The sequence below is a fragment of the Physella acuta genome, unplaced genomic scaffold, assembly GCF_028476545.2.
Source record: "Physella acuta isolate Inbredline_101_S28 unplaced genomic scaffold, ASM2847654v3 ptg000462l, whole genome shotgun sequence".
Classification (NCBI taxonomy): domain Eukaryota; kingdom Metazoa; phylum Mollusca; class Gastropoda; family Physidae; genus Physella; species Physella acuta.
The window spans coordinates 352,003-467,376 of record NW_026731981.1 but is presented as its reverse complement, the minus strand read 5'-3'; the positions used below and the strand labels follow the sequence as shown (position 1 = coordinate 467,376).

The following is a 115,374-nucleotide window of genomic DNA, read 5'->3' as shown; positions in this document are numbered from 1 at the left end:
TACGTTTTAACTAGAAATAAATCCCCTAAAGGCGTATGTGCTAAACATGTTGAAACCGTTCAACGAATTAACTTATAAAATTAGTTGTACATTTTTACAGCCAGCGACTATTGATTTCTCGGTTCTATGCATCAACATCAGTGAGTTCGTTCTAATTTTACGCTGGCTGATCGGTTTTACAATTATTTTAAAAACAAGATCAATAACTCTTATTTAACGAGTAAAAGTTGCATTATAACATACGACATTATTGTAATAAAAATTCTAACCAACAGCCTTAAGGAAAGTTTACCAAGGAACTAAACGTTTTGGGTAATTCAAGATGACAATCTCCCAATAAACAACACGAATGTAGTAACTGAAGGAAAACAATTTAGCTAATCTAAATTGTATGTAAAAGTATATCCAACACAGCGTTTTTACTGTTTCAAACGTCATAAAATGACAATATTGTTTATAACTAAGTGCGTGATCTGGTAAATATTCAGTATGAATTATCGAAGGAAAAAAATATATTTAAAAAAAATATTTATTGCTTACTTTATCGGTAATACACTTAGTAATCTACAATAAATGAATTTTGATTATAGTAATGTAATAGTTGTGTTGCATTTAAACACTCATAAACAAGCAAACAAAATTAACAATAAACAACGAATAAATCAACGTTACTTTATGAACGAAACGTGTACGTTAAACTCAGATTTAAACGCAAGTTCTACATAGAATGAGCTTAGGTAAAGTAAGTTTGATATATTTTTACAATGACGAAGCACCATTGCCTTTAAAATTAAATTCTGCATGTAAATATTTGCAAAGATCATATACAAATCTAACATTACCGTATGAAACAAATTGTATATAGTCATTTTTTTTTTGTTATGCATTACATTTTTTTTTCGCTGTGAACAAGAAACTGACACATGTAATCAAACATCGTACATTTATCAAATAATTTAACATTTGACATTAAGAAAGTATTAAATACAAAATAAATAAATAACTGCATTGGAATAGCTAAAGGCAAGCGACTGCCCACATAAGCTTATATATATATATATATATATATATATATATATATATATATATATATATATATATATATATATATATATATGCTTCTTTGTTAATGCTTGTATTAAATACATGATAAGGTAGCACGACAGTTTTTAGTAAAACTTTCGGATAAAAGAGCCATCCTGGAATTATTATTCTAGGCCAAAAGTTTTCATACTGTTGTAAATAAATTCTTTCCACCATTAAATTTTAAGTTTGAAAGAGATTTAGTTTAATTTATTTATTTATCTTAAAGATAACATATAAAATATTTATATTAGATTTCATAAGAATAAAGAATTGGGTGTTTTGTTTTTACTGAATTTAATTAACACTCTAATATAGTTCTTTGTCTGTAATCATTGGTACTCAAATTATTTTAACTTACACGTGTCTTTTAAAATCGACTTAATTAGTTGGATACAAAGGCATTAGAAGCTTTACTGTTGTCTTTATGTAATTAATAAAGCTGTATTTTAACATTTTGGAAAACTATTTACCTTGATTCCTTTACCGATGTTCAAAAACAGCTCTACATTTTTATCTTAGATTTTAAAAATATAGGTTTATAATATAAACTTGATCTATTGATGGCTGTAAATAGGCGATTTATTTAATACCTCCCTTTGTTAAGTGTTGGCAACTGCATTTATTTTCATGTTTCGTTGCTGTTTTTTTTTATTTTGTAGAAATTTTATTTTAACAGTTATTGACATTCATAACTTCTACGTTGATTACTGGTCTATAAAAAACCATGTTTTGACGCAATCTGTCATTCTTCTAAATTTAAACAACCTTTTAAAATGTTTCTAATTTTGATATCTCAAAAAAAAATTGTGTTTGGGCAGTTTAATTAGAAATAACATTAAAAAGCTAAATCTTTTGTTTTGCTTAAAATTTCAGATATAGCTCAAGTGAAGACGACACTATGTAATCAAAAAATGAAGTGCATAGATTTCCTGTAACCATTCTTACATTCAACTGTGGTAGGGTAATTTAAATGAAATGCTTCAAATATGAATAAAGGTACCAATGATGCTCCTTTGTAAACCATCCATACGTTTCCCTAGGACATATATAACAAGAAAGATAACTCTATAGTAGCCACTACATGGCACACGCTGAGCAAATGGAGACCAACACAACAGATGAATCAGCCACCACATCCAACATTGTTCATCAGGAAAACACTGAGGTTTTAGCAGAAGCCAAAATTTACCTCAATCTTTTGTCATTTTATATTATCTCCCCTATATTGTGTTTCTACGGTATCGTAGGAAATATCATCATCATGTTTATCATGGTTCGTCATAAGTTCAAAGAGTCGACAAACATTTTAATTTTATCTTTGTCCGTGTCAGATCTGATTTTTGTAGTAACTCAGTTAATGCCTTCAGTGATGCTTTTAATCAATGAGTTTGATTCCATTTTGGCGAATACGATACTCGCATTCTACTACTGTATAATTCGACCAGTGAACATCTACACAATGACGTCAAGTTCATACATCGTCACGATCATGACGGTAGAGAGGATGATAGCTGTGTTGTTCCCATTCAAAGTTGCCTCACTCATGACACCTAGGCGCACCACAATCACAGTTGTCGTTACTATGTTTGTCTTATTCGGATTTTACAATCCAAATTTTTTCTTGTTCGACATTGTTTGGGTATACAGCCCAGCATACAACAGAACATTGGCTTTATCTGTTTATTCTAAATTAGCTATAAACAACTTTGCCGTGTTTGAAATGCTAGATCTGCTATTTACGCTTTTATTTCCAACTGCCATTCCACCTTTGGTTATAGGCGTGTGCACTATTTTAATTATTGCTAAACTAATTTTATCTTCAAGACATGTCGCACAAATGTCTAGCAACTCTCTCAAAAAGAAAGCCAAAGATTTAAAATCCGTTAAATTGACTTTATCTCTCTGTGTTTGTGTGATTACTTTTCGACTGTTTCCCACATTTACCACAGGTTTTATAATAAGTCACAGCGACGTTCATATCCCATCGAATTTTGTCTTTTTAATTGCTATCTGGCAGAACTTATCCTTACTTTTCGGTGCGTCAGTTAACCTAAATCTTTTTATAAGAATGAGTCCAAAATTTGCTAAAACCTATATGATAATGTTCTATCGTAAAGTGCTCGACGACAAATAAAAAGAACAGTAAAATGTTTTTACTTTATGAACAAAAATACTTTAAACCATTAGATGCCAGTTTGTGTGTTACATAAGTAGCAGGACTTCACTTCAAGAAATTGGAAACTTTAGCCTTCAATTTTTGTCTACACACAGATAAAACTAGAGATGCTAGTTTATGAAATTGGTAATTGTAATAATTGTGTTAAGTAATCTAAAGTTTTAAAAATTGTTTGAATGTGAAATAATGTATCCACGCTGTTAATGCTTTTCTATTGATTTATTTTAAATGGAAAACTTTTATTTTTCTCGCTATTTAAAAAAATATTCTTGTCATATCAATATGTTATTAATATTAATATAGAACCTACACAATAAAAACAATGTCAAAATAAAAATAATTTTAACAAGGTTTTTAGACATTGTTAACTTCAAAGTTTCAGTTGCTTACTAATAAAGTTATTGAAGTCTGTTTGACTTAAGATGATATTGAATTAAAAAGAAAGGTAAGGCATAAATGTTCCTACACCAACAAGAGCAGTATTGTGTAACATTCATATAATATGAGTGCATACACAAACGTTATATATAGTTGCCAGTATTCAATGCATAGGTTACAAAGCATTAAAGATTTGACTTGGAAAATATGTCATTTTATTATATATATATATATATATATATAGAGAGAGAGAGAGAGAGAGAGAGAGAGAGAGAGAGAGAGGGGGGGGGGAAGGTAGAGAGACAGCGATAGACAGAGAGACAGAAACAGAGAAAGTAGGAAACCACTAAAGTAGTGGGGAGAATGGCATTGTAATGTAATTCTACAGAACAATAGAAACGAGGCCTCGTTTATACTAACCCCCTTATATTCTCTTTTGTGTTTAAGACTTAGCTATAGGCTACTTCACCGTCTAACAACATACAATGTTCATCTAATTTAAAGGGTGGTGGCTATCTTTGCGTCTTAGAGCAGGAATGTCATAGTTATAAAGGTCTTCAACTTAATTAAACTAAACGAACTATTATAAACACTTTTCCAATCATGATAAATAGCTCCCTTAATTTATGCCCAGCCCCCTTTTAATTTCCATAATGTGAGTTAGGAAACAACAAGACTGAGGGACATTATATTGACTTCCAGATTCGAACTCGAGACTATTTGATCACCAGTCTATCTACCTATTGGCCACGCTGTACCATATTATAACCATGATATTTCTAAATTCCCATTGCGAGACGCATTAAATGCAAAATAAGCAAGCCAGTTGTGAGTCGTACTGAATTTTCTGTTTATTTCTCCACAAATCTTAATTTCCGAATCACGAACAGGGTTCACGTGGTTAGTAGATAACCAACCATAACTTGTTTTGGTTTCCTGTATAATAATATGTTTTGATAATTGAGTCAAAAACGTTGTTACTCATTATCTCTATGCTACAAAAATGATGCCATATAAACATAAATTAGTTAAAACAGAAGCAAATAAGAAACCCTTTTTAACAGTACATACTTTAAACCTCATCATCGGCCCACTCAACACGTTCACACCAACGTAATTAGATCAATAAAGAATACAATGATTTGTATTGGAAGCTGATGTTCTAATTCAAAAGATCAACCATATTACTCTGGCTATTGATATGGTCAATCTCAAATTATTTTGATGACATGTGATTTTGTGGATGTCTGGTCTATATCGATCATCTGATCAACTATTGGCGTCCAGAGATGCAGGAAGAAATTGATGAGCTGTACAAGATGAAGACACACGTCGTTGACAACATTATGTCTGATGTTGCTTTGTTGGCTTGTTGCCTGCGCTTCAGCTGAATCATTACCTGGGCTATAGCTGGCCCATTACCTGGGCTATAGCTGGCCTATTACCTGTGCTATAGCTGGCCCATTACCTGGGTTATGGCTGGCTCATTACCCGGGCTATAGATGGTTTATTACCTGGGCAAAGGCTGGCTCTTCATATGGGCTCTGACTGGCCTATTACTTGAGCTTTGACTGACCCATTATTTTCGGCTGTCCTTTGCTTGTACAAAGGCTGGTTCTTGATCTGGGTAATGGCTGACCAATTAACTGGTCAACAGCTGGCCTATTACCTGGGCTATGGCTGGTCCGTAATCTGGGATATGGCTGGCCAATTACCTGGGTTATGGCTGGGCCATTACCAGGGCTTTAGCTAGCCCATTACCTGGGCTATGGCTTGTGTTCTAGCTGTAAAGCCAAGTATGTGGAAGACTAATTCAGAAGAAAGCCGACACATACAATGAACAAATGGACTGGGCAGAGGATATATTAATGACAAAAATCTTAGCTTGACATGGTGATTTCACCCCCGGAATAACGGACAATACATTCGACACTCTTACAATAAAATTTTTAGATCCTGAGAAGATTGATTTAGGAATGATATTCAACAATCCAAATGGAGATATTAAAACTATTTTCATTTTCAGCAACCTATTTGCCTTAATCACTCGATAAATATAGATTCTAAGACCACAACCCAAAACAAAATGTCTGGAACTGTTACACGCCTGTATAATTATCTGGCAGCAAACCGTAATGTGGTTAATTTTTTAACTACATTTTGCAACAGGTTTAACTAAAATTGACTTACATCCTAGGGTAAGAATCTTCAACAAGCATTGCCTATGGTAGCAAGAACAATTCACAAACTGCAGCAGAAAGTTTAGCTAAGGGATAGTAAAAAGAATTCGGCTTTGGTATCCTTGTCTTAACTATTCATAACATATAAGTATGTTAGAACTATAATTTGACATAGTAGGTTTATAAAACAGTTAATGCATGGCGACAAGTTGCACTGGCTTTTTGTTTTTGTTCCGTACAGTATATAAGAGTGCAGAAATTTATAACTGATAGAAGCAAGGCTGCTAAAATTGTGTTTCAAAAATCTAAGAAAATTGTTCTTTGATTTTACATTCGTCATACAACTCATTATTATGCCCGGTTTATGACATGACACAAACAAAAACATTGAAGCGCCGTAAAACTCTATGCTAACAAAGTATACAACGCTGTTTACTAAAATGATGAGCAATATCATTGCTTCTATCAATACCGACGTTCTACGGGACTAAACAGTGGCCAAAATTTAAACAAATAAAACAGAGTGTGATTTTTTTATTGATTTTACGTTCAATCGTTAAAAAGTCCGACCATTAAATGGAGAAAACAGGATGTATTTCAAACTATGTTTACTCGAACATTAATCGATTCACCAAATTCATGTGTCTGAAAGGCTAGAAGCCTTGCAACAAATTATCTTGTTAACGAATTAGCTGTAGCCGAGATTTCTCTAGCCAGAGACTAATGATTTCTCAGATAAATGCATCAACGTCATTTTAAATTTCTGACTAAAGATCGGAATTCTAGAGAGATGATTCGGTTTGATTGTTAGAATTGTTTACAAACTGTCAATAAAATGTATTTAACGTGGGATACTTTCCTTAAGATAATTATAAGCCGATTGCTCAAAAATTTTGTTTGCACAATGTCTACACTAGTCATCGAGGAAAGTAATCAAACAACTAGATATTTTTTGTTATTAAAGATATTTTTCGGTCTAAAGGCAACGCAATTTTATAATTTTAAATAATGATTGAAAGCACTTATTTCGCTATTGCAGATCGCGTAAAAACAAGTTGTCCAAAATATGTTTTCTAGACAATATTAAATCGACATAAAATTGAAACAGTCTTATAAAATAAGATCAGAAATCTCGTAAAGAAAATTAAGAAAAATATCGTATTTTCACAGCTATCATTCGGGATCTAAACGACGTCATTCATTTAATTCCTAGAATTGTATTTTGAAAGCAGTAGTCTTCCATCCGTTTTATTTGATAGTATTCAGCAACGTTTAACGAAAAAAATACGTAGGTATGTGTCGACTCTTTTTTTTTCACAGCTGTGCTAGAGATTTTAAGATAGTTCTAGTTAAGTATACGAAAACATTTTTAAAAAAACTTTACGTCGATTACATTGAATTATAAATTTAAATATTATGTGCTTGTTATTTCGACCAATAACTTCTGCTTTACGAATAAATGTTGACTCTTCTCGATACATAGAACATTTGCCTTAACAAATTTAGAATCAGGCTAATGAAAGTTTGCTATTTAAAATTTCGATAAATGAAGATAGCAGTTTGAAATCTTCGTCCAAAACACATTGACATCTTTGAAAATATAATAACTGAGTTAAAGTTTTAAAATAATTATCTTGACGATTGGCTAAATGAATATGTTTACAAACTAGAGTTTCTTAAATCCGCCTCCTTTTTCGGCACTGGCAATAAATTTTTTTTAATATTGTGGGGGGGGATGCGAATTTACCCACACTAATGCCCAGATGCCTAGAAAGTGCTGTGCGAATAGATTGAGTGTACATTGATTACCGCACTGGAACAGCCCTAGCTCACAGCCACAGTGTAACAGTGTAACAGTATAAGGAATGTCAGGTTAAGCTATATGGAGCCACCCGTTACAATATTCCAGGGGAGATGAATGTTAAATCTGGTTCGACTGGTTCGTTAATTGTAGTAGTTCACCTGTTTCTGCGACCTCGGTATTTTAATGGATAGTGTGGTCAGAAAACTTTACTTTTTCTAAACTGTGTTAGGTAAGGACGGAGTGGCCTAGATGTAGAGATCTACACTTTAAGCCGTAAGTCTCGAGTTCGAATCCGGATTCAAGTCCCTGAGTCGATCCAGCTCTGATGGGTACCTAACTCACTTTAGGGAAAGTAAAGACGGCTGGGCATAGTGCTGGCCACATTATCTCTTCATATGCTTAGGTTACAGAAACAGGTGAACTCTACTTGACTTGCCCCATAGGAAGGGGAACTTCACTTTTCCTAACCTATGTTAGGTATCCAGCAGAGCTAGGTGGACCTACAGGCTTTCTACTGGCTTTAAAGTAAGGTGTTGATGGTCATAGAGGAGAGAGCGAGAGAAGAGAGTGTTAGAAAGAGAGAGCGAGTATTCCTTGCCGACTTTGAAATAAGACCAATCAACATGTGCAAAAAATGGCAGACTGGGAACTCTGGTGCCTAAACCTACCATGGAGTGTAATGTGCCGCTTTGAAAGTTTAATTGTGATAGGGTGAATGGTGAAGTAATTCATTACATAAATACGCTCTTCTTTTAGATATAGATTTGAAAGATAAAATGTTTCAAAATCTATTTTCAGATGCTAGCCTCAAGATATGAACTACAGAGAAGATGAGGAAATATACTTAAAGAATAATAAAGTGGATGATCTGATATAAATAGTTTTAGATAATCTATGGAAAGTTATTTTCAGGAATGAAATACGCAATACAAATATACTTTATCAAGCATGTGGGCTTTTTTAAACTAATGGAAAGTAGCTCGTAGATATAGATCTTTGGATTAAAGTAGCTGATTTATGAAACATGGAACCCTAACGGTATAGTGCAATAGTAGATAAACTGCACGAATGGAGACCAACACAACGAATAAAACAACTTACACATCAGATGATGTCCCACTGGAGAGCACAGAGTTTTTAACCGTTGCGAAGTTTTACTTCAATCTCGTGTCCTTTTTTATTATCTCCCCTGTATTGTGTTTTTACGGTATCGTGGGCAATATCATCATTATTTTTATCATGGTTCATCATAAGTTCAAAGAGTCGACAAACATCTTAATTTTCACATTGGCCGTGATAGACCTCGTCTTTGTATTCACACAAGTCATGCCTTCTGTGATGCTTTTAATCAACGAATTCGATACTATTTTGGCTTATATAATCCTTGCATATTACAAGTGCATCGGTCGTCCGATAAACTTATATACATTGATGATTGCCGCTTATATCGTCACACTGATGACGGTAGAGAGGATGATAGCTGTGTTGTTTCCATTCAAAGTTGCCTCACTCATGACACCCCGGCGTACGACTATTATAATAGTCGTTAGTTTATGTATCTTATTCGGATTTTACAGTCCTAATTTTTACCTGTTTGATATCGAATGGTCTTATAGCCCTGATTACAACAGAACCATCGGTATCTCTGTATTTTCAAGGATTGCGCTGAACAGTTTGGACGTATTTTTCACGTTGGATCTACTATTTACTCTTTTGTTTCCTACGGCCATTCCACCTGTTGTTATTGGCGTCTGTACCGTCTTAATAATTGGCAAGTTATATCTTTCTTCAAAAACAGTTGCACAAATGTCCACCAACGCCCTCAAAAAGAAAGCCAAAGACTTAAAATCGGTTAAAATGACGCTATCCCTCTGTGTTTTTATTATCACTTTTCGACTCTTTCCCACTTTCTTTACCGGTTATGTCATAAATCACACCGACATTCATATCTCATCAAATGTTTTGTATCTATGTGCCATCTGGCAAAATTTATCCTTACTTTTTGGTGCTTCGGTTAACCTGAATCTGTTTATAAGAATGAGCCCAAAGTTCGCTAAAACCTACTCAATAATGTTCAGTGGTAGAGTGAAAGATGAACAACGAAACACGAAAAGCTTAAGCTTGGATAGGTGAACTACATAAGAAGGAATATTATAGACTATTACATAGCAACTTTATAAGAAAAGCGATATTTTTTACGCGTGCAAATATTCTTGGACGCAGACCATGCTATTAACATGAAAAACACTAAAAACATCAGACATATGAGTATTGAGAGTTATCACGCCATATATGACACATCTGAGACGCTCGTAAAATTTACCGTTTGACATTTTTAAACATGTAAAACTTTAATGCTAGACTTGACATTTGAATAAAATATTTTGACTGCATCAGAACTATTTTAATAAATTAAATTAAAATATGACTTATTATATAATAGATACAATCGTGTAAGAATCGTGTTAGTTATTTGTTTGTAAAATATTAGTAAAACGTTTTAAATAAATAACGTATTTAATCTTATTTAAAGAAGCATATTTTTAAAAATTTCTTGATTTTGTATACAAATTTTCTTTTTTAATTACTTTATCTGTTTCTCTCAACAATAGCTTGTGTGGTCGTTTTTAAATTATTCACAATAAACTTTGAACTTCCATTGCTTAAATCATCAGATTAAAACTAAATTCCAAAAGTATTCATATATTTTCATTTTTTGTTCGTTGAATTTATGTTATATTTCGAATTACTCAGTTACGTAAGCATCAAATGTATAATTGCTTTTAAACGTAGAATGTTTCTAGGAAAACTCTCGGGAATCGCTCATGAAGGACATGATAGCAGACAAGTACAAAATCCACTTGGCTTTACTTGGTTTGTGAAATTGTACCGTTATAAGTTATTTAGTAAGACAAAATAGCTCAAAAGGCTGCAGCCCAAGTATAATACATGATTATGTATTGAATAAATATGCTTCTGTGTTTGTCCACGATAGAATCTATCAATAAACACTTCGATATTAATATCGTTAAAAAAAGGGATCAGTAGAGCTCAGTTCATATAACCTTTTATGAAGTAAATAACTTATCATCATTTTGTCCCCAATAGCTTCGGTAACTGGACAGGTTATCATCCTTTGTTGACTTATCAAAGCTAATGTGATCAAATGACGTGATGCTGAAAACGTAGTCGTTTAATTAACATCTGTATAATCCTTCTTTTCTTTTAATTTGACGTAGAATGTAGTTGATAAGCAAATAAACAACTTCAACTCTGAACTATTGGATGTTGAATCAATTACTTTAACAACTGTACAATTACAGCTCTGGATTTTTTATTTAAATTTTAGCAGTTTAATTAACACCTAGGTCTTGGCCATTGAATGTAGAATGTAGATCTAGTAGTTTACACAGCAGTACATTTCTAGTTCTGAATATAAGATACACGTTGTGGCAGTTAAACACCTAACTGTGGGACATCGAATGTAGAATGAAGTAGTTCACACATTTGTACGTTTCTACCTCTGAGCCACTGTATGTAGGCCTACGTAGTAGCAGTTTAAAACCTAGTACTTGGCCATCGATGGAGAATGTATCAGTTTAACACATGTACAAATGCTAGACCGTTGGATACAGAATATCAAGCAGCCATACAGTTATACAAGTGCCAGCAGCTGAAGAACTGAAGGTAGAATATGAAGCAGTTAATGAAAATTACAAAATTATAAAAATACTAAGAAAACAAAATTACAGAGCTTCATCGCTAAATGCAAATTTACAGCTGTGAAAAAGTTGTAAAAAGAGAACCGTTAGACCAAGATTTGAAACAGTTCTCAATTTTACTCTACTGAACGATATTCATGTTTCCATGAAAAGATGAAGCAGCTATAATCTTCACCAATAACGATTCGTCCTTTATATTTTTCTCTCTTAAATAGTCTTTTACCTATAGTTTAAATTATTTTACCCTGTAATTAAATAACGGCGGTTTTTAAAGATATACCTGAATGTCAACCATTTTTGTCTTCTCTTGTTTTTATCTTTTTAAACCACAATTAACAGTTTTGTAACCTACAATATTAAAAATAAACTATGTGTTTAGTAACTGAATTGCAAAGACTGATTTATCATGATAATATATATTATTGTATTTCTTGTCCACAAGTACACCTCTGTTATTAGGAGTCAAAACACTAAGGAACAATTAAAATAATTAATGCAAATTACTATCTAGGTGTATTTATTGTGGGAAAGAGAACTGAAAGTTGTCATTTTTATCTCGATAATTACACGCTTGGTTTTTCTCTAGAACTAAGTAGCTTACTAAATATTTGATTGTTAGCTTTCGCAAAAATCAAAATATTGATCATATGGTAAACATTGTCTATACTGCAGTCGTGTATACTAGCTTGATCTACCAACACAACGGACCCATTGTTATGTAGCCAAGTGAATGGACAGAGTTGTCTTTGAACATAATAGACTCACGCTGTTTGGTGAATGGTGAAAGTTATTAGCACAACTGTTTACTTATTATTTCTATCTGGTTAACCATTGAATTACACAGTCCTTTTCTGAGTGTGACTAATTGGACTAGCGTAACTGACTGTGTCGACCACATTTACAGATGTAGTAGTTGTTAGTTGTGTTTTATTATATCAATATATTTACATTATATTAAAGGTAGTTATAATAAAGAGTGATCAACTTAAAGCTGTTTCAACGTTAATTGTAGTACAAATTCAAAAGTGTTTTTTTTTATTATCATAACTACAATCTAAAGATTCTCAGTGACTTGTCATTACTTTAGTGTGTATTTAAAAAGAAAATTCAAACAAGTATATTAAACTTTCGTTACCTTAATTATACCCGCCTTTTTGATGATGTATGTATTAGGAGAGAAAGACATCTAAATGTTTTTAAAAACGGGATGAAATTTGAATTTAAACAACTTTTAACTAAAATTAAATCAACTGAATGTTATTAGATAGATCAAAGATCGAATTTTTAGATTGATGTATCAGTTATTACAGAGTTATATAGACAAACATATTTAAATAATTCAACTCAAGAGGTGCAGGACCAATGGCAATCAACATGAGTAAGGAAACGACCAGTTCGTCGAATGATGTTCTATACAAAAGTACAGAAGATTTGTCAGCATTTGCAGAAGCCAAATTTTACATGAACGTTTTGTCCTTTTTCATTATCTCCCCATTGATGTGTTTTTACGGTATCGTAGGAAATATCATCATCATGTTTATCATGGTTCGTCATAAGTTCAAAGAGTCGACAAACATTTTAATTTTATCTTTGTCCGTGTCTGACCTCATTTTTGTAGTAACTCAGTTGATGCCTTCAGTGATGCTTTTAATTAACGAGTTTGATTCTATTTTGGCGAATACGATACTTGCATTTTATTACTGTATAATTAGACCAGTAAACATCTACACAATGACGTCGAGTTCATACATCGTCACGATCATGACGGTAGAGAGGATGATAGCTGTGTTGTTCCCATTCAAAGTTGCCTCACTCATGACACCACGGCGAACAACAACCACAGTTGTCGTTACTTTATGTGTCTTATTCGGTTTTTACAATCCGAATTTTTTGCTGTTTGACATAGAATGGTCATATAACTTAAGCTTCAACAGAACAGTTGTAGTATCTGTTTATTCTAAATTAGCTATAAACAACTTTGCCGTGTTTGAAATGTTAGATTTATTATTTACACTTCTATTTCCAACGGCAATCCCGCCTATTATAATAAGTTTTTGTACCGTATTAATCATTGTTAAGCTACATCTATCTTCGCGATCAGCTACACAAATGTCTATCAATGCTTTAAAAAAGAAAACTAAAGATTTAAAATCGGTTAAAATGACTTTATCCCTCTGTGTTTGTGTGATTACATTTCGACTGTTTCCCACTTTTACAACTGGTTTTATAATAAATCACACAGATGTTCATATCCCATCAAATTTTATCTTTTTAATTGCTATCTGGCAGAACTTATCATTACTGTTTGGTGCGTCAGTTAACCTTAATCTTTTCATCAGAATGAGTCCCAAATTCGCTAGAACATACACAAAAATGTTCAGTCTTGTGGGGAACGATTTAGAACGAACTAAACATCACAGCATTTTTAGTTTAAGAACGAAATCGACTGTGAATAGATAAATCTCTAATGAGACCTAGAAATGGAGATTGATGACAAAACCGCTAACAACAAAGGTAAGAAGTTAAGCGTTTAAGTAGTATGCAGAGAAAAACAGTTAACAATATATGATTAACTGTAGTACTCGATACAATGTGCAATTTTATAAATTGAAAGACAAATCAATTTTTCTTAAAATTAAAATTATATGATTTTATCTTTTCTAGTAAAACACGATTGCAGTAAACTGTAAAGGAATTAATGTTCTTAATAATTCGTGATGAATAAATTAAACATGTTATTTACGTTCCAAATAGAATGACTCAGGCAATAAATGATGTCTTTGCGTCAATTAAAATCCTATATTATCAATTTAGTCAATGTGAAACGTTTTTCTTGAAAAAAATATTTATTTTTCACTAATCGTATTGTAGCAAGCTTTTTTTACAATTTGTCATTCATTAATTCACTGCGTTTACTTCACCCCTTTAAAAAACAAAAGCTTTAAAAACAAACCATCCATTGACAAATCTACGCTGTCAGTTTGATTGGAATGAGAGCTGTTATACTTATATCTAGTGGGGGCAATTATTACCGCATTCAAAGTTAACAAAATAGAATAGCCATTAGACCTAATCCAAGCTAAACAGTGCCCAGTTTATCATACACATTTAAATTGGAGGAGTAAATGACAACATGGAATAAAGTGTTTGAAATCTTGCGAAATGAAAAAATTCAGTATGTTTTCAATCTATCAATTAATTGTATCTTATCCCATATTGAAGTCCTTGTGGCATCAGCGTTGACTTTTCTCATAACTATGCACCTTTTGCTTCGGTCATCTAATGTTCTAGTTCAGCAACATGTCAGTTGGGTTTAGAAAACCTCAACTTTATGCAAAATAGAATGTAACATTGATGTATAAATAACTTAAACATGATATCTTGAAATATTGTTGAAATTTGTGTGATGAATGTATATTTCTCGATAGATAAAACATTGTTTAATTAAATAGACATAATCAAATAAAATAAAAAGTTGCAATGAAAATAAATACATTTTGGCTAATGTTGTATATGTTGAATGTCCCTGAGTCTGTCCTACTCTAATGGATACCAAACTCGAGTTAGGGAAAAGTACTGGCCACACTATACCTTTATATGCCGTGGTCTCAAAACTAGGTATCATTACTTAACTTGCCCAATGAACCGTCATGTTCGAAAAAGGAACTTTATTAGTGTATTTTGCTACAAAGGACCTTAATATGTCTGCCATGTGTATGGTTACATAAGTAGAGCCTCGACATTAGTAAGTTTGTTGAATAAATTATAATCGGTTTACTTGGATCGTAGTACGGGTTTCAAACCGCCAGTACTCTAGTTATCGATCGACATCTCACTGAACTACACTAACAATTTGTTTCTGTGGAAGTAGATCAATATTAGCAGCTTGAACTGGCGTGGCGTTGCAGTGATTATTTGTTTAAAAGTATGGCTGAATAATTATTTTTAAGCCTGTATCTTTTTGTTATGTTAAAGTACTCTTAAAATAGGTGGTGTTTTTTGTTTTAAAATCGTGTTTAGAAAAAGGTCTTTAAATATCTCATGTTTTACTGAGTTTCTGTCCCCACAATGTATGTAATAAAACAATAAATATTCAATACAGCGCTGGAAATATTAAATGTATACAACAAAATACATATCATTTATAAAAAAAACTTAATGCATATTGTTTTTTTTTTTAATTAAAATATATATGAGTGTTTTCGTATTTGTGAAAAGTAATTTGTGATGTATTTTTGGGGGCTTTACTAATCGCTAACAAAGTTAATGTTTTTTATTTTACAATGTTCACATAGCTTATACATGGTTGAAGTCCTTCCTATTTGTTTTGTTAAAAACTACTTGAAAATATAGTGGTGAAATAAAATAGAAAACATAAAGAGCTATTGAAGAAGTGTGGGCAATAGAAACGCAAATCTTGGAAAGAAAACAGCAATGGAATGAACACACTCAACAAATTAATACAAACTATACCGCTAGTGAGATTTTAATGTGGAACCGAAAGGCTAAAGATATAGAAGACTACTAAGGAGAACATGCTAATGCTTGATGATACTTAACAAAATAGGAAAGGGTTGGTTGAAAACAAATGGACAAGCGAAAAATCATTAATTATAGCGAGCCTTGAAGAAGGCTCTATGTTCCAAGAAAAACATAAAGGAAAATTGTTTTCATAATATTATGTTCAAAAGTTTGATAACATACAAACACAAACCTGTTAAAAAGTCCTATACTAAAACAGTCTTTAAGTCAATTGGGAACATCCTACATTATCTAGTTTGATAATTTTACTTACTGCAACATCTAAAAACGCATCTGGCAAATGATATAATGATGGTTGATAATATAAAAACACATAATTTTCATTTTTATGAAAAGCATATTTACTTAATATATAATATTATATTAAAAATACGAAATTTAACATAATACAATTTGGAATTTTAATAATGGTATTAATGTGTAAATTCTTAAATGCGTCGCAATAGTTTGCAAAATAATCTGTGTACTTATTTTTTGCAATTTTGGGATATTTTGACTGGATAGGTTAACTAGTTCAAAACTATTTGTAATGGAACAAACGTATTACTTATATCGACGGGATGGAACAAAATACCCACACAGATATTAAGCTTGTTTAATTAATTCTAAAGTGATTAATATGGCTCACTTTTAATTTCTTCCCCTTCTTCATTTCATATGCACCTTTCCATTCTCTCCCCTCCACCACCTCCCTCTATTGTTTTCCATCCCCCGACCTCTCTTTCTCTCTCCCACCCCCTCCAACTCTCCATGGGTCCGTACTTTTTATCGCTTTGGTTTCTTTCTTATAATCTGCTTTAAATATAAAAGGTGCATTATTTAATCGTAAAAAATGTCAGACCATCAAATGTAGCATCAAGCGGTTAAAATTTAAATCTCAATCAAATGAACTTTGATGTAATACTTGAAACTAAGGGAAATGTAGAATGTAGCAGTAAAGCACCTGTACAAGCGCAAGACCGTTGATTGTATGAGTATCAAGCAGCCATACACGTATACAAGTACTAACAGCTAGAAAACTTAGTGCAGAGCACCAAACAGTCAAACACAAAAGTTTATACAAATGTATACAGAATTTTATGCAGCAAACGCATATCCTTGATTTCTAAAAATACAACATTAAAAATGCAAGCAGCTATACTCTCGTTTGATATACCCAAATTGACACCAGTCACATTCTATATCGTTACGTGCAGAATAAGAAGCTCAAGTAGAATAGTCAAACATGTATATTATACGAGCAATTATTGAATTTTTTTTCTAGAAACGGTATACTTAACATTTCGGAGATGAAACATTTAACCAATTTTGGCAGTCCATCACGTACACGAATTGTAACTTAGTTTTTACATTTGGAATATTAATGAGACATACGTCTGGACTATTGAATGTAGGATCTCAGCAGTTAGAAGTGTATAGGTGTTCTAAAAGAAAGTTTATAGAATATAGTTTGGAGGAGCCTGCAATATTTAACACAAGCGAGAATAACACTAAACATTTTGAAAATATTTTAAACAAACCTAAGTAAAGTGCTTTGTTGAACTTTTTAAAAATGTTATACTTAATACAAGTAATTATATGCACTTTCTTTTTTCCACTTTTTCTTTTGATATTTTGAAGATCGTAAGAGCCAAATGAGAAAACCTCACAATCTATAATTAAAACTTTCGAGATATTTGTCACACATAATTACGATTTTAGTCATTGTCATATACAAAACAATTAAATCGTACCACACGGTTTAATTTTTAAAATTACATTCAATACCTGAATAATGTGTGTTTTATTTTTTAATCTCCGTACACAAATGTAACCATCAATTATGCTTTAAAATCGTAAGTAATAATTAAAATAATTATGCGTCTATTGTTTATCGTCTTGTAAAAATTACCTATCCGGAAATTAAATTGAGAGTATATTTTCACACTGTATAATTAAACTCTTTGTTTTCCTATCGACCAAAAGTCACAAACAAAACTACCCATTACTCGTTTTGTTTTTAATCGATATGTTACCGTTTTATTTTCATGTATATCGGCTCTCTTACGTTTGTTGAGTCAACATTGTATTCTCCATTACCACTAATACACAGAAATTTTACATCTTTTTCAGCTGTTGGACAGTATTTTTTTAACATCTGTTTTTTTTTTATTTCCACGAGAGTAAAAACAGATCTACAAATTTTCCTAACTTTAAAATGTGAATAGCATACTGACTGTATTGTGTTTGATAAGTGAAGGAAAAGTGTTTTTTAACAGATTTGATGACACAGTGCACCATTTGTAGTGGCTTCTATAAATAGAATGATGATAGCAATAACAAGCATTATTATGAATTAAGATTTATATATTTTTTACCGAATTCAATAAATTTTATTGTGAATAATAAAAGTTAATAAATAAAAATGATATTTAAAAGCGAAGATTTGTAATACATATTTCAATTAATAGAAATTTATTTGAACTATTTTTTTCAAGATTTAAAAACAAATTGATATTTACATCTTTTAAAACGGCTTTGTTAGCTACACATAGTATTTTTCAATAATGGATCTTTGTTTTTAATAATATTGTGTAATATTGTAGATATAACAATTAATCAACAACAAAAATATATATGAGTAAAATTTTAAAATCTTAGATTTTAAAAGAAAAAAAGATTTTCTAGTGCTAAAATTTGTCATTTTCTAACAATAGACATTTATTTATTAATGCATTGGTATTATGATAGTAGTGCTAAAAATTAAAAAAAAATGACATTTGAAAATACTCATGATTCAATAGTATCGAAACACTGTATACTTTAAATTGACTTTAAAATATATAATTTTGTACATAGTGGAAACATTTGTAAAATACCAAAAAGAAGATTTAACCATTGAAAAAAGAAAGTACATGAACTGGACAAATGGAGAACACTAAATCAAATCAAATAAACAACACATCATTTGATGTCTTACAAGTAAACACAGAAATTCCGTCAGCACTTGCAGAAGCTAAATTTTACTTGAACCTTATATCATTTTATATTATCTCTCCTATATTGTGTTTCTACGGTATCGTAGGAAATATCATCATTATGTTTATCATGGTTCGTCATAAGTTCAAAGAGTCGACAAACATTTTAATTTTATCTTTGTCCGTGTCGGATCTGATTTTTGTAGTAACTCAGTTAATGCCTTCAGTGATGCTTTTAATCAACGAATTCGATTCCATTTTGGCGAATACGATACTTGCATTCTTCAGGTGTATAATCAGACCAGTGAACATCTACACAATAGCTTCAAGTTCATACATCGTAACCATCATGACAGTAGAGAGGATGCTAGCTGTGTTGTTTCCATTCAAAGTTGCCTCACTCATGACACCACGGCGTACAACAATCACAGTTGCCGTTACTTTGTTTGTCTTATTCGGTTTTTACAATCCGAATTTTTTGCTGTTTGACATCAAGTGGACTTACAGTTCTAAATACAACAGAACCATGGCACTCTCTGTCTTTTCTAAGCTGGCTCAAGAAAACTTTGCCGTGTTTGAACTTTTAGATCTGTTATTTACGCTTGTAGTTGCTATGGCCACTCCGCCTTTGATAATAGGCCTTTGTACTGTCTTGATATTATTAAAACTGATTCTGACATCAAAATCAGTGGCACGGATGTCTATCAACGCTCTCAAGAAGAAAGCCAAAGATCTGAAATCAGTTAAAATGACTTTATCACTCTGTGTTTGTGTGATTACTTTTCGATTATTTCCCACATTTTGCACAAGTTTTATAAATTATGCTGGCGTTCAAATACCACTAAACAGCATATATTTAATCGCTATCTGGCAAAATGTATCACTGTTGTTTGGTGCCTCAGTTAATCTGAACCTGTATATAAGAATGAGCCCAAAATTCGCTCGAACGTTCACGAAAATGTTTGGTCGGTCTTTAGCAGGTGAAATATTCCCGAGAACACAAAGTGTTTTTTCTCAAGAACAATATTAACACTAAACATTTAGATATTCTGAGAAAGGAGGATTTAACTTAAAATAAACTATATCAACATTAAATTTTAAAAGTCAGCCATCCGTGAAAAAGAGAACTTAACTCAAAACAAACAATATCAACATTAAACTTTTATTGCTCCGGTATCTGTGGGAAAGAGGATTTAGTTCAAAATAAAACCTTGACCTTTCCAAAAATGTCTTACTTCGAAACATCAACATAATTTACAATCATGTTCTATGCGTTGAGTCACCTTAAAAACATCAGCCCCATCTAGACGCTAGATGTCGAATCATCTCTCCTTTTTCATCTTCCTGTTAGTTACTTTCTGTTTTTCTTTATTATTGTTGAAACTATTCTTGTTTAAAAATATAAAATATTATTGACATTCAATTTTATACATATTCTGTATTATTGTGTTATTTTTATTCTGATATTTTTCAGAATTGCACTAGAAAAAAACATTCTTTTTTACCATTATAAGCACGATTAACGTCACTGCAAAAAAAAATTAAAGCTTTGGTAAACTTTAAAATATAACAGTAGGGCCTATATTTAAGTTTATTCAGTTACAGGCATAAACTATTATGATATAAATTGTACACTAAAATTATCAAAGTGTTGTGTTATTTGTTATCTTAAATTTTTTTCTAAAGTTGACAGAAATCAATTTAACAGCTTTAGTGTTGCAGCTGAACTTTGTAAAAGTTCCCCTTCCAAACCTGACGGGCCGATGGGGCAAGTGAAGTAGAGTTCACCTGTTTCTAAGTACCCATCAGAGCTGGGTGGACTCAGGGACGGTCTACTGACTTGAACATGGATTCGAACTCTAGACTTACGAGTTATGCTACACCGTCCCTTAGCTAAACCTTGTGCACCCAGCTAAAGAAACGCAACCTACGAATCTCGATGTAGCGCTACAGCGAAGCAAGTACGATAACTTCTCCTATCCATTAGACCTACAGGGATACGTCGATGTTTAATGAGTTTATTCGAGTTTCACAACGTCACACAAACTCTCACAATGGACCAAATTCAACATTCAAAGGTTTAACCAATACATATAATGTAAACAAAACATCTATTTTGTTTAAATAACACATTTAATGGTGTAAAGGACGATAAAATAATTGAAGGTAACAATACAAGAAGATCAAATTAATATAACATGTAGATTATCTGATAATTATAAAATACATAGCAGAGGAGTTAATGTAACTACATTGTCTAGTACACCGCCTGTAGTATGTGCACCAATTTGTTATTGTAATTTACTTTTTGCTCGCCTACCGCCGTTAGTAAACATTAGCACTTTGTAAAATATTATCCAAATATCTCATTAGTTAGTTTTACAAACTTAAAATCGAACATCAAACAGAGTACAGAACGATAAGGTGCACTTTTGAATTACTTCTATTTTTAAAAGTGCTTAACCCCCCCCCCCCCCACTCAGGCACCACAGAAATTTAAGTCTTATAAAGCATTCATTATAAATTTATGGTTCTACGTCCTGTATGCGTGTTGCCATGGGTGACGGTCGAGTTTTAACTAAGGACAACGAAATAGAAAACGAGGTCATTGCGGTAGATGAAAAGTTTGAGGTGTTTTCAATTTTTTTTCAAAACTGATATTGTCTTGAAAATAATATGATATTTTCTCTTCAATTTAAAATACGCCTTATAACACTTTCGATTTTTATTTTATTTTTATCAAACTTTTTAAAAACGAAATTGATAATTACATTATGCAAATTAAATAAATCCGTACTTGGTAAAAGACCTTCAGTAAATAAAGAGTTTGTCTTTCAACGCTGCATCCGTTAAAAAATATAATAATCTGTTGTCCAATGGATTTGAGTGGAAATACTAGTCAATAGAAAATCTAGGTAAAATGCTTATTTTTCCAGTACTTAGAGTGACCTAGGAACGTGTCAAAACTCATTGGGCACTTAGAAACACTGCAAAACAATATGGGTCGGTTATAAGTACACATGCAACTACTCTCAAATCTTTTTAGTACCATATCATTCCTCCGCTAAATATTGAAGTGGCGTTGTGTGAATCGTAAACATAAAACAGTTTTCTTCAATTGTCCTCCAGTTAGCATCAAAGCGGGGTCAGCGATGTACCATTTAAAACTCAATTAAATTTTCTTTCAGACATAAGGATCTATGGGGTAAATAGAATTTTCCGTTTTTTTTGGCCTCGCAGTGTAGAGGGGTGGTGTAGTTAACACTATGATCCGCTGTCTCTACTTTCCCTAACGGGAGTCTGGTATTCATTAGCTATGCATGGATGGTTAAAAAGTATTCATGTATTCTCGTCACAAAAGGTTAAAAACACGAGAGAAAAAATAAAGACATCACACTCAGTGCTTATTCGTGCGTGTTCAGCTCTAAGCGTTCCATTTATTAATTTTAAAAACGCACTTTTTTTCAAGCTTTTACATAGTTCATTATGTCTGTTGTTTGTTGTTTTAATTTAGTGTTTTGTTTTATTTTTGTGTTGTTGTTTGTTTTTTTGTTGTTGTTGTTTTATCTTTTTTGTTAGTTCGTTTGTTGTAGGTGACACATCTTGTAACCTAATATTTTGACCCATTTCTATTGAAGCGATTTCGTTCAAACTTTCCAGTTACGTTCTTCTTTTGTGACAATGAAAGGATATTTATTTTTAGTATAATTAGACAATAGGTTTGTCATTAAAATTTAATTTAAAAAACTACTATATTCACCAATAAAAGGGAAGATTACACGATTAAATACTAGCTACCACTGGATCAGAGAGCCGTCCACAGTGAACTGTTAGTCACGGTTGGTTGATTTCCCGAGTGGCGGCAATAACCGATGAAGGGGCAGACAATTGTCTTTTAGAGACCGCAAGGTACTGGCAGGGTTTTAAAGCAAATAGGTTTAGTCGTAGCCTAGTGTCAAAATCAATTAGAACGAATTGTTTAAAATCAGAAAATACAACAAATACAAAAATGATAATAACAAGTTTTTAAATGCACTGAAAATAAGAAAATAAACTAAAATAGCTTTTTAAAATAAAAGCTTTGGTCGCTAAAATATGTAAGAGAACTCAGAAGCCTCATACTAAGAGTGAGGGAGGCAAGATGACACCTTCAAGAAAAGTACAATTAAATAGGGTCTACGACAAATTACTGAAAGACACTTGCCCGAATTCCGATTTCCCGAATGGACACTTGCCCGAATGCGACAAATGCCCGAATGGATACTTCCCCGAATGCCCGAATGGGCATTTGTTGCATTCGGATGGGCATGTGTCGCATTTGGGCAAGCGTCCATTCGGGCATTTGTCACATTCGGGCAAGTGTCCATTCGGAAAATCGGCCTTCGGGAAAACGGCATTCGTGCAAGTGTCTTTCGGGAAAACGTCCGGCTCCCATTAAATATAGGAGAACGAATTTCGTAGTCTACAGGGATGAAGAAAAGAGAGGTACCTTCAAAAATCTGGTGTAGTTAAATTGACTTTGAAAAATTAGCGAAGGACAGAAAAGTCTTGATGTTGTAATGACCCGGGAATTGAAAGAAAAACAACGACCTTGGGCGAAGTATTTAATGAATGTTATCTTAAAACAGAAACTAAAATTATATCAAACTGTCCCCCACCCCCACAAAGAAATTCATTGTAAAGTACACCTTGTTTTAAGTACAGAAAAAAATGCAAATATTTTAATTGTAAAATTTTACAATTTAGACCAATAACTCTGTGAGAAATGTTTTAAAATGTGCACAATCTTACAAAAACGTATTCAGTTTGTGTTAGATTAAAAATGATAGTGACTTGCCTCAACATATTGTGTTAAAATGTAAACATTAGATCCGTGTCGGCATAGAATCAGCGGCTCCCTCATAAGTAAGTTGATTTAGTATTATATGACTATTTTTACTTCATATGCTTGGCAAACTTAACAATCCATATAAGTCACAAATAAGTCAAATAAGTAAAAGTAAATGTAATTTTTCCTTTAACTACCTAAATGGGTCTTCATGTAATAATTATAATTATGTCATCGGTGAAACAGTACGTGCATAGCGTGAAAAACGTAGTTCGTTGGATAGGCAGAATCATTGCAATTCACTAAACAACTGGTGCTAATCACTGACGCTGTTATTACATTTCAGTGCCGTAATAATTTCAATGTACTGATGTAACTGTTATTAGTAGCGTCAGTAGGCGTGTCGAATGCGGACGCATTGAGTGACAAAATTTTAGGGAGTGACATCAAATCTTTAAAAAGCATTTTTTTAAAAAGAGATTCGAATTCGTATTTGTAAGAAATTATATTCAAATACATGTAAAGCACCGCTGTATAAACTTGTGGTGTAACACAATAGGTTACAGCTTCGGGTGACACCCGACCTAGTGACGCCACAGATCACTACATCTCACACACGTAGTAGTTCAATTCTATACAAGGCGAGACATGCACATAAAGGGGCGCCACGGGGTGCAGCTTGCAACAATTACCACTGGGGAACGAGTAGTTTCTTTCGAACGTTGCCAGCGTGTCCATCAGCTTGTCAGGCACGGGTGAGCCGTCAAAGTTCCATTTAAAGTGATGATCCCCGTCGAAATCATCGCACCCCACCCACACGTGGAGACTGTTGGCTATGGTCGCCACTACCTGTAGTTTCTCCACGCTGGTGACTGTTATCAGCCGAGATCCTTCCAGCGTACACTGCGTCGCTGATTCGTTGTAGCTCTTCACCTTTGTCGACACCAGCTTAGCGTTGACCGTGATATTACCGTTGGAATAGAGCTGAAAACCTACGGGTAGAACACAAGGAGGGATCTGGTTATCCACGTCTGAACGCATGTAGATTTTACCCGCCGTGGAGTTGGCGCAAGATTTAGCCAGGGTCACCTCAATGCAGGATTTGGTCGTGGAGTTGTACACGAAAGCCAGGCAGGATGGGTTTTGCCTCAGGCACGCCGCTGCGCATGCGGAGAGCGTTCTGGAGGACCATCCGGTGCCAACGCTGAGTGCGGTGACATTTGGTGTTGTAACATATTTGAAGGCACCCGTTGATAGGATGTTCGATATTGATCTGACGGTAACTGTTTGTAAACAAATGCAATTAATTATTGTGTTTATGGATATATGTATGTATCCATACATAATATATATATATATATATATATATATATATATATATATATATATATATATATATATATATATATATATATATATATATATATATATATATATATATAATATGTATATATATATATATATATATATATATATGTATATATATATATATATATATATATATATATATATATATATATATATATATATATATATATATATATATATATATATATATATATATATATATATGTGTAGAGAGAGAGCGAGAAAGAGAGAGAGAGAGAGAGATGCTGTTGTACTTCCATGACAGGTGACACAATTGTAATGTTCTCAGACAAAATTTCCTAAGCAAAATATCTCAAGGACAGTAAAGCGAGGGTCTCTTCCAAAATAATAGTAAAGGTATCAATTATAGCCTAGGTTATTAAAATCAGTGTTTCTTCCAGACATTTTTCTCCGGGGGGGGGGCGGACACTGTTAACAGTATATATTTTCTATATAAAATCAATTTCGTTCGGTTGAGGGGGGGGGGGGCGGTAGACTTTATTCGGGGGCGGGTAGGGGGGGGGGGGGCGGCTCCGCCTGGAAGAAACGGATTAAAATAGTACTATATTATTATCATTTATCATCAATATCATTTATTTTCACCTTTTTAGTGCATTGTTACAAAAAAGCTTGTTATTTTTTTTTATTTCCATCTGTATATAAAAAAAACCATTTATACCGTTTAGTACAACCACCATGTTATTTTTTATTTAACGTAAGTTGGTATTTTTAAGTTACATATTGCTGAGATACTGATCTCAAAGCTTCGGATAAAAAAAATGTGACGGACAGAGAAAGAGAGAAGTGCGCACATGGACTTCTATGTATTGGGATTAAAGGTTTATATATTCTAGATTAATTGGAAATAAACCCCTAAATATAATCAGATCAGAAAAATGTTTTAGCAAAATATTTTTTTCACAAAATTTAAAGCCCATGGGGGGGGGGGGGGTTGCCAGGATGAAAATTTTAAAATTCGAAAATAACAATCCTAGCATATATGTATTATATATATATATATATATATATATATATATATATATATATATATATATATATATATATATATATATATATATTTATATATATATATATATATATATATATATATATATATATATATATATATATATATATATATAATTTGCTTTTCTATTTTGTGAATGTGTTTTTTTTGTGTAAGTCTACTCACCAAAAAGAAAACAAATAAGTAGATAGCACACTGTGCAATGCATTTCAGTAGCTTTTATTCCACAAGGTCTGAGAAATGTTTAAAAATCGTTATGAAATATTAGATGTTATATTAGAATTAATTGCGACGGAGTAAAATTAAGTCACCACACGAAGCAAAATTGAGAGGAAATAATTCACAATGTAACTATACAAGTCCTACCTTGAGAATGTACAGTACAATTCCTTCTGAAAATGTGTTCAAGTTACTACTGGTGTCGTTTGACTATAATATAATGTTTCTACACTTATCTAAAAATTTTCCTGAGATCAAAAAGCAACTGTAAAATAGGCATAGTTATAAAGCATTTGTATCATATCTTGATGTAATTAAGAATTGATAAGTATTTGCTAATAACAATCTTTCTTCTACGCCTTTTTTATTTTTTGTGTATTCACCACCGAGCTCCTTGCGGTTATGCGCACAAAAAACAAACAATCGTCTGGTTACGTCAACGAAATTTGCATATAAATTATGACAAGCATCTACATTTGTGTTGAGCAGTATTTTAGTAATGCGAATGGGAGATCAATACGTTTTCCAAAGTGTGCGAAATGCTGTGACTTTCAAAAATAAGTTTCAAAAGTCCGTTAAAAAACCGATCCTTTTATTTTCTTTCCCAACAATTCCTGATGTATTGATTACTGTGTGATCAGCGTGATTACGACCAGTTTGCGCGTGTTTTTAGTCAACCAAGCGTGACGAGCTTAACGAAGTTTCTCAATAAATTAGTACTAGAAATAATAACAATGCTAATTAGGCTTTCGTCGGCTTCATACGGTCGTCCCTGGAAAGAACAGTGTGAGCAGTCCATACGGTATAAATTCCCATTGTTTTTTATTTGGTACTTGCAAAAAGCTTGTTTCTTATCGCAGGTTTGTGATCAATGCTCGCGACAATTGTGGGAATTCTTTGTTTCATTTTACTATTTGTTCGTATGCTTTGTTATTCAGCTGCCACGGCAATGTAAAGCCACTGGCGGGCGAGGTCGTGTGTCACACGGTGCTGAAGGTTCGGGTGTTACCCCTCTCCGGCCTCTTAACTCTCTCTCTCTCTCTTTCTCTCTCTGTCTCTATCTGTATATATATATATATATATATATATATATATATATATATATATATATGTATATATATATATATATATATATATATATATACTAGCCGTCCCGGCCAGGCCCTGCACTGGACTCTGTGAAAAACCTATCTATAAAGGACCATGGCTTGTGTGTTTATCAAACAGCATATACCCGGCATTGCTGGAGTTTATGAAATATATTATTTTTCGAATAAACCCTAACCACAACCGCCCAAAACTAAAACACAAAAACAAACACAAACGCAAACGAAAAAAACAATCCAAAACTGAAACACAAAACAAACAAAAACACAAATCCAAACACAAACGCAAACACAAACCCAAACCGAAACATAAACACAAAAGCAAACGCAAAAAACGCAAACATAAACTCAAACACATAAGCAAAGACACAATTAAATACAGACAAAAAAGAAAACACCAACGAAATTACAAACACAAACGCTAACACTAACGCAAAAAAATACAAGCACAACGCAAATACAAGCCTAAATGCAAATAATAACGCAGAACATAAACACAAACTTAAATACAAACATAAACGCATAGTGCTCACACTATAGCCCTGGCGCCAAATCGCACCCTGAAGGGGCGCCGGCAGAACCGCCAGATTAAACTTAATTAGTAAATGACTTTAATACCCCATCTTATCCATATTCTATTGTACTCACTAAAACTAACGTAGGCACCATAACGCTCACGGGAAAGCCCGGGGCGCCAAATAGTCCCCCTGTGTGGGCGTCGGAGGATGCCCTGGATTCGATTTAGTGAACGACAATTGTAACCCTTTTTATTCACAGCCTATCGCACTCTTTAAAACAAACGAATGCACCATAGCGCTCACATGATAGCCCGAGACGCAAATCGCACCCTACCGAGATAAATGTCTGAAAGAACCACTGGTGACAAATTTTAGTGTAATCAGCTTCTAATTGAAAAGTCAGAGTTTTATCAGAATCCAAGCGCCAAGCCTGTCCGCATAAAGGTAATTGACTAGCCTGGATGTCACCTGTCGTTTAATTTAAAGCCTTATGTCACTAAGTGGAAAGCTCATGAATCTAGGTGACATGTCTTAGTGTAGCCATTCTCTAAGGGACAAGTCTCAGTGTCACCAGTCTCTACGTAATAAATCAAAATTTCGTTACTTCAAAGCGACATCTTAAGTTCATTTTTATAATTGTTTTGTTTAGTTATAACCGAACCTTTTATAATTTATAGGCCTACAGAAAATATATACCAGTGTCCACCCCCCGCGGAAATATTAATCCGCCCCCCCCCCCCCCAGATTGTCAATTTCTGTGTTTTTCTTTTTTTTTTGAAAAGCAATAATTAAAGTGTTGTTGAAAAATGCGAAAAAATCTAATATGATTGTCGCAAATGAACGTAAGCTATTCTGCAGTAAAAATCAACATGGCCGACTATTGATGACAAATTTTTATTGAGGTTTACAAGTATTTTAATTTTTTCTTCTAGTTTTGCATCCAATTTTATTTGAATATACATATTGTATTTGAGAACATTAAGTGATAATTTGAGTCCTAATATGAAAAACATCTTCTCATTCTTTAGTCTTTATCCGATTATCATTACTTTTTAGTTTTTAACTTCTTAAAAAAAAATTGTTGTGTTGTTTGCAGAATTTTGCTGATTGAGTCAGGTAATGAAATGTAGATTCTAGGAGTCTAGCTGGACTAAAAAAAATTGAAATTATTTAATAATATTTAATATTATTTAAGATTATAAAAATAATAGATATAGCCTAGATCTAGGACTAATTGTATCGCTTAACAAACTCAATTATTAATTTATAATTTAGCTTAACTAACAGTAACAGTCAGACGGGTCGGCAACTCGCGTCTCTTTTTCTGTCCGTATGCGGCTCTCCAGTTCCATACCCAAATATTAATAATTATAATTATATTATTTCATTTTCAAAACTCATATAACATATTAATAGATCTACAATCTACTGTAATGAAAAACAACTTTAAACAGAATAATGAATAAAAACACTCAGTAAGAATAGGTGGAGTAGAGAGTATACGCCATACAGACAGCTGAAAGCCGCTTGGGCACCAGGCCCAGCCCCACGGTAATCAAACAGATACCCAAGCCAGTTAGTCGGAGTATGTCGTGTTTAGGCCTGCCTGGCTAATGGGAGACCCCAAGCTGGTGATGTCCGTAAAGAAAGAAAATGATTTGGTTCTAATAATTCTAAAGTGGATTGAGATTGTCCAATAGTTATATTATTTGACTACTAATTTTTTCGTAGCAGAGTTAGCCAAAATACTTTAATACGTTTTGTGAGAAACATGTGTATGTTTTTTTATAAATAAATATTAGCCTATTTCATTTCTAAAGCTATTTATTTAAGATCAAAAATCAAATTTATTATATACCTAATCCTAATCAAATAAAGAAATATTAAAATAAAAATGTTAGTGACTCTTTATGAACTGGGAAATTTTGTAAATTTAAATTTTGGCTCTTCCGTCTCAAACGGTTGCTGACCCCTGGCTTAACAGGTTTATTAGCCTAATTAGGCCTATTAAATAGTATTACTCACTAACTTGGAGGCGGGGCCGGTTGCTAACAATAATGCGTCCTTACCGGACGCATGACTTCTGACTTTATTTTGGCCAAAATCCAGTGACCTTCTATGAATCTATATACTACTAAAAGTCAAGTTTGTTTACATGTTTGAATATTTATTTGTTTGTTTGTCCGATCGAAAATTGTGATATGTTCGACTCTATCTGGAAAGCTGTAAAATAGTATGCAGGTAGAGAATAATTTTTTAATGCAGACAGACTGTTGATCACAAATTTATTTAAAGACGTTAATTAATTAATTGATTTATTCATACGCAGAGTAACCCATTTTTTTAAAAAAGATTTGAAAAGCCACTAGACTCGGCGGAAACAGTGACGTCACCTGATGTGTTTATTTTTTTACATCGATAATGGCGGCCTATCGAAGAAGATTGTGTTCCCATTCCAATGTTTAACGCATTCTAAAGCTAATTTTCTGTCGGCTTTAACTTTAACAATACGTCCGTTTGCTGTATTTATTACGTTCCAACACTTATATCAATTTTCAACTGTCTTTTTCATTTAGTTTTACAATAAATTTCTCTAGATCTAAAGATCAGCTGTCGAAGGAAAGTTATTTGTAGACTCGAGATCTAGAATCTAGGTTAAATCAATGATTTATTAGTTATAAATACAATCCAAAAAAAAAAACGAGACTTTAGCAAACCAGTCGTAGATCTAGAATATAGATAATTCTATCTAGATTTAGATAATAATGAGTTTCTATATACTAAACTATTTTAGACCTTTATTATTTTTTTATAAATCTTTGTTTGTATAGCTATGAAATATGCTAATTAGGAAATGCCTATTTGCATAACTTTAGATTCATACGCGGCTTCTATACCGCTAAGTGTGCAAAATTATAGACGTAAACTCTAGATATAGCTAAGTCGTAGATCTAAAATATAGATAATTTTCTATCTAGATTTAGATAATAATGATTTTCTATATACTAAACTATTTTAGACCTTGATTATTTTATATAAATCTTTGTTTGGAATATGGTAATTTTGAAATGCTCGCTCCGGGCCTATAAGCGTAGCTAATGATTAGATCTAGATTCTAGGTCTAGCAAGAAAAACTAAACATAAGAAGACTTAAGCAAAAGAGTCGTAGAATCTAGACTAGATCTAGATAATTCTATCTAGATCTAGATAATTTCAGACCTTCTTTATTTTATATAAATCTTTGTTTGGCTAATTTAAGATAAAATTTAATTTGAAAGTTACTACTACTAGAGTTAGATCTAGATCTATGCGCGTAAGGAGACTCAAATTATAGTATAAAACTTCACTTGTAATGTCACGAGTAAATAGCTAACTTGGTAGTGAGGTCGGCTCTCATGCGTGTGGTACAGGTTCAAGACCAATTCGTTAATGATTTTTTTTTTCCAATTTTTTTTTTTTTAGATGTGAATAATAAAGTTGCCTATCTGAACTTGGCAGGATACAGGGCTGGTGAAGTAGAGTTTGTCTGTTTCTTTGTCCTAAGCATATGAAAGGATAGTGTGGTCAGAGACATGCTCGGCTGGAATCGTTTTTTAAACGATAAAAACGTGTTGTCTGAGACTTGGCGGGACACTGGGCAGGTGAAGTAGAGTTGAGTAGGTCACCTATGAAGTCAGTATATGAAGGGATAGTCCGAAATCGGTGTTTTCGGTGTTTTTAAAAGATAAAAAAACAAATTTTTGAAAGTGGGGTCTGTTTTTTTGTGACGATAAGTGACACTGCAGTAGCGTAGCGAGGAGGGGGGAGGCGGGGGGGGGGGGGGGGACGACATATGTTGGGGCGCCAAAATGGTTTGGAAAAATAAATTGAAAGGTTGAGGGGGGTTCAAATCAAAAGTTTGAGTGGGGGGGGGGGGGGTGCACATCAAAAGTTTGAGTGGGGGGGGGGTGCACATCAAAAGTTTGAGGGGGGGTTGAAAATCGAAATCTTGGGGGGGGGGTTAAAATCGAAAAATTGTCCCTGGGCGCCGGGAAGGGTCGCTATGCCTCTGAGTGACATACGTGATGTTTTTTGATGGATGACCCCTGAAACCCACAGTTATCCAACGGATGACGGGTATTCTAGTTACTTTTAAAAATGTTAATCACAAGCAAAATGGTGGGGTTGGCACCAAACTATAGGTAACAGGGCTATATATCCCAAAAAGCATTTCAAAATTTGCCTTGGAGAATGAAGGCTAAATTTAATAGTTGGTTTATTTAAAAATACTAGAACTTTTTAAATATAAATTCCCACAGTACAAAATTGATTTCCATATCAAAGCATTATTAGGTTTATCAGTCTATGAAAAAATAAATCAATTATAGACAGCCATTTTTTTTTTATAAGATCTTGACAAACAAATTTAAAAAAAAAATCATGTGACCACTATTTGATGATCACTAGAGAGGAACTCTTGTGCATAGCTAGTTAAAAAGTTAAACCGGATTTGTGGTTTTTAGTAGCTTCAAACACAAGGGTGATATAACTATGGTTGTTATGGACAGGTGTGTCGTACCATATTTTTGAGTGACAATAAATTTTAAATTAAGTAATTTAGTCTAAAATGAGCTAAAACCAGCAAGATTAGTGCCTAATTTATTAAATATATATGTTTATTATATAGTGGTCATGTTTAAATTGAAAATTGAGTAAATTTTCTTTAGCGAGAATAACTACTATTAAATAAATATGAAATATGGGTAATCTCATGATATAATGTCGGAAATTATGTATTTTCTAAATATATGGTTACATTTTCTTTCCCTCAAATTTACTTTACTGATATTAGGCCTAATTCATACTTTTCATTGTGTTTAAATTTGATTTACAGATACTATATTTAAGAATTCTGACTTAACTGGCTCAAGTCTTATCACAGCCTCGAAGTTAGAGCGTGTTTACTGGCGTTTTATTTTGCTGTCCATTGTGACAGTATAAACTATACCACAGATTGGTTTTAATACTGTTTTTAAAATGTCGTAAGTGTATTTTGTATTTTTTTGTTCTAATGCCATATATATATATATATATATATATATATATATATATATATATATATATATATATATATAATGTGTGTGTTTTAAATAGTAGTATAATAGTAGTAGTTTTAGTATTTACTGCTTATGTTTTTCTTGCACATTTTTGGATCTACTCTTTAAGTAGTCTTCAAAATTCTCATTACGGAAAAAATTAATTAAGAAATTTAATGCAGTTGTATGTAAACGCTATTGTCAATACAGGATGTATGGCTACTCTGGATCCAACTATGATCGCTTTGTTGAGAACGCCAACACCTCAACACTACACAAAATGAAGGAGACATATTGGACAACGAAGCAGGCAGTGATAAAGAAATTAGGGAAAAAGGAAGATGAACATGTTGTGGCCTCAGACTCTCAGTTGGATGCTAAACTGGAGGTAATGCTCTGTCTGTATTGTAGTAAGTTCCCCTTCAGGTGGATGCTAAACTTAAACTGCAGGTAATGTCTTGTCTGTAGCATTGTAATGTAAGATTTATTATTTTATTTAAATTATGACCTGACAGTCCCTAAGGAAGATGTAAAGTTATCTTTTTCTTACATTACTACATTTAAACATAGATGTAACTTTTCTGCCTTTTTCCAGAAATCAGCCATTTCCATCTAAGAGAAATTTTCCACCAAAAAAAATTAGGAAATTAGCCGAACCAACTGAAAATCTTTTCAGCCGATCCACTTTTTCCGGTTTTCTGCTCATATTTGAATGGCGCCTCTTCCCCTCCTGTTTTATGACTTTGCTTGTTTAAAGAAAATGTGTAGTGAGATCTTATTGAGGTACCCATCAGATTTGGGCGGACTCAGGGAGAATGACACCTGGGTGGACTCAAGGGGCCATAGTCCAATAATCTTGTAATAACAAAAACATTATATTGTAGCACCAGGCATATATAACTTACTTAGCTAAACTAAATATAAATCACTTGACCAATGAACCAGACTTCTTTAATATTTTTTGACAGGTGTTCAAGGCCATCCAAAGATCGAGTATGGAACTGCTGCATGTGATAGAGAAATACCAGGACAGATTATGTGGTAATTAACTTTGAAACCATTTTGATATAGAAATAAGGCATTTTGTGATAATTTGTCATTAAAACCTTTTTAATAAAAAGAAATATTGAGATATCAGCATAATGCAGTATTTAACACTAAAACCATTTAGTTATCAAAGTACCGGGGGGGGGGGGGGGTAATTTAACACTAAAACCTTTTTGTTATCTTTGTTATCAAAGTACCAAGACATATTTTGGTGCAGGGGATAATTTTAAACTATTTTAAAGTTGTGTTTTCCATCTAGTTGCAAATTATAGTTTAAAAAATGAAGTTCACCACCCTGATCAGGTTTTGAAAAATATTATTTCAGTTGTGTCTCAGGAAGAAAACACAATGGGCAGACTGCTGAAAGCCCACAGTAACAAGGACAAGACCAGGGCAGGCAAGATGATGGCAGCAGTGGGCAAGGCTGAGAGCAATTCAGCTCAGGAGAGGTGGGCTTTGGATTTTACTTTGTCTTCCTGGAACTAGAGTTCAAAGATTTTCCTCTAGTGTTAAAAGAGAAATATTTACAGCTCAGGAGAGGTGGGCTTTGGATTTTACTTTGTCTTCCTGGAACTAGAGTTCAAAGATTTTCCTCTAGTGTTAAAAGAGAAATATTTACAGCTCAGGAGAGGTGGGCTTTGGATTGTATGCCTCTTTTTACTTTGTCCCCCTGGCACAAGAGTTAGAAGATTTCCATGTCTTTTCCTATAGTGTTAAAAGAAATATTTACATAATATAAAGCTATCTACCTCTCATATCTGTGACAGGCAATAAGTAGTATACAGTGAAAAAATGTTAATGTCTGTCCACTTTAGTACTGAATAGATTATAAAGTACATTCAAAATATTTTTTTTAATCAAAAAATTTAATTTGAAAATACTACATATCATCTTCAAAGGAGATATAAAAATGTTTAATTACATATAAACTATAAATTAACCATATTAATAGCTAAATATAATTGCAATTAAGAGCATTTATTACATTTATGAATAGAATATTTCTTTTATTTTAATTATCTCACTAATAAAAACAATATAGAAATGTGCTACAGTTTCTCTAAAAATAACTAATCTAATTATCATATCCTCACTACAGACTGGCACTCCACAACCCCCTGCGCAGGCTGTACCAGGAGGTGGAGACATTCCGCTACAGGGCTGTCTCTGACACTCTGGTTACAATCAACCGGATGGAGAGTGCCAGAACAGAGTACAGAGGCGCTCTGCTCTGGATGAAAAATGTTTCTGAAGAGCTTGATCCAGATATGTTTAAGCAGTTGGAGAAATTCAGGAAGGTTAGTTTCAAAATAATACTGAAACATTTTTAAAAATGTTTTATAGTAGAAATACATATTTTTTATTTTGATAATCATTGTAAGATTTATGATATGAAAGTTTTACTAGTACTTTCATTTTATAGTTGCAGTATTAAGTAGGCCTAGTTGTTTACCAAATTTTAATTATGGTTATTTAAGACCTTTATTTCAAACATCATGATAATTCACTTTTTTTACCATAAGATAATAAAAAATGCTAACATGTTACCCTTTTTTCCCTATCACCTCCATTGACATGACTTGATAAGTAAAGTTAGTAAAGTTCCCCATTAGACCTGATGATGAATAGGAAGATCAATTAAAGCCATATGATTCTTGACATGAGTAAATGAGGGTGGCTGGTCCCAGGGACGTTTCAAAAGTCTCAAGTTTGGACCTAGATCCAAACTCTAGACATTTGGGATGGCAGTCAAGCTCTCTACCACCTGACCACGCCATCCTTAACTTAATTAATAGCTCCCGTTATCTATTTAAACCAATACACCACCAGTCACATGATAGGTTGATTCTTAGCTCCTGTATGCCTATGTTTAATCCACCACTAACAAGATTTGCTTTCCAGGTCCATGTTTAATCCACCACTAACAACATTTGCTTCCCAGGTCCATGTTTAATCCACCACTAACAACATTTGCTTTCCAGGTCCATGTTTAATCCACCACTAACAACATTTGCTTCCCAGGTCCATGTTTAATCCACCACTAACAACATTTGCTTTCCAGGTCCATGTTTAATCCACCACTAACAACATTTGCTTTCCAGGTCCATGTTTAATCCACCACTAACAACAAGATTTGCTTCCCAGGTCCATGTTTAATCCACCACTAACAACATTTGCTTTCCAGGTCCATGTTTAATCCACCACTAACAACATTTGCTTTCCAGGTCCATGTTTAATCCACCACTAACAACAAGATTTGCTTCCCAGGTCCATGTTTAATCCACCACTAACAACAAGATTTTCTTCCTAGGTCCATGTTTAATCCACCACTAACAACAAGATTTGCTTCCCAGGTCCATGTTTAATCCACCACTAACAACAAGATTTGCTTCCTAGGTCCATGTTTAATCCACCACTAACAACAATATTTGCTTCCCAGGTCCAGAGCCTATGTTTAATCCACCACTAACAACAAGATTTGCTTCCCAGGTCCAGAGCCTATGTTTAATCCACCACTAACAACAACATTTGCTTCCCAGGTCCAGAGCCTATGTTTAATCCACCACTAACAACAACATTTGCTTCCCAGGTCCATGTTTAATCCACCACTAACAACAAGATTTGCTTCCCAGGTCCAGGGCCAGGTGCGTAAGACCAAGAGCAGGTTTGACAAGCTGAAGCTGGACGTGATGCAGAAGGTGGACCTGCTGGCCGCCAGCCGGTGCAACATGTTCTCCCACGTGCTGGCCAATTACCAGACCATGCTGCTACACTACTGGGAGAAGACCTCCAGGACCATGTCCGCGGTGGCCGAGAGCTTCAAGGGATATCAGTATTATGAGTTTAATATGTTGAGGGTGAGTGGATTTTTATTTAACATGTTCAGGTTCAGTGAATTTTTGTTTAACATGTTAAGAGTGAGTAGATTTTTATTTGGATATTGTCTTGATGGGGGGGGGGGGGGAAGGGGTTAAAGATTTAAGGGATATAAGTACATTAATCTGATCAGTAAAATTTAGCAAATTTATCATAATTGTTTAAATAGAGGCTCTTTGACTTCAACTATATTTTGGTTAACTTTCATTTTCTAAACTATTCAGTTTCTTATATATATTTGGATAATTACAATGTTAGTTCCTCTCAACTGGGTTTGATTGTATGCAAATTTAAGAAATCTGTTCTCACTTTAAATTTGGAATTTACTATATTGTTGATAGAACTTATTTTCCCTAGTTGTGTTATCTCTCTAATATTATGCTATTTTAATAATTGTGTTGTTTAACTAGCATGTGTTTCTATCAGCACATATACTTTTATTCTAAAAAAACCTTGTTGCCACTTCTGCCAATATCAGGAATTAACAGAGACAAGTAAGAAACTGGCGTTAGAGTCTTCAAACAAAGATCCATCAGAAAAAGATGAACTTGATGACACGTATGCTTTTTTTTTTCTTCTTATGTTTAGTTGATGTATATGTGTTCATGTAACTGTGTAATTAGATTTTCGTCCATTGACTTGCTCTATTCTTATATATATTTTTTTCTTATTGTTTACATAGAATATTATAGTTGTTTTTAGCTAGAAGTTGAGGTAGATTCTCTATTGTTGTTACACCCATTCCATGCGTGAATCAGATCTAGCACTGAAGAACATGAAAGGGGAGAAAGATCAGACAGATCCAGTAATGACAAGTCCAAAAAGGACTCCAAATCCTGGTCCAGTATGAAATTAAAAACAGATTCCCCCTGGTTGAAGAAAGATGCGTCAGATTATTGGAAGAAAGCCTCCGGCTTGTCAGCGCCACCCAACACGCGCCAGACTGAAACAAACAGCCAGCCAGATGTTGATGATTTACTCGGTCTTGGGGAGGATGATAGTTTAAACAGTGCCACGGAGAAACTGCTAGCAGATAGGGGTTTGAAGTCTGATTTGAACTTTGAGCGGGCTTCCATCTCTACTGTGTATAGCTATGATCAGGACGAGCAGGCCGTTTTGACCAAGTACGCTGGGGAAGAATCTGAAGAGGAAAGGTGATAACTTTATACACATCGAGGTTTCCCCCTTTCTACTTATCCTGCACACAAACTGGCTGGGAACTGTCATATGGCTCACTGCTTTCAGCAAAATACATTTATTATTTCAATAGTTTCAACTTTAAAATTGCTACATTTTTAATTTGTCATTTTTAAATGTTGATTGTTAATTGTAAATAACTCAGTAAACTGAAAAACATTAATGCATGCATGCTGCACATTAATGCATGCGTGATTTTTATTTTCAGTGTAGTTAATCTTTTAGCTTGAACCTGCTAAATTTCTACCTTCTGGTTTTACGTTAGTGTACCAGTTATCTCCTATCTCTTATGCTTCGCATGTTTTGCAGTGAAAAGCTATTGTCATTTGCTCCTTAGATTCTCTTAGTTCCTCTTTGTTTTGTGTTTTTATTTAATTTGTGGGTAGTTAGCTCCCTTTTTGTTTACTTTTGCACGTTGAGTTTTTTTTTTTTTTTCAATTTTGAGGTGTGTTAAATCTTAAATAGAAACAAGTCATTTTGGTTGAGCAAGCTGATACCTGATGATATGCTGAGAGACACTTACCACATGGGTCTAGGAAATTACTTTATCCCCTTTCCCAACACCCCCCCCCCCCCACATTACCCACTGTCAATTACCCCCCCCCCCCCCCTTTCCTGAAGAACCCAGACCCCAACCACAAACCTATAGCTAACCCCTACATCAATCCTAACACTAACCTTAAACCTACATCTATCCCTGTCTAACACTAGCTCTATCCCTACCTGTTACAAAATTATGTCATAGATTGAAAGGACTGGATAAATTTAATCCAGTATATAGAGTTGATTGTAAAATGTCATAAGATTGTTTTGTTGCAGCCTGATTTCCATGGATGAGAGAGTTGATTGTAAAATGTCATAAGATTGTTTTGTTGCAGCCTGATATCCATGGATGAGAGAGTTGATTGTAAAATGTCATAAGATTGTTTTGTTGCAGCCTGATATCCATGGATGAGAGAGTTGATTGTAAAATGTCATAAGATTGTTTTGTTGCAGCCTGATATCCATGGATGAGAGAGTTGATTGTAAAATGTCATAAGATTGTTTTGTTGCAGCCTGATATCCATGGATGAGAGAGTTGATTGTAAAATGTCATAAGATTGTTTTGTTGCAGCCTGATATCCATGGATGAGAGAGTTGATTGTAAAATGTCATAAGATTATTTTGTTGCAGCCTGATATCCATGGATGAGAGAGTTGATTGTAAAATGTCATAAGATTGTTTTGTTGCAGCCTGATATCCATGGATGAGAGAGTTGATTGTAAAATGTCATAAGATTGTTTTGTTGCAGCCTGATATCCATGGATGAGAGAGTTGATTGTAAAATGTCATAAGATTGTTTTGTTGCAGCCTGATTTCCATGGATGAGAGAGTTGATTGTAAAATGTCATAAGATTGTTTTGTTGCAGCCTGATTTCCATGGATGAGAGAGTTGATTGTAAAATGTCTTAAGATTGTTTTGTTGCAGCCTGATTTCCATGGATGAGAGAGTTGATTGTAAAATGTCATAAGATTGTTTTGTTGCAGCCTGATTTCCATGGATGAGAGAGTTGATTGTAAAATGTCATAAGATTGTTTTGTTGCAGCCTGATTTCCATGGATGAGAGAGTTGATTGTAAAATGTCTTAAGATTGTTTTGTTGCAGCCTGATTTCCATGGATGAGAGAGTTGATTGTAAAATGTCATAAGATTGTTTTGTTGCAGCCTGATTTCCATGGATGAGAGAGTTGATTGTAAAATGTCTTAAGATTGTTTTGTTGCAGCCTGATTTCCATGGATGAGAGAGTTGATTGTAAAATGTCATAAGATTGTTTTGTTGCAGCCTGATTTCCATGGATGAGAGAGTTGATTGTAAAATGTCATAAGATTGTTTTGTTGCAGCCTGATTTCCATGGATGAGAGAGTTGATTGTAAAATGTCATAAGATTGTTTTGTTGCAGCCTGATTTCCATGGATGAGAGAGTTGATTGTAAAATGTCTTAAGATTGTTTTGTTGCAGCCTGATTTCCATGGATGAGAGAGTTGATTGTAAAATGTCATAAGATTGTTTTGTTGCAGCCTGATTTCCATGGATGAGAGAGTTGATTGTAAAATGTCATAAGATTGTTTTGTTGCAGCCTGATATCCATGGATGAGAGAGTTGGTTGTAAAATGTCATAAGATTGTTTTGTTGCAGCCTGATTTCCATGGATGAGAGAGTTGATTGTAAAATGTCATAAGATTGTTTTGTTGCAGCCTGATATCCATGGATGAGAGAGTTGGTTGTAAAATGTCATAAGATTGTTTTGTTGCAGCCTGATATCCATGGATGAGAGAGTTGATTGTAAAATGTCATAAGATTGTTTTGTTGCAGCCTGATTTCCATGGATGAGAGAGTTGGTTGTAAAATGTCATAAGATTGTTTTGTTGCAGCCTGATTTCCATGGATGAGAGAGTTGGTTGTAAAATGTCATAAGATTGTTTTGTTGCAGCCTTATATCCATGGATGAGAGAGTTGATTGTAAAATGTCATAAGATTGTTTTGTTGCAGCCTGATTTCCATGGATGAGAGAGTTGATTGTAAAATGTCTTAAGATTGTTTTGTTGCAGCCTGATATCCATGGATGAGAGAGTTGATTGTAAAATGTCTTAAGATTGTTTTGTTGCAGCCTGATATCCATGGATGAGAGAGTTGATTGTAAAATGTCTTAAGATTGTTTTGTTGCAGCCTGATATCCATGGATGAGAGAGTTGATTGTAAAATGTCTTAAGATTGTTTTGTTGCAGCCTGATTTCCATGGATGAGACGGAGGAAGGGAGGGATGCCAGAGACTCAGCAGCCTTTGATGAGGCCCTGCTGGCCAACTTGAGGCTCAACCAACAGAAAGGTAATGTCTAGTCTTAGACTTTCAGGTTTCTTTAAATATCCCCATTTTTTAACATAAGCCAATCTAGGTCTGTGCCATCAAATTCCTGCTGGCCAACTTGAGGCTCAACCAACAGAAAGGTAATGTCTAGTCTTAGACTTTCAGGTTTCTTTAAATATCCCCATTTTTTAACATAAGCCAATCTAGGTCTGTGCCATCAAATTCCTGCTGGCCAACTTGAGGCTCAACCAACAGAAAGGTAATGTCTAGCTTTAGATTCAGGTTTCTTTAAATATCCCCATTTTTTAACATAAGCCAATCTAGGTCTGTGCCATCAAATTCCTGCTGGCCAACTTGAGGCTCAACCAACAGAAAGGTAATGTCTAGCTTTAGATTCAGGTTTCTTTAAATATCCCCATTTTTTAGCATAAGCCAATCTAGGTCTGTGCCATCAAATTCCTGCTGGCCAACTTGAGGCTCAACCAACAGAAAGGTAATGTCTAGCTTTAGATTCAGGTTTCTTTAAATATCCCCATTTTTTAACATAAGCCAATCTAGGTCTGTGCCATCAAATTCCTGCTGGCCAACTTGAGGCTCAACCAACAGAAAGGTAATGTCTATTTTTAGACTCAGGTTTCTTTAAATATCCCCATTTTTTAACATAAGCCAATCTAGGTCTGTGCCATCAAATTCCTGCTGGCCAACTTGAGGCTCAACCAACAGAAAGGTAATGTCTAGTTTTAGACTTTCAGGTTTCTTTACACATACCCAGTTTTTAATATAAGCCATTTAGGTCTGTGCTGTCAAATTCCAGCTGTATCTCTTTAAAAAACAAGTTAATAAAAAGTCTAGTGACAATTTAAACGCAATTTCCTTAATTTATTTTTTGTGACTGAACAAAAGGATATTTTTGAAAACTTTCTTCAGCAATATTGTTCTAAATTATGGCAGGAATCGATTGCTAAATGTTTCAAGTCGCTAAGTGGTCTGGTTGCCGAGATATGTGCCAAAAACTGCATTTTTTCGAGGTTTTTTGACTTTTTGGGGAAATCCAGGAAGGAATTCCGGGAATTTTTTTGGCCCACAATCATCCTTGGAACTTGCTTAACTTATTTGCTTTTGGATCTAGTCCTCGATATTGCTTCGTTGAGGAGGAGATACGACTTAAAGCTGCGCACATCCATCCATCCATCCAGAAATAACGAGTTAATAATCGCAATTGTCCAGTATGGAAATTGCGCTAAAAATAGAACACTAAAAAAGTCAAGTCATAATGAAGAAGTTGATTTTCATTTGTTTACAGCTTTTAATGTACAACAGTTACCTCTGGTTCATTAAATTCTCTAGTGAATTCCTCATTTCTGGAAAAATATAATATCATATAAAAAATTTTTAGACTTGATTTTAAATACATTGGTTGATTTAGGTCTTAATGCTAGAGCTAACTTTTTGGTCTTCTATAACTTTAAAACATTGAATCCAAAGATGACTGTTTGGGTGGAGTGTGTTTTTAGTTCAAAAATCTATATCTAATGTTGCACATAATTTCTCTACAGTCACCAAAGCTAAAAGTAGTGAAGATAAAGACTCCGAGTTTGGGCCTTTCATGGATTTTACAGAGGACGACGCCATGTCAAAAGACGATGATTTTGATTTCACTGGTAAAATTTTGGAAGCCGCAGCCAAGAACAAGGAGATACAGAAAGGTGACGGTAAGTCAATGAAACTTGTTTCTTAGTTATTTGGTGTTACAAAAAATTAAATATTTTATACTTTAGTAGCATAAGAGTATATTTACCAACACAGACCGGGGTGGGCTGGGTGTGTGGGCTGGGTGTGTCCAGTAGTCCAGGAAATAAATAAAAGTGGCCCCTCGACTTAAATTCTCATGGTGTATTTTGTTCACCCAATCCTGAGGAAAATGCCTACAAAGTTAAAGGTCGCTTGACAAATCCCAATAAGCAACATTAACATTTTTCCCAGCAGCCCAGTACACCCCTAAATAATGAAGAGACAATGGCAAACTTCCACCTGTGTTAACATTAGCCTTCAGATGGTATTTATGGTGAATCAAAACTATTCTTTTTGTTCATTTGCATGAAGTTTTTTGAAAGCCATTCAGATGAAATTTTATAATTTATAATAAAAGTTTTCATTTTGTCATGATGACTTACCTATATTTCATTAACATCAATACTAATGTTACAAATATTGGAGGCTACGTTCACTATTGAACAGGGAATTTAGTTACATTATTAAACACATTTCAGCATCAAGTCTCAACAATATATAAAATGATGTAATTTTAACTAATTCTACAAACTAAAATGCAAACAGTAAAACATTCTGTTTTTTTTAAATGTGTATTGAAATATTCATTAGTAATATGTAATTAATACTATATAGGTGCTGAATGTCTATTTAGGTGTATGATTATTCTATGACATATTGCATGATTTCAATGTAATTGTAAGTCAAGCAAAAATACCTATTTTTATATTACTGTAACATAATGATAAGTGTGGTATCATTTACCCAAAAATAATATAACAATCATATAAAGCAACGTTAAATAAATTTGCTTTTGCTGCTTTATAATCGGCATCGATTCCGCTGAATGATTTTCATATCAAACAAGACTGCCTAGCTTGCCATATTGGCTTGCATGTCGCCAAATATTTGATTCTCTAGGCTAGTCAATTCATTCAAGCTTGCCACATTGGCTTGAGTGTGGGCAATATTATAAGTATTTAAGTTCCCTGATTTCTCCACCACTCTGGGCTATTATCAGATGGCCTTCACCATTGATGGCCAGGCTGACTGGCTTGGAGAGGCCATCTGTTTCTGTGGCCAGTAAACTTGGCATCTGGCCATTGGGCAGTCCCAGGTGGATGCGGCTGTTGTTGGTGTCAGCCAGTAGGATCTGGCCAAACTTATCCACACATAATCCACTTGGATGCAGAGCCTCTTCCTCCCGTATGCCATACTGCACAGATGCAGCGAGGATGAACCCGTTTTGGTTCATGATCTTGAGATGAGGTGAGGCCATGTCTGTCACAATGATGTTGTCTTGGCTTGTGATTGCTATATAATAAGGGTCAGTTAGCACATGATTCTTACTCGGTGTTCTATCATTGTCTTCGTCTACATCAGAAACTTTAGGATAAATTTTCCGTATCATTTCACCAGTGTTAGCATCGTGTACGCTTAAATACTTGAGGTGCCCGTCGACTACGATCACCTCCCCTTGGTTGTTTAGAGTAACGCCCCTTGGGTGTCGCAGATCTCCCGAGAAGTTGGTGATGAACCTGCCCGTCCAGTCGAACACTTTGACCGAGCCAGCCTCCGAGTCGGTCACGGCCAGCGCGCCGCTGGGGAGAAACACGGCGCCGAAAGGCTTCTTCAGTCTTTCCTCTCCCTCCCCGCTGAACTCCCCGAGAAACTGACCGCTGGGGCTGAAGATCTTGACCCTGGCGTTTTCTCGGTCTACGACGGCGATCATGCTCTTGTTGACGGCCAGCCCGCACGGGTACACGGTGTTGGAGTCTTGTCTGGACACCGCGGTGAAGGTCCGTTTCAGCTCTGGTGGGGTCAAGGTCACCGGCATTAGGGTGGTCACCGTCAGACGTGCCTGTAACGAGATACAAGACAGTTGAATGTTACCTTATTGGTTTACCGAAGTGCTTCATTTTTGTAGTGTACATTTTAAAGGATTCAATAGATAATTAATTTTGGCTCCCCCCTCCACAAAACTGACCTGATACAATTTTACGAATTTGAAAAATAACTGAGTCTAACTATTGTTAAAAAGGTTTGTCAACGTAATAAAAAAAATAGAAAATGTGTGCCGAGTAGCATGTCTCAATCCTTACCTCTCCCGACCTCCCACACATTTGCAACACATTATATTTAAATTAATAAAGAGTTTAAACCTAGAACATACTACTTAAGCATATAAAATGGGATCGCTGTATGAGCATCGCACTGCACTGTCAAGCTAGCAACAAATATATGTTTAAAGCGATTCTTAAAACTGCATCGCTGCAACCATACATCCCCTACACCCAAAAATTGACTTCGTTTATTGTAATGGGGTGTCCTGTTTTTTTAAAAAATACATAAAAAAAACGCCACAAGCGAGTTTCTAACCTTGTGAACGTCCTCCTGGTCTGGGGGTACGTGCAGCAGGTCCAACATGCCCACCAGGATCTTGACGTTCAGCTCTGACGACGGCCCTGGTGTGAACATGGACGCCAGCCTGGTTGCCATGGTATCGGGCTGTCCGGCCACCTGCTGGTTGTACGCCTGTAGCGCGGGCTGGTAGAGGGCCAGTAGCTCGTCAGGGCGGCCCACGTTGGCCAGGTACAGCAGCAGTCGTGACGTTGCGGTCAAGGACTTTTGTGACGTCATGGTCCGGTTGATTTTCTCCTGAATTATCGCTTGTTCGGTGTGACAAGCATCATCTAGCCTTAGTAGAATGTGATCTTTGTATTTATCGACCATTTTGTGGATCTGCTCCACTTGGGAATGAATACCGGCGACGACTTGGGCTTTTGTTGTGTTTAGTTTTGAGATTTGTTCTTGTAGTGATTTACCCTGTACAGATAGTAAAGGTATTTTTCTTGTCAGGGCTTGCTGTATCTGTTTTATATCGGGGAGGAATTTGTCCCTGGCTTTTTCTATCGGGGATGTGTCGTGGTCTTTGTGGTCTCTGGAGGCGCATGTCTGGCACACGACTCGCAGGCACTCGCTGCAGAACTGGGAGACGGGGGCGTGGGGGTGGGCCGGGCATGGCACCACGTGGTGGGACCGGATGTCGTGGTCGAAGAGCCCCTGCTGGATGCTGGTGTAGGTGGCGACGCTGTGGTGCCGCGTCAGCCGCGTCTTCCGGTGCGAGTTGGTGCAGGCGTCGCACAGGTCGTCCTGGCAGTCTAGGCACAGTCCCGTGGCCGGCGCCAGGTCGCCGTCCGTCTGGCAGTAGACGCACTCCCTGTACGTCTGATGCTTGTATTGGCGGAGCTGAGACAGAGACTCTATGAAGGGGTTGACGGGAAGAAGTTTTTCTAAGATTCCTCGGATCATAACTCTAACCATCGCTTCGGTTTCTGTTATAGTTTTAGTTTCATGGTTTATAGCTTTAGATCCATCGTCTTTAGCGACATCTGGTCTTATAGGAGTCATAGACCTAGCTGCGTTTGACGGACTTCTGTCCTTAGCTTCCTGTGTTGCCGTGCCGGTACAGTGAAATGATGTGTTACACGTCGGACACAACAGGCTAATCGAAACGTCTTTACCGTCATTCAGCAAGTTTAACATCACCTGCCAGTCGTCTTTAACTTTGCTTTCCTTCAGTATCTGACCCTGTACCAATCCCTTTTCTCTACCGTTGACCTTAGATGTGTTGATTGAACTGGGACTCTGGTCTTGAGTAAGGCTGAGAGAGCCGTTCGCCTGGCCTAGAACTAGGTCTACCACACAGTCCAGACACAAGACGTGCATACACGGCAGGCTGACAGGGTGGGTGTACACCTTCCTGCACTGTCCACACAGGACAAAGTCCGAGTCCACTAGTTCGGCCAGGGTCAGCTGGTGGCTGGTCCGTTTTTTACATGCTGGGTTTTTCTTCATTCTCTCTTACCGTGGGTTGGTCAGATGGTCAGTTTAGCGCAAGCTTGAGTTTTGTAGACAATAATATCAATCCAATTTTGACTTATGTGTGTGGTACCTTCTTTATTCCAGTTGTTGACATCTTCTCCTGTTAATGTGTTTAAAAAATTAATGATAATTTATAATTAGCCATGATTTGTATTTAAATTAATACATCACTAGACATCTGACATTTTCTGAACAAACAAATAGCCCGCCTAAAGTATACCGAAAAATAATCTTAATCACCCTCTGTGTACCGATCTAGTTACCAACTACTACGTGTCTAAGAAATCATGCACTTTTTTGCTCATTCAACTTTATAACAACCATTCACGACTGACATAACTACTGTACACCTGTACCCTAATAGCACATACGTCATTTGTGGATCAACCCCCCCCCCCCCCCACACACACACACATAACCCCTCTCTACATACAGATTTCGTATGTAGCAGACACGTAAATCCTCAGCCTAGCGCTAATCCTAGTCAAAAGGTCGGCCATTGTGACAGTACGATCTCCCTGGCCCCGTTGATTGCCGTGAATCAGCGAGAGAAAGTCAGAACGCCTTGACGTGAAGGTGAATGTAACGCGACGGACGCATTCAGTTTCAGCTTTATTAATGGGGGTTGGTCCATTATTTCTTGCCCGTAAACACACTCTTAGATCTATATTAGAGTGGAATGATTTTACTTCTGATACTGTTTTTATAAAAATTAGTTATGTTTGTACTTCTGATACTGTTTTTATAGAAAATTACAGTTATTATGTTTGTACTTCTGATATTGTTTTTATAAAAATTACAGTTATGTTTGTCTATTACTGTTTTTATAAAACCAAATTAGTTATTATGTTTGTACTTCTGTTACTGTTTTTATAAAAAAAATACAGTTATTATTGTGTACTTCTATTACTGTTTTTTTTTTAATTAGTTATGTTTGTACTTCTTATACTGCTTTTAAAAGAAAAATTAGTTGTTTTTTTATTTGCAAGACCAGGGAAAAAAAACAATAAGTGAATGCGTTCTCATCGTCATGGCAACTGTACATACAAGAGGCCCTTGACATTTAATGTCAGCGTCAGTTTGATGACCCGATAAGATTTTTTAAGGGCCCAGCGATACCGCCGTGTCAGCGTTGTGTGATCGCGAGCATGTTAATCGGTCCGCTGTGGGACTCGGTGGTCCATTGTAGGACAGTGGTCTATTGTGGTACAGTGGGACGTCGTGGTCCATTGTGCTACAGTGTTTGTTGTGGTTCATTGTGCTACAGTGTACGTTGTGGTCATTTGTGGTACAGTGGGATTGCGGTGGTCCATTGGAGTGGAGTGGGAGTTAGCGGTCCATTGTACAAAGATTTGAGTCAGTGGTCTCCTGTGGTACAGTGCATTGGTTCTTAGTTATCCTTTGTTATACAATAGGAGTCAACAGCCCAACTCGGCCCTTATGTAGCATACTACTTAGTATTATCCATTTTATTACTTTTGTTGTATCAAAGCTAGTTTTAAAATATATGGGTTTTTAGACACGGCTTAATACAATTGTTTATTCTCGTCGTCGTAAGAAAAAAAATACCGATTTTAAAAAAAAAATTAATTAAACGTGGTTCCGTATGCCGGCCTTTCCGCCTCTCTCCACTAAAACTAACTAGGCGATATTTTAATTACAGAGTTACCTACCTTTAATGGACACAGTTATCGACGTCCGCCTCGCCGTCTGTACATTTACGACTGTCGCCAGGTACCCGAGGTCGCTACCCGGCCGTTCTAGTCGTGATCTGGTGGGACTTACTACAGACAGGCCTTTCCCTTGTGGTGCCGACCTTTGTGAAATCTGATCGGCTTGCGTAATGTGGGGGAGGGGGGGGGGGGGTGAATAATCGATGTCAATCAGAGATCAGATTGTCGGTATTACACGGGTCATGTGCAGGCGTTAAAACATTTCATTTCATGTTGGCGGCCGTAGGGGGGTGTGGACTCGTTCGTGGTACAGTTCTAGGCTAAGATAATGTTATAGGTGTAGATGCCCGTACTGGTAAAACTGGGCTCTAAATAAAGTTGTGGGCTATAGATACTGGTACAGTTATGGGCTTTAGATACTGATGCAGTTATGGGCTTTACTGGTACAGTTGTGGACTTTAATTACTGGTACAGTTATGGGCTGTACAGCTATGGGCTTTATATACTGGTACAGTTGTAGGCTTTAGTTACTGGTACAGTTGTGGGCTGTAAAGCTATGGGATTTAGATACTGGTACAGTTGTGGGCTTTACATACTGGTACAGTTATAGGCTTTAGATACAGGTACAGTTATGGGTTTTAGATAATAGTACAATCATGGGCTTTAGATACTGGCACATCATGGGTTTAAATACTGGTACAGTTATGGGCTTTAGATACTGGTACAGTTATGACTTTAGATACTGGTACAGTTATGGCCTATTGATGCTAGTACAGTTATAGCCTATACTAACTGGTACAGTTGTAGTCTTCTTATTGGTTGTTAGATGCTAGTACAGTAGTACTGTTGTGGGTTAAGACTTTAGAAATATGCATTGCTTTGGACTTAACTATTTATTATTTCAATTAATACCGTCTGATTTTATTATTATGTGTAATTCCTTTACTATTAATATTTATTATTTCAATTAATACTGTCTGATTTTATTATGTGTAATTCCTTTACTATTAACCCTGTATTTCAACATGGCTATTATGTAGTTTCCCTTGTAAATAAATCACATTCTTTAGCATTGATCACAAGTGTATAGACTTGGCGCAAACCTTAGACTGTTTTTGTGTGCTGGTGTAAATAGAGTGAATGAGAATTTTTTACTGGTATTCTCCTCTATGAAAAGGGGTGGCTTAAGGCTGTTTATGTTATATATACAGCACAGCTGGGCAAAAACTTGTGCCCTGTCCCTGTTAATGGTCTGTAGATTATGTCTGGCTAATCTACCAGACAGGTTTAGGGGAAATGTGGATCATTTCTTTACATGCTAATCAGTTGGCTGGGAATGTATTGATCTTCAAAGTTTTGATTTGAAGTGGCAGTTTAACGCACGAAGTTGAATGGAGGAAAGTCTGTTGTGTGTGTGTGTTGTTAAAAAAGTTTCCTTTTATGACCAGGTGAAGTAGAGTTGTCGATATCAGTTGTGTAGTATGGCTGGGTGGGTTGTTCAATATTAGCTCCGAGTTTAGATTTGTAACTTATATTTTGACATGGGAGGGGGATAGCGAGGAGGTTATAAGTTGATGTAGAGCTGATAGTATATATAGAAACAAATAATATGTAACATGCCTCCCTTAGCCTTGTGGACCTATCAGCTGTGTGCAAAGAAGGGCCTGATACATGGGCAACATCTGGCTCTTCTCAACTAACTACCCAGGCTTTGCATCTGAATTTCCGCGGCACAAACATTAACATCTTTTGAGACTAAAGAACGAATGATGATGAAATACTTTTAAATATAATGTATATAAATATGGGATGGTGCGGTCAAATGTTAGAGTGTACAGCTACTAACCAAAAAAGTCAAGTTCAGATCTTATGTTAGAATATGTAGAAAATACCTGGGCATACCCAGCTAGGATGGGGTAACTTACTCAAGTTAGATTAAGTAAAAGTGGATCTACAATATGTGATAGTTTTTTTCAAATACTATCATGCAGTTGTATTGAAGTTTCAAATTTTGGTTCAAAAGTCTTTTGTAGGATGGGACCCTGTCCCAGTTCAGGTACGGGATGGGAGGGTAGGGGGTGGGTAACCCTCTAGCACAACATTGGACACAGTTATAACACTGTGCACACCCCCCCCCCCCCCCCATTCCTGTATCTACCTCAGCAGCTGGTTAAAATCTACTCCTTGTTTTTCTTCAGGCAAAGAAAGAGATTTACTGACAGACCAACTGCAGCAGGTAGATGACGACGCTGACAAGGATGACATGACACTCCTCAATGAGATCCTCAATGCCCCCTCCACCGGGGAGGACGAGTTTGCTCAGGAGTGGAACTCTGTGTTTGGTGCCCACAGCGGCATGACGCCAGACGTGGTCCCACAGGAGCCCGAGGTGGCCAGACAGAGGTCTGAGTTCCTCCCCTCCAGCTTGCTGGACACACAGATGTCCAGTCTGAGTTCTGGCATGGGTAAGGTCTTGTCTTTGTCAACTTTGTTTTTTTTAGTAAAGCAGCAGTTTAAACAAAAATTAAATTGCATTCATCCTTCATTTTAATTGAATAGATTTTGTGATTGTGAAATTGTTTTGTTAGATGAAAACAGATTTTTATATCTAAATTTTGTTTAGTTTTAAAAAAAAGTTATATTATGTAAATGCTGTTTAATTTTTACCTTTATTAGCAGGTGACCTCCTCCCCACTGGCAGTACATCCCCTGCCTCTGCTTTACCAGCTCAGGGACTTCCTGCTGCTGGGACAGGAGCTCAGAGTAAAAAGGGACAGAAATCAAAACCTCAACCTCTATCTAGGGTAATGTCCCCTGATTGCTACTGAATTGTTTTATCATAAATTTGTTCCAGCATTTTTATTTTAACTGTAAAGAATTCAGTGTATTTTTAATGTTATTTCTTCTGCCTTTACTGGTTAGCATATAAGCAAAACATATTTAATTTTTTTTACTTTTCTAAACAATTACACATTGGAAAAATATAATATAAATTATTATAAATATAGATCACATCGCAAAAACTAAAATAAAACATTCACCTTAATAGGCAAAGATTTAAAAATTATATTTGTTGCTAAAATAATATATTAATTAAAATAAAAATTTACTGCATTGATACCCAGGATATAAGCTATATATCTTTAGTTATTATACATTCTGGGATAATATATGCAAAAACTAATGGTTCTGTCACATAGCATGCTTCATGTAAATCTAACAGTGGTTTTAGTGTATCAAACATTTAACTGTACTTGATTCATTCTCTTACACAGGGCGGACAGCAGACCGACATGTCTGCCTGGTTCAACTTGTTTGCAGACCTGGACCCACTCTCAAACCCTGACGCCATAGGCAGAAAGCAGGACGATATGACGGATGCATAAGGAGATCTGACAAGTCTAGCCAAAACAGCAATGTATTCTCATCTCATGCTCTTTAGGTTTACATTTGCCAATGTTTATTTATGCCTTTGTCCATTTTCTTGATTGAAAATGTACAAATGACTGCAGGATTAGTATTACCTACATCTCAAAAATTGTTAATGCTTTAATTAAGCTAGGTATTTAATTACAAAATGTTAACTGGATAATTTAAGGTGATTTTTTATTTTATTAGAACTGGATGATACAATCATTCATGAGTAACTGTCTTGTCACATCTTTCATGGTTTTCCTGTGCATGGAAGGCTCAATGTTTGTAGTTGTACACTTTTCACACAAGTGAGCTCCCTATAATTACATATCCTTAAATTCTAAACATGAACAGTACAGATATGTAAGAAATCTTTGTAGTTCTCAGATGTTCATATATTGCTTTGGAAAAAAAAAAACAAGTGAGATGACATAGTTTTGCATTTCAATAACAACTCTAGAACATTTTTTTATTGGAAGAACATATTCCAAAATACAAAGCTGTATAGGGGTATTTTTTAGTTGACTATATCATGAAGATTTATCTTACAGTGAAGTATGTAGTTACACTTTCAAATCTAGTTTTAATAATGCAGATGAAATAGCGTTAACGTGTTTCATTGACCTTTGCATATGAAGCAGTGGCGTAGCGAGGTCGGGTGTCACCCGGTGCGGCACTTAATGGTGTCACCCCCCCAGAGGCATAGAGACCCTTCCCAGGGACAAACTTTCAAATTTTCGATTTGCACCCCCCCCCCCCCCCCCCCCCCCTCAAACTTTCGATTTGCACCCCCCCCCTCAAACTTTCGATTTGCACCCCCCCTCGAGTTTTTCTCTATATATTTTGCTATTTTTTGCCTTGGTGTCACCCCCCTAAATGGTGTCACCCGGTGCGGTCCGCACCCCCCGCCCCCCCCCCCCCTCGCTACGCCCCTGATATGAAGGTAAAGTGTTTTTGTTTTTTCTTATATTGTATCATTATATTATTTACTGATATTATTATGAGAGTGAGATTTGTTTTCGGTTATAAAGAATAGTTTGAAGAAATTAAAACAAAGCAATGAAATCGAGAAATATCCATTCTTTAAAATTATTCAGTAAATCAGTAACATTGTAAACTATACAGTAAAACAGTAAGATTGTTTGTAAACTACTGAGGTTAAAAAATAACATTCCTTCAAGTTTTTAAAATACTAAACCTACATGAGGTGGCAGTGTAAATTTATCCAATGATAAGCAAGCCAACAGTGATGTAAATATTTATATCCTCATGAGGCTGTGTTGTGTTCTTTAATTTTTTTTTTTTTTTTTAATTTGTGAGCTTAATGCCTGCCCCATGTTGAATAGGCTGTGGCTGTCTTGAGAATATTTTTTAAACTGTTGAGTTGAATGCATTGTGCAATAATATTATAAACCAAATGTATTTACCAATTAGAAATGTGTTTTGTGATACATATTCAGAAATAGTGATTGCTCTATATAATAACAAATAAGTGATTTTTCTTTTATTTGCTGAATTTTGTTTAATAATAATAAGTTGTCAGATATTTTAGACAAAGTAATTTTCATTATCTTTTTTTTTAACAATATATGTTAATATTTGTAAGAAATGTTAAACATTTGGCTTAGATCAGTAAACCTGGTATCAAAAGTGTAGATGATATAATGTCCATAAAAATCTTTGACTAAATAAAGGAAAGTCACCTCTGATTATTTTTTTTAAATAACACCCTCTGGTCGTTTTGATTCTATTTTGATTTTTTTTTACCTTTTTATTCTCAAATAATTATTTAATTACTTATTTTGCCTGTCATATTGAAATACGTATCTACATTTGTTTTCAATAACCAGATTTGAATCTGTATGTCAAAAAGAATACCTTATATTACTTTTATTTATTTTCTTATGTTAATAAAGCTCAACTGCATTTTATTTACTGAAAACGTGTATTTCAGAAATCATTGCTTTAAAAATATTTTTTAAAATTCTAGTCGCGATTGAAGTCCCTCCCTAAAACCTACATTTTTACTTTAAAGCAACTCTCCTGTTGTTTGTTGCTGTATCTTTAGCCGAAAATCTACGTCTTGTTTAAAAAGTTATTTTTAAACCCATTGTTCTCTTGACCAGTCATGTAATGGTAACATTCACTTTTTTAACATTCCCAAATGTCAACAAAAGATAAGGAATGTTGACCTTTTATATATAAAAACAAGTTTTCCATAAAGCATTTTTATTTTGCTCACTCAATTACACTTCGTAAACATTTTGGGTGCGAATATTTTTTCATGAAATGTTTCTAATTATTTTTTGAAGGTGGTGGAGAGTTATTTATTTTAACTACCAAAATGGAGTGTTGTTGGTCCTTTTCAGCATAATGTGTATTGAATTGACAATATTTTTATTTTTAAAAATATAAACCATGACTTTATTTTATGGATAACCACATTTTTATTTTTTACAATTCCATTTTATTGTTTGAGTAAACAATTGTGACATGTCATTTTGGTATGTGCTTCTGATTTTAAAGTGATCTGAAATTTTTGGTGATGTATGTCATAAATCGTGATGGCTGTGTTATTCCAACAATTGTATTTCATCATTCCCAAGTGAGTAAATTAGCAAATTATAAATTTTTATTTCAAAGAAGTGGATCAATATTGTAATGACATGGATAGTAGTAGCATTTTTCACACATGGAATTGAAATTGTTAATGCCTGATAAAAAAAAATTACTCTAAGCTTTCCACAAATGCATTTATTGTTTCATTCCCTGATTTTCTAATTCAAACTTCAACAGCTTTAGAATGGTTTTCTTTGCAAAACTTTACCCCCTTTTTTTTTGGTCATTCGAATTCATTATTTATATCTTGATTATTATGGTATACATGTAGTCATCTGCTCTCCACTTGGTCAGACATGAACTTAGCTCTAGTCATGGACCACACAACCAAAATTTAGTGAACTTTCTCCTTCGTTGCCTCCCCTACTCTTGGTTTGAAGATTGCCCTCATCAGACTTAACCTCAGTTGGTGCAATAGCTGCAAATATTGGAGAATAGCTTAAGCTCAAAGTTCATGAGATTGAAAACAAATTTCTTCATTCTTTAAAAATGTTATTCAAAATATTGGCTGAAGGTGTTCTTAAGTTAATGTTTTTTAGTCTATTAAAATAAAACTTTACTAAACCTCATGTTTAGTTTGTCTAACACTATGAATGCCACTTTAAGATTTTTATATACTGCCAGTAAGTATTAGTATTGTATTAAATATTTTATTTAAAAGTAGTACAAATGCTCATTGTAAAAACTTGATTTCAGTACTATTTAGGGTTCCAATTGTCTTAGACATCCATATCCTTTTGTCTCAGATCATTTTATTTCCTCGATTATCTGCCATTAACTGTATCACCAATACATCATTCCTCATGAGATTTCTATTTTTATTTCTATTATCCCATTCAATGTATGTGATTTTTAGGAAACAACATTATTTTACCTGTACTGTTTATTTAGTATGTACATATAACTTGATATTTTAAGGTTTTTGAGAAAATGTCTGTTGGGGGTTTTCTGTCACCATGTTTACTTATAAAGTAAAAAAAAAAATCAATATATTTATCAGTCTGTATTTGACTGACAGGTTTAGCTATTTTATTATTCATAAAAGTGATCTTATGTTCCATGTTTTATTTCCTTGTAATATTCATAATAAAGTGAATGGAAAACTTATACAATGATTTTGTTTTTTTAAATGATGTATAGTTACTTCTCAATCAGTTCTGAACTTTTTAAGTATTCTAAATAAAACTTGAAATTGTCTCTAGTGATCATGGTAAAATTAAGCTGAAAGTATAATGACCTTTAAGACCTGGGCGCCACTGTATAAGCACTTTGTAGGGTTAGGGTTAGAGTTAGACATTAATCACCCTATGTAAAAGTAAAGTAGAACACCGCTCCGCGACTGCGCAAGGATGTTGTGGGGTACTCGATGAAGCCACCAGTTATACTACAAGAATGAAGTGTGTGACATTGGTTTGGTTTAGTCATCTAATAAAGTAGCCTACCGTGTCCATAGTGTACAGAGTCCTTCTAAAAGAAGAATATGATAGCACACTATGTCCATAGCATATGGTGCTAAAGGTTGAACCCGGGTTGCTCAAGGTAACACGACCATTGAATTAAGAAAGGTGTTCTACTTTACTTTTACCGAGGGTTATTAATGTACACTCAACGTGTTCATACAGCACACCCATGTGCGTCTGATTAGTAGTGAGGACAAACCATCGCCCCAACTGCTAATATCCAATAAATAAACGTGTCGGCTTTGTCACATTTAAATATTAACTAATTTTTATTAAACAAAGTCACGTATCAAAAGGCATAGACTCTATGTACTATTATGTACAGTTATCATTACCATGGGTTCACTAGAGTATTTTAGTGAGGACGTATAAGAGGAGGGCTTTTAAGAGACATATCCAAGTGTGTCATAAGCCTTATTTTGCACAAAATGACACAAGAGAATAGCTAAAATAATTCCGCGATGTACAGAGCCGCGATAAACGCGAAGTTGTGAGAGATTACTGTAGGCCTAACATTAAAATTGTGATTCACGTCTAGAATCTATATTAAGAAACAAGTCCGACAATGTTTGAGCGCGTTTGTAATATTGAGTTGCCTCCCGTAAAGGATAGGCTAATTTACCTCGTACCTTGCGACTTAGTTTTTTTATGTTTTAATCTTTAAAACAAAACAGCAATTAACAGTTAATTACATAACACAATAAGAATATTCATTGTTTTGAATATGCATTTAATAACACTAATTTATTATTAGTTAAATATTTTTAAAAGGGTGTTGTTGATTTAATATTTTCCGATTTGGTCGTACTATTTAGCTTTGGGTAACAACACTTCCGTTTCATTTGGATTACATTTTGTTTTACCTCTAGTGTAGTTCTACTTCCTGATTTAACAAAGTTTGTGTAGATCTAGATCTACGTAAAGTAAAACTTCAAAATTAAGTGGTATGGCGAATAGGTTACCAGCCGTTGTCATAGACAATGGCACAGGGTAAGTATAAAACACTATTTCAAGTACATAAAAAATTATATTGCATATTTATTGGATTAGTTTAGCCCGATGATGGACAACAGAGAGGGGCGTTGACACACGACACACACTACCGGACCGGTGTGACAAACATCAACACAAATAAAAACTAATTTAAGTCATAATTATCAGAATAGAAAGATTTAAAGTCTATAAGAATAATTAGTAACCTTAGGCCTAAGTAGACGTAATTTAATTTCTAGATCATCACCCTGTTCAGCTGAATCATTTTTTTTTAAATTAGGGCCTAGTCATTGTACTTTGTAGTACAAACTAGCCTACAAATTGTACATTTTGTTAATTTTAAAAAAACAAATCATGAAATCTAAGCCTAATGCCAAAGTAATAAGTTTACTGATGAGAAAATGATGGATATTCCAGGTATTTCTGCAGGATAAGTAGAAGGCCAATTGAGTAGATTTTACAGTTGTAGGCTACATCAAGTAGATTATTTTGTGGTTATTTTTTGTGAACCACCTGTTTTCTAAATTTAAAAAAAAAATCACCTAGACTACTTCCTGGAGTCTAGCCTATTCAATTCTATCTAGTCTGGCAAAAGTATAATGAGATTTGTCAAGACATGAAAAGTTTTTATTCTTTGCAGTGAGAACTCCCTTTATAGTTTATGGACAACTGAAAGAAATAACCACAACAATTGTTTGAATCACAGGACATTTCTTCTTTATGGCCACATCACATGCCATTAGCATTATCAAGTTATCACAATTCACTAGTTCTAAAATTTCAAACACAACAAAAACACAAAAACAAATGAAAGTATGTCCAATATATTAAGCCAGCCTGTCTTAACCCTAAGAATACCAGCAGGCTTTAGCTTTTTTTTTATCTTTGTGCATAAAACAACACATTTTACCAATAGGGCTGGGTTTTTTTTTATCGTTTATTTAGTAAACTTTAGTTACTTTTATTTTCTACCCTGGTCTTCAGTGGTTTTGACAGTCACTCTAACGATGATCATAGAAGTTGTTTTAATTAAAAAGAAATTTTTTTTTTTTGCTTTACTATGTTTGGAATTAACAATGACTCAGCTAGGGACAAAATATAAAGTTATTTGTGTATAAATTATATTCTTTTTTTGCTACTATAAATGACCTGTTTAATATAACTGCTACTTCTCCCCTGAATGCAACAGCTACACAAAGATGGGGTATGCTGGGAACACAGAACCTCAGTTCATTATCCCATCAGCCATTGCCATCAAAGAGTCAGCCAGTGTTGGTGACCAATCACAGAAAAGGTTAGGCAAGGGTGTGGAGGATCTTGATTTCTTTATTGGGGATGAAGCTATCAACCAACCTTCATATGCTACTAAGGTAATAATCCTTTTATTGATCACTTATTTTTGTTTGACTTGATCATTATGAATTTTACTCATGATTGTTAATGAAATTTCACAATTTTTGTATTATTACTAATACAACAAATGATTTTATTCTCCTACAGTGGCCCATTAGGCATGGTATAATTGAAGACTGGGACCTAATGGAGAGGTTCTATGAACAAGCTATTTTTAAATACCTCAGGGCAGAGCCCGAAGACCATTACTTTCTTTTAGTAAGTGCAAACAAACTCTCAAACTCATTACTTCTAATGTAGAATAAAAATAGTAAGCTAAATGTTTCTAGAGTAAAGAGTATTGACACAGAACAGGCCATGAAATTAAAAGTTCATTAAATTTTTCCAGACAGAGCCGCCTCTGAATACTCCAGAGAATCGAGAATACACTGCTGAAATAATGTTTGAGTCTTTCAACATTCCAGGTCTCTACATAGCTGTACAGGTTAGCTATTTTCTTTTTGCTTGCCTTAAAGTGGCACCACTACATGTTTCTTTGTTTAATCTTAGCAGCTTGATTTCTTTTTTATTTGTTAGATTTTATTTAGTAATTCAACCAAGCTTTGTGTATAATTTTTGTTTAAATTTCAACTCTATAGTAAGTTTTTTCAATGAATAGATGTAGTGATTTTGTATGCAGATACTAGATACAAAGATTGTTCATGTGTTTGCTGACCGTGTCTTTTATAGGCTGTCTTAGCACTTGCAGCTTCATGGACATCAAGACAGGTTGGTGACCGTACCTTAACAGGAACAGTTATTGACTCCGGTGATGGTGTCACCCACGTCATCCCAGTTGTAAGTTTCACATTAATCTTTTACTTCCATTTTAATAATTTAAAAAACAAAATTTTGTTTGTTCTTTTGTTAGTGTTATGAGGTGTGGTTTATATAGACACAACAAAACATTTTTAAATAATAAAAGTTTGATGATTTAAAGTCCACTTACACACATTAACATTTTCTTAATTTAACCATTGGGAAGGCATGAAAACCTCGAGTTTGGAACTCAGTTTGGAACTTGTGACAAGGATGAGCCACCCAGCTCTGATGGGTGGCCTATCTGACTTAAGCTAAGGAAACAAAGACAACAGGGCATAGCTTGACCACATTATCCCCTTTTTTGCTGAGGTCACTGGGTAATAAGAGTAAAGGTGATGAAATTTAACTAAAGTTGTAAAATTGTGTTCTCTGTTTTAGGCTGAAGGCTATGTGATTGGCAGCTGTATCAAACATATCCCAATTGCTGGCAGAGACATCACCTACTTCATCCAGCAGCTGCTCAGAGAGAGGGAGGTTGGGATCCCACCAGAGCAGTCCTTGGAGACAGCCAAAGCTATCAAGGTTGGAACTTCAGTACATTTTAACTAACCAGGGTTCACACACCCTTCTGATGGTTGTAAAAAAACATCATGTATTTTCAAAAACGGCTTAAAACTTGTCAAAATTAGAAATAATTTCCTGAAATTTTAAAATCATGGCATAAAAATTTGATTTTATGTTTAGAACACTGTAAATATATTGGGAGAAGAGTAAATCTATATTTACAAATAAAACTGGGGCTAGTCAGTCCATTGTATCTTGCACTTTTGAAAGACAATTTAAAACTGAAATCATCATAAACATACAATGCTCACATATAATAGATATTATGTTCTACAAACATAGGTATATTATTTTCAAAATTTATTTCCCAGCTTTGACTAGTTTACGCCCATTTAAATGTCCTGAATTGTATCTTTAACATAATGCATGAATCCTGGCTAAAGGAAGTTGCTTGAGCTTACTTCAGTTATTTGCTACAATAAAAAAGAACCCAATCTGTTTTATTTGTTAAAGTCAGAAGTATTATCACTTTGATGTAACTATACCTGTATATTACTTAGTATTTTTGCAAACACCATTTAATTTTTGCCACCTATACTAAAGAAAAAATAAAATGTAAGCCAAATAAAACAGCAGTAATTTTTAGAGATTTTAGTATTAGTTTATAAAACATTTGTAATAAAAATGATTAAAAATTGTTTTTAATTTTTTTTTTTTTTTAAATTATTCAGAAGTTCTGTGTGAATTAATTGCTTAAAATAATTGAGACATGTTCTCTCACTACAGGAACGTTACAGCTATGTGTGCCCAGATATTGCAAAAGAGTTTGCTAAATATGACGCAGACCCTGCCAAGTGGATGAAAAAGTTTGAAGGTGTCAACGCAGTCACTAAAAACCCCTTCTCAGTGGATGTAGGTTATGAGAGGTTCTTGGGGCCTGAGATCTTCTTCCACCCAGAGGTAGGAACACTAAACCTTTGTAGGAACTGAACCTGCATACTTATCAGTAGAGACATACCTTATCATATCTGTACAAATAGAGGCCATCAACAATTATTGACAGTATAAAATCTAATGATGATAAATATTTTGTCTTTAAAATTTTTGTTAGATCCAAAACTTAATGCAAAAAAATATTAATGTAGACTAAACTTTTGCTCCTTAGTTCTGCAATCCAGATTTTGAGCTTCCCATTTCCGAAGTAGTTGATGATGTTGTCCAGAATTGCCCCATTGATGTCAGGAGAGGGCTGTACAAGGTACTGTCATAATGCTTTGTTTCATACTAGGCTTCTTATATTAATGCTTTTCTTCACACAATAATACTCCGTTTCACTAGTTAATTTTTAAATACATTTTATTATTTGCAACTGTTTGATTTTGATGAAAAATCTCATTATTTATGTTAACTACCGGCTGCATAAGTGAAATTAATTTTTTACAAATTTGTTTGTAGAACATTGTACTCTCTGGTGGGTCAACCATGTTCCGAGACTTTGGACGTAAGATCCAGCGTGATGTAAAGCGTATTGTGGATGCCCGTCTGAAAGTTAGTGAAGATCTCAGCGCAGGACGCATCAAGGTTTGTTTCTTTCAATAGTAGTATGCTGCTCATATAGATAGGACAAGTTAACTGATTGTTTCTTTCAATAGTAGTATGCTGCTCATATAGATAGATAGATAGGACAAGTTAACTGATTGTTTCATTTAATAGAAGTTTAATGCCCAGGTAGAGAGGGCAAGTTGACTTACACATCACTAAAGCATTTATGTATTTAATATGAATACATTGGGTATAGTGTAATAGTATTCATTGTGTACATTTCATAATCTATAGAGTAGATAGTTTCATTGGTACATTTGTAGGAGTTGTGTGAAGATCACAATTCTCATTCACCTTTCAATAAACTAAATACGAACCTACTGTAGAAGAGTAAGTGTCTTTGATCGAGCCAAAGATAGATTTGTGAAATTTATTGCCTTCAGTCCAACATAATTATCATTCACTTTTCCCCATGCAATATGTTGAAGTTATATGCATGTTTCATGAAAAATGTGTACTCCAAATACATGTGATACTTTTTTTTTAGCCCAAGCCTATTGATGTCAACGTCATAACCCACCATATGCAAAGATACGCTGTCTGGTTCGGTGGCTCTATGTTAGCTTCAACAGTAAGTTACAGTCGTTTTATTATGATGACGGTCTTTATGCCTTGCGTAGTGTTGCTAAAATTCTTACTCAAGTGGATTTTTAGAAAATTGAAATGTTAGTTTTAAATTTTGTGTACTGTGCTATTTCTGAAATTTCCATTATTTTCCTGAATCACTTATTCGGAACTCACTAAAACATAGATTTACTGTTGTTCAAAATCTTACTCTTTATTTAAATGTATATCTATCAATATTTATCCATTGTTATTGCCATGTTTGATTTTCTACATACAACATTTAACTTCATTGAAAAATTGATTTTTTATCTCAGCCTGAATTCTATCAAGTTTGCCATACAAAAGCAGATTACGATGAGCATGGCCCAAGCATATGTCGCCACAATCCAGTATTTGGAATCATGGCATAGGCTTTGTTTTAAAGAAATGACAGCTGATCTTCTTAGCTCTGTATGGACAACCCAATTGTGTAAATTATATGCTGGCTCGTGTGGATGTTATCATGTAATGTGTGTATGACTTGATTTGTTGCTCTAGGGAACAGCTATGAGCTTTGCCTTTGTTTCTTATTACACATGGTTACACTTAACTTGTTATTTTATTTAATGTAAGCTGCTTTAGAACTCAAGTTTTACTCATTGTGAAAGCAATACAATGATAGTGCGCAAGTAGTAAACAAGTTAAGGCAGTTCATTGCCCAATTATATTTCACAATTTCTGCAGTAATATTAAATAAAGATGTTGAATTAAAAAAGTCAGTATTTTCTTTATTGAAAGTGAAATGGGTTGATACCTAACACGAAGTAGTAATAATGATCATTTTTATTACTGCTTTTGTCTCCAAGTTAGACTAACTTCATTGTCCAAACAAATATTGTATACTTAATTTATTCACCTTTTTTTTCTGTTGACTTGTTTACCAAAGCTTGTCTAAATCTACAAAAAAAACTAAACCCTATCTAGCCCTCTCCATATTTATGCTAGTAGCTATAATTGCCGTAAAATATTTGGTAGGTGTATACAAGCCGTTCTTGATTGTGCATTGCCTTAGTAATTGAAGGGCATTTATCATATATGCACGTTTATAAAGTGTAATCTTTTCTTTAAAAATGTTATATTAATAAAATTCTACCTTATTAGGCATTTTTGTTATATTATTGTATGTGTATTGTATTGGTGTGGTTAATAATTTACATGGGATTGAAAGTCTTCAGGTGGACTGACTATGTCCCTAAGGCCACTCAGCACCACGCATCAGATGTTGAGTCACAGAAAATTGTGACCATCAGATAAAAAAAAATGTGAATGTATCTTTATCAATTTAGAAATAAACTCGCTAAAATTATTGTCAAAGAAATTAGTCTTAAAATTGTGCAGGACAGAAAATTAAGACCATTGAAAAAAAAAATTCACTTTATTATTTAATGAAACAAGTGCGCAACATTTCTAAATAAAATTGTTCAGTGCATTTTTCACATACAGATTATGGAATAAGAAAAATAGCTTGAATAGAAAAATATTTAGTTTTACTTATCTTAAAATAAGACAGCATTTGAATAGTTTATTATGCAAGATATTTTAAATAGGACGGAACATTTAACATCTGAAATAGTGCAAACTGATCCTGTAAAAATTAAGTAGGAACAAAATGTTAACTACTTAAGTGAATGGCTAAGGTAGATTTTTGACTGCTAGAGATAAGTTAGTTGATGTGTATCACAGATGGTTGCAGCAGATACAGGACAATAGGATAAATATAACTTTCACAGCAGAAGAGCATCACAGTAAGCCAGAAGTAATTTATACAACAATGCTTTTGACAAAATAATAATATACAATCTTTCAAAAATATTTGCAGCTTAATTATTAGACAAATATTAAGGACTTGTTGATTTTCTGTTTTGCAAATAAATGACAATGAATGTTGAAATCATTAAGTGCAATACAGTCATACTGACTTCTATCAGATATGTAAACTTTCATGAAATGAGTAGTTTTGTGGTTAAATTTATGTTGAGATAGAGCTGTGTGCGAAAATGTGCTATGAATACCAAATAGTAAACCCAATTCTACCCAATCCTTTTTTTAAATCCATTTCTGAAATGACATGGTTGAATGGTCGAGTGTTTAGCTGCTTGCTCATATGCCTCAAGTTCAGATCTTGGTTTGGACTCGTGACTGTAGAATGTCCCAGAGTCCACCCAGCTCTGATGTTGTGGGAAAAAAAGGCAGCTGGGCATAATGCTGAATAGAAAATCACTTTATATGCCTATGCCAAGAAAATTTTTAACTCTAATTTATCTGCCCAGTGGATCGCTAGGTCTTAAGAGAAATCTTTCCTTTTTTAATATCCTTTGTAAACATACAAAAGAGCATACATTAGTTTAACACATAACTAAATAAGTCAAATAGATAAAGAGATGGTAAAAATATCTTAACTGGTTCTATAAGTCACATTTTTTTCCATTTTTAAGTACATTTACATATATTTTAACTATATTGTTTTTAATAAATAAATCACATACAAATAATTTACAACAATATTTAAATAATTAATCCAAGTATAAACAATAAATCAATGACAGAAAATATATGCAATTAATACTGTTTTAAAACAGTTGATATGTTTTAACCAACATACAAAAGGTAGAAAACTTAAAGATAATTAATTTATAAATAGTACACTATGTAACAGCTGATGATAATAAAAACTGTGTATATATTGTCTTGACCTGTAAAATATGGTCTCTGGATCGAAACATGGAGGATACGATAAAATTTTATCAACGGATTTTGTTCGTATAAAAATAACAGAGATACCAGAAATAGAGTATGATGAAAAAAATTTAGCTAAAAACATGATAATTTATAAAAATACATACAAAAGGGTTCAAATAAAAATGTGAATTTAAAATAATTTTTAGCATTTTATTATGTAAGGCACAAGATCTGCACAGAAACCTTCACAGTAAATCTGTGAAATGGAGGTCAAAGGTTGCAGGAAACAAAGCTAACCTGACATCAGATAAAGCAGAGACAAGTGTATGGTGAGCAAGAATTGCCAGTGGCAACAAGGAAGTAAAAAGTAAAAAAAAAAAAAGTAAATTACCTACATATGAGGCTAGAAAATTGGTGTAAATGCCAAATGTGGCAAGGAATAAAGATGTGTGGTTTCAAAGCAAAATTGTAAGATATATAAAAGGTAAGGTATTGTTAACAACTAAAGTTGAGAGTGGTCACAATTTTTTAAAGATAAGTATCCCACTTTGATTTTGTTTTAAATTCAAATATTGATATAATTTATTTAATGTTTAAACTATACTTATTTAACCATTTGTAAGTTCTTTGATATCAAATATTTTAAAAAATGTAATGAGATTACAATCTTCTTTGAATAAAATCATTTAAAATAAAAGCTTACTGTTCTTTATAATAAAAATCTTAATATAAACATAGTAAATGTTAAAGTGCAATGAGTTTTACAAAGAATCTGAACAGTAATGAATGTTAAAAAAGCATTGGTCCATTGGCTATCATGCATCATTGATTCTTATCCACTGGTGCTGCTTTATAATAATTTTGTGTCGACCCGTTTTAATGGCGTGCACAGATTTTAGAGAGCTGAGGTGCTCTGGTTGAGGGCACTGGCATTCAAGGCGCGGAATCGAAGGGCTGTGTTCCCAGTGCTGGGGGCAGGGACTGGCTTCACAACCTTCCTGCCATCTTGGTCAAACAGTAAAGTGCGAGTGCGTTTCTGTGGGGTGAAAGTATTAGAGAAGTCAGCAATTTTTTTAGTCAGCTGGATGAGGCTTTTAGTAAAAATAATATGAAACTGCCCTGTCCATAAATTATGTCACACATCTAGAGGATGGTTGGGGTTTAGGCTGTCAGGGTGTTGGTTTGGGAGAGGGGATAATTATAATGTGATTTATTTACTAATTTATTTATTTGATAATTGTATGCTAATTTTTTGAGAAAAAAAAACTATGAAATACATTAGATTATGTTTTTAAATTATCTCACTCTGTGATGTCATTTTAGAAGAGGGGAGGGTGGGGTCATGACTTTTTCATGAAAATTCAGGCAACATGGGATTTAGTGCGTTAATTGGTCAAAAAGTGTGTGATATCATTTATGGATGACACCCATCATATTATTACATCCTATTCTAGACACAGATGAAAGTTTATAAAAATAAATTTAAAACAGAAAGATGTAAAATAATATGAAAACAAAATAAAAAGTATAGTTGACTTTCTTTAAATAAATGTCATCTTTTAAACTGATTCTCTTGCAAAGCATTTATTCCATAGTGAAACTATAAAACAGCAGTTAAGGGTAACTTTAAAAAAATGATTTGAAATTTAAACATAAACTAAATTAGTTAATCATGCATTCAATCACTGAGGATGGGAGGAGCTATTAATAGATGGACTAATTAAAGCAAACTGGGTTAGAGGGTTTTAGGTTTAAAATGCAAGCAAATAAATGAGCAAAGAAGCAGTGGTATGGTAGACTAGAGCCTGATATTAACTTTATTGTAAGTACTCAAAAAAAGATATAAAAGGATTAAACTGAATAATGTTAAAACAATAAAATGGTAAAAGAATTATGTTAATAACTGAACAAAATGCGAGCAGGACAATGCCCTTATCAATACCCAGCAGCAAGTTAACTCTTGGCAATTTTCTTCCTTTATATTAAATTCACTCCCCTGCCAAAAAAACTTGAGAAGAACCCCCCCCCCCCCCTCTTTCAATACATAACAAACTAATCCTAAGCCTATTTAGGGTTAGAGTTATGATTTCAGTTTCCTTGAGGCAAGAGGCACATTCTGCACTTTGCTGTTTACCCTGTTTTTACTCTATCTAATCCCTAGTGCATGTAAGAAGTAAATGGTATTGTACTCAAGTAATGCAGGAGTAATTCACATTTGGGGGTAGAGTTAAAAGAATAATGACCAGGAGATTGTGTCATATACCTAACAAAACAGAGGTATGGGTTACTGTAATTACTAGAAAAAGATATTGATGAGTTAAGATTCACTAAGTGTAAGTAATAAACTGAAAAAAGAATTGCATTATGACTACTTCTAAAATTTAAAATTAAGAAGTATTTTAATTTTTTTATTGTAAATAGTAACTATAAAAAATGAGTCTTCATTATTTTTAATGAGCTTTAAATGTATTAAAATACGAAAGCTAATAATTTTTAAGTTTATATATAAAAGATTAACACAAATATTGCTTTATGTTTAATTGAATGTTTCAATGAGCGGTTGTGACAAGTGTGGCAGTGACAGCACTGTTAGGAAGTCGGGTCAATTATTGCAGGAATTAATAAAGCTGTTAAAATAAGTTAGAACTTGTAGGAAAGATTATCTTGATTAATAGGTGCATAATGAAAATAATAAATAATCTGATTTACTTTTTAACTTATAGTAGTAATATTATTAGAAATGGAAAATAATTTTGAATTCCTCTAGAAATAGTAGTGCTTTTTAAATTGCATTATGTTAATTTGTATATTTTAATATTGTATAAATATTTTTTTTGCTTCTTAAAAATTGTAATGAGGTTTTAAAACTAATATTTAACAAATTTTAAAACTAGCATTTTCTAAAAATTTAAAGGAATATAGATTTGAATGTTTTGCTACCTAGCCCTTAAACCAAGAGATATACGGTGTAATCCTATACAGGAGGTGCATTAGGAAGCATAACCATACGATCCTGTCATACTGGTTTGGTTTGTAGTGTCTTACACTACTGCCATAGCCTTCATGGTGTCAGCTGTTGAGTTAACAAAAATAATGGCTTAGTTTTAGTTTTTTTTATGTTCATCCCCTTTAGCTGATCTGTCATCTTTTTTTTAATGTCATATTTATCTTTAGTTCCAGGATTTTTCTACACACCTGTAACTTGACTACATAATGAGATAGCTGGTTCTAGTAGAGAATAATAAAAGCTTTAAATGTTATCTTAAGAATTTCATAACCAGATTTTAAAGTAAACATGTAAAAATAGATAGAGGAAACTCATAAGCAATGTGACTTATTACAGATGTACTTTACCCCCCCCCCCCCACTGTTTATTTATATTACGAACTAACCATACAACTAATTGGCTAGAGCTATGGTTACGTTAGCGTTTTTTTTAGGGAAGAAGCTTACTTTGCACTTTGCTGGTAACCATGATTTTCCATTTAGAAATTTAAAACAGCACAATAAAACAATATAAAACAGTAACAAAAAACATTCATACAGGGGAAAAACAAGATGGCTTCCACGATACAAAAATAATATTAGTTAAATGCATGAAAAGAAATGTGTGCTGATAATTTCAGTATTGGCGTAGATGCTGGAAAAAAATTTCAAATCACTAGGCAAGAAATTTTTTTGAAAACTTCAATTGTAGTAGTTAATTAAAATCAATATATTATTAATTAGGAATCAATGAGAATCATCCATTAGGAAAGACTGAGAGTAAACCAAAGATAAGATGTTTGCAAGTAAGCCATGCAACAGGAACATGGACACCACAGTACATAACCTACTTATTATATACTTGTTAGGCTTTGCTGAAAATAACAAAACATCTTTAATATCAAACCCTATCTAATAATGAAATATAGAATTTGGAAATTTTAAATGAAATTATTTGTTAGGTAGTTGTGAAGCTAACTCATAATTTAAAAAAAAATTAAAGTAAATGGCAATATTTATGTCTTTTTAAATAAAACAAGTATAAGTATAAAAACCTTTCTAATAATAAGCTTTTAAATGCACTGAAAAAAAATTAAAACAAGCTTTTTCTTTAGTAAAAATAAGTGCTAAAAAGTGTAACAATGCTATTACTAGAGAAAGCATGTTTTTTTTAATTTTCTAATTTTTAGTGCATGTAAAGCTGATTATTAGAATGCTTTTTATACTCATTTTATTTCATACTTTTAATGATTCTAAATTTAAAAATTTTAAATAGTAAGCTGATATTTTTTTTTTAAATTAGCACTTCTTGACTAAAATATTTGTTTTGAAACCTTGTCAGCTCTCAGGCATGAAAACAGTTTGCAAAAGATAAATACAGATAAACACAGTGATAGACAAGGATGAAATAGTGAACTGAATAGAAGATTGTAATAAGTAGTAAGCCTACAAGATGGCTGTGACTGAAAAAAAATGGAAATATTAGAAAAGGTACTATACAATCTATTTTAAAAACAGTAATTGTTTATGCAGCAATTTAAAATTAAGATGTAAAATAATATATAAAAAAATAATGTACATAAAGAAGCTTTTTTCTCATAACAAAGACTTATTTTTAATTATAACATAAGTATAAGCATGTTAAAAGGATTAATTTTTTAAAATTTATAGTAGTAGATATACACCAATTAACACACTTCTAGTTATTAAACAAAATACAATTAGCCTCCACATAAAACATTAATAATTGTGACTATATATAGATATAAGAAGAACTGTGAAATATAGACAAAGTAGAAAAAGATAGTTAACTTACCGGACATATTTCTAATGCGTAATTTTTGTCTGATTTTTTTCTTTCTTTACGGTCCTACAGAAAAAAATTTAATAAATTAACAGTAAATAATATGTCCTGTATTTATGAGGTTTTGTATTTATTATGTTCAGTATTTATTATGTTCAGTATTTTTTTGTTTTACTTTTTTCTCCAGCTTTATGATTTTTTTAAATACAATTAAACAGACTTAATAATACTGTAAAGAAATAAGTGGGATAATATTAGGCTTCCACTGTAAGAAAAAAAGGTATACTTACATGACACCAAACTGCAATACTTGCAGGAAACCATAGCAACAGGGAAAATACAATCACACAGCCTACCATGTTGTTACGGAAAAATGTAGCTAAAAATGAAATTTACAGAAAAAGAAAATTTATTATTACGTAAAGTTTGCAGGATATGCAACGTAATTTATCATGTATGCTTGATTTCTAAACATGGCAAAAACTCATTACTTATATATCAATGTTATTGATCCTACATTAAATTATTTAAGTTATAAACAGCTATTTTAATGATAAACTATTATTATTAATACATTTTCAGAATTGTTTGTTAAATTGTATCCCTGTTTGTAAACTCACCTATAGTGTCAATACTAAGGTTTTCCAGGATTTGAAACAAACGCTGGATGGTTGATTTAGAACTTGATATACATTTACTCTATAGTTTAAAAAAAAAAAAAATTTAATACATAACAAGATATTGGAATGTGCTTTTATTGTAACAATCTAAAAGACCCCATCCCCGTTGCTCCTTAAAAGACAAACGTACGTGAAAATTTTAAATTATTCTCTAACCCAGTCAACCATTAAAAAACAGGATGCTCTCACTTTGAAACAGGCTATATTTAACTGGCTATTTATAATCTGATTAAATGTATCTACAATCTGATTTTCATTTAAAATTGAAGGAGGATACCTATATATTTTGCATTTGATCTACTTTTTTCTAGCAGGCTACCTACATTTTGACAGTATCCCCCAACACAGGGTCGGCCATCTGGTAGCGGGTAGTCAGTGCTGTAGAGTTTACAAGGCATCGTGGCATTTTCCCTGCAACACCTGAAGCAGGACTCTGCCACTACACAAATGGAAACATTTTAGTTTTTAGCATGTTAATTTTAAATATTTAGTTTAAAATAGAATTGCATGATAAAAACCAACTTCTTTTTGGCATTCCTTAAATAATATAAATTTTATAAAAAGAATCATGTTCACAAGATAATGAGTTAACTAGATATAGTTTCTGAAGGATGATGTGCCACTACACAAATGGAAACATTTTAGTTTTTACATGTCCATTTTAAATATTTAGTTTGAAATAACTACTTTTTGGCATTCGTCGAATAAAAAGAATTATGTTTACAAGAGAATGAGTTAACTAGGTATGAAGAATGATTTATAACTTTGAAAAAAATAAAAACGTAAGATTTAGTTTTTACCCACATTCTGAGTTATTATCATAAAAGTAAAGTTTCCCTTTCAAACCTGACGGTCTATGGGGCAAGTGAAGTAGAGTTCACTTGTTTCTGTGACCTCGGCCAATGAAGAGATAGTGTGGTCAGCACTATGCCCAGCCGCCTTTACTTTCCCTAACGTGAATTAGGTACCCATCAGAGTTGGGTGGACTCAGGGACGGTCTACTGACTTGAACCCGGATTCGAACTCGAGACTTACGGGTTAGCAGTCCAGCTCTCTACCGCTAGACTACTCCGTCCCATATTATCATAAAGGTATTCCTTATTTTATAATCAATATTTACTTCATCTTTAACTTGACAAAGTAGACCATCAAGAAAAGCTATATTTTAACATTAGTTGAATTTAGATCTTATCTATAGCTTCAAATCCTATTATGGACAAGGTTTGTGTCAATACATTTACAGTAACTCTAACCTTTCTGACTAAACAGAAGAGTACTTTAACTTACTTTTCTCACAGGCACAGGCTGTGAGATTTCTTGCTGTACAGAAAGGAACACACTGACCATTCTGGCACTGACCCCTGGGTGTGATAGCAAACATGTGATCATGTGACTCTATTTTTAACTCAAATTAATTGCAGTTTAGATTAAAAAAACTTACAGACTTAACATTGGTGCCACTATATTTTTTTATGACATCTCATTTTAAAAGTTAACAAAATACTCTTTGTTGTCAAAAACTATTTACTTGTCAAAAAGACATGTAGGTTCCTTTTTAAAAAAAAAACAGACACTAAAGTATCAAATATAAAAATACTCAACTAGTGAAAAAATTAAATATCAACTTAATTATCAGGGAAATATGTATTTGTCAAAAATAAAACATGCATTTACTTGTCAGGGAAATATGTATTTGTCAAAAATAAAACATGCACTTACTTGTCAGGGAAATGTGTATTTGTCAAAAATCAAACATGCACTTACTTGTCAGGGAAATATGTATTTGTCAAAAATCAAACATGCACTTACTTGTCCAGGCAACTAGAGCCATCTAACTTGTTTAGCTGAGCTGGACAAGTTAGGCTATATCCAGTGGTTAGAGTTAGGGAATTGTTTGTACATAATAGGTGTATTGAATAAGTATCCTCCAACGGACATAGAAACTACAAAACAGAAACTATTTTATATTTCAATATCAACATCATATTCAGAGAAAATGTAATAATATTAAGGTAATATACAGCAGTTTTTATATAGTATGAGAACAGCGGTGTAACTAAACAGAATTGAAATATGCTGCATGGCTGATTTTAAACATTTTCTAAATTAGCTTTCTATTGTTTTAAGGTGTGATACATAACAGGTAAGTATAAAATTGTTATAAATGTGTGGCCAACTCAAATAATAATATTGTTGCCAAAGATATAAATATTAAAAATAAATAATTTCCTTTTGTTGAACACTTCATTCATTTGTTTAAGTGAGGAAGATAAAAAAAACAAAGGCTAGCTAAACAGGAAGTCAATTGTTTTTGTCTGCATTAGTGTCTATAAATAGAAAAAGGATATTCACAAAAGGCTGACTCAAGACAATCAATGTCTGTGTTGGCTCTACATGTGGTGCCAGCAGGAGAAACCTTGCAACTTGTGCAGCACTCATGGTTTGAAGGGCTGAAACATTGATCAGTTGATGTGAGATTTTAAGTGGTTAGTACTGAAATATTTGCCAGTTTATGTGAGATTTTAAGTGGTTAGTACTGAAATATTTACTGAAGCAGTTACTTTGTAAAAAGGAAACAATTGTATATTTTTTGTGATGATGGTAAAATATAATTTAAAAAATGGGCAGATCCTACATAAAAACAAATCATGTTGCGTTTATTTTATAAATAATTCTTTATGGCTTACGTAAAAATGTATACCATGAAAACGTAGCTGATAAAACTGAAAGGAACAGAGAGTTGTTACAAAAAAAAATAAGTAAGAACTTCATAGTGACGATGAGAGAAAATTAAAAAAGACATTTTTTTGTTAAGGTGAAAAATAATAATAGAGCAGACAAACAAACAAACAAACAAACCTGCATACAGCTCCAGCCACAAGCCTACAGTTTTTATCACAGCAGTCGTCCAGGTTAAATTTACTGAGAAACCCAGCGTCACACTCTTCACCCACGTCTATACGGCCATTACCACAGATCTGGTTTTGGTCCTCACTTCTCTCTGGAACATTTTTGTAAAGGTTTTCACTAGTACATAGAAATCATCTAACAAACACAGCATATCAAGATACAAATGTTTGAAAAAATATTTTATTATCTTAAGCTGCTTACGCACTGGAATCTAAAATTTAGGACTATTGATAAAAAACTAAATTTCAAATCTTTTAATAAAAAAATTAAACTAAATTTGCCTGATGAAACAGGTATAAAGCGGAAATTCCATTATCTAATCTTAAAAGTAATTAAACAGATTTACATGATATAATTAACAATATAGAAATAACCTAACTTCCATGATAAAATCTACAGAGAAATTTAACCAAAATTAATTAACTATAATGAAACAAAAGTTACACCAACAGTGTAAGTCCTATAAACCAAAGTGAAATGAAACCAAAGTTACTCACCTTTTAGACATGTCGAGCCTTTAATCTTTAGAACAGCACTGATCAGAGCCTTGCTACATGGAGAAAACATCTGGTAGAAATAAGATACACAGTTTTGGAAGGTTTGATATGTCCAAGATTAAACGATTAACTTTTGGAAGACGTCCAAAAAAGGGGAAAAATTTACAGCATTTTTGGTAAGATAATTATTGGAGGCATACAGTGACCTATTTATTCAGTCATAGTGACCTACATAATTACTTGTGTCATACATCGATTTACATAATTACTGGTGTCATACACTGACATACATAATTATATTGGCATCATATGTTGACCTACATAATTATTGTCATCATACATTGTCCTACACAATTATTGGTGTCATACATTGACCTACATAATTATTGGAGTCATACAGTGACCTACATAGTTACTGATGTCATATGTTGACCTACATAATTATTGGAGTCATACAGTGACCTACATAGATACTGATGTCATACGTTGACCTAAATAATTATTTGAGTCATAAATTGACCTACATAATTATTGGAGTCATATCCACTGACAGAGTAAGGGTACATCAGGTACTTTCCCTTGTTGAAGACTGTGGAGGGTGAGCAGTCTCCTGTTTCAGGGTCATGCTCCGCACCCCAATTGTGACCTAAGAACAATTTGAACAGTTTGTTAAAATAAAGTGTATAGGGGTTCTGTAGTATGAATAGTTTGTTCAAATCAAGTGTGTAGACGTTATGTACTAATTGACAGGGGGTAATGTCAGGGGAAATATCCGGGGAGGGGGGGGGGGGGTAAGGGGGTATTGACAGTGCGGGGGGGTATTGTCCAGCTCACTGTGTAGTATATATATATATATATATATATATATATATATATATATATATATATATATATATATATATATATATATATATATATTATATATAAAAGAGCGATGTCTGTATGTGTTTGTTTATCTTTTATACATTACAAAACAACTCATCCTAACAAAAGGTATACTTCAGGAAGTTATTGGGTACATTTTACATAATTCTCGGGTTTTTAATTGGGATGCAAGAAGAAACGTTATGAAAATGCTGCTCAAAACTTTAGATAAACTAGAGATTTGATTAAACAGCAAAACCAATATGCTAATGATTTCAGTACCAATAATAAATTAGTAGAAGAAAAAATATGTTTTAATAATAAAAATGATAGAAAGAATTGCCATTTCTAAAAGTTATCTGAATATGCAGGATCTTCTAAAATGCATTTAAAATGGAAAAATTAGTTCATTTTGGTTGAGCATTGTAAACTAATAATAATAGTAATCTCAGCGATGGTTATTGATAACAGTTACTAAACATTTCCTTACCCTGTGATATAGTATGTCTAAAAAAGTAGTTAGAACAAATGGGTGCTAACTTACCTAGTTCTTACAGTTCCAAAGTGAAGGAGAATGCAGCCAGATTTGGTGAACACAAAATAAAAATGTAAACTATTAAAGAGTTGTATTATACTATGAAAATGATATGGATTTATATAGCACAATCGTAGATCCTTTATCTGATATCAAGTTTAAACTCCACAAAATGTATCTTAAATATTAGATTTTTATTACTAAAAATCTAAGTAGGCTACATATTTCTAGATCTTCTTTACCATAAACTATCTACACTTTCTAGATTACATATCCATGAATTGAATTAATATTCTCAGATTTTTTTAAACCAGAAGTTGTATCCAGATTGTTGGATTTTTATATCAGTGTTTCTTTTTATATTGCCAGATTGTATTTTGCATTACGCTATGAATATATTGTTAGATATTACAGCCAAGAACTTTGTTCTTAGTTGTAATGTTGACCAGGATTTTCTCCAACAATAAAATATTATGTGTCAACTTGGTGTGCACATTTTAGGCTGCTGACTCCACTTTCAGCCTGATTTTCTTTCTTGATTTTCTTTGTCCAACCAAGAACAATCTACTAGGAAGCGGTTGTTTATTTTGGAGTTTTCTCTACTAGATGGTTTGCTGTACCCAGCAAATAGAATGCATCTGCCTGGGGGTTGGAACATTTTGGTTAGGCAAACATAAGCTTTACTGACTCAACCATGCCAACCGTAAACAATGAATAAATTAGATATTGTAGCCAGCTGTATTTGTACAAATTGTTTTTTTTCCATGAGATATGTCTATATTGTCATATTTTTTGTAACAGTAAGTTGTGTTACTATGGATGGGGCGGTGTGGCCTAGCAGTGGAGTACTAGACTGCTAACCCAATAGTTTCGAATTCGAATCCGGCTTCAAGTCAGTAGACCGTCCCTGAGTCCACCCAGCTTTGATGGGTACCTAACTCAAGTTAGGGAAAGTAAAGGCAGCTAGGTATAGTGCTGACCACATTATCCCTTTATATGTCGAGGTCAAGAAACATATGAACTCTACTTCATTTGCCCAATGGATTGTTAGGTCTAAAAAGGAATCTTTTTTTTTAAGTTGTGTTACTACGGCCAACTGTTTCCTTACCGTGGGCTGTAACCAGGTCTGCCTGCTGTAGAAGCACAGTGTCATGGTTCTGGTTTAGGTTGGAGCTCCAGCCAGTGTTTAGACTAGACATGACGTTTTTCAGTCGTGCAGCTGAAGAATACAAACACATTAGATTGTAAAAATGATAAATAATGTATCATTCTTCTTCGTTCTTAATTTTAGTGTTGGAAGGGATCCCCTCCAACACAATTAAGTATACATGTCTACTGGTTATGCGACATTGAGACCATAGACTCCGATTTCAGCCTGCTTTTCTTTTTAGATTTGCTTCCATAGCCTTTGTCCAACCAAGAACAAACTACAAGGCAGCAGTTGTTTGATTTTGGAGTTGTCTCTCCTAGAAGAGTGGTTATCCCCAGCTAACGAACCTCATCTGCCCCAGGTTTTCGATCTCGAGACTTTTCGGTTTAGAAACCATGAGCTTTACCAACTCGACCACGCTAACCCCGTATCATTAAACAAGACATTAATACTAAAATTACATGACTTTTATTAAAATCAAGTATATGTTTTTCTAAATATTTCTTTAGTTTTAAGCCTCATAGTTTTATTGAAATCTAAAGCAACTCAGATTTTTTGTAGTGAGTGATGAACTAATTACCTGGAGAACAAATGCCCCCAACGCCACCTTCTCGAGGTGGAGCTATGTATGCCAGTCCCAGAATATTTCCATCAAAAGCCTGATGTGTAAACAAATGTGCAGCACAGAAGTTCTTGTATTCCAGATTTTCACTGAAGGACTAAGGGGAAATAATTGGATAAAACTGATAGAAGAAACAATTTATGTCCTGATATTATATTACAAATTATACATTTAAAATTGAAGTTTATTTAAAGTGTATTTTCAACATACAAATGTTACAGAGCATAAGGTTTAAATAGATATGATTTGCTATGTTTAAGACTTTGCTATGTTTGTCACTAACAGTCAATGTAAAACATAAGGCACCATGCACACTATTATAAGCATAACAAAAATTTCTTCTTATCATAGAAATATTTATTAAGGATTCTAGAGTGAGTTTCCTTTAAGCTAAGAGAAAAAATCTAGCACTCTACCAGTAAGCTAGATATTCCTAAGGAAATTTTATCAACAATTTACTCAAATAAAAACTAAAGCCAATTACCTCTAGTAGGTCCAATGGTTCCCACTTTGTCGTTAGCTTGTTAAAACCAGTTGTGGCACTTTTATATATAACCATCTGGTGAAGAGATAAAATAAAATCCATGTCAACTCTCTAATAGTTATAAAACACAACTTGTATGTGTATAAATAAGGGATATTGAGTATTGGTAAATTTGTGAAGTAGAACATTTTTTGTGTAGGTGACATGGAAGGAGAATGGATTTGTCTTTCCAAATTTGTTGAAATTTGATTTATTTCTTTTTCACCCTGCTACTATGTGCTCTGTTGTGTTGACTTATTTCCAGATAAAAATGCGCTGCAGAAAACTTTGCATAAAAAATTGCGTATTTAAAATTCAATGATGCTAGCAAAGAATGAGCAGATGTAATATGATGCATAATAAAACATCTTTCCATAACATATGACTAAATGAAAGTTCAATAAATTTGCATCTGTGAATTTTTTCTAATTGTACAGTTTTTGTTTGCGCATTTCATGCATCAGAATCGTGTTGTCTAACTTAGTCAACCCTAGTTGGGGTAGCAAAGTAATTAATGGCCCTCGTTATTAGCATCTCACTTCCTGTCATGGTCGAAACCAAATAACCACTGTGAGAAATCTTAACACAAATATGGAAGTTGAAGTTCAGTCCCCGTGAGTTTTCTACATAAACACTACAAACCTAAAGTGACATCTGCTGTAGCCTAACATTATTGTTATAATCAGTATGACTAAATGAGAGATTACCTGAGCAATTTCAAATCCTAATCCCTGAATAGCTGAGTTAACCGTAAACTCAGTGTTTCTATAAATGGCATCAACCCTGTCTATAGTCCCAGCCTGAAACAATTAAAAGATAAAAAAACACATTATGTATAGTAAAATAGTAATGTTCCCTTTTCGAATCTTATGGTCCAAGGTGCAAGTGAAGTAGAGTTCACCTGTTTCTGTGACCTCTGCATATGTGGTCAGCAGAATGTCCAGCTGTCTTTACTTTCCCTAACATGCGTTAGATATTCATCAGAGCTGGATGGACTCAGGGACGTTCTTTTGACTTAAAGCTGGATTCAGACTCAAGACTTTTGGGTTAGCAGTCTTCTAACGCTAGGCCACACAGTCCCTACACTATGTATAGTAACTATAAAAAAACAGGATGTTGTAGATAGTGTAATTATTCACCCAAAAAGTCTCAAGCTCAGTTTACAGGATGTCACTGAGTCCATCCAGTTCTGATGGACATCTGATATATAACATAGATAAAGTAAAGAAGGCTGGACCTAGTACTGACCACACTATCTCTTCCATGCTGAGGTGAGAAAAAACAAGTAAACTCTACCTCACTCACTCGCTGGTTCATCTGGTCTCTTAGAGTACTACAAAAAGTAAAAACTAGTGGAATAAAATTAAACTATTAACACTGAAACTAAAATTATCTCCTTGCTACATTTAGATACAAACTATATAGATATCTGTGTACATGATCTCGCTGCGACTTTTAGATACTTACTATGGACCTGATGCCATTGTGACATTTAGATACTTACCATATAAGTGGATGTGTACCTTGTGTCACTGTGACATTTAGCTACATACTATGTACCCTATCTCACTGTGACATTTAGCTACATACTATGTACCCTATCTCACTGTGACATTTAGCTACATACTATGTACCCTATCTCACTGTGACATTTAGCTACATACTATGTACCCTATCTCACTGTGACATTTAGCTACATACTATGTACCCTATCTCACTGTGACATTTAGCTACATACTATGTACCCTATCTCACTGTGACATTTAGCTACATACTATGTACCCTATCTCACTGTGACATTTAGCTACATACTATGTACCCTATCTCACTGTGACATTTAGCTACATACTATGTACCCTATCTCACTGTGACATTTAGCTGCATACTATGTACCCGATCTCACTGTGACATTTAGTTACATACTATGTACCCGATCTCACTGTGACATTTAGCTACATACTATGTACCCTATCTCACTGTGACATTTAGCTACATACTATGTACCCTATCTCACTGTGACATTTAGCTACATACTATGTACCCTATCTCACTGTGACATTTAGCTACATACTATGTACCCTATCTCACTGTGACATTTAGCTACATACTATGTACCCTATCTCACTGTGACATTTAGCTACATACTATGTACCCTATCTCACTGTGACATTTAGCTACATACTATGTACCCTATCTCACTGTGACATTTAGCTACATACTATGTACCCTATCTCACTGTGACATTTAGCTGCATACTATGTACCCGATCTCACTGTGACATTTAGTTACATACTATGTACCCGATCTCACTGTGACATTTAGCTACATACTATGTACCCTATCTCACTGTGACATTTAGCTACATACTATGTACCCTATCTCACTGTGACATTTAGCTACATACTATGTACCCTATCTCACTGTGACATTTAGCTACATACTATGTAATCTATCTCACTGTGACATTTAGCTACTTACCATATAGGTGGCTGTGTACCTGATGTCACCGCGACCTGTCTTTTGAAAAAAATTGTAGTCTGCCACTGTGATAATCTTACAGGTGTTCCAGGTTGGCGTTGACCTTCTGAACCTTGACCCCTGATAGGCTAAGATCAAACATATAGTCATGGTAGCAACTCATCATGCATTTTTTTTGTTTTTTAAATTGATACACTAAAACTAATTAGATTCTATGGCAAAAAATAAAAACACAATAAATAAACAATAAACAACCATATTTCATATCATATCATCTAACTGATAAATTAATACACTTATATTTTATGCTCATACTGCTCATCTAACTTTTAAAAAGATTTAATTTGTAGATAATTACCTGATGCAATCACATCGTCATTCTTGCTACTGCTAAAAGATACATTTTGGTGAAAGTTCCCACAAAAACCAGGACTGAAAATATAAAGTTGAGAAAATGTAAACGAAACTGTTCCTGCCTACTAATACTTGGGACAGCATTGTTGATTCTTAGGGCACACGTCTGCTAAAAATTAAAATCGAATCCTGGGTTCATGTCAACAGAACATCCCTGAGTCCACTCACAGTGGCGGAACTAGAAAAAAAGGGCCACCCCGCAAAAAATTTTTTTAGGCCCCCCATATATATATATATATATATATATATATATATATATATATATATATATATACAAACACAAAATACGAACATAGGATACTCATTGCAGGCCCGTTCGGGTTTTAATTTTTTTTAAATTTAAATTATAACAATTTACAACAGCATGTCATGTGTGTAAGTGTATTAATGTGTTCTAAGAAAATCAGTTTTATTTTATCTCACCTATTAGACCTATTTACCTCTAGTCGGTCAAAAGAATATAAACCATGAAAGCTTTGTATAAGTAATGGTGTCTCGTGTTATGTTTATTTTTATGTTTTTTTGTATTTATATTATTAATTTAAAATACATTTCCTTTTCATACAGCGTCAGTCTTTAAGTACTTTATAAAACAATAATAATTCAGAGAAATAATTGCTTTTTAATTTGTATAAATCTATTTAAAAAAGCTTATGAGCACCCCTATTGGACTATTTAAAAAAGGGAAATAAGTCATGGAAGTGGTTTGAACGTTTGCTTATCTTGATGATAAGTTTGATTGTAGGAGAAAGCGGACGGCTTTCACAGTGGTTTAAAAACAAAAGGAAAGAGAATATACAAGAGCGTGGGGTGGTGTCTATAGAATAAAGATAATCCAACCGCAGCTACGGTAATCTTTTTTACAAGTCAAAAATGCAAGAAAAATTTTTTTTTTAACTATAAAAAAAATTGAGTATGGTCGGCTGTGGGCCCCTAAATGGCGTGGGCCCCCCCGCATTGCGGGGTCTGGCGGCACTGTAGTTCCGCCCCTGCATCCACTCAACTCTAATGGGTTACTGATTTACATAAGGAAAGTAAAGGTAGATGCGCATACTGCTGACCACAGTTTCCCTTCATATAGGTCATCGAAATAGGTGAACTCTACTTATTCTCTTTTTTTGGTCGCTAGGTCCCAAAGGGAACTTTATTTGTACTTTATATTCATACTTGCTTTACAAAGTTAAAATCCTGGCAAAGACATATTTTATTGCTAGAAAAAATATTTAACATTTTTCCCCACAACAAACAAATATCAACATTTGTCAATTAAAAAAATGTTCAACTGCCCACTAAAATGTGTCCTACCCATGTCCAGATTTGTTGTTTGTCTCTGGCCACTTGATGTCTGAAGCTCTGTAGACAAGCATCTGGCCAGTGGAAGTTTCATCTTGTATGTGGTAGCTGGCGTCCTGGACCAATCAGAATACAGTGTTTGATACATACATGTCACTTAATTACAATGTTCTAGAGTACTAAGGACAGTGTGTAAAATATGGTAACCTGATCAAGAATACGGAGTCGTTAAGAGAGAAAAAAAGAGAATTTTGTGTCAACTACATTAGAGATTTGGGTAGAGTTCGTTTACTACAGTGTCTTGAGTGATACCAAAAAGGCTATTCATAGTTAATATGTCTTGAATCATATAAAAAAGACATTTCTAATGCTAAAATGTATAAAATAAATGCTATTATTTTTTATTGCAAACAGTTAAATGATTCTATCAGGTAACTAACAAAAAGAATGAATGGTTTTGCTCATGGTGCAGACGCAAGTTATATATTTATATAAATTATAATATGCCTTTCAAATTTTCTTTACCTCAACGCCATACAGCTGACCTTCATACTTGACTGACCCTGAGAAGATTCCATCTTTAAAAGTTCCTCTTATTTCTGAGCTGTCATCACCTGGAATTGATTGCATTAATTTTGATTCTTAACCAATCAAATTAATTACTGATAAAATTATTCTAAACAACAACAGACCTACACCTAAATTATTGTCCGAATTTTAAACTAATAAAATTTTAATAATATTTTTTATTTACAATAAACACTAGAAAATTATTACAGTAAACATCTATCTATGATTTAAAATAATGTAAACATGGTAATCTGGAATTTTATGTTATAGAGTAGCCAGTGAACAACTTTAAACAGCTTACCTGCACACTTTCCATTATAAATTTGATCCCTTCTAAAACTGTGTTCTTCAGGTTCCCCATTGGCCCCGTACACAACAAGTTTAAAGGTTGGTGAGAACAGGTTCAGACGTGGAGTCAAAACACAGGTAAATGTTCTAAAGATGTAGCAGATGCAGGTTAGGTATTTATCATCAAAAGACAGAAGTCAAAAATAATATCTTATTAGACATACAGCAAAGAGTAGACAAACCATGAATTTCTGTGTGAACAGCATTGTTCATTAAAAATAGCTGAGCTTTACATGTATACAAAATGGTATTATTAATAAGAAATCTCAAAATAACCAGTAAAATAACTTAATATTTTTACCAAATATTTACAAAGTTACCTGTTAAAGGCATGAAAAGAAAACTCTTTGGTCAAAAACTCAATCCCCGTATCTACACTTCTTTTGTTCCTAACATGTGAGTGTTGTATATTGACAACTTCATGATATTTCAACTTGTCCTGTATGGCGCCTGCAATTAATATAAGGTGGAAAACATTTCAGACAAAAATATGTAAAGTTTTCTTTATTCTATTTCATCTAGGGCTACATAGCTCAAAATTCAGTGATGTTTTGGCATAAACTACTGCGATGGATATTTTTTTTTATTGTGGATATGTATTTGTGCTATAAGCTAGTAAATAGAAGGTCTAATTAATAATTATTTTAAATTTAGGATATTATGCTATGAGAAGAAAAGAGGTAGATTTAGAGTCTAAGATTTTCTTAAAGTAGGCCTCAGGCCTATATTATTTTACATTTTAAAATTGAACTAGGCTAGATTCTAGGTCTAGGTCTCTTACTCTAGGGTATTTTTAAAAATTAATCAATTCACAGATTATTGTTTTGAGTTTATTTTATGCTAGGCTAACTGCCTAGCTTTGCTTATGTTTAAGAAAAACATTTGTCTAAAATAATATACTATACATAATCTGTGTAATAATATAAACCAATACTAAGCTTAACACTATTTCTAATTTAATACCAAAATCTTAAATGTAGATGATTTTTTTAATCATAAATAACCAAGAGATTTCCAATAGATCTATATCCCACAATCTCTAATGACCATCCAGATTTTTTCTGCAGATAATATCTATTTCTTTACCCCCGTTAGTTCTTCTATGACCTCAGGATTTATGTACATGCAGATTTTGAAATTCAGTTTTTTTTAAAAATAAAAACATGGGTATGTTTATCATAAGGAAATATGGGCTCTGTTCAATTATAAAGGTCTTCTGGATTTTTCCAGAAGATAAGACCATTTTTGTGTGACCCCTGGGGTCGATGTACTATCTCAAGAGTTTTCAAAGGGATCATATGTTTGAAATCATTTTTGATATATAGCTCTTAAAAGGAAATTTTTAGGAGATTTTCACTGGTATTTAGTTCTTGAGAATGTACGAAAACCACTCATGTGTGACCTAAACCTTCAATCAGGTGCCTTCACGTGGTGTGACACGTGTTGACCTGGGCCGTTGTTTACATCAAAATATCACACAAAACAACCCTTTTGAAAAAATTCTTCGAAAAACTGACTGTCCAATTTTTCGGCCCATTTTAAAAAACTTAGAAAAATCTAAACTAAAGGGAGAAATAAATGTTTTTTTCTGCCCTTTTTAGCTCAGAAAATGGGGTCATCCATTTATGACGTCCCCAATTTTTTTTTTATTTTGGACCCCCCCCCCCCTCCCCCGTCCACAAAAATCCCCTTTTTTTCCTTATACAAGTCCATATGCGTCCACAAAAGTCAGTTTTTTTCGGACCCCACCCCCCCCCCCCGCGTGTGGACGTCATAAATGGATGACCCCTAAATGCGTCGAATATCATGAAATCCTCTAGGATGGCTCGAAATGTCAATTATTAATATTAATATAATTAATGTCACATTGTTTCATTGTATAGGTCTACCAAATAATTATATTATAAAATTGTTTTATAATATAGGGCCTAAGACTTGTTGTTTTATTATTAAAAATTAGGTTAGAACTTAAAATCAAGATTTGTAATCTAATGTACTCTCTAAACTCTAACAAACTCTAAATTTGTAGATTTAATTAGATAGTAGATCTAGATCTAATCAGAATCTAGATTCTAGATATAGAATTCAAGATTTAGAAATTAATTAGATCTAACAACTAAGTTTCAGAACTTTTGTTTTTTTTTAATGTTATTTTTTACTAACTAAGTAATAATCATACCATAGCAACTGAGCCACAAAAGACTAAATATGAGTATTTGACAGGAAGAAAATCCTATAGCAGCCGACATCTTTTAACGAGCCACTTAGCGAGGGTTTCCTCCTTGTTCAAATACACAATCATTAGAACCGAAAAGTGTATTATAGAGTTTCCTTTCCGGTCCTTGGTGTATTGGCGTTGCTTGCTGTCAACAAAGGGGAGGCAATCTAGGCATATTTTTTTTCCACATTTACGCATAGCTTTCCAGTCGTAGCAGTTTAAAAAAATTGCTATAATACGTGAACATAATTAGTAAATTAGTAGAACTAGTAGGTAATAATATAAGGCCTAACATTGATATATGCACATGCGGTTTGATGCTATTGATACTAACAACTTGTTCAAATAATAATGGGAATCATGACTCCTTCAGTGTTTCTTTCAGACATCCTTCAAGGCTGCACCCCCGCCATACGGAGCACCCTCACCCCATCCCCAACAAAATATAGATTAATAGAAAAATATTAAATTTTGGCCATTATAAAAAAAATGGCCCCTATATAGTATATAGACTTACTTTGACCACAATGTTTCAAGTACCGAACCTCATCCCCCCCCCCCCAACTCACACACCCTCCCGTCTCTGAGGTTTCAAGTACCCCCAGTCCGAGAAAAAAAAAAACATCTGAAAGAACCCAGCATTCTTTATCCGCGTTTACTTTGTTCCGACGTGAGTCAGGCTACCTAGCTATCACATTACATCATTAAGGTTGAGTGGGCTCAAGTTAGGGTATCGCACGCTAAATTTAACTTTTGGGTTAGTGATTCTACTCAAGACCGGATTATCTCTCAAGACCATAGGTCTATAGCCCATATGTGAAAACAAAGTGAGCAACAAAGTCATTACGGTCTCCCCTTCTGTTATTACACAATGCTCATGTTCTTGTTATCTGTAAAATGACGGCATGTCCATAAATAACGTCAAGTTTTTTCGATGACTTTATATTACCTGCAGATTATTAGAAACCCTTATTTGTCGTTGTCATATAGCTAAGTGACGGAACTACGCGGCGCTCCGAAACCCTCAATAAGGGGGTAGGCCGTCAAATATAGAAAAAAAAGTAGTGTGAAAGATCGGCAAAGATCAAATGCTTACCATGACTTTTGTATATTCAAATATTTATAATGTGTTCTTATATTTGCAAATCTAAAGAACGGCAGACAGGGCTGCAGCTCCAATTGTTGACACAACTCTAAATGTAACCTTGACTGATGCTGATTATGATTTTAAAGAATGAAACTTTAAAAAAGAATATATCTGAAAGTATTGAATTTGGTATTCCATAATGACGACATGGTTTTTTTATCCACCCTCTTCCCCATCGCTGCACCCCCCCTCCCTCTCTATACATTACACTTAACCCTTTCCAAACGCTACACTGGATTTTTTACAACCTAAATATTGATTTATTTCCCCTCAATAAGGGGAATAACCAAGGACAGCTGTTTTAATTGTAAACAGTTATTTATTTGTAGACCTTGATCTAAATAGATTCAATAGAGAACACCTGTTCCTTTTACTTGGGTTTATGTAGGCAACATGGCCTCAAAGTAGCAAATGTTTGTGATCAAAATATGATTTCAGTGAAGCTCAAAAACAAGAAGAAACCTTTGTGTTCAAAATATGAATTCAGTGAAGCTCAAAAACATCTTACGCAAGTTCTTTTGTAAATTATAAAATAGCTATGCGGCAAGTTTATAACTACTTCACAGCTTAGAAGAAACTTTGATGGGCAGGATTATGATGAGCCACCTTTTCTTGACTAATCAGGCTTGTATATAAGCTGTTAACTATTTACTGGGGCAGGTTGACATAAGACATGGGGCATAAGGTAACACAGTTATTACAGTGCAATTAAGCCACCAATCTTTGATTAAACTAAATAAGCTAGGCTGGGAACCAAACTTGAGACTTATGGGTTAGAATCGTTTGCTCTAACACTGACCCTTAGTGTTCCAGCAATGCACATTGTGGTATCTATTTTTGTATAAACCTTGGACCACAGCACTGAAATGTAATGCAGCTAAACAGTCTTGTAATGTAAACAAAGATGGAGACACCAAAGTCTTGTTTTGTAAACAAGCATGAAGGCACCAAGTGAAACAAATTTTAACAAGTTATTTGCATTTATTTTCTGATTTGAGTTCATAAAATAATATACATCGAAATATTTGTAATCTTTAAAACAACATTTACAAATGGTAAGACTCAAAGGGAAAGAAATGTGTCCAAGTCAATCGTGTTAGCCAAAAGAATGTCTTTAAAACTTTCATATTAAAAGTTGTGAACAACTTTTACAAGAAATAAAACACCATGCCATTGGACACAAAATAAAACATTTAAGATAAAATTTTTACACAACTTTACAGCTAAAACTGTAACAAAGAAATTGATCAATTAAAATGACAAAAGAACACTATCTTACAATTCTATCAAAATTTAATAGAACTCAGCAAACAGTCTCAATAAAAACATGTTGATCTTACCTGCATTATTAAAATATATTTTAAAAATAGTTACCAGTATTTTACAAGGAAGTAGGCCTATAAACATATTTCTATTTGTATAATCAAATATCTAAGGTATGTGGTACATTTTATAAATCCTTTACCATGTATACAATTTGTAATGCCATTGAAAACTAAATCTTAAACCATTGTTTTAAAAATAAATTTAAAAAAAAAACTTACGGAAGATAAAATTTGTATAACATTAGCAACATATGTCCTGGATTGTTTTTAGTGAACTAGCAGTAAACAAGGTTTTAAAAAGATATGTTACAAGCTTATGCTTTCTTACGTATTAAAATAAAAATTTTGTAAGTGTAAAAACAATATGTCAATTTTTAATAAATATGATTAAATAAATATTTTGGTAAATATTTATATAAAATATAGTCTTTAAAAGATATAGAAATATGTTACAATTATGCATAATATTTGCTCTTGACATTAGTTACAAGTCAAGGTCAGACACTGAAAATAAAAATCACTGGGTTTTTTAAGGTGTGAAGTCTGCTTAATGTCAACAGTACAGCAACACATTTCACCTGATCCTTGTGTTTGTGGTGTGTTGTTTACATTTTGTACCTCCTCGCAAGAGAGCTCCATCTTTGGTAATTTGTTATTACTAATTGTTTCACTGCTTTCCACAACATTTTCAGTCTTCAGTGTGTTCAGCTTCAATTTAACATCATCCATTTGGTACAAAGTTTTCTTACATCCACTTGATTTGTTTGATGGAATTTCAGGGTCAATAATATTTGAAGATAATTTTTGTGTTGTTACTCTTGGCTGTTTTACAGATGTGCATGAAGTATCACAGTGTTCAAGACTTAAATGCCTCTTTAAAGTGCCAGATAAATTTGTACATGAATATTTCATATTAGTGGAACATGTACAGATTTCTTTAGCCAGAACTGGTTCTACAACTGTGTTGGACATTAATACTTCAGGTAATAATACATTGGGCAGAGTTTGTTTCTTCAAACTCTCATCACCACAATAACCAGAACTTATGTCTGTGTTCATTTCTAGCTTTGGTTTTATATTTCTATGGCAGGTAGTCCTGACATTGTGGCCAAATGTAGACAACTTTTTATCAACTAAACATTGGCCATTATTATGTTTTGTTTCAGAAGAGCTACAATGAGGAATTTTCTTACAACTGACATCCCCACAGCAGGGTGTAATGGCTTGTTTATAAGCAAGCAGCTTCTTCTGTAAATACTTCTGGCATTTTGTCCTGGTCACAGCCTGGTCATACACAACACCACAAGCCCCATTTGATGCTCCAGCTGTCTCTTGTGAACTCATGAAAGGGCAATTACCAGCACTAACACAACCAAGTGATCTCCCCTGTACAAAATCAATGTAATATCGTTGTTATGTTATCCCAGATAAAAGCAAATGAATATCATTATATGCATCAATCACAGAGGATAATATTAAATATTTTTTTAAAAATCTGAATAGTTTGAAGTGATTATAGAGGACTAGAAAAATCAGTTTAACAGTCAAATTATGTTGAAAAGATGATTAACTAGGAATGACCCTGTAATACCAATAGTCTATTGAAGACAGAGGGGGTCAGTAGTATGCCCTAACATGCCCTAATGACCTAACATCCACCCACGGAGTACATGTAAACCTAGAACTCAACTCAAGCCATTCTGGTTGGCTCTAGTGTATACCTACTGACCCATGACCGAATATTTACTAGAAATACATTTTTAAATATCCCCAATTGTCACCCTACAATAAGTTATTTAATGTCTATATATTCTCTCTCTACACCTAAAGTGTAAACAACAAACTACCTGAATCGCTGAACAGCTATGAGCCTTGTAGTTAACATGTCCTCCCTCAAGGCCATACAAATGACGTATATTGTAGATATATCTCCTTTCGTTACCATGCCAACCATGATGACAGCTGGAAGAACCATTGGCCACTGGGGTGGAGTATTCCCGTTTCCATAGCAACAAGGCCTCATGAACTGGTAGACCCAGCTCTTTTAAGAAGAGAGTTAGCTGCACCTGTAACAAGAGAGGAAGTAATATTCACCTTTTACAGTCTATACATACAGCTTCAATTTACTCTTACAATCAACAGATCAGATAGTCATGTCATATTGGTAGCTTTTCTTGGAAGATTGTCATCATTGGTAAAATGTGAACCTCATCTAACACCCTGTATCAACTTCAGACTTGTCTAGGAAGAGTTACTGAACCTGGCAGGCATGAATCACAAGATGGGAGGTAAAAAAAACAAGATCCCTACCTGCTATAAACCACAATGGTCTAGTTTAGAAGATAACAATTCATTGTGTTCATAAATTATGATTAATTTTTTTCAACTGCTGTAAATCAACAGCCATTTTAGCAAGCTCAGATACTGTTTACAAGTATTGTGAAAATTTAGAAAAATATTTTAAGTGCTAAACATAAAGCACCATCATGTGTATATAATATTATAATATATATATAATATTGAAGATAAGGCTATGCTGAGACAGATGCTATGCACACGAGTCAAGCCACATCATAACCTATGAAATCTTTAGCCAGTGTTTTCAGAAATGGAACTAATTTGTTTCTCCATTGTTGTGTCAATCCAAATAATTTAAGGTGTACAGTGCTGCCTTCTAAGTTCTTCAAGTTAACTTGTCTACACTGTGTATATCTTTCCTTTCCAGGTGTCCTAACCGTATAAATTATATTACATGCTGTATTATTTTTACATGACCTTAAGTGCCAACCATCTCTGTAAGTATGCGCTATGTTAAAGGATCATTAACATTTATTACTATGAGAGTATGAAAGATCAGGCCAAGTATCTTTTTTAAGATTGAGAAAAGATTTTTTTTAAGGTAGTTAAGGTCTTTTAAAGGTAGAGAACAGTAAACAATTGTGATACATTACAAGTTCTATCAGACCGGTTGCTGATCTACATTCTATTTAGGAAAATCTAGGATTCTTATGAACCCTAGATTGGCTGAATAGGCCTTTTCATTAGAACTTTGGTTTTATGCTGTGATGTAGACCTGGATCATACAATAGCTGACCACAAGTGGATTTAACAATTCAACAAGAGAAGACCACAGCTTACCCGGTCATGATGCCTCAGTCTATGTCGTACCCTAAGCTCTGTCATCAGGTTTTCCATACAGGGTGGGAACATGGAGCAGTTTGTCCACAGGTCAGCAAGTCTAAGAGGTGGATACTTCTTTGAGTGGTCAGTGGCTGGTTTCATTTCACTTCTGTAAGCATGCTGTAAAAAAAGAGAGATTAAGACTTAGGGAGGCATGACACAGTGGAGCAGTGAGGTGCCACATTGTTCTGTGTTAGTCTAATGTTCCAGGGAGTTATGTGGATACCTGATAGGCCATAAGCTGGACTGCTAATGCGTACGTCTCAAGTTTGAATCCGGGTTCAAGTCAGTAGACCGTCCCTAAGTCCACCCAACTCTGATGGGTACCTGACTCACGTTAGGGAAAGTAAAGGCGGCTGGACATAGTACTGACCACACTATCTCTTCATATGCCGAGGTCACAGAAACAAGTGAACTCTACTTCACTTACCCCATAGACCATCAGGTTTGAAAGGGAAACTTTACTTTTACTTTGATAGGCCATAAGTAAAACATAACTTCTATAAGTGTTATTTAAAAATTAATAAAGTTTAAGAAACATATTTTTAAAGATATATAAGCTAAAATCATCTAGTAAATTTCTCATGTAGTTAATTCTTTAGCCAAAAGTGAAATGTCCATACAGAAAAAAATAATGTATGAAAACAATGACACAAAGTTTTATTTTTACTACCAGAAGTCTGGAGGCAAGTCTGTGAATCCTCTCATCTCTGACTGCAGCAACTCTGGCTGTAGCTGCCTGCCTCACAGCTCTCTGTAAAACTTTCTCATACAGTTCAGCTAGCACAGCCTTTATGAGGGGGACAGGAACCTCTGCCATCCCCTGTCAGACAAGAATTCTAGTCTTGTTTTTTCTTTGTTTATAAAAAAAAGGTTACAAAACTAACTTCTAATTCATGTTCAACCAGAAAAATTATGTTTTCAGAATAAAACAAGAGTGCGGGAAAGCAACTACATTCTGTTCAGACTGATAATTTTTCATTTAACCTGATTGTACTGCTCAATTGCGAGTCAAAAATAAGAATGCACAGTGAAATCAAAATGCAGTTGATATTCCAGAATATGTGGATCACTTAAACTATAATCAGACTGTAACAATTTTCAGCACAGCAATGAAAATTGAAAGTATAAAAGCTAAATACCAGTAGATATTCAAAATCAGCTGTTGTTTTTAAAAAATAAAACCATTATATGTCAATTAACATTTTTACCACAATCAACAAAACACAATTGTTTTAAAATTATTAATTAGATTAGGAAAATAAAGATGAAGTTGTCTGTAGCAGTGTTAGACACACACATATTGATTTATATTAATGTTAAGGTACATTCGAATCATCTTATTACACTGTTGTTATATACTTCTTTAGTTAAAGTTAGCTGGGCAAAAAAACATGTATTCATTGATCAATATTTAAGGTTAGTGTTGCTGCTAGGGTAGTCAGGTCTACTAGCAATAAAAGGGAGTCAAAAGGTATAGTCCCTTATACAACTTACCTGATGTATAGACACCTGACGATTAGCTACTAACTTAAGCAGCATCTGGAACGGAAGTTGAACAAAAACTTTAGATTTGTCACTACACATTTCTTTTGCTAGTTGGGCCCAGTTGCAGAACTTTTGTTTGAGTGTGTTCAACAGGCAGCCAATCTCTTCTTCTGGAGTTTTGTGACAGTTGGAGATCCTCACTGAAAGATATGAGCTTATTTTAAAATTAATGTTAGAAAAAAATTTTTTTTTAAATTGTAACATTTTGTTCCATTATTTCCTCTTAAAAATAACCATCTGTGTCAGAGCCAAAAAAAAAAATTACTAGCATATTATTACATTTGTTATGTTCATTTTTTAATTTTAATTATGATAAAAAAATCCTTAAATGAGATTTAAGAAAAAGTAAAGAGTCAAATTAATCATAGAAAATATTCAAGTTTAAAACTATTGACCAGTAATGGAAAGACATAGTGAGTAAAAATTAGCAGAAATATATTTGGCCAATATTAATACACCAGCTAAAATAAAAGAAGGATTAGTGCAAAACACAATGGATATATTAAAAAGAAAAGTATACAATGTTAATAAGGAGTGACATACCCTTATGTCCCTGTAGTGATCTATCCAGGGAGCTGAACAACTGTGTCCATTCATCTTCAAACATCTTCTGAACTCTAAGCTTGAACAGTGACAGCTCAGATTCAAAGAAAAATGATGATGTTTCTGGCAATCCTCCAAGTGTAAGTCTGAAGATGAGGATTTAATAGGTAACTTAGGCTACAGAATTTAACTTAATTTAAGATATAATGTAAGGAAAAAGAAAGAAAACGCAGGTGCTCAGGCTTTACTATTAGACAAGTAATGATAACCAAACCACAAAACTGAGACAGAGAAAATTCTAGATTCAGGATTAGGATAAAGTAACAATAACAGTTGGGATGGATTGGCAATAGCATTAAGTAACATTAGAATTTAGGTTGTTATAAAAGTTGTAAGACAAAATTATAAATACAGCAGTCCTGTTATAGGCCTATATTTTAAGATTGCGCTCAATCTATTGAACAGATATACAAGAATGCCTGCAATCTACACAACAAGTGACAAGATAAGGTAATTATTGTTTTAGGTACATAAAATCTGCCGAGGCTAGTAATGTGAAAAAAAGGTGACTCATTATTAGTTTTAATACAAGTGTATTGTGATATATTTGTGTCAAATACAATAGATAATTGAATAATTTGCAATATAAACAGCAACCATCTGTAAATTAGAGTGGTTTCACCTGAATCTGTAACTAAATGTTATAAAAAACCGTAAACAATATGGCTGCTAAAGTAAGTGAGCTTGGCCTTGGTTGCATCTAATGAAAACATTGCCAAACCTAATCTTTATTAATAACTGAAACTTTTAAGCCAATTCTAGCCAGAAAAATATGCGCATGTGCAATGAACAGAAACTACCGACTTCAATCGCAGTGATGTTTTGATGGAACTTCACATGGAAATGCGCGTGTTTACAAAAAAAAAACGCATAACCCTAACCCTATCTCTAACCTATTTAGTATTTTCAGCTGAAAAATCTTTTTCCGAGTAGTCACTTCAAAAGTATTAAAACAATTATTTAAAAACAGGTCCACCAATGAAACTTTGAAACATTTAAGTAACTTTCAAAACATAAATCCTCATAAAATTTAATGAGTCACCTTTAGTCACATTACTAGCCTTGGCCACATTTACGTACCTAAACGTACCTACTAAAATAAATAATAATTGTCTAGATATAGAATCATTCGTGACTCATTATAATAATGATTATTATATATCGGAGTCATTAGGCTACCTAAGGGCGTAATGTGAAATAGCATCTTTTGCAGTGCCTGTGATTAAGCAGTCACTTTGATCAACAATATCTGCATCTTGTAGAACATCTTCAATTTCATTTTCGTCTTGGCAAACAACAAGCCGCAGCAAAAACTGAAGTCGTTTCAATGCATATTCTTCAAGTTTGTGAAAGGAAACATTGCCAGTTGGACTATACAAATAAAAACTCATAACTTTAACGTTTTATCATATAAAATATTATTTAACATTTTGTTGACTGAAAACAATCTAAAGTTCTAAACTTTAACAGTCAAAAGTCCAAGCAGAAAATTCGATCTATTTTAAGTAGGCCTATCTACTCAGTAGAACTAGACATATTTGTATTTGTATGCGCATCGATTAAAAAATATCCAATTATCGAAACTATTTACTTTAACTAATATAAAAAAAAGGAACGATATGAAATGGTCTCAAAATATAAGTACTTTAAAGCAACGAACTAATCATATGGTCGTGATTTAGCAGTTTGCAAATTTACAAATTCAGTAAATTAATACGCGCTCCGCGATCCAGACTTATATAATAACAGAAGTCTGTGGTTATTTTGAGACGTCTATCTCTATATATAAATAGTGGGCTAAAAAGCCGAAACCAATTTTTTTCTGGCATGTCAATAAATAAAAAGCGGGATAAAAATAAAGTTGATGTGCATCGAACAAGTTCTAGATATTTTCGGATGCAAAAACCAGAGGCGTAGCGACCCCTCCCGACGCCCGGGGCGAACATTCAGTTTGGCGCCCCCTATATATATATATATATATATATATATATATATATATATATATATATATATATATATATATATATATGTGTGTGAGTGTGTGTGTGAGTGTGTGTGTGTGTGTGTGTGTGTGTGTGTGTGTGTGTGCGACAGTCCGGAAAGAAATTAATAATTACGCTGTATGATTGTCGTTCCCTAAAACTTTACTCGTCGCTAATTAAATTCCCCTTAAGATGCATTATCCTTTAAAACAAGATGATTAGTAATGTCCGAAAAAAAATTGTAGCGGTGCTAATTCGTTTAGGACAGTCTTTTTATGTTTTATCTTTGAAACTGTCTCTGTTATGATATAGTACATAGTTGGATTATAAGTTTGTTAGATTAAGGTCATACAATTGACATACAATAGCAAAAGCATTGTTCACATTGGAAAGCGATATGGGTATTTTATTGACTGGTAGATTGTATAAGGAAACAAGCTTGAGGAAACAAACTGAAGTCTTGGATTTATCAGATGTGCGCTGCCTTCTCGCACACAGTCAAGAACTAATTGTACTGGATGAAGAAGCTGTGATAACCGGTTTTAATGATAATAGCTGACGCCCGTGACGTTCAAGAGAAGCTGGATTATTAGGGTTCGATCTTCTTTAAAATCAAGTGAGTTGACGAATTGTTGCCTACGCCTATGTTCCTTATGAAGCCGAAATGAATAAAAAGAAGAAAATCAAAAGAGTTTAGAACAGTGGGTTCCGTCGAACCCAAGAGGTTCGGTAATTCAGTCTCAGGGCTTCCGCGGAGGTCAAGACACACAGCCGACTCATATGATTCACGATCGGATTTTGTCAGTGTGGACGATACAACTATTAAGAAGGGTTCGGTCATTGCGCATATGAAACTGGTGGGGTTCTGAGTGATATCGGTTATTTATTCCTTGATCCGATGTGAATTTTTCCGATTTTAGTCTTCGAAAAAGCGCAGCTTAAAACTGCAGCTTAAAATGAGCTTTTACATTTTTTTCTACCCCTTTTAGCGCCCCCCCTAGGGTCGGCGCCCGGGGCGGCCGCCCTCCCCGCCCTCCCCTAGCTACGCCTCTGGCAAAAACATCCTCTTTCTCCAATATGCTAATATTTAAAAAGGATATTTTTCTTTATTTTTAAGAAGCAACAAAGTTAATAGCAATTCAATTTAGGCCCTAATATTTGGGCCCTAATATTAAAACACATTGGTAGCAGAGTTTCTTCCAGGCATCTCTTCGAAGAACGTCTACAGCCCCCCCCCCACCCTCCCCGCGCGAACAATATAGAATTATATAGAAAATATATACTTTTACCTGTGTCCGCCCCCCCCCCCCGAGTGCGACCCCCCCCCCCCCCCCGAAAAAAAAATCTGAAAGAAACACTGATAGCTCGTCACACCCGTCTTGTACCTTCACATCCTGATAAAACATGTGACTTATAATAACTTATAGATCTATATTTGCAAATGAAATTTTATTGTAGGCATTAAAAAAGAATAACAGCTCCGGTTAGCAAACTATTTTGTTGTAACAAGACTGCATCAGTCAAACGCGATCGTGGGCTCTACCTAAAGACTGGAACTGGGCGTGTTTTAAACAGTGTCTCTGTCATGCATCGCCACACCCCCCTACCCCCTAACTAAATAGAATTTATATCGTATATACTTTTACCAGTGTCCGCCCCTACCCCGTATAATATCACCCCCCCCCTCCACCCCCCGAAAGTTTCAAGTGCAACCCCCCCCCCCCCTTTTTTTTCGGAGAAACAGTGATAGAAACACTTTTTAAAATGTAGCTACGATCTAATTCTTAATATTTTCATGTTTTATCAGTCTTTTAATCCCGATAACATAAATAGCCTACAAGTAATGTGAAGGTTGGGTGTTGTGAGGGGGGGGGGGGGGGGGTGTTGGGGTATTGATCTCGTCTTCTCGAAGTATGAATTTTGCGAGACACCTGTGATCCCACTGGGCATCTTTTAAGGTAAGTATTACCTCGTGGTTTCTGTCAAAGGTGGTTTATGCACCAGTTTTGAACTGCTTTGGAACCTATAAAGCTGTTCATTAACTAAAATATTTCACTATTTACCAACCAACTGAATATTAAAACTGTAAGAAATATATTGGAAGTGCACTGATCTACAAACACACGCATCATACGAAGGAAACAAATAACATACACACATTCATCAAAATGTCACGTATGATGGTTTTATAGTTTATTTTAGAATACATCATTTAATAAACATTTCTTTTTATTTAATGAAACTAATAATGTAAGCATATTATCATAGTATATAGTCCTACATGTATACCCTGTGGTATTCTCGCCGATGGAATTAAATAAAATATTCTCATGGCTTGATTGTCCGTCGTAACGTTCTGCCATTGGTTATGACGAGATCATAGAATTATAGGACTGGCTACAAACTAAAACGCCAGAGCACTCTAGCACTTTTCTGCACCCAGGAGACTGGTACAACCATGGGGACAAGATTGCAGCCCTCTGCATCTACCTCGATCACGCGAATCTTCTCGAACACCCCAGGCACGGAGGTCAGAATCGTGGGGTGGTTAGTGCCATCGTCATCGCAGAACAAAAGCAACTCACCTTCATAATACGCTGCCCCGTATACCATCCAGTCCTCGTTTATCCAAAGGTCAACGACATACGTGAATTGTACTTTGTCATCAGCTTTGTAGACAGCAAGCAAGGCACCGCTTGATACCAGTACAAACAAGTCTGTGCCTTTGTGTATGGCTGTATAGTTACGACTAAAACTAATACCCGGTATCGCAGTTGTTGTTAGCGACTTTGTCTCCAGATTGTAGCAGTGGACTGTTACATCGTCAATTCTATGAAGGTTATTAAGAGTACTAACATTAGTATAATCATTGTTTTTAAACAGCAATATATTATTTTCAAATACACAGGTGAAATCAAATTTGACGCTCTTGTCCAGCTCAAGAATTTGAAACAAATCTTGGTCATGTATTCGACTTCTGGGCGTACTGCGACTGATATTGAAAATCTTGCCGTTCACGGACACGAGATGCGTGGGCCTGTCTTGTTTACCACAAACCTCGTACAGGGTAGACATTTTTTTGTTTTCATCAATGGTGAGAACAGCTTTAGTACGGCACATATGATTGAGGTATGAGCAATCACATGTGCACCGTGTAGATAGAAAAGCGAGTTTTGATCCCAGCGAGACGGCAGACACTTTCGTTTGATTTACTCGGTTTTTATCATAGATATAAATGGTGGTTGATCTCCCGCTCTCGAGGTCGTAGAGTAGAAGACTGCACACACCCATACGTGCCATTACATTTCTTTTCCCACAAGACTTCCTGTACGGGATCATCAGGGAACTTTCGTAAGGGTAGACGCCGACCTTGAACTTCAAGGCTTCGTGCACGACATCGCAGGCATCAGGGCAGGTGCGTATGTGTGGGTGAGTCAGTAAGGCCTCCAAGCATCTGCGACTGGCTAAAATGATCTTAGCGCTGGACAATAGTTTGGCGAGATATTTTCTTCTGTCGTCTGTGGGGTCAGCATTGATCGGGTCGGGAGAATTGTCAGATGTTGGATTTTCTCCAGACTGTACTTCGGTTACCGACTCCACCGTCTCTCCGCCGGTTGTGACGTCATCCGTCTCTCCACCGGTAGTGACGTCATCCGTCTTTCCATCGGTAGTGACGTCACCCGTCTCTCCACCGGTAGTGACGTCACCAGTCCCTCCACCAGCTGTGACGTCACAATCCCGGCACCCACCCTCTACCAGTTTTCCCAACTCGTCGTTGCAGCTTAGGACAAGAGACAGACCAGTACTTTGTCTTCCATGCGAAACCCAGCATGATATCCCGTCCAGAACTAAATCTTCCGTCTTAACGTTCAGTTCCTCGTCTTCAACAAAAGACAAGATAATAGGAAATGAAAAATTCAGGAAAACTTCCGTCTGATAAATATGGGCATAGTTTCGCTTCATGAAATATATCAAGCCGTCTTTCACGTTTTTTGAATTAAAAGCAACGGCTTGTTGATAGATATATGAAAAATTATCAAGAGACAAGCTCTCGATAACATATGTCTCACATACTTGCAGATAAATCCCTATGTCCAGACGGTTTGCCGCCTCCCATACATCATCAATGTTGGATGGCTTCAGACCAGGAACTCTCTTGTGGATGAAGTTTAAAATTGTAGCGAAGGTCTCACTGCGCATGTCTGTCAGCTCCACGCGTCCTTCCAGCGTCTCCTTCATGTCGCTGCGAAACATGGCCTCAAAGTATGTAGAGACTGAGCTTAATAGTTGTCGTTGGCTTCTAAACTCGGTGCCGTCAACCACGACTGTAAAGTCACATGACGCAGCTGTCGGCACGTCTCTCGTCAAGCGTGGCCGTAGGACACGTGACGTGGTCAGCTGTGACATCTCCGGGACTGCTCAACCTGTCAAAATAGATAAATTAAAATTATTCTCATGGTACATAGAAATTCAGTGGTTTTTTTTAAGGTTAGAGTTTAGCAGAGGCATAGGTAGGGGAGACTATAACCTAAGGCAGACATAGGCTGGCTCATATGTAGTAGAACCATAAGGCAGACAATCTGGCTCATATTTAGTGGAGCCATAAGGCAGACACAAGCTGACATGTTGTAGTAGAGCCATAAGACAGACGCAATCTGGCTCATATGTAGTAGAGCCATAAGGCAGACACAAGCTGGCTCATATGTAGTAGAGCCATAAGGCAGACACAAGCTGACATATGTAGTAGAGCCATAAGACAGACGCAATCTGGCTCATATGTAGTAGAGCCATAAGGCAGACACAAGCTGACATACTTAGTAGAGCCATAAGACAGACGCAATCTGGCTCATATGTAGTAGAGCCATAAGGCAGACACAAGCTGGCTCATATGTAGTAGAGCCATAAGGCAGACACAAGCTGACATATATATTAGAGTCATAAGGCAGACAAGATGGCTCATATGTAGTAGAGCCATAAGGCAGACAAGCTGGCTCATATGTAGTAGAGCCATAAGGCAGACACACTGGCTCATATGTAGTAGAGCCATAAGGCAGACACACTGGCTCATATGTAGTAGAGCCATAAGACATACACCAGCTGGCTTATATGTTGTAGAGCCATAGGGCAGACGAGCTGGCTCATATCTAGTAGAGCCATAACATAGCCAGGCAGAGGCGTAGCGACCCTTCCCCCCCCCCCCCCTCAAACTTTCGATTTGCACCCCCCCCCCTCGAGATTTCCATTTGCACCCACCCCCCCCCTCAAACTTTTGATTTGCACCCCCCTAAACCTTTCAATTTATTTTTCCAACCCATTTTGGCGCCCCCTAAGGTCGGCACCCGGGGACATATGTCCCCCCCCCCTCGCAACGCTACTGTAGCCAGGTGAAGGTTGTGTAGAGAGCTGTATACGACCAATATTCCATTAAACATGAAGGGAACTACTGCAGCTTAAGCGGTTTGGCTATTTAAAACACTATAGATCTAGATCTAGAACTAGAATGTAGATCTATTTGCCTTTTAAAATTATTGCTTAATACTTAGCTACTAACAGACTAATTAATTAATAAAATATAATTGAAATATTAATTAGTAACAACTAGATCTATAATGTTATTTGGATATTTTTAAAAAATCAATAGAAATGTATCTTCTACTTCGTTCTTAATTGGATAGAAATGTTTAATAAATATATAGATCTAATTAAAATAACAAAAACCTTTCACTTTTCTATTTTTCAACACAAAGAAAATCGAAATGTGTTGACATAGCTTAGGAGCAGTTGCTGTTGTAGCTATCACATCCGTTCATTTGACAAAATGTCCGCATTTTTTTTATTGCGATAGAAACAGGAAATTCGGCAAAGCGCAATAGCATAGAAAACCAAAATGGTGTCATAATAACAAATATATAAATATGTTTATAATAAAATTCACTTGAGTCCATGTATATTGGTAGAGAAGAAGAAATATGATGAGTATTTATATATTACACTCAAAGGTCAACCCATAACAATACTGCAGGGGATTGTGCCAGTAGAGAGAAGAAGGGGAAGGCAGAGACGTCACTGGATGTATGAAATCAATGACTGGATTGGGCAGCCATTTGCAGAACTCCACAGAGCAGCAGAAGACTCAGATAGATAGTGGACAATTATGAGAAAAACGATTGTGTTGACTGTTGTGAATGGAATTTGGTGTATTGAATAAGCTTCAGAGTAGGCCTATGTTTGTAGTTAAATGTGTTTAATTAAGATGTTGATGGTTTGAGAGTATGTGTGTAGAGCAGGGGTCGGCAAACTCGCGAGCCGCATGCGGCTCTTTTGATGTCAATATGCGGCTCTTCAGCTCCATGCACAAATATTAATAATTATATTAATTTATTTTTAAAACTCATAAAAATATTAGTCTGCAATACTCGGTAATTAAAGATTTTGATCTAATAACAATGTTAAGTTTCTAATTTCGAGCAGAGCTTGCTAAACTACTTTAATGTTTTGTGCGAAACATGTGTATGTTTTTATATGAATAAATATTATTTCATATTTTAAGCTATTTATTTTAAATGTATATATATATGTATATATATATATATATATATATATATATATATATATATATATATATATATATATATATATATATATATATATATATATATATATATATATGGTAAATAGTAACTTTTGGCTCTTCTGTCCCAAAAGGTTGCCGACCCCTGGTGTAGTGGGATTAATAAAAGATTCTGAATGCGTGACAAAGTAAATAAGGATGTGACGTATGAGAGTATGTTTTGGATGTTAGGAAAGTAGCTGAAGTCAGTCTGGGTCTTGTTGTTGTCGCGTGAGGTTGTAGAAGTCGTCGTCCTGTCTGTCGTCAATGTAGCCGTGTGTATTGTACATAATAAAATATGGAAATATAGCAACGCCGTTCTGTACTCTCTATTGGATCTTCGTTGTATGTGTACGTATGCATGCAAGCATAGACCCTATCCAAGTAACTCACATCATAACACTGCCCACAGATCCTAAACAATAACTAAGGGATTACATACTCAAATAAAGAAACAAACAAAACAATTAAACAGCGATAACCCTAGAAAAATCCATTGTCCTATATAAACTGTTGGTTTATTTTTAGAGATGATTTTGGGAACTGTTTGTTTTGTAGGGCAGTTTTCTTTGCAAGCAGACAGACAGAAAGGGCGACAGACATACAGACATACTGAAAAACATAAAGTAGACACACGGAAAAACACAGGCACAAAGAAACACAGACACACACACACACAACCTAGACACAGAAAGGTACCGACACACAGAAATACAGACGGATACACATACTCTAGACACACAGAATCACAGGCACAAAGAAACACAGACAAGTTAGACACAGAGGCATAATGACACACAGCAGAGGCGAGGCGGGGGCGGGGGGTGCGGACAGCACCGGTTGACACCAATTAAGGGGTGACACCAAGACATAATAAATTGCAAGTTTTATAGAATAAATATGTATTTTGCCAGTTCTTTGAATGGTTAGATTTAAAATGTATTTTAGTACATAGTGGTGATCACGACAAGGGGTGGGTGGTTATACCAAAACACACAAACTATAGAGAAAACAATGCTATACCGACTATAGGTAAACATCAATGTGAACACTTAAAAGCTTTTACCAACTGCAAAATTTACAAAAAAAGGGGGGGGGGGGGGGGGTGACACCATAAGGTGCCGCACCAAGCGACACCCGACCTAGCAACGCTACTGACATTCAGAAACACTGACGGACAAAGAGAAAGACAGACAGATACACATACTCTAGACACACAGACGCACAGACACACTGACCCTTGACCAAATACTGACCACAGTCATACTTGTGTTTTGGTAACATATTGTGTTTACACGATGTGTTTTATACAGATAAAAGAGGGTGACCAGGTATCGTATGCTTTTGATCCAGTCCATTGAGGCAATCCTCCTCACAACGATCTACTTTCTTCAAGGTTAAAGCCGATCGCTTAATGAAGAGGAATGATTTGCCTGCACAGAAGTTGAGTGTGCATTTTATTGCACAGAAACGTGTGGGCTGGATATGGTCGTACACACACGCATACACATACAACACATTACAACTCACGCGAACACACAGATGCAGTGTTTCTTTCCGCCATTTTTCCTTGGGGGGGGGGGGGACACTTGAAACTTTCGGTAGAGAGTGGCGAAATTAAATTAAAGAGATTTAGATTAAAACATAGCCTAAAATCTTATTTGCAAAACTTCTTAAGCGAAACTACTGGGTTCCATTTGTTGCTATTTTTATTTCATTGCACTTGTCATCATTCAACTTCATTTACATACATATAATCTTAAAATAAAAATAAAAAAGTAAAATGCTAAAAAAAAACACCCAAAAAAATAAATAATAATAATTAACAATGACAATCGGCAAAATGTACAAAACATACACAAATCTATACAGTAATGTAACAGATGTCTCTGTAAGCTAGCGTCAGTTAATAACGCGGAGTCGTTATTATGCAAGGAAAAATTGTCCATCCAAAACAGCCGAACAACTAGAGCTTTCATGACTAAGGTTGAATCTATAGCAATTATAATTGGTTTAATAGACTTGGTCAGTCAGTATGTGCGGTATATATTTTTAGTACTTTATAAATACACATGCGTTTTTTTTTTTGAGAAATCGAAAATAGTGTAAATTACTACTTCCGGTCAACGGAAATTACCCAATAGAACGGATTGGTACCTTGACCACACAGACAACAGATGGGGTGGCTGCCAAATCAGCTGGGGTTTGAAGGTTGCCTACTAGCCTCTAGCTGTTTGATTATTTCACCTCAGTGTATCTACCTGTTTGCTCGATATCTATATTTCACTTTCAGTATGTAACTCTGTTATAAAAGTAATACATTTTAATAAAAATTTGTATAAGGTTTTATTTGATTTATCTCTTTAATGTTTAGAAACATGAATAAACAGGGTTAAACAAACTTTAATCTACTCATTGATATTACGGGCTGAATATTTACCTCATTATTTTTCCATCCCCCCAAAAAAAAAGTACTGATTTAAGTGCTAAATTTACGAAAAGTTCTGAAATCATTTTCCAAGAAAATAGCCAACTTTATTTTCGATATTATATTGACGTAAAAATTAATATACTGTTGTAAAAAGTACAATCACGGTAGAATTTAAAAAAAAAATTGATTGATATGTTCTAGAGCAAATTCTCATTGACCACATGCAAACGTAATGTAAATGTATTATTTACATAAACGTGAATTTAATATTTAAGCTAAACAATTTCTCCAAGAGTGATGACACAATTTAAATTAATTTGCCGCTCCAATTGTTGGTGTTTATTCAACTTTTTATAAACACACAAGAGCAATCTGACTAGACACTGTCGTCATAATATCACGCGTCTATCTCTCTATTTCTCTATTTTTAAAATTCTCTCTAGTTTTCTATCTGTCCATACGTTGAAAAGTAAGAATTTCAAAAAAGGTGTAATAGATGTGTCCGATGTCAGCTGTTGCAATACGTTTAACTACGTATTTAACATCAAAAGGTTTTTAATATATGACCCATATGGGCGCTCCCGTCACGTTTCGTTGCTAAATGCAAGTTACCATGCTAAATGCAAGCTACCAATACGGGTGTAATGAAATCGTTGCCTTTTCTGTTTTCTCTTTCTTTTTTTTTCACACTGTCTCTCTGTCTCTCTAACTGTCACTCTCTCTCACTGTCTGTCTCTCTGTTTCTCCCTCTCTTATACAAACTGCAACTTTTAAAATCTGTGAACTCTACTTCACATACCCCATGGGACGTCAGCTTCGAAAGGTAACTTAACTTGAACAATTTTGGCTTAGAATAAAGTATGGTTACTGAAGTATGCATAAGGGGAGGGGGGATCTTTGCTGATGCTGGAGAAGGCGATGGACGAGGTGCGGTGGATGAGGCGATGGATGAGGCGATGGATGAGGTGATGGATGAGGCGATGTATGAGGTACAATGGATGAGGTACGATGGACGAGGTGCGATGGATGTGGATGAAAACCGAACAGAATGGCTCTACTCTAAAACGTTCTCTCTTTCATGCTATAGCACAGTCTACACGCATAAGTTTATGTATTTCTGTACACACAATTAGTATTATCAAATAGCATGTGGTCATTTCCCTCAATGTCATCATATTGATCTCGCTAGATGTCAATCAACTCATATATCTAGAAGTAATTTTAACTATCTATCTAGTTATTATCACACCCATCTACATAGATGTCACCGTACCTACCTACCTAGATGACATCACACCAATCTGGTCAGATGTCATCTGAAACGTCTACCTCTGTCATCTCACACACCTACGTAAATGTAATCCCACCCATCTACTTAGATGTCATCCCTACTTTCTATCAAGATGTTTTTCCTTTTCTTTCTAGCTGTCATCTCTACTGTCATCTCTGTCTAGATGTAACCCAACTATCTCCCTAGATGTCATCCCACCCATCCCACCCATCTCCCTAGATGTCATCCCTACCATCTACCTAGATGTCATCTAACTCATCTCCCTAGATGTCATCCATTATTTCTATCTAGATGTCATCCCACCCAACTCCCTAGATGTCATCCCACTAATCTTCCTAGATGTCATCCCACCCATCCCACTCATCTCCCTAGATGTCATCCCTACCATCTACCAAGATGTCATCTAACTCATCTGCCTAGATGTCATCCATTATTTCTATCTAGAAGTCATCCCACTCATCTCCCTAGAAGTCATCCCACCCATCCCACCCATCTCCCTAGATGTCATCCCAACCATCTACCTAAATGTCATCTCACTCATCTTCCTAGATGTCATCCATTATTTCTATCTAGATGTCATCCCACTCACCTCCCTAGATGTCATCTGTACTTTCTGTCTAGATATCCTCTCACCCATCTCTCTAGATATCATCACGCTCATCTTCCTAGATGTCATCCCACTCACCTCCCTAGATGTCATTCCACTCATCTCCCTAGATGTTATCTAACCCATCACCATAGATGTCATTCCACTCATCTCCCTTGATGTCATCCCACTCATCTCCCTAGATGTAATCGCTCTATCTCCCTTGATGTCATCCCACTCATCTCCCTAAGTTATCCCACTCATATCCCTAGAGTCATCCCACTCATCTCCCTAGATGTCATCCAACCCATCTCTCTAGATGTCATCTAACCCATCACCCTAGATGTCATCCCACCCATCTCCTAGATGTCATCCAACCCATCTCTCTAGATGTCATCTAACCCATCTCCCTAGATGTCATCTCACCCATCTCCCTAGATGTCATCCAACCCATCTATCTAGATGTCATCTAACCCATCACCCTAGATGTCATCCCACCCATCTCCTAGATGTCATCCCACCTATCTCCCTATATGTCATCTCTACTTTCTGTCTAGATGTCATCTCACCCATCTTCCTAATTGTTATCTAACCCATCACCATAGATGTCATACCACTCATCTCCCTAGATGTCATCTCACCCATCTCCCTAGATGTCATCCAACCCATCTCTCTAGATGTCATCTAACCCATCACCCTAGATGTCATCCCACCCATCTCCTAGATGTCATCCAACCCATCTCTCTAGATGTCATCTAACCCATCTCCCTAGATGTCATCTCACCCATCTCCCTAGATGTCATCCAACCCATCTCTCTAGATGTCATCTAACCCATCACCCTAGATGTCATCCCACCCATCTCCTAGATGTCATCCCACCTATCTCCCTATATGTCATCACACTCATTTTCCTATTTTCTTTCTAGCTGTCATCTCTACTGTCATCTTTGTCTAGATGTTACCCAACTATCTCCCTAGATGTCATCACACCCATCCCACCCATCTCCCTAGATGTCATCCCAACCATCTACCTAGATGTCATCTCACTCATCTCCCTAGATGTCATCCATTATTTCTATCTAGATGTCATCCCACTCACCTCCCTATATGTCATGCCACTAATCTCCCTAGATGTCATCCCACTAATCTCCCTAGATATTATCCCACCCATCACCCTAGTGTCATCACACTCATCTCCCTAGATGTCATCCCACTCATATCCCTAGAGTTATCCCACTCATCTCCCTAGATGTCATCCAACCCATCTCTCTAGATGTCATCTAACCCATCACCTTAGATGTCATCCCACCCATCTCCTAGATGTCATCCCACCTATCTCCCTAGATGTCATCACACTCATCTCCCTAGATGTCATCTGTACTTTCTGTCTAGATATCCTCTCACCCATCTCTCTAGATATCATCACACTCATCTTCCTAGATGTCATCCCACTCACCTCTCTAGATGTCATTCCACTCATCTCCCTAGATGTCATCCCACTCATCTCCCTAGATGTAATCGCTCTATCTCCCTTGATGTAATCCCACTCATCTCCCTAAGTTATCCCACTCATATCCCTAGAGTCATCCCACTCATCTCCCTAGATGTCATCCAACCCATCTCTCTAGATGTCATCTAACCCATCACCCTAGATGTCATCCCACCCATCTCCTAGATGTCATCCAACCCATCTCTCTAGATGTCATCTAACCCATCTCCCTAGATGTCATCTCACCCATCTCCCTAGATGTCATCCAACCCATCTCTCTAGATGTCATCTAACCCATCACCCTAGATGTCATCCCACCCATCTCCTAGATGTCATCCCACCTATCTCCCTATATGTCATCTCTACTTTCTGTCTAGATGTCATCTCACCCATCTTCCTAATTGTTATCTAACCCATCACCATAGATGTCATACCACTCATCTCCCTAGATGTCATCTCACCCATCTCCCTAGATGTCATCCAACCCATCTCTCTAGATGTCATCTAACCCATCACCCTAGATGTCATCCCACCCATCTCCTAGATGTCATCCAACCCATCTCTCTAGATGTCATCTAACCCATCTCCCTAGATGTCATCTCACCCATCTCCCTAGATGTCATCCAACCCATCTCTCTAGATGTCATCTAACCCATCACCCTAGATGTCATCCCACCCATCTCCTAGATGTCATCCCACCTATCTCCCTATATGTCATCACACTCATTTTCCTATTTTCTTTCTAGCTGTCATCTCTACTGTCATCTTTGTCTAGATGTTACCCAACTATCTCCCTAGATGTCATCACACCCATCCCACCCATCTCCCTAGATGTCATCCCAACCATCTACCTAGATGTCATCTCACTCATCTCCCTAGATGTCATCCATTATTTCTATCTAGATGTCATCCCACTCACCTCCCTATATGTCATCCCACTAATCTCCCTAGATGTCATCCCACTAATCTCCCTAGATATTATCCCACCCATCACCCTAGTGTCATCACACTCATCTCCCTAGATGTCATCCCACTCATATCCCTAGAGTCATCCCACTCATCTCCCTAGATGTCATCCAACCCATCTCTCTAGATGTCATCTAACCCATCACCTTAGATGTCATCCCACCCATCTCCTAGATGTCATTCCACCTATCTCCCTAGATGTCATCACACTCATCTCCCTAGATGTCATCTGTACTTTCTGTCTAGATATCCTCTCACCCATCTCTCTAGATATCATCACGCTCATCTTCCTAGATGTCATCCCACTCACCTCCCTAGATGTCATTCCACTCATCTCCCTAGATGTCATCCCACTCATCTCCCTAAGTTATCCCACTCATATCCCTAGAGTCATCCCACTCATCTCCCTAGATGTCATCCAACCCATCTCTCTAGATGTCATCTAACCCATCACCCTAGATGTCATCCCACCCATCTCCTAGATGTCATCCAACCCATCTCTCTAGATGTCATCTAACCCATCTCCCTAGATGTCATCTCACCCATCTCCCTAGATGTCATCCAACCCATCTCTCTAGATGTCATCTAACCCATCACCCTAGATGTCATCCCAACCATCACCTAGATGTCATCCCACCTATCTCCCTATATGTCATCTCTACTTTCTGTCTAGATGTCATCTCACCCATCTTCCTAATTGTTATCTAACCCATCACCATAGATGTCATACCACTCATCTCCCTAGATGTCATCTCACCCATCTCCCTAGATGTCATCCAACCCATCTCTCTAGATGTCATCTAACCCATCACCCTAGATGTCATCCCACCCATCTCCTAGATGTCATCCAACCCATCTCTCTAGATGTCATCTAACCCATCTCCCTAGATGTCATCTCACCCATCTCCCTAGATGTCATCCAACCCATCTCTCTAGATGTCATCTAACCCATCACCCTAGATGTCATCCCACCCATCTCCTAGATGTCATCCCACCTATCTCCCTATATGTCATCACACTCATTTTCCTATTTTCTTTCTAGCTGTCATCTCTACTGTCATCTTTGTCTAGATGTTACCCAACTATCTCCCTAGATGTCATCACACCCATCCCACCCATCTCCCTAGATGTCATCCCAACCATCTACCTAGATGTCATCTCACTCATCTCCCAAGATGTCATCCATTATTTCTATCTAGATGTCATCCCACTCACCTCCCTATATGTCATCCCACTAATCTCCCTAGATGTTATCCCACTAATCTCCCTAGATGTCATCCCACTAATCTGCCTAGATATTATCCCACCCATCACCCTAGTGTCATCACACTCATCTCCCTAGATGTCATCCCACTCATATCCCTAGAGTCATCCCACTCATCTCCCTAGATGTCATCCAACCCATCTCTCTAGATGTCATCTAACCCATCACCTTAGATGTCATCCCACCCATCTCCTAGATGTCATCCCACCTATCTCCCTAGATGTCATCACACTCATCTCCCTAGATGTCATCCATTATTTCTATCTAGATGTCGTCCCTCTCACCCCCCTAGATGTCATCCTACTAATCTACCTAGATGTCATCTCTACTTTCTGTCTAGATATCATCTCACCCATCTCTCTAAATGTCATCCCGCTCATCTCCCTAAATATCATCCCACCCATCACCATAGATGTCATCCCACTCAACTTCCTAGATGTCATCCCACTAATCTCCCTAGATGTCATCCCACCCATCCCACCCATTTCCCTAGATGTCATCCCACCCATCTCCCTAGATGTCATCCCTACCATCTAGCTAGATGTCATCTAACTCATCTCCCTAGATGTCATCCATTATTTCTATCTGTTGTCATCCCACTCATCTCCCTAGAAGTCATCCCACCCATCCCACCCATTTCCCTAGATGTCATCCCAACCATCTACGTAGATGTCATCTCACTCATCTCCCTAGATGTCATCCATTATTTCTATCTAGATGTCATCCCTCTCACCTCCCTAGATGTCATCTCACTAATCTCCCTAGATGTCATCTCTACTTTCTGTCTAGATATCCTCTCACCCATCTCTCTAGATATCATCCCGCTCATCTTCCTAGATGTCATCCCACTCATCTCCCTAGTTGTCATCCCACTCATCTCCCTAGATGTCATCCCACCCATCACCATAGATGTCATCCCACTCATCTCCCTTGATGTCATCCCACTCATCTCACTAGATGTCATCCCACTCATCTCCCTTGATGTCATCCCATTCATCTCCCTAGATGTCATCCCACTCATATCCCTAAAGTCATCCCACTCACCTCCCTAGATGTCATCCCACTAATCTCCCTATATGTCATCTCTACTTTCTGTCTAGATGTCATCTCACCCATCTTCCTATATGTTACCTAACCCACCACCATAGATGTCATACCACTCATCGCCCTAGATGTCATCTCACCCATCTCCCTAGATGTCATCCAACCCATCTCTCTAGATGTCATCTAACCCATCACCCTAGATGTCATCCCACCCATCTCCTAGATGTCATCCCACCTATCTCCCTAGACATCATCACACTCATTTTCCTATTTTCTTTCTAGCTGTCATCTCTACTAATCTCCCTAGATGTCATCCCACCCATCCCACCCATCTCCCTAGATGTCATCCCAACCATCTACCTAGATGTCATCTCACTCATCTCCCTAGATGTCATCCATTATTTCTATCTAGATATCATCCCACTCACCTCCCTAAATGTCATCCCACTAATCTCCCTAGATGTCATCTCTACTTTCTGTCTAGATATCCTCTCACCCATCTCTCTAGATATCATCCTGCTCATCTTCCTAGATGTCATCCCACTCATCTCCCTAGTTGTCATCCCACTCATCTCCCTAGATGTCATCATACCCATCACCATAGATGTCATCCCACTCATCTCCCTTGATGTCATCCCACTCATCTCACTAGATGTCATCCCACTCATTTGCCTTGATGTCATCCCACTCATCTCCCTAGATGTCATCTTACTCATATCCCTAAAGTCATCCCACTCATCTCCCTAGATGTCATCTCACCCATCTCCCTAGATGTCATCCAACCCATCTCTCTAGATGTCATCTAACCTATCACACTAGATGTCATCCCACCTATCTCCCTAGATGTCATCACACTCATCTCCCTAGATGTCATCAATTATTTCTATCTAGATGTTATCCCACTCACCTCCCTAGATGTCATCCCACTAATCTCCCTATATGTCATCTCTACTTTCTGTCTAGATGTCATCTCACCCATCTTTCTATATGTTATCTAACCCATCACCATAGATGTCATACCACTCATCTCCCTAGATGTCATCTCACCCATCTGCCTAGATGTCATCCAACCCGTCTCTCTAGATGTCATCTAACCCATCACCCTAGATGTCATCCCACTCATCTCCCTAGATGTCATCTCACCCATCTCCCTAGATGTCATCCAACCCATCTCTCTAGATGTTATCTAACCCATCACCCTAGATGTCATCCCACCTATCTCCCTAGACGTCATCACACTCATTTTCCTATTTTCTTTCTAGCTGTCATCTCTACTGTCATCTCTGTCTAGATGTTACCCAACTATCTCCCTAGATGTCATCCCACCCATCCCACCCATCTCCCTCGATGTCATCCCTACCATCCACCTAGATTTCATCCCACTGATCTCCCTAGATGTCATCCCACTCATATCCCTAGATGTCATCTCGCCCATCTCCCTAGATGTCATCCCGCCCATCTCCCTAGATGTCATCCCGCCCATCTCCCTAGATGTCATCCAACCCATCTCTCTAGATGTCATCTAGCCCATCACCCTAGATGTCATCCCACCCATCTCCTAGATGTCACCCCACCTATCTCCTTAGATGTCATCACACTCATCTTCCTAGATGTCATTTCACCCATCTCCCCATATGTCATTCGACCCATCAACCTAGATGTCATTCCACTCATCTCCCTCTAGATCTCATGTTAAGTCTCCACAATCGAGCCTAACAAAATGAGATAATTCATGCGTCTCGCTTTTGCTCCCCTTTTCCCCTATGATCACGTTGGCATGTCTAATTTCATTATTATCTCCATCTCTTTCGATACGTTACAGCGGTAATGAATTCAACTTTTCGACTCCTGTAAAGATTCTCGTCACACCCCAGTACCCATCGCTTTTTATTCATCATTCATACGGGACTTTTGTGCTCGCTTTGGTGAGATGATTGTTCGAAACTCACAGTTCTGCTGGTATCAAATAATTTAACACAATTTTTATCTCAACATCACAGAACGTCACGTGTTTTTTTTTCGTGTTATTGCGCAGAAAAACTGAATACTAATTAAGCTTGGGCTTGAGATGAATGCAACCTGAATTATAATAAATTTAATTCCTTTGAAAATCCTGAAATAAAATTACCATTATTAACGGTACTGATATATATAAAAAGACGTGTTTTCGGGGTCTCTAAATATCATCTCATACCATCTTCTTTGTGGTGAAAGAAAATTTCAACAAGGTATGCCACAAACTTTGCTAGTTATATTTTTGTTAAAAAGATGTTTAAATTTTGTATTGAGTTTTAGAAAATAGTTTTAATATTAAATAAAATATATATATAATATTTGCTAATAACGTTTATCGTTTGTTTCTGCGTTTTAAAATCATGTGTATAGGCATAATAGCTTTTATTTTTAAAAAGCATTTAACTTCTGTTTTAAATTAAATGTCATTGGTTTCCCAGTCAACAAAAAAACGCGCAAATCATCATGGAAATTGTTCGAAAGTTTATCAGCAATTTAATTGATGTTAGTGCAGAATAAAGAATACCCAACCACTGCTATATTTCATTACTATTATTACCAATCCAAATGAGTGAAAAGTGAAAAGTTTAGAAAAGTAATTGCTCGCTAGATACCTTACAGCTCATATGATTGTACCTGATGTAAGAAGAGATGTTGCTATCGCGTTTACAGGTTCACTTTGTTTCCGTAAAGTAGATTGTGTAGACTAGCATGTATAAGTAAAGTACAATTCACAACTGACAACGTTAAAAGCAACAGATTTCCAAAGTGCTTAAAGTCAAGTATGGTTGGCACACTCACGTCAGTCCTTGTTCCGCTTAGTCTACATTTAGAACTTGATACTTTGTATTTTATTTCTAGCCAATTTGTCATAATCTCCCTATAGTAATTTTCTTTTTTATGCGTTTAGTAAACCTCTTCGATGGATGAACTCTTATCCAACACGCCAGGTCCCGATTCCGCCTAGTCTTAGGTTTATGGACTATAGTCTAAGATAAACCGTGTTTGTCTTTTATCTCTCATCTCACGTGATCCCCGTCTTCACATGACACTCCTTCTTGTCTTATCGTTCTTTCCGGTTGTATTCCTGAGCTCCATACTTATAGACTACCTAAAAATGTAGGGTTACCTCTAGGTTGATGTCGTGCCTCGTTAGCCAATCCCCCACCTTCAATTAAAGTACATTGCATTCGCTCACCTAGTGACCCCTACTCTACATCCCCAAATCGTCTTAAATAAACTATTAAGTGCCCACTGTATACTTTTGCATTTCTATATGTCTATCTCAAGGCTTAGGCTAAGCGCTTATCCATTTCATTCGATCCCCGAAGGAATTAATCAATCGTTCAGATGCTGCGGTTTTTAGAACCATTTTCTATGTTTCTACTCATTCCATTGTTCACACGTAACAGCTATCTCGTTATAATCTATAAATATAATTCTCTTCCTGGGGACCATGTCGTAAACGCACACCGTTACTCCCCCGCTCTCTAGGCATATAGCTACCACCCCCACCATTCTGTTGAGCTAAGGTTCACCACGTATGTTTACAATCGTAGATCCGGGTCGAATAATAGTAACGGCTATTAGGAGCAGATAATTTGGCTTTTAAACGATTTGAAACTAAGGAGAGGTAAGATATTCTGCTTGATCTTTTCATTGTCGTCAGTAAACTGTCGTCACGGACGGCTACTTTCACGGTGGCCGGGGGGGGGGGGGGATGGAAGGAAGGGTAGTGTCGAATTCACTAACTATAAAGTACTGAAAAGTAAAAAATAAAACAACTAAATAGCGGCGTATGATACGCCGCAGGTCAGCTTGTAACATTAATTTCCTTTCCCCATCATACGCAGCCCTGAATACTTTAAGTTAAGGAATTAACCCTTATCATTGGCATACCAGTAAAACAGTGATTTAACTATTTACTAGTTACAGGATCAAAGTAATGTTTAAATAATCATATCCAATAACTTTTATTTAGTTTTCATGTTGATGTTTTACAGGTTACGGTCATGTTGAAGTCTATACTAGTCGTGTTTGCTGTGGCGGTGTCAGTCTGTGGTGCATTCTCAAGAGAGAAACGTGGAGATGTTGATTCTGCTTGGTTTGTGAGCAACACCAAGTTATGCCTGCGTTGGTCGGGGACGTTTGACAGCTATCAATGTGGTGGTAGAAACGTGTCTGAAAACCTGTGCGCCAACGTCAACCAAATGACCCCTTTTTACCACGACTGGACGGATTGGAGGATTGGTGGCTGTAAGATGCAATGGGGGATCATTTCCTCTGCAAGTAATCCACCAGATTGGCTGAGTAAAGTGAAGATGTGCTATCAGTGGTACGCAGAGTCTGACGCTGCTCAATGTGGGGGTGATGCTGGTAAAACCTACTGCGCTGATGTCAACAAATACACCACTGAATATCTTGATGATACAACCAAACGTGATGGGGGCTGTATGATGAGATGGATGATTCAAGTCCCGGACAGCTCCCCAACTTGGATGAAAGGCGTACAGATGTGCTTCAACTGGGAAGCAGACGGAGACGCTGCACAGTGTGGTGGAACAGCTCCATTGAGCCAGTGCGTCAAAGCAAACAGTTGGACCGAGTACTACCGTGACAAAACGGACGACAGGAGGGGAGGCTGCATGATGAGCTGGGGCTTGAAGACTTCTAATTAAAGTCAAGTAGAAAGTTATTGAAGATATTTCATTATCTTGGTTGTTGATTTAGAAAAAATCAAATGCTTGTAATATCACTTGAGAAAATAAATTCAAAAAATATTGTTCATGTATTAAGTGTTATATATGTTATTAAATGCTATATATTTGCAGAATGTATACAAGTTATATAAATGGAAATATAAAGTGTGATTCTCCTAGACAGTCTATACTGTAAGGCAAATTGTATTTCCTAATTTTGCTGAATTCTTACAGAGATGAACCTTAGACGTCAGTCCCACCTCATAAACCCCTGGTAAAAGGGCTAGGGCTAGGGCTAGGGCTAGGGCTAGGGCTAGGGCTAGGGCTAGGGCTAGGGCTAGGGCTAGGGCTAGGGCTAGGGCTAGGGCTAGGGCTAGGGCTAGGGCTAGGGCTAGGGCTAGGGCTAGGGCTAGGGCTAGGGCTAGGGCTAGGGCTAGGGCTAGGGCTAGGGCTAGGGCTAGGGCTAGGGCTAGGGCTAGGGCTAGGGCTAGTGCTAGGGCTAGGGCTAGGGCTAGGGCTAGGGCTAGGGCTAGGGCTAGGGCTAGGGCTAGGGCTAGGGCTAGGGCTAGGGCTTGGGCTAGGGCTAGGGCTAGGGCTAGGGCTAGGGCTAGGGCTAGGGCTAGGGCTAGGGCTAGGGCTAGGGCTTGGGCTAGGGCTAGGGCTAGGGCTAGGGCTAGGGCTAGGGCTAGGGCTAGGGCTAGGGCTAGGGCTAGGGCTAGGGCTAGGGCTAGGGCTAGGGCTAGGGCTAGGGCTAGGGCTAGGGCTAGGGCTAGGGCTAGGGCTAGGGCTAGGGCTAGGGCTAGGGCTAGGGCTAGGGCTAGGGCTAGGGCTAGGGCTAGGGCTAGGGCTAGGGCTAGGGCTAGGGCTAGGGCTAGGGCTAGGGCTAGGGCTAGGGCTAGGGCTAGGGCTAGGGCTAGGGCTAGGGCTAGGGCT

The 115,374-nt window shown here is 35.4% G+C and overlaps 7 protein-coding genes across 13 annotated transcripts; 3 read left to right on the top strand and 4 right to left on the bottom strand.

The window, feature by feature from the left end:
- Positions 1 to 28,765: 28,765 nt before the first annotated feature.
- On the top strand, positions 28,766 to 52,327 carry LOC131943577 (islet cell autoantigen 1-like). 6 transcript variants are annotated; one of them, XM_059303783.1, is made up of 15 exons: positions 28,776 to 28,813; positions 29,008 to 29,027; positions 32,785 to 32,932; positions 33,197 to 33,374; positions 33,955 to 34,027; positions 34,359 to 34,482; positions 35,133 to 35,331; positions 36,667 to 36,891; positions 37,389 to 37,468; positions 37,669 to 38,064; positions 40,874 to 40,974; positions 42,510 to 42,665; positions 50,480 to 50,746; positions 50,958 to 51,085; positions 51,557 to 52,327. In XM_059303783.1, the coding sequence occupies exons 3-15, from the start codon at positions 32,928 to 32,930 to the stop codon at positions 51,665 to 51,667; spliced, it is 2,043 nt and encodes a 680-aa protein (XP_059159766.1). In that variant the 5' UTR covers positions 28,776 to 28,813; positions 29,008 to 29,027; positions 32,785 to 32,927; the 3' UTR covers positions 51,668 to 52,327. The 6 variants fall into 6 exon arrangements, with proteins under 6 accessions (XP_059159768.1, XP_059159766.1, XP_059159767.1 ...); XM_059303787.1 differs by having other exon boundaries at positions 28,777 to 28,821; positions 50,961 to 51,085; XM_059303782.1 differs by having other exon boundaries at positions 28,777 to 28,821.
- Positions 52,328 to 56,621: 4,294 nt separating this feature from the next.
- On the top strand, positions 56,622 to 62,795 carry LOC131943580 (actin-related protein 3). Its single transcript, XM_059303790.1, has 11 exons — positions 56,622 to 56,764; positions 57,957 to 58,137; positions 58,268 to 58,378; positions 58,509 to 58,604; positions 58,850 to 58,957; positions 59,360 to 59,503; positions 60,272 to 60,445; positions 60,651 to 60,743; positions 60,941 to 61,066; positions 61,575 to 61,658; positions 61,969 to 62,795. The coding sequence occupies exons 1-11, from the start codon at positions 56,721 to 56,723 to the stop codon at positions 62,062 to 62,064; spliced, it is 1,257 nt and encodes a 418-aa protein (XP_059159773.1). The 5' UTR covers positions 56,622 to 56,720; the 3' UTR covers positions 62,065 to 62,795.
- Positions 62,796 to 63,052: 257 nt separating this feature from the next.
- Positions 63,053 to 84,401, bottom strand: LOC131943553 (ADAM 17-like protease). The gene is made up of 22 exons (XM_059303733.1): positions 84,225 to 84,401; positions 82,366 to 82,495; positions 81,999 to 82,132; positions 81,653 to 81,741; positions 81,140 to 81,243; positions 79,779 to 79,852; positions 79,421 to 79,548; positions 77,650 to 77,742; positions 76,904 to 76,978; positions 76,378 to 76,516; positions 75,756 to 75,866; positions 73,773 to 73,894; positions 73,249 to 73,318; positions 72,701 to 72,842; positions 72,190 to 72,291; positions 71,651 to 71,713; positions 71,129 to 71,202; positions 70,165 to 70,280; positions 69,782 to 69,860; positions 69,452 to 69,540; positions 69,174 to 69,227; positions 63,053 to 65,408 (listed from the first exon to the last, which is right to left on the bottom strand). Exons 1-22 carry the CDS (start codon positions 84,292 to 84,294, stop codon positions 65,268 to 65,270), a joined length of 2,199 nt encoding a protein of 732 aa, XP_059159716.1. The 5' UTR covers positions 84,295 to 84,401; the 3' UTR covers positions 63,053 to 65,267.
- A 2,503-nt stretch (positions 84,402 to 86,904) lies between these two features.
- Positions 86,905 to 90,030, bottom strand: LOC131943581 (uncharacterized). The gene is made up of 3 exons (XM_059303791.1): positions 89,874 to 90,030; positions 88,583 to 88,801; positions 86,905 to 88,121 (listed from the first exon to the last, which is right to left on the bottom strand). The coding sequence occupies exons 1-3, from the start codon at positions 90,015 to 90,017 to the stop codon at positions 87,216 to 87,218; spliced, it is 1,269 nt and encodes a 422-aa protein (XP_059159774.1). The 5' UTR covers positions 90,018 to 90,030; the 3' UTR covers positions 86,905 to 87,215.
- Positions 90,031 to 90,059: 29 nt separating this feature from the next.
- LOC131943552 (uncharacterized) lies at positions 90,060 to 93,548 on the bottom strand. The gene is made up of 5 exons (XM_059303732.1): positions 93,246 to 93,548; positions 92,007 to 92,152; positions 91,413 to 91,603; positions 90,589 to 90,738; positions 90,060 to 90,113 (listed from the first exon to the last, which is right to left on the bottom strand). The coding sequence occupies exons 1-5, from the start codon at positions 93,455 to 93,457 to the stop codon at positions 90,060 to 90,062; spliced, it is 753 nt and encodes a 250-aa protein (XP_059159715.1). The 5' UTR covers positions 93,458 to 93,548.
- A 2,686-nt stretch (positions 93,549 to 96,234) lies between these two features.
- LOC131943548 (uncharacterized) lies at positions 96,235 to 99,846 on the bottom strand. Of its 2 annotated transcripts, none has more exons than XM_059303726.1 (2): positions 99,767 to 99,846; positions 96,235 to 98,472 (listed from the first exon to the last, which is right to left on the bottom strand). In XM_059303726.1, the coding sequence occupies exon 2, from the start codon at positions 98,453 to 98,455 to the stop codon at positions 96,446 to 96,448; it is 2,010 nt and encodes a 669-aa protein (XP_059159709.1). In that variant the 5' UTR covers positions 98,456 to 98,472; positions 99,767 to 99,846; the 3' UTR covers positions 96,235 to 96,445. The 2 variants fall into 2 exon arrangements, with proteins under 2 accessions (XP_059159709.1, XP_059159710.1); XM_059303727.1 differs by having other exon boundaries at positions 99,774 to 99,834.
- A 12,027-nt stretch (positions 99,847 to 111,873) lies between these two features.
- LOC131943582 (perivitellin-2 67 kDa subunit-like) lies at positions 111,874 to 114,525 on the top strand. The gene is made up of 2 exons (XM_059303792.1): positions 111,874 to 111,957; positions 113,746 to 114,525. Exon 2 carries the CDS (start codon positions 113,755 to 113,757, stop codon positions 114,418 to 114,420), a length of 666 nt encoding a protein of 221 aa, XP_059159775.1. The 5' UTR covers positions 111,874 to 111,957; positions 113,746 to 113,754; the 3' UTR covers positions 114,421 to 114,525.
- The last annotated feature ends 849 nt before the right edge of the window (positions 114,526 to 115,374 follow it).

What these genes read in the sequence shown, in the direction of transcription:
- LOC131943577 (XM_059303785.1), top strand. An exon ending in ATACCAGGACAGATTATGTG is followed by an intron (nt 34,028 to 34,358) that starts GTAATTAACTTT and finishes ATATTATTTCAG; the next exon opens with TTGTGTCTCAGGAAGAAAAC. An exon ending in CAGTCTGAGTTCTGGCATGG is followed by an intron (nt 50,747 to 50,957) that starts GTAAGGTCTTGT and finishes TACCTTTATTAG; the next exon opens with CAGGTGACCTCCTCCCCACT.
- LOC131943580 (XM_059303790.1), top strand. Translation starts at nt 56,721, where the DNA reads ATGGCGAATAGGTTACCAGCCGTTGTCATAGACAATGGCACAGG. An exon ending in TCACCCACGTCATCCCAGTT is followed by an intron (nt 58,958 to 59,359) that starts GTAAGTTTCACA and finishes TCTCTGTTTTAG; the next exon opens with GCTGAAGGCTATGTGATTGG. An exon ending in AGATCTTCTTCCACCCAGAG is followed by an intron (nt 60,446 to 60,650) that starts GTAGGAACACTA and finishes TTTGCTCCTTAG; the next exon opens with TTCTGCAATCCAGATTTTGA.
- LOC131943553 (XM_059303733.1), bottom strand. Translation starts at nt 84,294, where the DNA reads ATGTCGGCTGCTATAGGATTTTCTTCCTGTCAAATACTCATATTTAGT. An exon ending in TGGGGGCATTTGTTCTCCAG is followed by an intron (nt 75,867 to 76,377) that starts GTAATTAGTTCA and finishes TGTATTCTTCAG; the next exon opens with CTGCACGACTGAAAAACGTC. An exon ending in GATATGACTCCAATAATTAT is followed by an intron (nt 73,319 to 73,772) that starts GTAGGTCAATTT and finishes TATTTCTACCAG; the next exon opens with ATGTTTTCTCCATGTAGCAA.
- LOC131943581 (XM_059303791.1), bottom strand. Translation starts at nt 90,017, where the DNA reads ATGAAACCAGCCACTGACCACTCAAAGAAGTATCCACCTCTTAGACTT. An exon ending in GACTGAGGCATCATGACCGG is followed by an intron (nt 88,802 to 89,873) that starts GTAAGCTGTGGT and finishes CTCTTGTTACAG; the next exon opens with GTGCAGCTAACTCTCTTCTT. An exon ending in ATAGCTGTTCAGCGATTCAG is followed by an intron (nt 88,122 to 88,582) that starts GTAGTTTGTTGT and finishes GATTTTGTACAG; the next exon opens with GGGAGATCACTTGGTTGTGT.
- LOC131943552 (XM_059303732.1), bottom strand. Translation starts at nt 93,457, where the DNA reads ATGAGTTTTTATTTGTATAGTCCAACTGGCAATGTTTCCTTTCACAAA. An exon ending in ATTTCACATTACGCCCTTAG is followed by an intron (nt 92,153 to 93,245) that starts GTAGCCTAATGA and finishes CCTCATCTTCAG; the next exon opens with ACTTACACTTGGAGGATTGC. An exon ending in GTCAGGTGTCTATACATCAG is followed by an intron (nt 90,739 to 91,412) that starts GTAAGTTGTATA and finishes CTTGTCTGACAG; the next exon opens with GGGATGGCAGAGGTTCCTGT.
- LOC131943548 (XM_059303726.1), bottom strand. Translation starts at nt 98,455, where the DNA reads ATGTCACAGCTGACCACGTCACGTGTCCTACGGCCACGCTTGACGAGA.
- LOC131943582 (XM_059303792.1), top strand. Translation starts at nt 113,755, where the DNA reads ATGTTGAAGTCTATACTAGTCGTGTTTGCTGTGGCGGTGTCAGTCTGT.